General features: G+C 52.3%; 4 protein-coding genes and 2 long non-coding RNA genes across 10 annotated transcripts; 4 read left to right on the top strand and 2 right to left on the bottom strand.

The window, feature by feature from the left end:
* Nucleotides 1-1,852: 1,852 nt before the first annotated feature.
* On the top strand, nt 1,853-3,636 carry IFI27L2 (interferon alpha inducible protein 27 like 2). Its single transcript, XM_042987782.1, has 4 exons — nt 1,853-1,976; nt 2,143-2,172; nt 2,674-2,835; nt 3,416-3,636. The coding sequence occupies exons 1-4, from the start codon at nt 1,931-1,933 to the stop codon at nt 3,616-3,618; spliced, it is 441 nt and encodes a 146-aa protein (XP_042843716.1). The 5' UTR covers nt 1,853-1,930; the 3' UTR covers nt 3,619-3,636.
* A 14,266-nt stretch (nt 3,637-17,902) lies between these two features.
* On the top strand, nt 17,903-50,363 carry DDX24 (DEAD-box helicase 24). 4 transcript variants are annotated; one of them, XM_042990457.1, is made up of 9 exons: nt 17,903-18,077; nt 31,298-32,014; nt 38,986-39,498; nt 40,538-40,691; nt 40,975-41,490; nt 43,597-43,672; nt 46,462-46,650; nt 48,008-48,137; nt 49,811-50,363. In XM_042990457.1, exons 2-9 carry the CDS (start codon nt 31,303-31,305, stop codon nt 50,083-50,085), a joined length of 2,565 nt encoding a protein of 854 aa, XP_042846391.1. In that variant the 5' UTR covers nt 17,903-18,077; nt 31,298-31,302; the 3' UTR covers nt 50,086-50,363. The 4 variants fall into 4 exon arrangements, with proteins under 4 accessions (XP_042846391.1, XP_042846390.1, XP_042846392.1 ...); XM_042990456.1 differs by lacking the exon at nt 17,903-18,077 and adding an exon at nt 30,045-30,146; XM_007094931.3 differs by lacking the exon at nt 17,903-18,077 and adding an exon at nt 30,574-30,707.
* Nucleotides 50,364-51,931: 1,568 nt separating this feature from the next.
* Nucleotides 51,932-73,379, bottom strand: OTUB2 (OTU deubiquitinase, ubiquitin aldehyde binding 2). Of its 2 annotated transcripts, none has more exons than XM_042990455.1 (6): nt 73,167-73,379; nt 62,459-62,554; nt 60,977-61,095; nt 56,947-57,031; nt 56,166-56,360; nt 51,932-55,198 (listed from the first exon to the last, which is right to left on the bottom strand). In XM_042990455.1, exons 1-6 carry the CDS (start codon nt 73,167-73,169, stop codon nt 54,956-54,958), a joined length of 741 nt encoding a protein of 246 aa, XP_042846389.1. In that variant the 5' UTR covers nt 73,170-73,379; the 3' UTR covers nt 51,932-54,955. The 2 variants fall into 2 exon arrangements, with proteins under 2 accessions (XP_042846389.1, XP_042846388.1); XM_042990454.1 differs by lacking the exon at nt 73,167-73,379 and adding an exon at nt 62,660-62,858.
* LOC107180864 lies at nt 62,879-69,178 on the top strand. The gene is made up of 3 exons (XR_001511610.2): nt 62,879-63,229; nt 67,575-67,803; nt 68,251-69,178. It is a non-coding gene; the product is annotated as an uncharacterized LOC107180864 (long non-coding RNA).
* A 14,249-nt stretch (nt 73,380-87,628) lies between the features above and the next one.
* Nucleotides 87,629-97,000, bottom strand: CCDC197 (coiled-coil domain containing 197). The gene is given in 8 exon segments (XM_042989275.1): nt 87,629-88,247; nt 91,425-91,541; nt 91,894-92,094; nt 92,835-93,007; nt 94,562-94,762; nt 96,508-96,550; nt 96,552-96,591; nt 96,981-97,000. Coding segments are annotated over 8 exon segments (1,278 nt in total). The 3' UTR covers nt 87,629-87,764.
* A 1,482-nt stretch (nt 97,001-98,482) lies between these two features.
* On the top strand, nt 98,483-105,262 carry LOC122239303. The gene is made up of 3 exons (XR_006218263.1): nt 98,483-98,661; nt 101,158-101,271; nt 104,677-105,262. It is a non-coding gene; the product is annotated as an uncharacterized LOC122239303 (long non-coding RNA).
* The last annotated feature ends 13,396 nt before the right edge of the window (nt 105,263-118,658 follow it).

Raw genomic sequence — 118,658 nt, 5'->3', positions numbered from 1 at the left:
CGGTCCGTGAGTTCGAGCCCCGCGTCGGGCTCTGGGCTGATGGCTCGGAGCCTGGAGCCTGTTTCCGATTCTGTGTCTCCCTCTCTCTCTGCCCCTCCCCCGTTCATGCTCTGTCTCTCTCTGTCCCAAAAATAAATAAAAAACTTTGAAAAAAAAAAAAACTCATAAGAACTTATAAGCACTTATCAGCATTTATATGAACAAAAATTGGAAAGAATTTAAACCCTTGGGGGGTGGGAGTGCTGATACCTTGAACTACAGCACATTCACAGGATAGCTGTTTGATGATAAGTACAAAACACATACAAGTTCTAGAAAAGGCAAACGTGTAGGGACATAAAAACAGATGAGTGGTCGCCAGGGGCTGGGGTCCAGCAAGACAGACTACAAAGGAGCATGAGACAAGGTGTGGGGAGAGGGTGATGGTGTTGAAAATGCTCCGGGGCGCCTGGGGTGGCTCAGTCAGTTAAGCACGACTCTTGACTTTGACTTCGGCTCAGGTCATGATCTCATAGTTGGTGAGTTCAAGCCCCGCATCAGGCACTGTGCTGACAGCCTGGGCCTGCTTGGGATTCTGTCTCCCTCTCTCTCTGCCCCTCCACTACCTCTCTAGCTCTCTCTCAAAAAAAAATAAATAAAAATAAACTTGAAAAAAAAAAAAAAAGAAAGAAAATGCTCCACGTCTGAGCTGGTGGTTCCTCGACTGTAAAAGTTTGCCCAAACCCATAGATGTGTCCACTGAAAGGTTGAATTTTACCGTGTGTAAATTATATCTCAATAAACTTGACTTTAAAGAAAATCCTGTGGAAGAATATTAAGCAGCCTGGGGAAATTTAAATGACCCATTAAATGGGGAGCTTGCAAGGTAGTGTGCACATTGTGATCGGAACTTGGTAAGGGGGGTTACGTTTTCAGAGTGTGACAGAAACTGGGCAACCTTGATGAGGTAGACTGGAAGGAAATGTGCCAAAATGTGTTTCCCTCTGGAAATGAAATTAAATGTGGTTGACTCTTGAACATGGGGGAGGGAGGGTTGGGGCACCAACACCTTACACAGTGGGAAATCTGCCTATAACTTTGACTCCCTCAAAACTTAACTAGTAATAGCCTACTGTTGACCAGAAGCCTCCCCAACCACCTAAACAGTCAATTTGCAGCTATTTTGTGTTGTATGCATTATACACCGCGTTCTCACAATAAAGTAAGCTGGAGAAAAGAAACTCACAAGAGGGGCGCCTAAGTGGCTCAGTCAGTTAAGCGTCCAACTTCGGCTCAGGTCATGAGCTCACTGTTCTTGAGTTCGAGCCACTAATCGGGCTCTGGGCTGACAGCTCAGAGCCTGGAGCCTGCTTTAGATTCTGTGTCTCCCTCACTCTTCCCCTCTCCTGCTCCTGCTCTGTCTCTCTCTCTAAAATAAATAAACATTTTTAAAAAAATTTTAAGAAAATCACAAGAAGATAAAATGTATTTACAGCACTGTCCTATTAAAAATCCGCATATATGTGGATTTATGTTGTTCAAATCCATGTTTTTCAGGAGTCACCCGTATTTTTTCTTCACATTGTTATCTTTCTTTGTTTCTTTATCGCTGGAAACCATTTCTCTGTTGTTCAGATGCTTTAGGACGCTTTTCTCTTTGACGGGGCCACCAAGAAGGAGGGAAACCACCAGCGGGCAGAAGAGCCAGGGGAGGAAGGGGGGCTCAGCTGGAGGGACAGGCCAGCGGAGAAGCAGAGGAGTGGGGCTGCGGGGCGGGGCTTGGGGGCTGGGGCGGGGCGGGGCGGGGCGGAGGGTGGGGCGGGGCGGGGCGGAGGGCGGGGCAGGACTGGCTCTGGGTTTTGCTAGGGGCTGACCGCGCGGAAGGGCCTGCCCGCGAGGGGCAGGCCGAGTTTCCATTGGAAATCAGGAAATCACCCCCGCTGGTGCTTAGATGTTTCTAGAGCTCCGCGAGGACAAGGAAGGCGGCACCATGATGAGTGAGTCTAGCTTTGCAGGGAGCTGGCAGCCTGGGCTGGGGTGGGGGGCAGGCCTCCCGGACCCCCAACCTAGGACGGGCCAGACGCCCCGCTGTTTTCCTCCGTTCCCTCCACCTATTACCTAGCTAACTCACTCTCCGTCTCTCTTCCCTTTTCGTGTCCCAAGAACGGGCGGCTGCCGCCGCAGTGGGAGGAGGTGAGTCGCCTGGATCCCCTGCGTCGCCGGGGAGGGGACTGCGGAGATGCGGGTTGGGAGGGCCGCCGGGGTGAATGTTAGGAGCAGAGAGCCGCGCTCACACTGCTCCCGGGAAGAGGACGCCTGATCCGGGGCCTGGCTGCACCCTTAGGCCTTCTAACGAGCGCGTAGAGATTTCCTTTGACTGGGGGTGTTGTTGATACAAACTGCAGTGGTATATTTCACCTCCCACATTTACACACCCACGCACACACAGTGACGGGCAGTGACTTCCCCGGTATCTCACTGCCACTTCCTGGGTGGGCCTCCCGTGACCTCTTTGTCCCCCACCTGACTCCACATCCCCCCCTTTCTCTTTGCTTTGGGACACCCCCCCCCCCCACCAACGAGTTGCCGTGTCCCATCGATGTTCAGAGCAGACAGGCCCCTGAAACTGCCAAGGAGTTCGGGAGGGGTCCCTTCCCCTGGCCCGCGCCAAGACCCAGCACCTGTTCCCCGCAGTCGTGGCCGTGGGGGCCGTGCCCGTGGTGCTGGGCGCCATGGGCTTCACCGGGGCGGGAATCGCCGCCTCGTCCCTAGCGGCCAAGATGATGTCCGCCGCCGCGGTCGCCAACGGGGGTGGAGTCGCCGCGGGCAGCCTGGTGGCGACGCTTCAGTCGGTGGGTAAGTGTTGGGTGGGCGGTGGACAGGTCGGGGGAGGGGTGGGGGAGGGCAGGATAGTGGGGAGAGGAGCAGAGCCAGGAGGGCGTTCACCCCAGAGGCTAAGCCTGAGGGAGGGCTCAGCTCCCTCCAGTTCCGTGGTTCTCATCCTCCCGGGTCCTTTGTCCCTCACTGTCCTCTTTCTGGCTCCTTTTGAGTGAAGTTTGGTGAGAATGGAGGGGTAAGGGGCTCTGAGAGGGAGAAGAAGGGAAGGAGCCCAGGGCTCTGGGTACAGCCCTACCCAAATCTGACACGGGGGTGGCCTAGGTGGGTCCTTTCCCCTTCGGACCTCAGTGGCCTCCTGTGTAAGGTGAGGGGACCGGTCGCTCACTGGATCTTTGGCTGACTGTCCTCTGTCTCTAACTTCCCATAGATTCACCCCCTCTCCTGTCTTTGCCACCTCCAGCATCGTCTCCCCAAAGTGGAGCCCTGGGGGTTTCAGAACCTAGTGGAGGGATCCAGGTCTCTGGGCCTCAGACATCCAGAGGGGTCGGGGCCACTGGCCACTGCAGGTTCCAGTACTCACCCTCTGTCTATTCCTCAGGGGCAGCTGGACTCTCCACATCATCCAACATCCTCCTGGCCTCCATTGGGTCAGCTTTTGGAGCCTTGCTTGGAGGCTCAAAAAAGGAACCTTCTTCCTCTTCCCCAGAAGAACCCGGGTCTGAAGGGGAACAGCCAGAAGAAACTGAATCCCAAGTTCAACCTCCAAATCCCCCGCTCAGTTCAGAGAAACAGGAGAAATAAAAATCATGTGTGGATGCACCTCCACGTCTTTGCTCCTTGCAGCCCTGTTGGGGGGGGGCGGGGGGGGACTGGAGTTTTCCAAATCACCCCATCCTCCCCACCTGCCTTGTGGAGGGGGTAGAGGCAGGCTAAGCACAGAATCAGTTGGCAGGAGGCTTTGATTCATCCTAGTCTCACAAGCGATGACCACATCCAGGCTGTATACACCCAGGACCATTCTTTGGCCTTCTGTGGGCCTCACTTTCCCCCCTCATTTAGTGATGGGGGTTGACAAAAGTTCCCATTGGGCAGCTGGGGTCAGGGGTAGCCAGGATACATATTGAGCCACTGACGACAGAGCACTTTGCCCTTCCTTATGTATGGACACTAGACATCCTGACTTTGAGGTCAGGCAGGGAAAGGCCAGTGTCTTGCTCATATCAGGATGTGAGCAAGACACTGGCCTTTCCCTGCCTGACCTCAAAGTCCTGTGGGGAGGCTGGCAAGCAAATCACCGGGACAACTTAGTATGTTGAATGTCACAGTGGGGCTCTGGGTGCTTCCAGGCAAGGAGACTGAATCACTAATGGTCACTACGCCATGTCTGGAAAAATCCTCCAATTCCTACCCTGGCAACAGGTGCGATTGGTATCCCCTGTTTCCACTCAAGTCCACAGTGAGGGCTTACTTCCTGCCAGAAAGGTCTCTTCTCTGGAGTTGCTGTTTGTTTTTAAGAATGAGATATAACATAAATAGAAATAGAAATTCTACAACTTCTGCTTACACCCCAGTAAATAGTCTGGGGGCCTCTAGGGGCACCCTCTGCATTTTGTAGACTCCCACTTGTGGACGTATCCAAAGGAGAGGCCACTTAGGATGTAGAAAGCTGGAGAGAGCGTCACTCCCAACCTACAACACGAAAAATCCAGACAACCTACTGTCGTAGACTCTGGGTCTGGAGTTCAAGAGAGCGGACGCAGGATTGCAATGTGAGAGAGGCTAACGTCCAGGAGGAGACAAGAGCCCCGAAGAAGGGTCTTTGCTCCGTTTTTATTAAGATCGGAAGGCTTACAAGCGTCATGGACGTGCAAAGAGAGACAATGAAACCCTGACCATTAGCTCATGGGCGTGAGGGAAAGGGGGTTTTGAAGATATGCGGTGTTAGGAGTTTGGGTCAATACAAAACAAAATCCTGGCACTGGGAGGAAGGTTGTTTACAGCAGGCATGGGGGCGCCACCTCTGTTTACCTCAACTGGCCTAGGGGACAAGAAAGAGCATGCTACCTCAGGGTCAACAAGGCACCTTTCTTTTGCTATTAGTTCCTTTCCGGGCAACTCCAGCTGCTGTGGTCTACAGTCCTGTTTTCCTGTTTTGGTCCTTCCTGTGAAAGCACCTTTCTGCGATTGTGCTAAGTTGGGGGACATTTCCGCCCTGAATCCCTAATCTTGTTCACCTCATTTTTGATGCTTTCATCCCAAGGCTTTTCTATTCCTATACCTTTGTCCTATACTGGCTGGCCTTTGCCCTGTTGACCCAATCTTGTTTACCCAAACTTGGGTGCGTTCATCCTGTGGCTTTCTAACTCTTTACGCCTTGTTAACCCATCGGTGCAGGCTCAGGGAATTCTTAAGCTCGTTCCCCCACGACCTACAGAAAGCAATTTTATAAAATGTATATCAACTTTAAAATAAAAATAAATAACTTTTCTTGAACCCCTCAGAGCTGGCCGGTCTGCTGGGTGCTCGCAAGAAAGACTTGTGGGTAGGCAGAAACCCACAGAACACTTCCCTTGCGGAGAGGAGGCTGGGGGTGGAGGCAGCTACAGCCTTACCTCCCTGCTCCCCTGGGGGACGAGAGCCTCATGCTGCTGGGGGTCGGGCAGTAAACCCCTAAGCTCCCAGAACACAGGTGAAAATCACCGTTGATGGAGGGGGAGAAAAGAAGAATACCTCCACCCCCAAGGTCGGGGTGCTAAACCCTCCGGGGCGCAGAGAGAACCCACCCACCACCGGGGGAGGGACAGAGCTACTGAGAAAATCCCCTCCCCAGACTTGCCCAGACTGAGGCCGGATGGGACCGCAGAGAATGCCACTGTCCCCGCCGCCAGCCTGGCAAGTAACAAGCAACAGACGGCTGCACGGTTGGGGGAGCAGGTGTCCAGGGAGACCCTCTCTGAAATGCACACACCAAAAGGAAGCCTAAAGCTGAGAATGGAGCAGACGCTGAGAAACACCAGCTCCCAAAGGAAACACAAGGTGAAGCTAGTCCCATGGTAGCCATAGCAACACCTAAATCCACACCCTGTGCAACTTCCGGTAAGACGGAGCTCCCGGGTACTCCTAGGGGAAGAGGCGCACTTGTCTCCTGACATAAATACTGTTCACTTCCTGGTCTCCACTGAGCTTGCGCAGCGGACGGTTGGAGCCTTGGCCCCGTACCCCCTGGCACTCACCCTCTAGCCCTTGCTGTCCCCTACTGCCAGCGCCGATGACCCCTTCCCAGGCCCCCAGCCCTGGCTGACAAGACAGGCTGGAAGCAGGGTGTCGGCTCCCGCAGAAGAGACTTCAGCCAATGATGGGTTTTAGTTGGGGATGAACACCCCTCAGGTGGGACAACTCAGGCCTGCCCTAGACTCCCGGGGGTCTCCCAGGGGTCTCCGGAGAATCGAATCTCAATTGCCCACAGTGCAGACTCACTCATGAATGGACCCTTTCATGGCCGCGGGTCTTTCTCCACCTCATCTTTCATCCCCTCTTGGTGCCCCCTAGGGTCACCTCCCAAACACACCGCTGGCACTTGAGTCCTCGTGGTGGAGCCTCAGCCCAAGACAACGTCCCTCCCTCTCTTCAGGCCACTCGGGAGCCCCCAGGGCTGAACCCAAAACAGCCACAGTGCTCCATTAGACTGTTCCCGAAACTTGGCTGTGTTCAGGCCTTATTCATCTCCTTGCTGCAGAATGAGGCTCACACAAGAGCCACTGCAGTCTGTCTCACAGTGACCCCCCCCCCCCCCCGCCCTGGTCCGGACTGGACCGCAACCAGGTCCAGATCTGTCAGCTTTCCAGCAGAGAACACACACAGCTCAGGCTCTGAGGCTGGTTAAGGATTGTAGGGTAGGTCACTCAAACGAGGACGGTCCCTAAGTCTTTGCAACTGTCAGGAAAGAAGCCTGGCACAATTTCAGTTTGAAAAACGTTCCTTCTCAGGGCACCTGGCTGGCTCTGTCTGTTACGTTGTCTGACTCCCAATTTTGGCTCGGGTCATGATCTCACAGTGCGTGACATTGAGCCCCGCAGCGGGCTCGGTGCGCCTCTCTCTCTGCCCTTCCCATGCTCATGCGCACACGCACGCACTCTATCTCAAAATAAATAAATAAACATCTGTTAAAAATTCTCAAAAAAAAGACAAATGTTCCTTTGCAATTACCTTTTCCTCCAGAAAATCGCTGTTACCAAAGACACTCGAGAGAGTTGGGCTGGGGCTGGCCCAAAGATGGCTGAAACAGGTGAAGTCGTCCACCTCCCCCACCCTACCTTGAACTTCTTCAGCAATTTGAAATGGTTTGGCTCATCAGGTAAATAATTTTATCTCCCTGAATACAGGCTGGTTGCTGGAGGAGGCGGCTGGGAGAGAGCTGGTGGGCAAGAAGCCAGTTCAAGGCTCCCAGCTGGAAATAAGCCACAAAGCCAGCCGTTCTCAGCCTGTGGAAAGATGCCCATCTTCAACAGCAGCAAGAGTTAGGGACTCTGGATCATTTCTTCACAAGTTCTTTTAACAAGATCTATTAAACAGGGGCAGCAAAAATCTTGGGGTGCAGATTTTATGTGATGAGTCATGGGCAATGTCTTGACCGTAATAGATCTGTTAATTTTTTTAAAGTGTGTTTACTTATTTTGGGGGGGGGGGGAGGGAGGGACAGAGAGAGAGGGAGAGAGAGAATCCCAAGCAGGGGCTCCAACTCACACTGAGAGATCATAACCTGAGCCAAAAACCAAAAGTCGGATGTTTAACCGACTGAGCGACTCAAGCACCCCATAGTAGATGTGGGTTCTTTTTTTTTTTTTTTTCAATTTTTCCTACATTTATTTATTTATTTTTGAGGGACAGAGAGAGACAGAGCACAAGTGGGGGAGGGGCAGAGAGAGGGAGACACGGAATCCGAAGCAGGTTCCAGGCTCCGAGCTGTCAGCACAGAGCCCGATGTGGGGCTCGAACCCACAAACTGTGAGATCGTGACCTGAGCTGAAGTTGGACGCTCAGCCGACTGAGCCACCCAGGCGCCCCTTTAATATTTTTTAATATTTATTTATTTTTGAGAGAGAATACGAGAGAGAGAGCAAGCAGGGGAAGGGCAGAGAGAGAGGGAGACATGGAATCTGAAGCAGACTCCGGGCTCTGAGCTGTTGGCACAGAGCCCAACACGGGGCTCAAACCCACAAACTGTGAGATCATGACCTGGGCTGAAGTCACACGCTCAACCAACTGAGCCACCCACGCGCCCCCCCCCCCCCCCCATAGTAGATCTGTTTTTAATGCTATTTGTCTTGATCCTCCTGTTCCAGCCCTTTTAAGTTGCTCTGTGAGTATCCGGGGTGCCTTAGAGGTGTCTCCGAAGTCACTGTGGGGACTCAGGAGGACGGTGGCAGGGCTCCCTTCTTCTCTCGCCCAGACTGGGTGCTAATGCAAGTCATAGCGTCTCCATCCGCAACCTTCCTGGGCCAGCTACATTCCCCTCATCTCGGGATCCCTCTCTGTGCCCACTGCTTTCCACACTCTCAGACCAGCCACTGTGGTCCCCCGTGGGTCCCTCTCCTGTCAGGTGGGGAAGCCGGTGATGAAGCTGCATTTCGGTCAGAAGGTGAGTGTCTCAGGGCTCGGGGCGAAAGGAGAGAGAGGGCCAGAAACAGTGCTGCTCCTTCGTGTCTGAGCCTTCCTAGATGTCTGGTGCCAGGCTCTCCTGCAGGGGTGTGCTGGAAGCCGAGCTACCCAGCCTGAGTGGCAGGGCCCGGGCTGTGGACGGACTGGTGACTGCAGGGCGGCCCGCCGACAGTGAAGCTTCTGGTACTCCCGCTTTTAGGTAATTTGGCCTTAAAACTACCTGGGGTGTTGTCTGTTGGGGAATGGCCCTCGGCAGGCCCCCTGGAAGAAAAAAAAAAACCATTAGGGAAGAACATAAGATTCCGCAAGACATTGTGCGGCCTTACGTTTAGCCCTTGCCATTCCCCATGGAGACTCCTCTACTTGCGGGAAGGATAGCCTCATGCATTTGCCAGCAAAGGCGGCCAACGAAGGAGAGACATATGGATCCGAAAGCCCCACTCCGGTAACTAAGGAGCATATCTATGGACACAGGTCACTCTGACCCCTAGGCCCACCTGGCCCCCCGGAGGCATTCCAGATGGTGATTGAACCTAGTCGGTTAAAGTACAGAATGGTTCATTGGTTCCTAGGTGCACTGTCTCTCTGAGAATGTATAAGGCGTGGGTTTCTAAGGCCCTCTTGGCCCCCTTCCTGGCACCTCGGACCCAGGCGAACGCTTTTGTTCTTTAAAACCACGAAGGGTGGGGCGCCTGGGTGGCTCAGTCGGTTAAGCGGCCGACTTTGGCTCAGGTCACGATCTCGCGGTCCGTGAGTTCGAGCCCCGCGTCGGGCTCTGGGCTGACGGCTCGGAGCCTGGAGCCTGCTTCCGATTCTGTGTCTCCCTCTCTCTCTGCCCCTCCCCTGTTCATGCTCTGTCTCTCTCTGTCTCAAAAATAAATAAAACTTTAAAAAAATAAAAATAATAAAAAAATAAAAAATAAAAATAAAAAAAATAAAACCACGAAGGGTTCAGGGAAAAAACTAAGAGGTTATGTCCCTGTAACTGTTCCACTTGAGGTGTTGAGAGATAAATGGCCTTTCGTGAGAACAGCAAAGCAAATGCTTTACACATTATAGATAAACATAGATACATGATAAAAATAAAAAATTAATCAATAAGCAAAGGGCAGGAGGGGACGTTATGACAAAACAATCATGTTATTCCTTATTGGGTGATTATACAAAGGGACAATTTTAGAATTGGGTAATGTTAGAAAAACATAGATGACGTACGTTACAAGGAAATCATTCGCATATATAATGCCGCGTTTACTGCAATAAATCGGCCAGTTCAACACACTGCTGTTGTGTGTCCATTTTTATTTTAGTTTTTTATTTTAGTTTTTATTTTTGTTTTGTTTTATTTTCACTTTTTTGCCAACGCCGTTCATCCTTCGGGAACCCCCGGACCTGCCGGAGCTGGACTCCGGCAGGGGTGGCTCTTATCCGCTCGGGGACCACAACTTAATCTGGCTGAGACTTTCAATGAGTGCCCCTCTCCCCACATGTCAGAATGTGAGCATTTCTTTTCCTGGGCTGGTAAGACTCCCGAGAAGAATCTTCCTCCCTTTATTCTGAGCGTTGTAACCTGGCCACCAGCGTTCTGGGGACCTATCGATGAAGGTCGAGGGTCTCAACGCTTGTAGGAGAACTCAGTTCTAGTAAGAAGGTCCTGCTCTCAGCAGTACCTGGTGCCCCTTGTCCCAGAGACCCAGCCTTGCCAAAAATCAAGTGCCAGTGGTCTGCTGGAGGGGATCTCTGGGGATCTATCAGCCTCATTCCTGTAACAGACATCCAACAGACTTGTGCTGGCCCACCGCAACGCCACCTTCCAGAAGCTGAGCCCTGGGGGGTCATCCCGGGCAGAGCTGCCTCTTTCTCCCCTCCTCCACTGACAACTTAAGATTCAGCTTTCTCGGGACTGCTAAGTGGGGAACCACATGGCTGTGTGATTTCCAGCTCCTAATGTAGTTAGTGTTACTGTCACCTTCCCGCTCCTCTTTGCCCTTGTGGTTCTAAGCATCTGTGGTCTGTTACTGTCATTTTAGTGGCGTATAGAGAAGGCACAGGTAAATGCAACCCTCTGTTGGACTGATTCCTCTATGGTCATCAAGATACCCAACTGTGTTCATTAGAATATATGTCTGCTTGGTGTGAAAGAGACCGTCTTGACTCGAACAAGGGAAGTTTCTTTCTGTTACTCAGTCATGAGTCTCGGCTGGGGTGTGGGGGAGAGGGTGGCTCTGCTCCTGGGGGCCCAGGCTCCTGCAGTATTGTTCTGCCTTCCTTAAGGTGCTGCTGTCATCCGCTGGTTCATGATGGCCACTCCCCCGCCTGCAGCAGAAGTCGCGGGAAGGGGACGAGGGGCAAAGGCGGGTCCACCGGCTCCCTTTTAACTGCTTATGCCCAGAGCATCGTATACTTCGTTCTACTCATCTTTCACCGGCCAGAAGAACCCAGCTGAGTGAGCACACCCAGCAGCGAGAGACTGAAAATGGCAGTCCTTCCCCTGGAGATCATGCACCTAGCCGGAAATCAGGCCCAGCAATCACGTGAGCCAGAAGGAAGGAGTAGACATTGAGCAACTCCCAGCAGCCTCTACGGTGTTGCTGAAGACGCCCACCTGGACAGGAGGCCATCCTAGACCCGCACAGTGAGAATGTGCCTCCCTATGCTCCTCCCTGCAGCATGCCGGCCATCGTGTGCCGGAAGATGGTTAGCCGTGGAGGGGCCTGGCTTCCCCTGATAGCGGGGGCGCCTGCGGGCAGGCAGGGGCCCCTGGAATCTCGCAGGCGCAGGACCCAGATTTGGGCACCAAGTGAAGCCAGGAATTTCAGGACTCCTGGGGTTGCCTGAGCGTGTTCATTCAGCTCCCGAGGGAACACCCCTCGGCCTGGTGAAGGGAAAAGCGATAGCAGGCCTCTGCTGCTTTTCTAACCCTGCCTCACAAATGACCACGAAGTCAGGGCTTAAAATAATGCCCAGTTCTTACATTTTAGCGCAGGTCAAAAGTCCAGGAGGGCCTGAGTTCTCTGTCTAGGTTTTACAAGACCAAAATCAAGTGTTCAGCCAGACTGGGCTCTCATTCGGAACCCGTGGTAAGAAACTTCAAATCCCCCTCCAATCCAATCTCTGATTCCTCCTCTGTGAAGAGCAGAGAACATTCTCTGCTTTTAAAGGGTTCATGTGACTGGGCACCTGGGTGGCTCGGTCAGCTGGGCGTCCAACTTTGGCTTGGGTCATGATCTCATGGTTCGCGAGTTCAAGCTCGGTGTTGGGCTCTGTGCTGACAGCTCAGAGCCTAGAGCCTGCTTTGGATTCTGTGTCTCCGTTTCTCTCTGGCCCTCCCCCGCTTATTCTCTCTCTCTCTCTCTCTCAAAACTAAATAAATATTTAAAAAAATTAAAATATTAAAAAATAAAGGGCTCATGTGAATAGATTAGACACATCCGCTTGGCCTCCCTTCTGTCATATAACTTAACATGATTATGGGAGTGGTATCTTACCATGTTCACATGACCCCCCCCCCCCCCAGCACTCCAAAGGCGGGAGGAGTATAGAAGGGTGGGGGTCAGGGTGCCTAGGTGACTCAGTCAGTTGAGCATCTGACTTCGGGTCAGGTCAAGATCTCACGGGTTCAAGCCCCGCATCAGGTTCTGTGCTGACAGCTCAGAGCCTGGAGCCTGCTTTGAGTTCTTTGTCTCCGTCTCTCTCTGCCCCTTCCCCACTCACGCTGTGTCCCTCTCTCTCTCTCTCTCAACCTCAAAAATAAATAAATATGAAAACAAAATTTTTTTTAAAAAGGGTGAGGGTCACTGGGCACCATGCTGAGAAATCATCCTACGACAGAGGCCCATTCATTTCTTGTTTCCAGTTCCTTGCTTCCTGCCCATCTCTCCCAATCTGCCTCCTCCTCTACCATCCACGCGAGGCCGAGGCAAACCTGGGCCTGGACGAGGATGGTTGCTCCCCAAGTCCTTGGGGCTGGGGGGGGGCAGATAAGGACTTGAACCTCTTCCTTGCAGAGACTCACCTCCTCCCATCACAGCTGCACCAACCTTGACTAGAAACCAAAAGAACATTTTGTGAGTGGATCCATACTGGCCTCCCCTTTGCTCCCTGAGCCTACAGCCCACCTATGGGGAGGGCGCTGCCCAGCTTGGGAGACAGGAGGAAATGACTGCACCTGTCCCCCTCCCTTCTTCACTCGGACAAGGGGGGTTTCTTAGGAAGGTGGCTCCCACAGCCCTGAACTTGGTGAGGATTGCTGGGGAGTCCAATTCCAGATGTAAATGACCTGCCCTGAAGGGATTTGCATGCCTCCACCTCAAGTTATCTGGAGACAGGCTTCAAAGTCCTTGTTTCAGAAAACCCAATTATCACATACAGCTTTTGCTTTGTGGGTTTTTGTTTGGTTTTGTTTTTTGTTGTTGTTGTGTTTTTTTTTTTTTTTTTTGGTCTGTCTGTGAATTGGTCGGTTGGCTGTTTGTGGGGAGATCAGAACTTTTTCTTTCTCTCTGCCTTCTAAGGCTGGTTTGTTTCAAACAAAACCAAACAAACGCCCGCAGATGTCTGCTGCAGCCGTAGGGGCTAGGACTGCAAAAGATAGAAAGATGTGCAGGAACGAACTCATCCAGCTCCCCAGGAAGAGAGACTTGGGGTGATGGTAAAAAAAAGTTAAACCAGAGGGGCCACCTGGGGTGTATGGAGTCAGAGACTCAAGAATCAAAAGCCTGGATAGAGGGGCATCCGGTGGCTCAGTGGCTAAGCATCTGACTCTTGATTTGGGCTCAGGTCACGATCTCCTGGTTTCGTGAGTTCAAGCCCCGCGTCGGGCTCTGGGCTGACCACGTGGAGCCTGCTTGGGATTCTCCTTCTCTCTCTTCCCTTCCCCGCCACTCGTGCTCTCTCTGTCTCTCTCAAAATAAATAAATAAACTTAAAAAAATTATTAAAAAATATTTACAAAAAAAAAAAAAAAAGTCCAGTTAGAAGGTATTTACTATTCGACATTATTGTTTGGCAGGAAAGGTGACGCCAGGCTGGCCGGGAGCTTGGCCTATCTGGTCCCCTATGTACACAGAAGGCCCATGGGAAATGGGTGCTGTTCGCCTGGTTAGCCCGCTGCTGGGCGCCCCCACTTGTCATCCATGCAGAGGGTGGCCATGTCCTTCCAGAAGCTGCCCCTCCCTGAGGCCTCCTTCCTAGACCAGATTTGCATTTTGATTCTACTTCCTATCCCAGGCTTGAGAGCAACCCCACCTCCTGGTCTAGGGCTTTTGGCCAACGTTCCTTTATTCATACATGAGGGTCAGTGCTGTCTTCCTCTGCGGTTGTTATGATAATTAAACCAATTGGTAAATGTTAAGTGCTAAGCATAGAGAGTAGGAGGGCACAGTGTCTGATAACATCTAGCTTTCTTATTATTTTATGGATTGCTTATCACAAGCTCGGGAGTCCTTAAGTTTCTAGCGAACAGGGAGGGCTGCTGGCTGTGGCCCAGGCCCTATTCCTTGTCACACTTCCAAGCACTGAGTGGGGGCCCTAAAAGGGGAGGTTTGTTCTCCAGGGTCAGTTACCTCCAAGTGGGGAGTATTAGACACTCACCTACTGACATTGACAATTTCAAAAACGTGGTTCTCAGTGCAGGAAAAGCAATAGAATAAGGTCGGCAATGCACTATTCTGCATATAAATTAAACTTGCAAACAAAAGCCAACACCCATTTGCAAAAATAAATACAGTATGAAAAACGGATACACATTAAGCATATAAGAAAGGTTGACTTTGGGGGGGGGGGAGTTATTGGCAGGGGAAGGGGGCTAAAAAGAAAACCACAGGCCCAAAATGGCATCACTTAGGTTAAAGTCCCAAGTGTAAACCAAGACTTCACACCCAACCTGATGGCAGTTTCAGTGCCCCAGGAATATAAGCCTTAGCCGGTCAACATGGGAATTTCACTGAGAGCACTAGGAAATTTACTGATGGACCCCTTCCCTTCCCCTTAGGAGGGTGACCTTGCCTAAAACAATGGACTCTCTGCTAATAATTTTTTTTCTGCTCTCTCTCTCTCTCTCTCTCTCTCTGCCTTTGAGAACTTTTCGTGTTCCATAGACCTGCCAGTTGGGATGTTGCCAGATTCATGAACTGACTCATAATAAAGCCAACTAGACCCTCAGTTGAGGGCGCCTGAGTGGCTCAGTGGTCAAGCAGTTAAGTGTTGGATCCTTGATTTCAGCTCAGGTCATCATCTCAGGAGTTTGTGAGATTGAGCCCGAGTCGGGATCTGCGCTGACAGCAAGAGCCTGCTTGGGATTCTCTCTCTCTCTGCCCCTCCCCCACATACGTGTGTACGCACACATGCTCTCTCTCTCTCAAAATAAATAAATAGACTTTTAAAAATTCTGTTAAAACGTACTCGGTTGAGTTTTTGTTATATAACAGAGGTTAAAGGGAAAATAAGCAGCAAGAATAAATAGCTAAGACGGGAGACAGAGCTCCCAGAAACTAATGAAGAAAACAGGCCCAAACTGAAGAATTTAGTTAAAATCAATGCTCTGAATCTGAGACCCCACAGGGGTCTCAAACTGCTATGAAAGCCTGGTTGGACACCTAGGTAAAAACCTAAAGGAGGTAAAGCCAGAAATGGACTCTGTCCCTCCCCGTCTACCTCCTCGCTCCACACCAGCTCCTCCCTGAACACTCACCTGTGGACGGAAGTCCGGCGAGGGCACTGCCACAGGCTGCCGAGGTGGCTTTGGCCAGGCTCACTGCCATCACCTTGGATGCCGCCATCTTAGAAGCCAGGGAAGAGGCTAAGGTGGCTATCTGGACGACTTCCATGGTGCAGAGAGTGACTGGCACCCACCAGATTCAAAACTGCTGAAAGGCTGTTAAACCACAAAATTCAACCCAAGTAAATTTGAAGATCTAATTGGCTTTATTAAGCAAATCATGTATCCGCCTGAAGGGACTTCATTACCTCCGTTCTGACCTCAGTTTTTCCTTTCTAATTGATTAGGTTCTTCCTTACAGCTTATCTTTTTTTTTTTTTTTAATTTTTTAATGTTTATTTTTGAGAGAGAGAGACAAAGCGCAAGCAGCAGGGGAGGGGCAGAGAGAGAGGGAGACACAGAATCTAAAGTAGGCTCCAGGCTCTGAGCTATCAGCACAGAGCCCAATGCGGGGCTCGAACTCACGAACCATGAGAACATGCGATCATGCGATCACGATCCGAGCTGAAGTTGGACACTTAACCCACGGAGCCACCCAGGTGCCCCAACAGCTTATCTTTCAACTCAGGCTGGAGACCGTGGGCCAAGCATCCTGCTGTGAGAACCGGAAACTATCCCCTCCAGCAATAAAGACCCCAAGACTGACCCCAAGACAGTGAGGACCTGACCTTGACCGACCATCTGCAGTACTCACGGACTTTGTCCACATTTTCCATATCTAAACCTTGAAGTATTTTGGCACTTTAGAGACGGCCTTTGGGACAGTAATCCACTGTCTTCCTGATGGTGGCCTCACTGAAATAAATCCCTTTCTTGTTTCTCCACTGCTCATCTCTCTGCTTTTGGATGTTGCCAGTGGTGAGTGGCCAAGCCAGAGCTGTTTGGGCTCTGCCCCCACCCCCAGAGCCAGGTGCTCTTAACCCCCCGAGTCCCAGTTACAGGGCAACAGCCCATCTAGCAAGTAGAGAGATGCCCTGAGAAGCTGCACAAAAACGAAGGCTTTCCTGTAAGAAGGAGACTGAGGCAAGACATCATTAGCAAAAGAAGAGAAAGGATTGTTTCAGGCCTGGACATCTTTTTCAGGAGAAGGGAACGTCAGGGTTTGTACCTGGCAGATGACTTCACTAGGGCTGATCAGGAAATGACAGATGGACTCTTAAAAGGTCACATTCCTGGGAGAGGTTGAAATTGTAATTAAGTCTTGGTGCGCTGTTTGGGGCGGGGAGGGCAATGAGTCCAATCTGGGTTTGTTTCTTTTTTAACAGGGTGGAGTTGGATGGGGGGGAGGGGAACACCAGAACTGGGGGTGTGCCTACAGCTTTGAAAACTCAAGGGGTTCAAGCGGTCCCGAGGGGCTGTTCTGAACTTCTAACGACAGTGATAAGGGAGCATAAGGCAAGCTAACACCCCACAAACCGCTCTCAAGTGGGATCTGAGTGAAATATATTCCTCAGGCACTCCCAGCAGCCCAAGAACAAAGGACAGGACAGAAAACAAAAGGTTAAACTGATTAGAGTCTCCTTTAGTTTACAAATATTTTAGTAATACTTTAAGAAAGGGGCCATCTTATTATTGGCTAATCTCCAGGACCTCCCTACTATCTTAATGCTAATGCCTTGCTAGAGGGAAAATCCACTTTAGTTTGACAATAGCTAGGCCTCCAGTAATCTGTGAGTCTTCTTTGGCATGAGGAAATCCCTTTAAGAAACTTCCTCTTGTGGGGTGCCTCGGTGGCTCAGTCCATTAAGCTCGGACTTTGGCTCAGGTCATGACATCACCTTCAGTTTGAGCCCCACGTCAGGCTCTGGGCTGACAGCTCACCTGCTTCCGATTCTATGTCTCCCTCTCTCTCTGCCCCTCCCTTACTCTCTCTCTCTCTCAAAAATAAATAAATATTAAAAAAAATTTTTTTAAAGAAACTTGATCTTGACTTTATCGGCCCCAACTCCATAGCATATAACCAGTTATCCTGCACAACCCCAGGGCAGTTCTCTCTGCCCACGGGTCCTGCCCCCCGTGCTTTCCTAAAATCACCCTTTCTGGACCAAAGACTTCTTCAAGAATTCTTTCTTGGCCGTCAGTTCTGGACCCCCCCCCCCCCATCACTTCAAAACTCCACCAGGCAGCAGCCTGGGAAGGGTTAAGGGAGGCTGGCGAGTGGACTTCATTTCTCCAACCAGGCTGCTTCCTTCCTCCCCAAAACCCCAGCACCAACTTCTCAGCTCTTCCCAGGACTTTCCTAAAGTTCCACAGAGCCGTTTAAAAGATGCCAGAATTAGGAAATAAGAACCAATTACGCCTTAAAGGCATAGATTGTAGTCAAGTTGCTCTAGGTTTCTGTTCTCGCGTCATCTCGTCACTTAAGATGATAAGAAAAGAGAGCTTACGATCCCCATTTTATAGATGACGACACATCTCTGCCACAGAGCTGGCAGGTGATCTGCCCCAAGTCCAGCTGCTTCCAAAGCCTGGGCTTGGAATGGTTCTGATTTGGTTCCTCCTGACGCTTGTCTTTTTCCCCTGCTTAGCCAATTTCCACCCAGGCTCAAACAAGGCTCATGGTGTCAAAGCCCCAGAGCCCAGGGGCGGTTGGGGCTGGAGTCCCTCCCCTCCCCACCCCAACTGCCATGATGCTGAACAAAAGAACCTTCACCAAATGGATCCACAAGAGCTTCCCTCCCACTCACGGAGCCCCCGCCCACCTGCCATCGGAGGTCAGGGGAAAGAGCCCCTGCCCACCCCTCCCTGTGTTACCCAGAGAAGCAGACTTTCTCAAAACGGGTCTCGGACCCAGAAGTCTGAGCCTGAAACCTTGGATGTGTTTCCAGAAGATCTGACTCAGGATATTTATAACACGACTCCCTTCTGACTGAAGCACAGCCAATGAGGTAGGTTTTGTTTTTACGGGAAAACGAAACTGTAATAGAACTGTTAGGCTTTTGGGCTCGCCAGGCAATAGACATTGTGTGTTGGGGGGTGAGGGGGAGGGAGGGGGCGCCAAACTGGATGTAGTCATTCATGTTAGGCGGGGATGTGAGCAGTCAGCTGTGTTGTAGTGCAGACCAGGTGTCACCGAGACCGGCACCTGCTAATGACCCATCTAGAACCGAGAAGCAGCGGGAGCCAGAGGTCTGCCAATGTTACAGGATGCTGCTGGGTCCTTGTCCCAAGGAGTCCAAGAATGAATCTTGCAGACAACAGGGAGTGAGCAAAGCAACTGAATTTATTGAGAGAAAGCCCAACCCAAGAGTGAGAGGGTTCACGACTGGGTAGCCGCCGAGCATTTTTGTCCCTGACTTTTTTTTTTTTAATTTTTTTTAAATGTTTATTTATTTTTGAGACAGAGACAGACAGAGCACGAGCTGGGGAGGGGCAGAGAGAGAGGGAGACACAGAATCCGCCGCAGGCTCCTGGCTCTGAGCTGTCCCGACGGAGCCACCCAGGCGCCCCAGGTTGCGGTATAAATATCACAGGTTGGTCCACCCAGCTAACGGCTTTATCTGTTTCAGTAAATACTTTTACAAAGGCTTGGGAAGGTTTTACTTTCCTTCTGGGTACTTAGTTTCATTTTAGCTTAGGGGAGGAAGGTTAAACATTTTTTTAACAGGCACACATGGGTGGCTCAGTCTGTTGAGCATCCAACTTCCGCTCAGGTCATGATCTCGAAGTTCACAGGTTCAAGCCCCGCATGGGGCTCTGTGCTGACAGCTCAGAGCCTGGCGCCTGCTTTGGATTCTGTGTCTCCTTCTCTCTCTGCCCCCCTCCCCACCTTGCTCACTCTCTCTCTCTCAAAAATAAATAAACATTGAAAAAATTTTTGTAGCATGTTTTGCAACTTGCCCAATTTCTGACCGCAGCACTACTGTGTAGTTTTTTTTGTTTTGTTTTGTTTTGTTTTTTTAGCTGAGACAAACAGTAAACATTTCTGGCAGGATTTGATGCAGGCTGACTGGGTCCGGGGACCCAGAGAGGATCCCAAAGGATCAGCCAAGATGGTCCTTGGCATCACACAGGGTAGAAATCAAACACAGGCTGAGCAGAAGCGAGAGCGGAGTTTATTGAATAGGGTAAATGATAGAGTATAACAGATGGACTGTCTGGGAGACTCAGAAGGGAAAGGAAAGAGAGAGTGAGGGAGACTCGCCTTTGCTTGGGGTCTAGGGTTTTTCCTGAGGATGTGGTCCAGCGTACATGTCTTCTCAGGCATCCAGGAACTGGTCAAAACAAGGATGAGTGCTCAGGTGTCCTCCATAAGTCACTTATGCCCTGGAGCCAGGGGTCCTGGGGTCAAGGTGTCTGGAATCAGAGATCTGGGAAAATGTACATCCAAATGACTACCTGGCCCAGTCACTGCTTAGATGTTATCGATTGTGCTAGAAGACCCCAAAGAAATCATTAACTCCTTGACCTTTACAGGGAGGACATTCATGATCTGAACCATAAGGCATGTGTAAGATGGGGGTGTAAGTAAAAACCAGTTCTTTCCATGAGATCCCTCTAGTTTCTCTGTCTTATATTGAAAAAAAACAACCCTTGGACTCCAGAGGCACTCTCAAAAAAGGTGCAAAAGATACTTTGTGTTCTTTTTCTACAAGGTACTGCAGGCAGAGATCCAAGAGAGCTGACTCTGGTAACAATTTTCACCTTTAGCCCAATATGCTGCTCTGATATTTACCAGAATTTGACAAGGTTTTGTTTTTTTTTTTTTTTCTTAACGTTTACAAGGTTTTGTTGTTGTTGTTTTTTAACGTTTATTTATTTTGTTGAGAGACAGAGAACGAGCAGGGGAGGGGCAGAGAGAGAGGGAGACAGAATCCAAAGCAGGTTCCAGGCTCTGAGCTGTCAGGACAGAGCCTGATGCTGGTCTCAAACCCCTGAGCCGTGAAATCAAGACCTGAACTGAAATCAAGAGTCAGATGTTTAACCAACTGAGCCACCCAGGCGCCCCTGAAAGGGCGGGCCTACGCCAGCCGACTCCATCTTGTTCTGTGTTCTCCACCTTGAGTGACTATGTCCCCGACATGACCCCTTTTCCGGGAAAATCACAGAAACCTCAGACCTCGCCTCCTCCCCTTGAGTAACCTCCCGCTCACCCGTTCAAACTTCCTGATCAAAACACGCCCAGCGACCTGCGTAACAGGACTCCGACCCTTCCCCAGCCAATCGGCCGAGGCCACGACCCTTCCCCAGCCAATCGGCTGAGGCCACAGCCATTACCTCACCAACTGCCCCTAGACCCCTATAAAACCTTTGTGCTTTTGAAACTCGCTCTCTCTCCCTGGTATCTCACCGCTGCGTCGGTGCAGGTAGGGGATTGAGCTCGAGCTAGCTCGAATAAAGGTTCTTTTGCTTTTGCATCGGACTCGGCTCCCTGGTGGTCTTTGGGGATCACGAATTCTGGGCATAACACCCCTAATTTGGAGCCTTTTTTTTTTTTTTTTTAATTTAAGGACTTTCAAGTGCACTTCTTAATTTTTTTTTTTAACATTTATTTTATTTTTGAGACAGAGAGAGACAGAGCATGAATGGGGGAGGGTCAGAGAGAGGGAGACACAGAATCTGAAACAGGCTCCAGGCTCTGGGCTGTCAGCACAGAGCCCGACGCGGGGCTTGAACTCACGGACCGCGAGATCATGACCTGAGCCGAAGTCGGCCGCTTAACCGACTGAGCCACCCAGGCGCCCCTCAAGTGCACTTCTTAAATGATCTTATCTAATTGGAACGTTCCCTGTGGTGGCCATTGTAATTTTCCTCAAGGGCTAGCAGCAGTTTGCTAGGACCCTAGCCGAAAAAGGGGTGCAATCCATGTTTCTATCTAGCCACAGTTTGGGGCGCCCAACCTGATGGTTACCAAGACAATTTCTCAGGACACAAAATAAGCTTAGTAAAGATTTTGCCATTTTGGCAGATCCTTCTAGCTTCCGGGACTACAGTTCGTAGACGTTAAAAAAAAGCAGGTGTGCCAGAAAATGGACCACGTGACTCTTTAGAGTTTAAGGATATTTTTGGCTAAGACTTTGGGCTTCCCAGGGCTGAGCAAATCCCTGCAAGGGGTGTGCAGCTGGGTTGAGGATTGTACAGTGTTTTACAGTGTTCCTCGCCACATGGAAATTTTCTTGAGGCTGGCCGGTGACCTAGTGTCAATTTAACCTGTGCCATGACCCTCTTATCCTAACGCAGGAGGCTTTGGGTTTGGGAGTGATCGCTCTAATAGCTCTTAGGTTCTTGACCCGTGCCCACCAATTTTTGTGGCTTTTCGGCTTTGGAGACGCCTGTTAGCAATAGCTTTTATCTACATAAAATAAGGTGCACGATCGTGTGTGCCTAAGCCCACCAGCGGTAACCAAGAGGTGACGGGCCAAGAGAGGTAGTGCACCCCACCAGCGATTCCATTGTGGATGAAACCAGCAGACCAGGAAGTGGGGACTGCAGACTGGAACTCCGGAAAGGAATCCCAAAGAGCTGGGGAACTGCGACCTGAACCAAGGGCCAGAGACTTAAGTTCCAGAATTGTCCGCCAGCTCTAGCTGACCTGCCAAACCTGGGACTAGAAAGCCAATTAGATGCGGGAGCTCAATGCAAAGAGAACAGAGCTCAGAACTGAAAGGAACTCGGCCCTAATCCCATAGGGAAGCATGGGTTGGTGGTTAACAGCATGATCTCTGAGCCAATGGCCTGGGTTGGAATCCTTGCTCGTTGTGACCTGGGAACAGTTCATTAGTCTTGATGTGCCAGAGTGTGGTGACACAGGGACACTCAGAAAATAGACCTATTATTCCATTTACTGTTTCTAGTGGAATGAGTTCCACGAAAGTATAGATTTTCCATCTTTTTCTCTTGGGTTAGTACTCAGGAGCTCTGTAAGTGGGTTTTGAATGGGCGCATGAATAAGGAGGAGAGAGAGGAAAGCGAGAATCTCAGTGTGAGGTTGAGGAGGAAAGGAAGGGCAGGAAATGAAAGAAATGGCGGAAAAGGGGGGCAGGACATCCTTGATTGTCCTAAGCAAAGAGGCTTTGCCTCTTATGCAACACAAAGAAATGAGGTGGCCAGACCCAGGGCCCGGCCCAGCCCTCTTTAGCTTTGGAACAGCAACCCGAACAGTTTGGCAAAAACTGGTCCAGTCTCACTGAGATCCTGCATAACCACCATCCTTGGGACAAGCGGGAGAGAGGTTTGCAGAGCTAGCTTGCAGGAAAAGTCTCTGGATGGGTTGGTATTGGCTCTGCCTTCCTGGTGGCATTCATGACATCAAGGACATTCCCCATGGGGAGAAACAGGCAAAGTGGTTTCTCTGAATTTCCTGTCACTAGAAGACAACTAGAAAGACAACCTGTGGGACAGGAAAAAGTGGTTCCATCAGACGACATCTGCCATTAAAAGCACCATGAACAAGGATGAGAGCAAGTGACCTACCAAGGGGGGAAAAAAACCCAAACCTTTGCACTGTTACTCTCTGCATTGTCAAGCGTTTTTATGAATCAGTTTAAGTTGGCTCCATGACCAGCATGGAGTCTGACATGAGGCTTGAACTCATGACCCTAAGATCAAGACCCAAGCTGAGATCAAGAGTCGGACACTTAACTGATGGAGGCACCCAGGTGCCCTTGAAAAGAACTTTCTCCAAAAAGAAACCCAAAGACAAGAAGAGGTAGTCTCCAAGGAGAGAATTACATATGGCCAATAAATATATGAAAAGATGTGCAATCTCACTAATAGTAAAATTGCTTTTTAAAGCAGATAACTGTGTGTGTGTGTGTGTGTGTGTGTGTGTTGCATCTATTACTGGTTTATTAGTCAAGGTTTAACTACAGTAGCAGAAGTCACTCCAGCTCACTTAAGCACAATGGGTTTTAACACAGGGAATTAGGTGCCTTCAAATAGTTTCAAGATTGGAGGAGGAGGTTCAAGGTTGAAATTCCATCCTCAGAATGACACTGAAGACCTGGACCACCGACGGTGCAGCAACCACTACCAGCATCAAGAAACTGAGACATCAAGGGGTGTCTGGGTGGCTCAGTCGGTTAAGCATCCAACTCTTGATTTGGGCTCAGGTCTTAAGCATCCTGCTGTTTCTGGAAACCAAGGTCCCACTACTGTGATTGGCAGCTAACGCCCTGTCCCCCTCCCACTTTCCAGTTCTGGCACAGGGGGGACTATGTGGCACGATCCAGGTTATGCACAGAACTGGTGCTACACGGGAGTCTGGGGAACATGGACGTTAGCTCTCCGTCGTGGAGAATTTAGAACAGGGGATGAAAGAGGTGATTGAGAACCTCTTCAATATCTGCGGCAGGTACTAATTAACTGAAAACACGCAGTGTTTGCCTGGGCAAAGAGAGGCGAACCCTCTCCTGCTGGGCTGGGTGGTGTGTATTCTGAGGCATACTTTCCGGCTAGCAACACGAGACAGATAATAAAAGCTTCCATTCCATTTGACTCAGAAATTTTGCTTCTTGGAACTCATTTTAAGAAAAGAGTCAGACACACGCACAAAAATATCAGCCCGTGGATGGTCATCATGGTGTTACTGACGACAGCAAGCCAATTGTTTGAAACAATAGGGAATATGGAGTAAAAATTTCGTGCCTCCACAAAATAGAATTCTGTGCCACCACTGATGATAGAGGCAAAGGCAGGTTTGCCATGGAGTGAAAAAAGAAATCTGAGCTCGGGGACCCTTGCCTGTGCTGGCTCCTTCTAAGACCCCGAGAGCGATTCTGGTCATGTGCTCACATCACTAGCCTCACTATTTGCAAAAGTATGATATTCTAAAAGTAATTGGCTAAGACAGTTGTCTCTTTCCAATCGGACTTCCCTCAGCCCTACTCCCCTGGTTTTGGATGACATTGTAATTATAATTTTTTTAAAAGAGCTCTCCCTCCCCAGTTATGTAAGCTTCAGTCCTCTAAAACCTGGATCATTATGATAAGCCTGCCCTTTAATCTCCATCACCAGTTTTACCCATCTCCCATCCCCCCACCGTCTGGTAACCATGAGTTTGTTCTCTATAGTTAAAAGTCTGTTTCTTGGTTTGCCTCTCACGGTCTTGTTTGTTTTGCTTATTTATTCCTTAAAGTTCACGTATGTGTGAAATCAGATGGTATTTGTCTTCCTCTGACGGATTTATTTTACTTAGCATAATACCCTCCAGATCCACCCATATTGCTGCATATGGCAAGATTTCAGTCTTTTTCATGGCTGAGTAATATTCCATTGTGTACATATACCACATCGTCTTCATCCATTCGTCTGTTGGACATTTAGGTTGCTTCTAAATTTTGGCTAATGTAAATAATGCTGCAATAAATATAGGGCTGTATGTATCTCTTTGGATTCATGTTTTTGTATTTTTTGGGTAAACAGTAGTGTAATTACTGCATCCTAAGGTAGTTCTATTTTTAACTTTTTGAGGCAACTCCATACTGTTGTCCACTGTGGTTGCATCAGTTTGCATTCCCACCAATAGCGCGTGAGGGTTCCTTTTTCGCCACATCCTCACCCACACCCGTTGTTCATTGTGTTTTTGAGTTTAGCCATTCTAACAGGTGTGAGGTGATAGCTCATTCTAGTGATCTGTATTTTCCCGATGATGAGTGATACTGAGCATCTTTTCATGTGTTTGTTGGCCCTCTGGACGTCTTCCTTGGAGAAATGTCTGTTCACGTCTTCTGCCCGTGTTTTTAATTGGATTATTTGTTTTTTGGGTGTTGAGTTGTATCAGTTCTTCTTTTTGAGTTTTTTTTTTTTTTAAGTTTATATATTTTTTGAGAGAGAGAGCAGGGGAGGGGCAGAGAGAGAGGGAGATCGAGAATCTGAAGCAGGCTCTGTGCTGACAGCAGAGAGCCTTACGCAGGGCTTGAACTCATGAACCACCAGATCATGACCTGAACCAAAGTTGGAAGCTTAAAAGAATGAGCCACCCGGTGCCCTGAGTTGTATCAGTTCTTCCTATATTTTGGATACTAACCCTTTATTGGATATGTCATTTGGAAATATATTCTCCCAGTCAGCAGGTTGCCTTTTAGTTTTGTGTCCTTTGCTGTACAGAAGCTTTTTATTTTGATGTAGTCCCGCCAGTTTATTTTTGCTTGTATTTCCCTGGCCCTGGGAGACATTTCTAGAAAGATACTACTACTGCCTATGTCAGAGAAATTACTGCCTGTGCACTCTTCTAGGATTTTTATGGGTTCAAGTTTCACATTTAGGTCTTTAATCTATTTTGATTTAATTTTTGTGTACGGTGTAAGAAAGTGGTCCAGTTTTCATTCCTCTACATGTTGCTGTCCAGTTTTCCCAACTGGACAGCGCTCTCTTTGTTGAATTAGACTGTCTTTTTCCCATTGGATATTCTTTCCTCCTATGTTGAAGATTAATTGACCATATAATTGTGTGTTTATTTCTGGGTTTTCTCATCTGTTCCATTGACCTATGTGTCTATTCTGGGGCCAGTACCATATTGTTTTGATTACTACAGTTTTGTCATATAACTTGAAGTCTGGAATTATGATACCTTCAGTCTTGTTTTTCTCTTCCGAGATGGCTTTGGCTACTTGGGGTCTTTTGTGGTTCCATAAAAATTTTAGGATTACTTGTCCTAGTTCTGTAAAGAATGCTGTTGGTATTTTGATAGGGATTGCATTAAGTCTGTAGATTGCTTTGGGTAGTACAGACATTTTAACAATATTCACTCTTTCCAATCCATGAGTATGGGATGTCTTTCCATTTCTTTGTGTTGTCTTTGATTTCTTCCATCAATGTTTATAGTTCTCAGAGCACAGGTCTTTCACCTCTTTGGTTAAGTTTATTCCTAGGTATTTTATTATTTTTGGTGCAAAGTATAAATGAAATTATTTGCTTAATTTCTTTTTCTACCACTTCATTATTATGTAGAAATGTAACAGATTTCTGTATATTAATGTTGTATTTTGCAACTTTAGTGAATTCATTGATCACTTCTGGTAGTTTTTTGGTGGTGTCTTTAGGGTTTTCCATAGACAGCATCATGTCATCTGCAAATACTAAAGTTTTACTTCTTCCCTACCAATTTGGATGCCTAGGACTTCGAGTACTATGCTGAATAAAAGCGGTGCCCTAGATTTGTCTCATTTTCCATGACTGTGTTGAAGAAGCCAGTCGTCTTATAGAATATTCCACAATCTAGATCTGCCTGACTGTGTCCTCGTGATTAGATTCAGGTTAAACAGTTTTTGGTAAGAATACAATGTGAGCAATGTAGTTTTTTCAAAAACTTTTTAATTTTGAAGTAATTGTAGAATTACAGGGAGTTGCAAAGCTCGTACCCAGAGGTTCTACGCCCCCTTCACCCAATTTCCTCCGGTGACTACATCACCTGTAGTGCTAATCCAAGATCAAAACTAGGAGATTTGCATTGGTAGAGGTGTGTGTAGAGTTCCGTCATTTTATTACACGTGTAACCACAATTTCAATCAAGACACAGAACTATCCCGTCACCGCAAAGATTTCCCTTGTGCTACTCCTTTTGAGTCACACTCGCCCTCTAACCATGTCCTCCTTCCTAATCTCTGGGAACTGCTCATCTGTTCTCCATCCTATAATTTTGTCTTTTCAAGACTGTTATATGCCCTTTATTTAATTTTTTGAAGTTTATTTATTTATTTTGAGAGAGAGAGAGAGAGAGGGAGAGCAAGGGAGGGGCAGAGAGAGAGGGAGAGGGAATCCTAAGCAGGCTCTGGACTGTCAGCACAGAGCCCCATGTGGGGCTCGAACTCATGAACCGTGAGTTCATGACCTGAGCTGAAACCAAGAGAGTCAGACGCTTAACCGACGGAGCCACCCAGGCACCCCTGCGATATGCCCTTTAGACGTGGGCTTTTTTTCACTTGACATGATGCCCTTTAGATACATCCAAGTTGTGTGTACCCACTAGTTCATTCCTTTCTAATGTTGAATAGATGTACCATAGGTTCCCCCTCCCCCAGCTTTATTGAGATATAATTGACACACAACATTGTGTAAGTTTAAGGTGTACAACCTAACGGCTTAATATATGTAGATATCACAAAATGATTACCACATACCACACTTTAACCATTCACCTATCTTAGGACATTTTGGTTGTTTCTAGTTTTTGTAACAAAGCTGCTATGAACTATGAACAGATACTATCTGATGAGTACTCATTGTCACTTTTGGTGCTAGGTTCAATGACAGTGGATAGGGGGAACCTGTCTTCAAGCTAAGGTCAACTGTTTTCTCATTCATTTATCCACAAACAGCTATGACCCCCTAAGTCAGCCAGACACGGACTAGATATTTTAGGGGACACCAAGACAAAGCTGAGGGGAATTCCTTGGGGGAACTTGTAATCTAAGAGAAGTTAGACAAGAAGGTAAATCTCCCAATCAAATACAGAGCTGAAAGTACTATGCTTTATACAGAACACTCGGGGAATCCAAAAGAAGGAGATGCTTGTTGAACTAAATTATTGTTAAGTCTGAATTATACTTCACTCAACCTTGGCCACAAGTTTTAAGCAATGTTCTGCAAAGACATTCTCTCTCCCAGCCTCTTCAATTTCGATCCTTTTGTACTTTGAAGCAGGCTTTGAGCTAAGTGTCATGAAACTGATGTTAAGACAATTTCCTTGCTAGGTCTAACACTCTCCAAGGAACCAAGCAAGGAAACTCTGCACTTACCATTTTCTTCTCAGTATTTGTGCCTTCACTAAAACGGACTCAGACAGAATGCCATTTTAATGTCTCATCCATAATAATCAGGGGGAACAACACCCTGTTGTCTTGTGAAAAAAAGAAGACACAAAAATGCCATCTAACATGATGTCAAAATTTCCACCTCACGTGCAAATTTATAACTTCTCTCTTTTCCCCGGCTTAGGTCTGATCCAGGCTCTGAAACAAAGAGCTGGGGAGAGGGGAAGTAATCTGCTCCTCACCTCTCTTTCTTTTACTTCCTCCCCATGCAGCTGCTTTTGGGGACTTCAGGGTCAACTGAGCAAAGCTGCAAGGAATAAAGGGGCAAAAGACTCCCTTAACTTAGCTGGTGCTTGCAAATCTGTCTTGGCTGTCCCACAGAGTTGTCTCCTCCACCATGGAAGACGCCCAAACAAAAACTACCCTTTTCTCTCCTGGAATGCTCTGATGGTTAATTTCCTGCCTCCACTGGGATGGGCCATTGTGCCTGGATATTTCGTCAGACATTATTCTAGATGTTTCTGTGAAGGTGTCTTTTTGGATTACATTAGCATTTAAATCTGTGGATTTTGAGGAACACAGATTACCTTCCACAGTGATGGTGGGCCCCATCTAACCAGTTGAAGGCTTTAATAAAACAAAGACTGCATCCCCTCAGTAAGAAAGGATTCTGCCCATTGGCTGCTTTTGGACTCTTTGGCTGGCCTACCTTATCTGAGTTTGAATATGTCAAACCTCCACAATCACTGTGAGCCACTCTCTTAAAATAAATTTCTCTCTGTATATACATATCCTGTTGCCTCTATTTCTCTGGAGAACCCTAATACAGATGCTTTTGTCAGTTTTTCAGAGGCCTCCACTGAGAATCTCCACTATGCCCCATTTTGACCCCTCAACAGGTCCCCCAACTCCCACCACAGGGGCTCTATTTCTAGCCTGTTTCTGTTGAGGACCCTTTTCCCACCACACAGCCCTGTTAGGCAAGGTTCTCTCAGGACAATGCTGCAATACTCCAACATGTGTAACTAGCTCAGAGGGGACAGGACCCTTTGTCCTGCCATGTAGTAGGGACATGCACCCTTCCTCATCACAGTGTCATCTAGACAGCTTCAGTCTCTAGGCATCAGACTGCTTCAGACACCACTTGGGCACAGGCTTTATGCCATCCAGCCTCTTGGGGACCCTGGCAATGTTCCTCAAGAAATGAGTTAAGTTCTGTCCCATGGTGGTTCCAAGATGGGGTGGGGAGGCTCACTTGACCTAAACTTTATGAATTCCTTTAGGACTTTCCAAGATCACCAGACAGGGACACCATATGGGAAATGTTTCCCAGGTGATGTGGTGATGCCCACATTGAAAGGAACATCATCTACCGTGAAGCCGATTTCTCTGCATATAACAAAGGAGTCAATCTAGCTTGGTGATTAAAACATGAGCTTTGGAGTCAGGGCAACGTAGCCTAACCATCAGTGAGCAACGGGCGAGGCATGAAAAAACTTGACAAAACAGCCCCTCCGATACAGGCTGGTTGGGGCTGCAAATTAGATGCTAAAACGTTTGCAAAAGGCTCCAGGCACGACTAGGTACTTCATTCGTGGACAGCCACTGCACTGAAGCTAGACCAAGAATACAAGAGGGGCGCCTGGGTGGCTCAGTCGGTTGAGTGTCCAACTCCGGCTCAGGTCATGATCTCGCAGTTCGGGAGTTCGAGTCCCGCATCTGGCTCTGTGCTGACAGGTCAGAGCCTGGGGCCTGCTTCGGATTCTGTGTCTCCCTCTCTCTCTGACCCGCCCCGGTTCATGCTCTGTCTCTCTCTGTCTCAAAAATAAATAAACATTAAAAAATAAATAAACCTTAAAAAGTATTTTAAAAAAAAATACAAGAAAACTTGCGCTCCAGCGCAGGGGCCGACACTGAGCCCGTTGGACGCTGAACAGCAGAGGCGCTTACCCAGCGGGCAAGACGCAATCGCACCTCTCGGAGCGCCAGGCGCCCCGTGCCCCCGCCCCCGCCCCCGCCCCCGCCCCCGCCCCCGCCCCCGCCCCCGCCCCCGCCCCCGCCCTGCAGAAGTCCGCGATGCAGCCATAGCGAATCACGTAGCGGCGCCTAGCTGGGGGCGGGACTTCCTGCCGCAGGGCGCATGCGTCCGTGAGTGCAGGCCCCGCCCCGGAACTGCGGACGACGCTGCAGCTGCGGGAGAGCGGTGGAGGTGTGCGAGGCGGTCGGCCGGCGTGTGTGAAGGAGCCACGGCGGCTTCTCCAGGCGGTCAGTACCGGGACTGGGGTCGGGCCCGGGGCTTCCGCTGCGGGTCTGTCTAAGCCGCTGGGTTCTCGGGCCCCGAGAGGGCGGCCGTCGGCCCCGCGCCGGGGACCCCTGCAGTGGGCCTCCTGGCTCGGTGGTGGCCTCGGTCTGTCCGCTTCGTGCTCTTGTCTTGCCTGAGGCGGGGCCGAGCAGCTCGCCCCTCTGGGCCTGAGCACCCCCACCGCCGTCGTCGTGGAAGCCGGTGGTTTGCGGTCGTGGCGTCGCAGGTGCGGTGGGGGAAGCCTCCTTGCGTGCTGACGTGCTGAGCGCTCAGCCGCCATGGCCAGCGGGTGCTGACGTGCGCCACCTGGTAATGGTGTACCGATCCCCTGAGACAGACCCCTTCGTCATCCCCATTTTACAGGCGAGGACACTGAGGCTCACAGGGAGTGAGACGTCCGCCACAGACCCAAATTTGAACTACGCTTCACCTTTATCCTTCCTTCCAGGATCTGTCCTTTTTCCTGGCCTTTCTGGAAAGGGAGGAGATGGATCGAGTTCCACTCAAGCGGCCTCCGTTGAAATGTATGTTAAGTGAATTAAAATGCAATGCCAAAGCTGGATGGGCAAAGGCCAGAATGGTGGAATAGGCGTTTTGCCTTCTTGGAGCGAGGCGTGAGGAGGAGGAAAGGTCTGTGCCCGGATCATAAAGCCGGCCTCCTCTCCCCTCCCTCCAAGCCTCCTCATTCTTAATTCGGCCTTCAAAATGGCTTGGCTGTGGAAGGCTTTTTTCTCCAGGCTCTACGTAATTTTCTTTATTTGCGTAAAACGTTTTTGTGACTTAGATATTAGCAGGCGCCTCTCCCTTTTTAAAAGATGAGAACACTGACGTTCCGAGAGGACTAAGCGGAAGTGTCCATGGCACAGAGGCAGTTAAGTATTGGATCTAGAATCCAAACCAGATGCAGCGTGTGCCTGCCCATCTCCTGTGTCCCCTCTGTTCCAGGCCCCGCTGCCTGATCTGTCGCTATGTTTCTTCTCTAATTTGATCTTCTCTCTCTCTGTGTCCTCACTTCTTTGCAGGGCCTGATACGCTCAGAAAATATTTGTTGCCTCAGAACCCTGTGCTTCTCAGTTGCCAACTTAATGGAACATTTCCTTCCTTTTCTTTTCAGTAACCATGAAGTTGAAGGAGACAAAATCAAGGCCAAAGCCGCCAAGCTATGGCAAATTTCAGACGAAGGGAATCAAAGTTGTGGGGAAATGGAAGCAGGTGAAGATTGACCCGAATATGTTTGCAGATGGACAGATGGATGACTTGGTGTGCTTTGAGGAACTGACCGATTACCAGTTGGTCTCCCCTGCCAAGAACTCCTCCAGTCTTTTCTCAAAGGAGGGGCCCAAGAAGAGAAAGGCGCAAGCTGTTTCAGGAGACGAGGAAGGAGAGTCTAGCTCCTCAAAGAAAAAGATGAAGTTGAAGAAGAATAAAGACATGGAGACTAGAGGGACCGGTGCCGAGAAAGAGTCTGAGGTCAGAGACGCTGCGCCAGAGCCCCAGGGACATGGCACAGTTTGTCCTGATCCAGAGGTAGAGGAGATGGTATCGGAAAGCTCAGCCCAGACTGTTCCAAAAAAGAAGAAAAAGAAAGGGAAAAAAAAGCCAGAGTCTTCCCAGAGTACTATTCCAAAGGTGCCCAAAAAGGCAAAGACATGGGTGCCTGAAATGCATGACCAGAAGGCAGATGTAACAGCCTGGAAAGATCTTTTTGTACCCAAGCCAGTTCTCCGAGCGCTCAGCTTCCTAGGCTTCTCTGCACCTACACCAATCCAAGCTCTGACCTTGGCACCTGCCATCCGTGACAAACTGGACATCCTTGGGGCTGCTGAGACAGGTAGGGGCATCCTTAGCCGGCCAGGGCAAGATTGCTTCTGGGTTGAACTTGCGGCTGCTAACAGGTTGGATGGAGGTGGGAGAGGGGAATTTGGGGATATAACCACAAAAGCAGTGTTGGATGAAGGTGTTTAGAAGTCAGCCAGCTCTGGGTTGAAATCTGCCACTTTAAAAAAAAAATTTTTTTAAGTGTTTGTTTATTTTTGAGAGAGAGAGGGAGAGGGAGAGAGACAGAGCAGGAGCAGGGGATGGGCAGACAGAGGGGGAGACACAATCTGAAACAGGCTCCAGGCTCTGAGCTGTCAGCACAGAGCCCGACGCGGGGCTCAAATTCATGCACCTCGAGATCATGACCTGAGCTGAAGTCAGACGCTCAACCGACTGAGCCCCCCAGGGACCCCTGAAATCTGCCACTTTGTAATTGGTACCTTGGACAGGTCACTTTCTCTCTCTGACCCCTATAGCTCCCAGCAGTACCTACTTTTTTTGCTTTGTGGGTTAAATGTAAAGTTACAGTAGTTTACACAGTGTATTGTAAGCGATCTGCACATGGTAGTTTCCCGTTCTTGAGCATTTCTAAACGGCCCAGAGGGGTAAAATAGGGCTAAGTTCAGCCCTCCCGAGAGGTAGGTCTTCATTAGCACGAGGAATAAGGGTCTGATTCACAGGAGTTGTCCCAAGGTACGAGGGCTGCTTTGGGAGTTGGTGAGTTCATGTCCTTGGAGAGATTTGAGTGTGTGGTAGATAACCATTAGGTGGATTTTGTAGGTAGGTGTTGGCATGAGGTACTGTTGGGTCTAGGCACTGTTGAAAGTTCCCTCATTCCCTGGGCCATCTAAGGCTTTGTGAAGCAATGGCAGGTTGACTTGCCCTCAATAGATGAAACTACCGACCGGAGGGCAGAGCTTGTACTACCTGGAGCTAAGTCCGGCTAGACCGGAGGTAACCAGAAGAAACGTACATGTTACGTGAGCCACGTCTGTAATTTTAAATTTCCTAGGAGCCATGTTTTGAAAAGGTAAAAAGAAACTGGTAAAAATTAATTTTAAAATCTACTTCAGTTAATGTAATTCATTGTAAAATTATGAGATGTTTTATATTCTTATTTCTTTCTTTTTTTTTTTTTTTTTTAACATTTATTTATTTTTGAGACAGAGAGAGACAGAGCATGAACAGGGGAGGGGCAGAGAGAGAGGGAGACACAGAATCCGAAGCAGGCTCCAGGCTCTGAGCTGTCAGCACAGAGCCCGACGTGGGGCTCGAACTCACGGACCGTGAGATCATGACCTGAGCCGAAGTCGGACGCTTAACCGACCAAGCCACCCAGGCGCCCCTATATTTTTATTTCTATAGTAAGTTTTCAAAATCTGACATTTTGAGCTTGCAGCTCAAATGTAGAGTAATCACGTTTTGGGGTGCCTGGGTGGCTCAGTTGGTTAAGATCTGACACTTGGTTTTGGCTCAGGTCATGATCTTGCTGTTCATGAGTTCAGGCCCCACATCGGGCTCTGCACTGACAGTGTGGAGCCTGCTTGGGATTGTCTCTCCCTTTCTCTCTCTACCCTTCCTCTGCTCGTGCTCTGTCTCTCAAAATAAATCAATAAACTTAAAAAAAAAAAAAGTAAAACTCTCACAGAGTAACCGTATTTTAAGTGCTCGATAGCCATACATGGCTAGTGGCTATTCTTTTGCATAGGACTAGACCATCTGGACACTCTGTGCCTTGGATTTCTGGAAAGAGTGGTCAGGGTACTAAGGGTGAGGTCCTGTATAAGAGTCACATGGATGGGAGAGTAAGGAAGCCTCAGGGGAATGGAACTAATAATAATAATTTAGAACATTTTCTTAGATAAAATGTATCAGGCACTGTGTTAAGTACGTTACATTGATGAATTCAGTTCTTACGACCACCCTGAGATAGGCTGCATTATTCTCGTCTTACTGGTGAGGAGACTCAGCCTCACAGAGGACCGTGTCCCTAAAACTGCACAGCTGAAAAGTGGTAGTGCCTGGATTCTAGATGAGGTCTGTGTGCTCTTGAGCATTCTGCTCTACCGCTTTGGTATGTGCGGAGGCCTGGAAGTGGGTTTCCGGAGGCAGAGGCAAGGTTGTGCGACACACTGTTGCCAGACCCTGACATTTGGATTCGTACCTCAGCTCCTACCAGGTTATCTCTGTGGCATGCTGGGATTCTGCAGGCCTAAGATTCACAAAGACTTACGGGGCCGTGAACAAGCTGCTCCCCGCACGGATAATGAATGTTTCCGTCACCCCCACAAGATGCTTTGGGCCCTTTTTGTAATCTCTCTTTTCCTGGGTCCTGCTCCTTGTTCATTCCCAGACAACTTCTGATACGCTTTCTAGCACTGGAGATTAGTTTGTGTTTTCAAGACTTGTATATAATGGAGTCGTACAATATGGACTTTTGGGGGACGTGGGTGTTTTGGCTCTTGCAGCATAGTTTGAGATTCAACCATGTTATTACAAGTACCAATAGTTCATTCCTTTTTATTGATGAGTAGTATTCCAGTACATGGATAAAGCACAGTTTGGTTATCCATTGATGGGTATTTTTGTTCTTTGTAGTTTTTGGCTATTACAAATAAAACTATTGTAGGGGCGCCCGGGTGGCTTAATCGGTTATGTATCCGACTCTTGATTTTGGCTTAGGTCATGATCTCACAGTTTGTGCGTTTGAACCTTGCATTGGGCTCTCTGCTGTCAGCACAGAGCCCACTTTGGATCCTCTGTCTCCTCCTCTCCCTGCCCTGCCCCTGCCCTTCTACATTTATTAAGACAACTTGTGTGTGCGCGCACACGCTCTCTCTCTGTCTCAAAAATAAACAGTAAAAAAACACCTATCATGATATTGGTGTATTAGTCCTTGTATGTGTATATGCTTTCATTTCTTTTGGGTAAATACCTGTGAAATGGCTAGGTGTTACGGTAAGTGTAACTTTTTAGGAGTTTTCCAAACTGATTATACCATTTTACATACCCACCAAGTTATGAGAGTTTGAATTGGTCCATGTTTTTGCCAACACTTGGTATGTACAGTCTTTAACCCTGGCTAATCTTTGAGCATCTTTTCAAGTGCCTGTTTGTCGTCCATATTCCTTGGTGGATTCCTTGGTGATGCCTTGGTGGCGTCTTGTCAGTTCTCCTGCCCATTTAAAAAAAATTTTTTTTTAATGTTTATCTGAGAGAAAGAGAGTGCAAGCAGGGGAGGGGCAGAGAGGGAGGGAGCCACAGAATCTGAAGCAGGCTCCAGGCTCTGAGCTGTCTGCACAGAGCCCAACATGGGGCTCGAACCCATGACCCATGAGATCATGACCTGAGCTGAAGTCGGACACTCAACTGACTGAGCCACCCCGGCGCCCCTGATGCCATTGTAAATGGCAACTTAAAATTTTCTATTTCAGGTTGTTGCTAACAAGTAGAAATATGATGTCTTTGTATATTGACTTAACACCCTCCAAGTTGGTACCATCAAGTAGTTTCTTGAAGATTACAGCACATTTTCTACAAAGATGATGTTATCCAGCCTAGATGCCTTTTATTTTTGTCTTATCGCAGTGACTAAAATCTCCAGTACAATTTTGAATTGAAATGATATAGTGAGCACTGTTGTTAAGTATCATCATTAAGTATGATATCAGGTTTTACTTGCCTTTTATCAGATTGAGAAAATTCTCCTCAGCTCCTACTTTGCTGAACTTTTTAAAAATTTTTTTTAATGTTTATTTATTTTTGACAGAGAGAGACAGAGCACAAGCAGGGGAGGGGGAGAGAGAGAGAGAGAGACACAGACTCCAAAGCAGCCTCCAGGCTCTGAGCTGTCAGCACCGAGCCCGATGCGGGGCTCGAACTCACAGACTGCGAGATCATGACCTGAGCCGAAGTCGGATGCCCAACCGACTGAGCCACCCAGGCACCCCTGCTGAACTTTTTTTATTAGGAATGCTTGTTGGGTTTTTTGAAATTCTCTTTCTACATTTATTAAGACAACTGGTTTTTTGGGGCACCTGAGTGGCTCAATCAGTTGGGCGTCCAGCACTTGATTTCGGCTCAGGTCATGATCTCACAGGTTGTGGGATTGAGCGCTGAGCATGGAGCCTGCTTGAGACTTTCTCTCTCCCTCTGCCCTCCCCTGCTCGCACTCCACCTCAAAATAAATAAACATTAAAAAACAAAGATTAGTGGTTTTCATTTTGAGTCTGTTGATAATGGTGAAGTACACTGATTTTCAAATACTAATCCAAACTTACATACTTGGGATAACCCAAACTTGGTCACGGTGTGTTATTCCATTTATATATTGTTGGATTTGATTTACTAAACTTTGTTGATAAGTTTTGAATTTCTTTTCATGAGATGTTAGCTTGTAGTTTTCTTATAATGTCTTTGGTTTTGGAGTCACAGAGTCATTCAGGCCTCAGAATGACTTGAGTATTCTCAATTTTCTGAAAGTTTGTATAGAATTGGTTTGTTGTTGTTGTTTTTTTTTTTCTACCTTATTTAGTAGAATTTATCTGTGCCTGCACTTTTAGTAGGATGGGTTTTAACTACAAATTTAATTGCTTTAATATATTAGAATATTTGTGTTACTTATTTTTCCTTGAGTGATAATTTTCTTTGCAGTTCCATTAGTTTTTGTTTCCTGTGTTGTGAAGCTCTGTTTTACTTGTGTTTACATGTTTAGGACTGTTACATCTTTTAAATGACTTCATTCCTTCCATTATGAAATGGCCCTCTTTATCCCCAGTCTTCTTTTTTCTAAAATCTTCTCTCTCTCATATTAATGTACCTTTTCCAGCTTTATTTTGATTCATGTTAGCATGGTGTGGTTTTTTTCATACTTGTACTTTTTTAAAAAGATTTTATTTTAAAGTAATCTTTACACCCAATGTATGGCTTGAATTTGCAGCCCTGAGAATGAGTCACATGCTCTACCAACTGAGCCAGCCAGGCTTCCCTCATACTTGTACTTTTTTTTTTTTTTTAATGTTTTTATTTATTTTTGAGACAGAGAGAGAGCATGAGCAGGGGAGGGGCAGAGAGAGAGGGAGACACAGAATCCAAAGCCGGCTCCAGGCTCTGAGCCATCAACACAGAGCCCGATGCGGGGCTCGAGCTCACGGACCGCGAGATCGTGACCTGAGCTGAAGTCAGACGCCCAACCGACTGAGCCACCCCGGCGCCCCCACACTTGTACTTTTAACCTACTTATGTCTTTGTATTTAAAGTGGGTTTCTTGGAGCTTCCAGGTTGATGAACATACCTGTGTGCTGGGAGGGTGGTGTGCCCCCATTCCACAGGGACAGAAGCCCTTGCACGTGGGACCCTTCCAGACCTTGCCCTATGTACCTCTTCACTGGCTTTTCATCTTTATAAAATATGCTTTATGTTAAACTGAGACTTGTGAGGAAAAAAATAAAATGGCATCCTTGTAGACAGCATATACTTGGGTCTTGCTCTTAAGTCTGACAGTCTTATTTGTTGAGGTCATTTATATTTTATTTGATTATTGGTAATGGTTGGGTTGTAATATGTTGTTTTGCTATTTGCTATTCTCTTTTTCCTCTTCTTTGGGATTGAATATTTTTTGTGATGACATTTTATATCTTTTATTATTAGCTGTAACTCTGTTATTTCCTTTTAGTGGTTGCTTTTGGATTCATAGTATATATTTTAATATGTTATGCTCTTCCTTCAAGTAATAATATACTATTTTATATATAGTACAAGAACCCTACAAAAATGTATTTCTATTTCTCCTCTCCTTTGTGCTTTTTGCTATATACTTTAGAAATCCAAAATACGTTTTTATGTATAATAATTTTAAGTTTAAATAAGTTTAAACTTAAGTAATATGTTTAAATAAGAGAACGACGTCTTTCGTATTTACCCATGTTACCATCACCATTTTTGGTGCTCTTCCTTTGTACGGATCCAGAATCGCATCCAGTAGCATCTTTTGCACGGAAGATGCTCCCTTTAGTACTTCCTGTAGTCCAGGTCCTGCTGATGATAAACTGTTCAGCTTCTGTGTGCCAAAATGTCTTTATTTTACATTTGTTTTGAAAGGAATTTCTGCTAAGTGGAGAGTTCTGTGTTGTCAGATTTTTTTTTTCAGGTGTTCAAATAAAGATGTAGTACTGTCTTCTAGCTTTGATGGTTTCTGATGAAAAGTGCCATTTTATCTGAAGTGTTAATGGGTCTGTTTTGCTCTCTTACAGTTCTTGCTCATAGTATACCTTGTTTTCTTGTGGGTTATTTTTTTTTTTTTAACTGAGAGCTGCTCATTTTCCTCTGAAAATTACTAGAGAGAATTCTTTGAGGCTTATGATAAAGGTTTCTTCCTCCAGACATCATTTATTTGCTTTTGCTTGGGGCATTATAACTTTGGAACTACTTTAAATTCTCAACTTGCGGTGTCTTGTTGGTTTGTATTAACCACCTAGAGGATGTGAATTGGGGCGTCATATACATTCAAAGGTCAGTTTGACAATGTTCAAACATAGAGAAAAGTGTGCTGATTTAAAGTTTTCTCAAAAACTAAAAAAATTGTCTTCTACTCCCACCTTCTCCATCTAAGGTCTTGGAAAACTATACACAGGTTTCCATTCCTCACACCCTAACGTCGTGTTGTTTCTTCACAACAGTGACAACACGCACACACAAAACTTGTCGATCTGTTTAGCGTTTCAGTGCGTGGACTTTGTGTGTAGTTCACATTGGTGACCTTAGGCCTCAGGGCTAGTCTGCCAGACTTTTCTTCGGCTTTTAATTCCAGATGCCTCTGGTTGCAGTGCTGTGGGGGAATCTGTGCTGGGTGGAGGAGCTTTGGCTTGGTCAGCCTGGCACTTGGCCGTTTCAGGATCCTTTAGTCTGTGTAAAAGAAAGAGCCCGAGAGAAAAGGTATGTGCGTTTGTTGATTCGCACCGTTTTTGTTTTTGTTTTACTTCTAAGGAAGTGGAAAAACCCTTGCCTTTGCCATTCCAATGATCCACGCAGTACTGCAGTGGCAGGTGAAAAAGAAGCCCACTCCGACTCTAGGGAACCCAGGAGCATTACCTAGCGAGGCCGGGACCGAGGCCGGGACCGAGTGTGGAGTTTTGCCTGAGGAGATTGGAATTGAGGGAGAAGCCCTGCCCGGTGAAGCTGGACTGAAGGCTAGAGCGCCACCCAGCAAGATCAAGACTGGAGCTGCCGTGTCGGACCGGGCGCTGTCCCTCTGTGATGATGATGCTGGTGAAGGACCTTCTTCGCTGATCAGGGAGAAGGCCATCCCCAAGCAGGATGAAGGCAAAGAGGAAAAGCTGGATGAAGAGCAGACTGGAGGGTTAAAGCAAGAGCTGGGTGGCAAAATCGCCACCTGTAAAGCACATCCGAAGCGCCCTTTGCTCGGACTGGTTCTGACTCCTACCAGGGAGCTCGCTGTCCAGGTTAAGCAACATATTGATGCCGTGGCCAAGTTTACAGGTGAGGTTTGTTTAATTCCATTTAATAAATATTTCCGAGGATCCTAGATGCCGGGGTGGCAAAGGTGAATGAACTGTGGCTCCTGCCCTTTAGGGGAAATCTTTCTCTCCTGCCAGAGAATTAAGCCTTACAGAAATTGTTTGATGCTTTGTCAGTTCTCCTAAGAATGACACACAGCTAATGCCGTTCTAGATGCATGGGTAGTTAGTTATTTATTGCAAATGGTGGATGCTTAGGGCAGAGATGGGCAAAGTGTAAAGAAAGTGCAGCCATACCCATTTGTTTACATTGTGTCTGTGGCTGCTTTTGCACTATCAAGGCAGAATGAAGTAGGGGCCATTTAACTCACTAGGCCAAAATGTTTACTATCGACCCTTTAAGAAAAAGTTTGCCAACCTCTGGCTTGGGGTGTTGAACTTACTCTTTGAGGGAATTCCTTTTGGGATGGGCTGCACAGTGTGAATTTTAACTTTATACTAAAAGCAGCAGTACTTACCAAACTCCTACTGTGTGCCAGGCATTTTGCTAAGCACTTTGCCTGCGTGATCCTATGTGTTCTTTCCACATTGGATACCTTGAGAAGTCCTCTGCGAGAGAAGAGAACAGAACAGTAGGCTATTAGAGGAGGTTCAGAGTCATTCTAATTGAGGGGGATGGCAGGGTTTCTAGGGAGGTGTGTGATAGTTGCAGAGTGACATCTTTCCCAGCATTGTGCGCTGCCGCTCAGTTTTCCGGGAACTTTGGATGTAAATATGCCTGGGTTTGAATCCAGGTCTTCTGTTGTTGATAGAGGGGAGGGAGTAGAAAGAAATGAGGTTGGGGAAGCAGGCAAGGCCTAGATCATAGAAGACTTGATGTGCCTCCTAGGAGTGACACCAACGGTTAGGCCAGGCCCACTCTTTTAGCGCCATCCAAAAAGAGACGGGAGCTGTCCTGGTGGTTGATCGCCTCTGCTAATCTGGGAGCACCTATGTCAGCCATGGCAGAAAATAAGCAGCCAGACTGAATAACAGGGTCTCTCATATTTTGTGTACCATAGGAATTAAAACTGCTATTTTGGTTGGTGGAATGTCTACGCAGAAACAGCAGAGGATGCTGAACCGCCAGCCCGAGATTGTGATTGCCACTCCGGGCCGGCTGTGGGAGCTAATTAAAGAAAAGCACCCTCATTTGAGCAATCTTAAGCAGCTCAGGTAAGTGACAGTACCTCTCCTTTCCCTTTCCCTCCCTTTCTGAAGTGGACCTGGGGTGGCATGGTAGTATATGCAATACCTTCTCCTTATCACTGTGTGCCACAGTGTGGTGCCAGCCAGACTTGGGCCTTTAGAAAACCCAGTGTGCATGAGGAAGGTTAGTTGAGGCCCTGGGGGTGGTGGCATGTGTGTGTGTCTCTGTTGAGAGCTGCGATGGTAGTCGAGTGTGCTGTAAATGACTCCTGCTACTAACCAGGTTATGTGGATCTGTCTGGATCTGCAGGTGCCTTGTGGTCGATGAGGCTGATCGGATGGTTGAGAAAGGCCACTTTGCTGAGCTCTCACAGCTGCTAGAGATGCTCAGTGACTCCCAGTACAATCCAAAGAGACAGACCCTTATTTTTTCTGCCACACTGACCCTGGTACATCAAGCTCCCGCTCGAATCCTTCATAAGAAGCACACGAAGAAAATTGACAAAACCGCCAAACTTGATCTCCTCGTGCAGAAGATTGGTATGAGGGGCAAGCCCAAGGTCATTGATCTTACCAGAAATGAGGCCACAGTAGAGACACTGACAGAGACCAAGATTCACTGTGAGGCTGATGAGAAAGACTTCTGTCTGTACTACTTCCTGATGCAGCATCCGGGCCGCACGTTAGTGTTTGCCAACAGCATCTCCTGCATCAAACGCCTCTCTGGGCTCCTCAAAGTCCTAGATATCATGCCACTGACCCTACATGCCTGCATGCACCAGAAGCAGAGGCTCAGAAACCTGGAGCAGTTTGCCCGTCTGGAAGAGTAAGTCAGGCCTGTACCCAGAACCCAGGCTCTAGCCATTACATCAAGGTTGCCAGGACGGTGGGAGAGGGTGGGAAGCTACCTTCTGACATGGAGGCCTTATCAGTAGAAGGTAGCCCTTTTTTGCACATCATGAAATAGGCTTACTCTCACTAATGCATTTAGTTGCTAATAATGCCCAACAGAAACTTTCTTAACAATGAGTAATGGTAGGGGCTCCTGGGTGGCTCAGTCAGTTAAGCCCTTGATTTTGACTTAGGTAATCTCATAGTTGTAGGATCGAGCACAGAGCTTGCTTACGATTTTCTCTCTGCTTCTCTCTCTGCTCTTCTGCTCCCGCTCTCTCTCAAAAAACAATAATGAGTAATGGTGATGATAATACCAACTGTTATTGAACACTTAATGATACAGTAAGTATTATGCTGGCGTTTTAAATACATGACCACATGCATTGAATTCTAACATCCTTGAGAAGGAGCAGAATAGATTCATGGTTAAAAAGAGAGAATCAGATTGCTTGAGGTCAAGACCTTGGCTGTGCCACTTCTAGCTGACCAAATTACTTCAGTTGTGTTTCACTTCTCTCATAATTAGCATAACAGTATAATAATAGAAGCTAATTGAGAGGTTGTTGCATAGGTTAAATTAATTTATACATATAAAGCATTTAGAACAATGCTTGGCCCATAGTGTGCACTTGCTAAACGTTAGCTTTAATACTTACTTCGTATCATTTATTATCATTATTCTCATTTTATAGATTGAAAACAGTAAGATCTAGGAAAGCTTGCCCAAGGTTTCTCATCCTGAAAGTGACAGAGCTGGGCCTCAGACAAGCGTGTCAGGCCCAGAGTGCATGCTGTGTCCTACTGTGCTGTCACTGTGCATCTCTTTTTGGGCCAGACTGATGCTCAGACAGCAGTGTGCACGTCGTCAGGATAAGGGCCTGTGAAGGTTGAGGTTGAGTCTAGATTGACTTCTGCACTGTGTTTTGTCCAGTTACAGAGTGATTAGTTTCCAGAACAAGTGTCTGGTTTACCTCCCTTGGAATGTTGCCAGATAGAATTTAGTGGTTTACTTGATCAGAGAGTAGGAAACGATGGCCCATGGACCAAATCTGGCTCACTGCTTGTTTTTATAAGTACAGTGTTACTGGAACACAGCAAGGCCCATTTATTTATTGTTTCTGGCTGCTTTTGCACAGAGAACAGCAAAAGTTGAGTAGTTTCAAAGCCCAAAGTGATTTACCATCTGGCACTTTACAGAAAAAGTTGCCACCATTGACATAGAGCTGCGGTCTAATGTTTTATAAATTTTAATTTGCATACATTCTTGTGCCCTACATCAGAGCTACAGGGAGTGGGGATTCTGAAAAGTCCAGAATCTTACGTTTCGAAGACATACATACCTCAGGTGCTTTTGACTTTCTTTGAAGTACGCATACATTAAGAAACATTACCCAGTGAAATTATGTCATGCTTACTATGAACCGGGCACTGTTCTAGGTAATAGAACAGTGAATAGTGCAAAGTCCTTACTGTTATGAGGTTTATGTTCCAGTGGAGGGAGATGATAAATTGAAAAGCAAGTTTGTAGTTTATAAGGTGATGCTGAGTGCTGAGGAGCAGAGTTGTGCAGACTGTGGGGTATGGTCAGGGAGGTTTCTCTAAGAGGGAGGGGTTGTAGCAGAGTGTGGACAAAGCAAGGAAACCGGAATGTCTGAGGAAGACCTTGTAAGGCCTAAGGTGTAGCAAGTTTAATGGTTTAGAGGCCAGGGCATGTTTGGCATGTTTGAAGGAAAGCAAGGATGTGTATGTGAGGGAAGTAAGTGGGACGGTGATAGAAGACGAGGTCTCTGACCTAGAATGGGCTTGACCTCATTTAAGTTACTGAAGGTAGCCTTTTATTGCAGGGTGTGGCTTATCGATTGTGGTCAGCGAGACCCCACTTTGGATCCTGGCTTCACAAGTGAACGGCCGTGTTTATGCCTTGGGAGTTAATCTGTCTGAACCTCAGTTTCTTTATCTAGTGTATTCAGCAGGTGGTAAGAATTTGATTAATGATAGCTGTTAGTTGTTACTAATGAGCTTTGTCTCTCCACCACAGTTGTGTTCTCCTGGCAACAGATGTGGCAGCTCGGGGCCTGGATATCCCTAAAGTCCAGCATGTCATCCATTACCAGGTAGGGCAGTAGAGACTTTGTTGTGCTAACTGGGGAATTTTTTAGGTGAAGGTTTGGGGAGGGAGCAGGAGGGAGGAGGAATTGTTGGTCCCAGGGCCTCATGCAGCAGAGTACCACTGGCGTCTAGTGACCGACTAGCTGCTGTCACTTTCAGAATACTCATGAGATTTCTTTTTTTTTTTAATACATAATTTATTGTCAAGTTGGCTAACATGCAGCGTATACAGTGTGCTCTTGGCTTTGGGGGTAGATTCTCGTGATTCATCGCTTACATACAATACCCAGTGCTCATCCCAACAAGGGCCCTCCTCAGTGCCCATCACCCCCCCCCCCAAACCCCCGCCCGCCCAGTCAACTCTCCAGTTGTTCTCTGCATTCAAGAGTTTGTGAGATTTATTCTTTTTTTTTTTTTTTTAATCTTTTCTAATGTTTGCTTATTTTTAAGAGAGAGAGTACGTGCACGCAGGAGTGGGGAAGGGGCAGAGAGTGAGGCACAGAATCCGAACCAGGCTCTAGGTTCCACACTGTCAACACAGAGCCCCACTCGGGGCTCGAACTCATGAACCATGAGATCATGACCTGAGCCGAAGTCGGACCCTTAACCGACTGAGCCACCCAGGCACCCCTCATGAGATTTATTCTTAAAAAACCTCTTGGCATTTCTGATGTCACATCGTCCCTTTCTCTGATTTGGACAAACTAATTGATACTTACTGGCAGGTTAGAGTCTTGTTTTCTTTCATGGAATGGGCATAGTAGCATGTAAACTGGCTATCCTGGTATAGAGAAATAGAAGAGTGTGGTAGCTTAAGACCTTCCTGGGCTTAAATCCCAGCCATGTAACTTTACGCAAGCTATTTTAATCTCTTTAAACCGTATGTTTTTATTTGTTAAATGGAAGTTATTATAGTATCTACTTTTCTAAGTTTTTTATTTTAATGTTTATTTTTGAGAGAGAGAGCATGAGTAGGGGAGGGGCAGGCAGAGAGAGGGGACACAGAATCCGAAGCAGGCTCCAGACTCTGAGCAGTCAGCACAGGGCCCCACGTGGGGCTTGAACTCACAAACTGTGAGATTATGACCTGAGCTGAAGTCAGATGCTTAACCGACGGAGCCACCCAGGCGCCCCTCTGAGTTCTTATTAAAGTGAACTAAGTTATTATGTGTGAAGAGCTTAGAAAAACAGAAGGCACATCCTAAGCACGTACTAAATGTCAGCTGCTATTGATACTGACATTAATTAGTGCATGGACCTGGTGAATATTAGCATAGCGTGGTGGTTAGGAATATGGGCTCCAAAACCACACTTGGAGCATTTGAATGCTTGTGGCCTGCTTCATAGTTGGTTAGCTTTGGGCACGTTACTTGGCATCTCTGGTTTTCAGTGTCATTGTTTGTAAACTGGGAGTCATAATGCTGCTGAAACCCTAGGGTGATGATGAGAATTAAATGGGCTCCTGCTGATGAACACCTCCCACAGTGCTAAGTACCCAGTAAATGGTAGCTATCTGGCGTTACTATTTCTCCTTTCTAATTCCTCATGCTTTAAAAAGTCTTTCAGGCTGCCAATTCTGTTTAGCAAATCTTTCTTCATCCTTTTTTGGGCGAAAGAGGCTGAGTCAGTCTTTGTGGGAGATATCCAGATGAACAAAGCATAATCCTGGCCCCAGAGAAGTATCAAATCCACTAGAGGAGATGAGACGACCATAGCCGTAATTTAAGGCGGAAGGTGTTAGAAAGTTGTAAAATACAGTGGGAGAGAAAAGTAACTTCCAGTTTGGGAGGTCGGAAAGAACTTCCTAAAAGATGCTTTGCATTTAAGAATGGGGAGGATCTGGGTATGTAGAGGTGGAAGGAGGAAGGAACGTGTGGAAGTGGGCAGTTGGCCATGAGTTGGGGCGTATGTTGGGAGGAGAAAGTGAAGAATGGCCGGTAGACCTCATTTCTAGCACCATTATGAACAGTTCATAGCGGCGCTGAGAGCTGCATTGGAAATGATCGTGTTATCTGGACTCGGTGGAGAAGGCTGTTGTTGATCAGTGGTGTGTGCCACAGGAGTGGGAAGGGATTGTCAGTGCCCATCCACACCTGTGGGTGACATGTCCAGTATATATTAGAGTGGAGGCAGTGGAGCCCAGAGGTCAGCATAGACTTTGAAGTTGGACTGCTGTGGTTCAAATTGTGGCTCCACTGTTTATTAGGGGGTATTGCTTAACATCTGTGTGTTTCAGTTTCCTGGTCTATAATACGGATAATCACGAAAGCATCTATTTCGTGTTGCTGTTTGTGAGGAGTAAGTGAGATAATACATGCAAATGCTTAAAATTGCCTGGCCCGTTGTAACCACTCAGTAAATGTTGGTTCTGATTACCATGTTCAATCATTCATGTAGAGTTACTGAAGAACCCGCAGAGTTTCTTTAGTTAGAGTGGGAATTATGGTCAGAGCTTTGGCTCAGGAAGATTACAAAGGCAGTTTTGGGTTGGGTCAGGGAAAGTGGGGAGGACGAGAGAAGAAATAAGAAGTGACTGTCATTGTTCTTTTGGGTGGTCACGAGGGTCTGGAAGCAGGGGAGGGCAGAACAGGGGCCATGGGAAGGCAGACCCTGCACAGTGAATGGGCTGAAGAATTAGGACTAAGGGAGAAGGGCTGGATCGGTCCACATTGCTGGAGAGGTTTCTGCTGCCTGACTGGGAGGGAGGGAGGTGCAGCATTGGGCTGCTGGCCCTGAGGGGAAGAGCACGTTGGGTGACGGCCACACGTTGACATCCCTGTTCCACCTTTGGCAGGTTCCTCGCACCTCGGAGATCTATGTCCACCGAAGTGGTCGAACTGCTCGGGCCACCAATGAAGGCCTCAGCCTTATGCTGATTGGGCCTGAGGATGTGATCAACTTTAAGAAGATTTATAAAACCCTCAAGAAAGATGAGGACATCCCACTGTTTCCTGTGCAGACAAAGTACATGGATGCAGTCAAGGTAGAAATAAGTGTTACAAACCCAGTGCTAACGAGGGAAGGGATCACGCCGCAGCCTCACCTTGCTGGGAGGCTCTGGCAGTAGGAACCTTAGAAACTAAGTAATGATTCTGCCAACAGCTAACAGGCAGATTCGTTAAAAAAAGGAATGGGGACACTGGATGTGGTGGGAGAGAGAAATTGATGAGTGTGAAAAAACCTGGGGAATTTTCTTCCTGAGCCCTTTCTTCACTGCCTGCCCCTGGAGCCTCTGCCACTCCCTGTCCACTGGACAAGGACCATGAGCGTGGCTGCCTGGACATTGCATCCGGTGGTTGTAGGGAAGTAAGGTCAGCTTGTCTCGCTGAGGCACATACTAAAGGTTTGTCACATTCCTGAAGCAAATGCCAGTAATTCCTACCTTTGGGGTTTTACATTTTAACTCAGTATGCATTCAGCTGAGCAGGTGCTGCTAACTGTGGGCCATCGTGTGTCAGGTACCAGAGCCGGGTGGGTTTTCTTCCATAGAGATCCACTGGCTCGTGAGGCAGGCTGAGCCCGTGCTGAAGTTTAGGTACAAATGGAACACCATGGCACTGGTGGGCATTGTGGTTATATTGGTAGGAGAGGAGGTTTCCTCCAAGCTTCTCGCCTGTAGAGAGGTAAAGAGCAGACAGAATTCCAGGAATTGAGGGAGCAAAAGCATGGAACCCTTCAAGGACTGTTGGTTCCTCTGGCTCGAAAGGAGTGTTAGCCGTGTGGGGAAATACAGTGGGAGGTGAGCTTGGAAGAATGGAGATGACAGAGGATTTCCCGTCAGGAAGGTCGGGAGCCACCCTGGCTTCCTGTGGCTCCTTTCCCCCGCACCACAAGGTCTCTTCCATTTGTCCCGTGTTTCCTGTCATTGCAGCCTGGCCCCGACACCCACAAGCAGGAGAGTTGAAATGTTTTTGGCAAAGGACGACATGGAAGAGAGAAGGCGGTTCTCTGACTTTGTCGACCCCGTGATCAGTCACAGTGGGGCCCTAACTCAGGACTATTGGGGTGTTTCAGGGTCCCAGCTCAGCTTGGGAGCTGTCGGTGGTGTCTGGGGAAAAGAGTTCCCTCTGGACACCTGGAGGTTGGCAGTCCAGCTGCGGTGAGCTTCCAACAGGTGGGGCTGTTCAGGTTTGTCATTTGGAAAGCTGGCTCTTGTGATTTCATGTGTTCGCACTCGTGCGCCGATTGCCCTCTTTGCTTTTGTCAGGAACCAGAACAGATTCATTTTGATGGGAGCTGATCTCAGGGGCTTTTTTGAAAACCACAACTTCTATGAGCCTTTGCTTCCTAGAGGCTCAAGCTTCTGTCAAATGAACACTCTCTCTACTCCTTTCCCCCAGGAACGAATACATTTAGCTCGGCAGATTGAGAAAGCTGAATATCGGAACTTCCAGGCGTGTCTGCACAACTCTTGGATCGAGCAGGCAGCAGCTGCCCTTGAGATTGAGCTGGAAGAAGAGATGTATAAGGGTGAGCGGGCCGGGTGGGATTTGAAGGATACATTCGGCATTTTCCCTTCAACTTTTGTCTCGTTGGAACCTCCTCACAACCATGGGTCCTTTTAAAATGAGCAAGATGCCTTTTCTTTCTTTGTAACAGGCTTTAGACCCAGATGAGCCTACGGCCCTTGGCCTTTGTTCCCTCTGTCTTATTTGTCTGGAGCCTTCGGCTGCCTCCTTCATGTGGAAAGGCAGTGGAGTATAGCAACATTAGGGGTAGGCTCTGTGGCCTGGCAGCCAGTGCCGGTCCATTCCCTTAACTGGCTGTGTGACCAGGTTGAGTTCCTTAACCTCTCTTTTGTACCTAGGCTGTCATCATGTATAAGACGCAGGTCCTAAAGTTCCTACCTCCTGGGGTTATTGCAAAGATGGCTTGAGTTGATGAGTGTGAAGTGCCTGTCACAGTGCCAGCAAATAGAAAGTATTTGGTACATTTTAAGGTATTTACGATCATTATTGTTACTGTTTATCGTCTCCGGACATAAACAGCAGGAATTACTGTCCTTTTACATATGGAAACTAGAGGCTCACGGAAAAGGAGCAGTTTGCACAGGGAAACAGCTCTACTACTGGGCCTTTCCTGAGCCCCTATTCTGAATGTGGGCAAGAGCCTAAGGATCCAGGGATGACTCTGTGTGGTCCCTGCTCTAGGAAAGCTCTTGAGTCTAAGAAGTGGTAGAACCAAATCTAGAACTGATGACACCAGAGTTAGATCCAGTGTTCTTTCCATCCCACAGGTGGGCAGCTCAGCTGAGGTGTTGGCTTTCCCGGTGCCAAAGCCAACAGATTGGGAGGCTGACTTAAGCTGTCTGCTCAATATGGAAGCTGGGAACCAAACCAGGGGGCTTGGTGACAAGGAGCTGTTCCTTCTGTTAGCTCAAGCGTGGGCTCTTGACAGGTCAGGCCCTGGCTTCCCTTCCCGAGGACAGGCTGGTGTGGAGGCCTTGACTGTGCCGGCCTCCACAGGTGCAGTCAGTGCTGGTGGTGAGGTACAGGAGAGCTGGGCTGCAGACGGTGTTCAGTCTCCTGGAGGCTTTGTACCTATTGAGTCACAATGGTCATAGGAAGAAAATTGGTCTTCGAGTCAGGAAACCTGGGTTTTAATCTCAGTTTGACAGCTAGCTAGCTAGCTAGCTAGCTCTGTGACCTTCAGCAAGCGACCTTGACTGTAAAATGGAGAGGATTCTGGTCTTAGAGACTTTTTTTTTTGAGTGAAGACAACGGTGGCCCTGAGTATCCCCCTCCTAAATGGTGTTGGAAGTTAGCCAACACTAGCTTCCATAGAGAAGTTTTGAGCCTTGGTTCTCCAAGAGTTCTAAAACATTTTCTTAAAAAAAAAAAAAAAAAAAAAATTTTTTAACGTTTTATTTATTTTTGAGACAGAGAGCATGAGCAGGGGAGGGGCAGAGAGAGAGGGAGACACAGAATCCGAACCGGGCTCCAGGCTCTGAGCCGTCAGCACAGAGCCCGACGCAGGTCTCGAACCCACCAACCGTGAGATCATGACCTGAGCCGAAGTTGGATGCATAACTAACTGAGCCACCCATGTACCCCTAAAACGTTTTTCATCACAAGTATCCATCAAGGGAAACAAAATGCTTCTACAAATCACAATAAATACGATGTTTTGTATTGTGTTTTAAGGAAGAAAAACTGACCAGCAAGAAGAGCGTAGGAGACAAAAGCAGATGAAGGTCTTGAAGAAGGAGCTGCGCCATTTACTCTCCCAGCCGTTGTTCAAAGATGACCTGAAAACCAAGTATCCGACTCAGTCTGGCAGGCTGCCCACGCTCACGTCTGCCCCGAGAGATGGTGAGTCTGCTTTGAGCTGCCTGGCCAAACAGAAGAAGAAGAAGAAGCAGCAGCAGCCGAAAGATAAGCAGCAGGAACAGCCGCAGCCAAGTACAAGTGCAAATTGACCACCCTCCAGGTCAGAGTCTGTGGGTGACGGCACGTCGTTTCTGTGTTCTCTGGTTGTATGGAAAACCCGCCCGCTTTGCGTTCCACTCCACTGTCCGCCCCGGTTATAGAAATCTCCCTGTTCCTTGCCAGCGCCCACTGCAGGCGAGACCTCGTGCACATTTGTGTTGTTTTGGAGTAAGAATTCTATGCAGCAGCTTATATATTTCTGTATTCCAGTGTGTACAGGCTTCTTGTACGTTCAGCTTGGTTTTCTCAATTAAAAACAGTAGTCAGAGCCGGCGTGGTATCCTGAGTTTTTGGCTGGAACGTAGCCACGCTAATCCTTTGGCTGCAGATGCATGTGGGGGGTGTGTCATCCCACTGGACGGTGTGGATGGAGCAGCTCGCCTTCGCTTCGTCGCTGCTTTTCTCCACAGCAGACCCCTCGCGGCTCTTCAGCTCTCTGCCGCTCACTCACGGCTTTTGCCTTGTCTGAGCCACTCCGCAAGATGGGCCGAAAGAGGCTGCCGTTCTCGGGTTCCAAGAGAATACAGGCGTCCTTAACGTCAGAGCCGCTCGTGGGGAGGCCGGTGACGGCACGCTGAGTCTGGCACGGCGAGGCACTCGGGCTCTGGCGCCAGCCGGTTTCTCCCGCCTTTTCGCTCCCCTCCCGTGTGACTGAACGATTGTCGCCCGTGGGTCCCACGTGCCGCTTCCCCTATCCTGAGCCTTTTATACAAGCTTGTCCCTCCGCCTGCTTTCCTTTCCCATCCCTGAGCACTGCGGTGTGTGCTTTGGGTCCCTGAGCCCCCAGGAGGACATAGTGTCCTGTGGCTCCCACAGTAGCCGTGCTCCCCCTCTTCCTAGCACGTGGCACGTTGTATTGTCTCTGCGAAGCTCCTGGACAGCATAGGCTGTTTTTATGATCCCTTGCGGCCCTGGGGCTTAGGTCAGGGCATCGTGTAGGTACCTGCTGAGGGAACTAGCGACCTTTTGGTGCCACCCGAGCTTTCTCTGGCTTAGTCTCGGTGAATAGCCACAATTGCCAGAGAAGCATAGATTTCTTCACAGCTAAGCCTGGGCTTCTAAACAGGTGTCTCCTCGGCTTCACGGTTGACAAGGTTGGCAGGATGGCGGCGGTGTTCTCTCGGCCCCCCTGTGTAACCACAACGGGACCCCTGGCCTGAACTCAAAATCGGGGATCCCTGAGTGTTGACCAAGTACTAAACACCGGTACGCACTTTCATGTTTTATCATTTAATATGACAAGGTCCTGACGTACAAGTCCCAGTACCTTTTTGTAGTTGAGAAGGTGGATACTGAGCAGTTAAGACGGGCTCAGGATCGCAGAGCAGCCAGGTGGCAGACCTGGGGTTAGAACTGTGAGTATTAACTTATGGGCTCAGGGCAAGTTCAGAAAACTGCTTCAGTCTTAAAAGGACAGACAGCAGTGTTGCCCAGGAATGTCTCCCCAGGGTCACCAGTGACCTGGAGAGGAGATTGTAGTAGAAAACAGTCCTAGTCTGAGAGATCAGTTCTTCAGTGACAGCTGCTGGAAGAGGCAGGGGACTCTCCACTATCTGAATAGTACAGGGGAGGTTTAAACAGGTTTAAGGAATCTTAGCAGCACCTGAGTCGTGAATGGATCACAAACAGATCCACTGAGGTCTGTTGACATCCTGTTCTTGTCTCCCTAACAGGAGATTCTTTTCATTTTTTGGTGGGATAATATGTTAAAGGGGTAGGTTTTTGTTTTTAATCTTTATCTTTGAGAGAGAGACAGCGCGTGAGCAGGGGAGGGGCAGAGAGAGGGAGACACGGAATCGGAAGCAGGCTCCAGGCTCCGAGCGGTCAGCACAGAGCCCGACGCGGGGCTCGATCTCACGAACTGAGACCATGACCCGAGCTGAAATCGGACCCCCAACTGACTGAGCGCCCCTAAAGGGGTAGGTTTTTAAAGATAAGGTTAGCCCCCCAAGCAGTTCTCTCTGACTTGAGGTAAAGCTTTGGGGAGTCCTGTGGTTTCTTTGGCACCTCCAGTTCAAGGGCAGAACATCCTGAGTATCTGGACCTTCCACTAGAGGAGGAGCCCCTCTCCCCTGCTCATTTACTCATACACACAAGCCCTGTGGGAGAGCTGATCTTCAGTGCGTGCCAGGTACCAAATACTAAGAAACTAGGACAAAAGTTGTCACGGAAACCATTTTAATGCTAAGAAAACGTCCACCAAGTGCTGGAGAAGCTGTCGGGCCTGGCCCATACCCCACAGGACCTGGGCTCCCCCACCCAGGGTAGCTACTCAGTCACAGCCCCTGCCCCCACTTTGGTCGGGGTGAGAATGTTTCTTAGCCTTGTGTACTGTTTCCGGACACTTCCCTTTTGGGAAGCCAGTTTCCGTCCTAAGGTGGCATTTCTCCACATTGCAGCAAGAGTTCTGCTGCTCCCCTACTTGTGGAGCACTGTGTCAGGTCTCAAAGCTCTCCTCACAGTCTTGTTCCACTTTAACCAGTGATCCTGTGATGTGTAGGTATTGTTTGTTTCACCAGTGTGAGAATTGGGGCTCAGAGAGGTGAAGTACTTGGCCAAGGTCAAATAGCTTGTAAGTGAAAAGGTGGGATTTGAACCCAGGCAGTCTGGGTACAGAGCCCCTCTGTGCTTAAAATAGGAACCTAGTTAAAAGCAAGGACAGTTTGTTCTTTTTGTTGTTAAACATTCCCATTTATAAAGTTCCCTTTGGAAAGAAAGTAATAAATGTGCAGTTGCAAGGACAGCCTCTCAAAGCAACTTCCCTGCCTGATTTTGGTTTGGAAAGAGATGGGTTTGTGAGGTGGGGTGGAGAATTATCCAGAAAAGTCATGCCAGCATGACTGGCTGCTGCAGACAGGCCAAATGATTTCCATGAATGATTGGATCTTAACAAGTTACTGAATTCTGCAACTTCCTTTCTCCACTGGTGCTTTGCCTTCATAGAAGATCTGAGTGCAGACATGAAGGAAGAAAGCCATGGCTTGGATTGGGCCAGTGGTTTTGGGAAAAAAGGGGAGAGTGCAGAGTAAGAGCATGAGCATCATTTGCCTTTCTCTAACGTTCTGATTCTAAACTAGTAGGATCTCTCCTGGGAAGAGGGTCCCATAGGAGCACTGGCGGACTCTCAGACCTGGAAGCACAGAATAGGAAGTCTGAGAGGGAATTTCTCCAGCCGGTCTGCCAAAGAGAAATCTGCTCTTGTGAAGACACCACACATCCTGAGAAGTGGCAGCCAGTGCTACTAATGCTGTGCCCGAGAGCCCAGCTGGAGGCCCGGGCCATCTCGCAGCCCCTCGGAGCAGGGCCATTCAGCTCGGTAGTGTATTCATACCCTTCAGTTTGAATATGGTGATCCTGATAGTCACAAGTCCTGTAATGTCCTCCTTCCCATCCCCCTTCTTCCAGTGTATTGGTCATAGACCCTGGCAGGGTGGCACATAACCGATTCAGAGATCAAGGTCAGGTTTACATTCCTGTGGAAAGGTGACATAATCACTGAGCGTGAGCCCTTGGGTTTAAACTCGAGCTAAGGGCTGCAGGGGAACCAGGGTCCCTGCTTGGAATTAAAGCACCCTAACATCTGTCTTCACAAAGGCAGAAGTCAGTGTTCCCCCACCTCGGAGCAGTCTGCTGCCTAGTTCCTGTGCACGGTCTGGCTGGCAGCAGACATGCACTGTAGCACCAGTGGATTCTCCTGAATCCCTGCAGAATGGAACCTGTGAGCAAAGTCCTTAGGTCAGGGAAGTACCCCCTGTAAGAGCTCGCCACCTGTACCCCAAATCAACCAGGGCTCTTTGAGGTCCTGCGGCAGCAAGGTGACGAGATGTTAAGGGGCAGGTCCAGGCGGATGAAGGAGGCAACTGCCAGCCAGGGCTCTAGGCTTCCAGGCAGTTTCCACAACAGAAATCTCCCCTACTCCCCATTTCCTTGTCTTGTCTCCATTCTTTCCCACCTGATTTCCCGCCAGCCCACAAACCAAGAAGGGGGAAAAAAGCCACAGACAGCCTTGCAAAACTCGTCTGCCCTGCCCAGCTGGAGTCTATGGCTGCGTGTGGGGTCTCCACCTGGAGGATTATCTGGGTTCTACTTGCAGGCTGTGATGGGGATGGTGAGACCACTTCCTGGTCTCAGACCCCAGTGTTCCTTGAGCCTGTGCTAAGGTGGGGCTGGCTGCTGAATCCTGAAGGGCCTGCCCAGGGGCAGGCAGTCCTGGACCTGAGAGAAGTAGAGGGGCCACAGCAACTTGAGCTTCATGCTGAAGGCCCCTTTCTAGACTTTGGCATAAAGTCTTTTTTTCCCCTCAAGTTAGGGGGAGGGAACAGGCCCATCGTGAATGTCTGGAACCATGCTGAAGTCCTTACATTCAGGTTGGCCTCACCTGGCCAGTGCTTCAGTCCGCCATCCACCACAGTCCGGTCCAACAGCTGACTGGACTGGATTCTTTTTTGTGGAACTGGTAAGTCACCGAGGACGGCCGATCTTGAGCTTTTCCTCCCAACAGAGAGGTACTACCCCTGGTGAAAAGGACACCAGAGGACCCTCTTTTTACACAACAGAATGTCAGCACTGGCAGCATCCTTGTCCAGATGAAGAAACAGGCCCAGAGAGGGGAGGCGACCTCCCCAGGGTCTCAGGGACCTGAGAGCAGAGCCAGGGATTCTGGCTTCGTAGCCCTGAGTTAGAAAGCATTTGATCCTCCATGAAAACAAATACTAAGAATATCACCAAGTTACCACAGTCCGTGACGGGTGGGCCACATTGCCGGCCACTCGGCCCAAAAGGCTGTACGTTTTCTAACCGTAGTCTAAGTTGCTTTAAAAAACTGCAAAGTCAGAATGTTCCATTTGGAATGTAGTCCCGTTAGGTGGCAGGCTCCACTGCGTGTCCTAAAAGTAATTCACATTTATCGGCTGCATACAGGATGTTGTAGTGGGATGTTTTATAGAGCAGGTAAACGGAAGGGGTGGCAGCCTCGGGGAACACGTGGTGGTTCAGGGCCGTGTCCATCTCGTCCACATACTCCACCTGTAGGGCGATGTTCAGTGCCTGAGACAGGGCTGTGATCTGGATGTGGTCACACTCCATGGCCATGGGCTCCACTTCCTGCAAAAGCCAAGACGCAAAAACCCAGTTTAGGAGGGAGGACAAGGGAGAAACCCGGCCCTGGCTTTGGTGGCCCCGGGTCACAGCGTCTGTGCTGGGAGGTCATCTTAACGACAACTCATCAGGGAGGAGGTAACAGCCAGGAATCTGCTAGGACTGCGAGGCCTGAATCTAGATCTGGATTCTGGGGTCTAGGTGTGTGTGGGAAGAGCAGCCTATGCTGCCTTGAGGAATCGGGAAGGGGGCACAGGAACATTTAAGCTTGGCTTGTTCATGCACAGAACCAAAGAACGTCAGAGCAGAAGAGGACTGGCGTGAAGGGATTTAACAGAGGCCAGGCGAGTGAGTCCAGACGCTGAAGAGGCAACAGAGAGAGGCAGAGATGGTGGCAGGCTGGCGAGTGGGTCCCCCATGACTAGGGCAGGTGCCTGCCCCTCGGCTCCCGCTGATTGTTGCCACGCAAGAACAAGGCCCCGAGAGCCGGATCTTGGAGAGGACTCCCCTTCGTCCTGAAAACTGCCCAACGTTTAAATGTTGGCTACGCTTTCAGATAAATGCGTCGTAGGCCAAACACATCTTAGGACAAATGTGACTCTGGGGCTGCTACTCCGCGGTTCTGTAAACGGTCCAATCCGAGGCCCTCGCTTCTCAGATGGAGAACCTGAGGCCCAGGCAGGGACAGTACTGGCCCAGAGCCACACAGTTCAGGCAGCTCAGGTAGGGTCTGTTTCTGGCTTGCTCGTCTTGTTCTGCAGTTACAAATGCAGCCGTGACTTCAGGTCCCCTGCCTAGGGATGCTGGTGCTCAAGTCTCTTGAGGGCAGAGGGCCTTGCCCAGCACTTCCCTGCAGCCCACACGCGGACTTGTCTGTCCTCCCCAGTGTGTACAATCCCAGGAGGTGGGTGTTGCACAGCAGAGCCCGGGCCTGGGGACTGAGTCCCCAAAGCCTGAGACCCTGAGGACCTACGTGAGTGCAGAAGTCCTCGATGTCCGTCTCCTCATCGATGAAGTGTCGGAAGAAGTCTGCGCGGTTCTTGATGAAGGCCGAGGTGAGCAGGCGCAAAAACTGCACGATTCGGTCGGAGGTGCTCTGGTCATTGAACACCTTCAGCAGGCTGGACACCGAGCCGTCCTTCTCTACGAGTTCCACCACGCTGTAAAACTGCGCCACGGGCTATCAGGGGAGGCCCGGGCAAGCCCCGCCCTCCTCCGAGGGGCCCTGTCCCCAGGATCCTCCCCTCCGTGTGGATTTCTGTTCTTAAATCCTCAAGTTGAGGTACCAAACTAAATCGATCTGGGACCAAAGTAAGAAGGGTACTCTGCCATGAGCGCCTCAGCCCAGAGCCATGTCTGGGGAACAGCAGTTGGGGTCTCCTTCCATCACTGTGGTGGTTGGGGTTCTTATTTACAGATTCAGAACTGAATCCTCCAACCCCGCCCCCTCGCCCCCTTCACGAGGGGGTCAGGGGAGTAGGGTGGAGAGGGAGTGCGTGAAGGAGGCTGGGGGAAGTTTCCAGCTTGAGAGCTACCTCCCAAAGGAGGTACCTCCTCTCCAGGAGGGCAGGGCCCCGTCCCCCCCACATCCCCACAAGCAGGAAGCAAGTGCCGGTCCCTCCCCAGCTGGGAGGAGCCGGACGGGCAGAGCCACAGAGCCGTGGGCCGTGACGGGCTCCGGCCAATGCCGAGCTGTCTGCTCGGCCAGTGTGGGAGAACCTGGTCCCTCAGCTGTCCTGCCCAGGTTGACTCACAGCATTAAAGAAGTTTCGGAACTTGTGCTCTTCAAAACCGGCAGCCAGAAGGTCACTTGGGGTCTGCAGGACGCGCTCTTTGAACCTGAAGGGGGTGGGTTGGGGCTCACGCGGAACGCTTCTGGAGCACAGCTGTGCTGGTCAGTGCCTCCCGCTCTCACCCGCTGCCCCTCACACACCCGAGGAGGCGCGTGTCACTAATAGCTGAATGCCCACCTTTCACAGCACCTCCCTGTGGATCCCGCACGGACTTTGCTGTCCTCCCCAGTGTGTACGATCCCAGGAAAGGGGGTGTTACACCCATTTCACAGAATAGGAGATTGGGGTCATCACCGTCCACTCCCAGTCACGTTGAACTCTGTCCCTCCTTCCCGTCCCCGTGGTTCCCGCCGTATCCTTACCATCTGCGGCCTGGGCCACTCCCAGCCTTCCTGTGCTCCTGGTCCCCTCACAGGGACCTCTGGAGTCACCTAGCACAGCCCTCTCCCTCAGGACACGGCTCCTCAGCACAAATGTCTGGCGGGGTGGGCCCTGCCTAGCTCCCCAACCTCTCCTCCCTTTTCACTTTTCAGCCTCCCTCCCCCCACCCTCCCCAGCCACTCCCATTCGCATTTCACTCCGGTAGCACCGGTCCCCTCAGCCCGTGGCCTGTACCTACTCACAATAGCTAACTGTTCAATTTCCAAGATTTGGCAGCCAGTTACTAAACAGCCGTTATTTAAAAATCAAGGTGGGGGGGGCGCCTGGGTGGCTCAGTCGGTTGAGCGTCCGACTTCGGCTCAGGTCACGATCTCGCGGTGTGTGAGTTCGAGCCCCGCGTCGGGTTCTGTGCTGACTGCTCAGACCCCGGAGCCTGTTTCAGATTCTGTGTCTCCCTCTCTCTCTGCCCCTCCCCCACTTGCACTCTGTCTCTGTCTCAAAAATAAATAAACATTTAAAAAAAAAATAAAAAATAAATAAAAATCAAGGTGGGGCACTTGGGTGGCTTAGTCAATTGGGTGGCCGACTTCGGCTCAGGTCATGATCTCGTGGTCCATGAGTTGAAGCCATGCGTCAGGCTCTGCAGACAACTCAGGGCTTAGAGCCTGCTTTGGATTCTCTTTCTCTGCCCCATAGTCTCTCTCATTTGAATATATTTTAAAAAAATAAATCAAGGTATGTGGGGGTTGCCTGGGTGGCTTAGTCATTAAGCATTTGACTTTGGCTCAGGTCATGATCTCACGGTTCAGGAGTTCCAGTTGGGCTCGAGCCCCGCTTCTGTCTCTCTCTGCCCCTCGCTCACTTGTGCCCTCTCTCAAAGAAAAAAAAAAAAAATCAAGGTATGTAAACTTAACGATAAAATGAATTCTACTGAGACACACAGATAAATATCCAAACTCAGTTTCCTAACTATCTCTGCTTTTGAGGTACAACGTCTGTCGTGGACTGCACGACATATGCTGTAGCTTGTGTTTCTCCCCCCGCCCCCCCCCCCCCCCCATCGACCGACCCTATGACAGTAGCTTGAAAACTAGTCACAACAGGAGTATTTATACCACAAAATGGGCCTTCGTGCCCTGCGGCCGTTAAACCTTTGCCGGCACTGACAATCCTTCAGACCCGTCCAAAGGCCCTTGATCCCCCTCTCTGCTCCCACCGTGGGCCCCCAATGGCACAGCCCCCTTCTGAGACCAGTGCTGGTACTCGTGGGGGTGTGGTGAGGAGCCCAGCAGCTGCCACGCCCCCCAGACACAGTTTAGCAGCAGAGATGATGAGTGACAAGTCACTGGGCTGGAGGGAGGGTAGTGGCCCACACAAGGAGTGGGGGGAGGCTCTGGGGAACCGGCTGGCACCGGCCAAACTGCAGCCCTGAGAAGGGAGGCCAGACTCTAGCGGGACATGGGGGACCCGGGTCGGGGGGTGTCACGAGGGACTAATGGCATGAGGAGGTGGTTTAGGTCCCTCATTTTGGGAGAGGGGGTGGTGAGGAGAGAGGGATGGTGTGTGTGTGGAGCAGGGACATCTAGACCAGGAGGTGAAGGCCTGTGGCCAGGGCAGGCGTGAAGAACACCCTGCTGGCAGTTGCTCTTAGGCTTTGGGCCCCCTTCCCTCCCTGGGTTCCCTGAACCTCGGCCGCCTTCCCACATTCATTCTTCACCTTGACTGCTGAACACCCCCCACCCCCCGTACCAAGCACTGAGGAGCGGCACACGGGCCCAGCCAAGTGGGCAGACACCCCAGCCGGGGCTCCCACCCCTTGAGGTGAGTGTGGCAAGGAGGACAGCGTTGGGACGTGGAACACGGGCTCTCTAGGCTGTAAGGCAGCTTTCGTGTGACCTTGGGCAAGTCTTGTAACCTTCCTGAGGCTCCGTGTACTCGGCTGTAAAACGGGGTAACACGAACCTCATACATCCTACTGCCCCCTGGATACCCCCGCTGGAAGGCTCACAGATATTTTGGACCCTGCATCACCAGAACAGAGCTCCCCATCTTCCTTCGTCCCCTTTGCGGCAAGCGGCTTTCCCATCCTGGGAACGCTCGGGCCGAACACCCGGCAGCCCTCCTGGGCTCCCCTCAGCTCCGGCACCACAGCCACCAGCCACCCCCACGGGAATCTGGAACCCGACCAATTCCTTCCACCTGCTCACGAAGCCAGCGTCCTCTCCTCTCCCTGAGCACGCTCCTTGCTGCAGCCTCCCAGTCTGTCCTGCGGGTAGCAGGCCAGGCGAGCCTCTGCTCAAACCCTCAGCGGCTCCATCTCATTCAAGCTGAGACTCAAGGTCTCTATAGAGGCCCACGAGCCCCCCCACCCCTCACCTCCAACCCCTACTTAAAACCGCAACCCCCCAGCCCCAGACAACCGGGCCGCCTTCCCCTCCTAGTTTTTTTCCTACGACACTGAGCAGCACCCGGCACCTCACATGTTCTCTTTTCTGCTGGCCTGCCTGCTCCACAGGCAGGGAATTTTGTCTCTTCTCTGCTGCATCCCCAGGGCCTGCAACAGGGTCTCTGTGATGCCCTGCTGGGTGATGACTGCAGGGAGGGAAGAGGGTGCCCTGGAAGGAGTGTAGGGTGAAGGTAAACAGCATGCCGGGCTGGTACAGACACATAAGGGCCGGGCTTTGCCAGCATCACCGTGCTGGGTCCTCCCAACAACACCCTAAGTGTGCAAAATTATCCACCTTCCACAGATGGTGGAAACGGAGGCTCAGAGAGGCAGGGTAACTCGCCCAAAGTCACACAGGTAAGCAAGAGAGTGAGGTCTGGCCTCAGGGCCCCGGGCCTCGACATGGCACAACTCTGGGGGACACGGGTGGCGGGGGAAACCCCTGTACTGTACTGTCTCAACCCTCAGGGCTGCGGGGAGACGGCAAAGTGGGTCTGGCACCAGGGTCCACGGATCCAACCCAGGTGCTCTGTGACCTGTGTCTGCTCTGGTCCCGTATGCGTCGCAGAGTGGCCATCAGACTCTCAGGGCAGTGAGAGCTCCAAGGTCAAGAAGCAGGTCTCTTAGCTCCTTGCTGCTCAAAGTGTGGTCTGAGACCCAGCAGCGGCGGTGCCTCCGGGAGCTCAAGAGAAACAGAACCGCGGGCCCTGCCCCAGACTGGATCAGAACCACACCCGACAGGATCCAGGCGGGTTGAACAAATGGTGACGCTAGAAAAGCCCTGACTGAAGCCCAGACAAAGGCCTAGAGGGTCGCTCTGGGGGCAGCTGCTGGACAGAGGCCTTCCTCAGCAGCCCGTCAAGAACCAGGCCTGACGAGCTAGACGCTTGGTTACGCGCACCCAGAAACGGGCGGCCAAACGGGCAGAGCTCCTTCGCTTTCTCCTGGAATCTTCAGGAAGACAGCCGGCGCGACCCACCCAGGCGGACTCGGGCCAGAGGGCTGGCGGCACCCGTGAGCTCACTGGTTCCACCCCCGGCATTCGGGCTGCCCCCACCCCCGCCACGGCTGCCCACTCCCGGGTGAGGCGGGCTGTGCCCGCGAAAGCCGCCCCGCGGGGGTGGGGTGGGGTTCGGGGCCCAGCGCTCCCTCGAGGCCACTCACCTGAGGACGTCCCTGCTCTTCCCCAGCAGAGACTCCAGGTAGGAATAGCCCAAGGCCCGGTAGAAGCAGTTGCCGTCCCCCTTGGTCTTGCGGATCTCACTGAACCTCTTGCTGAGTTCCTGTGAGGCAGAGAAGGAAATGGGGACATCCGCAACACCGCTGACCCTCGCGTCACGTCCTGTGGGGACCCAGGCCCCCGTGTCCCCCGGTGCTCTCAGACCGGCCACCCCTTCCCGGTCTCCCGGCTTCATCACAGAGGTTAAACGATGCTGAGCACGTCCTTGTGGCGGGCGGGAGTCATGGCCCGCCTTCAGGCAGCCTACAGTCTGCGGGAGACAGACGGACGGACAGAACAGGGGAAGCACGGGGGCGTCTCAGAGCAGTGGCATCTACACCAGACTTCGGAAGTCTGGGAAGGCTTCCTGGAGGAGAAGTGGTGTGCGTGGCGGGGGCGGCACGGGTGAGCGGAGGCCTTGGGTGGGGTGTGACTGGAGGGCCAGGAGTCTGCAGAGCCGGTAGAAAAGGCCTCCGCAGACAGAACCAACCGTCCACCCAGTCCTTCCAACATTTCTCAAAAGCTGCGGCCTCCCCACGCCACCCACCTCCGGCTCTGCTCCTGACTGCCCATGAAATGGCCCGGAGTCCCCTTTGCTGCCTCGTGGGGCTATAGTCGGGGTTCTGACAGCAGGGCACGGACTTCACGGCACCGGGGAGTCCCTGCTCCCACCACAGCGACGAGGCGGCTTGGAGCTGACGGGGCCCATCCCAGGCAGGCCAGCAGGAAGACCATGCTCCGTGGGGAACCCCACCTCCTCTCCTGAGTGGGCGCCAGGGCCCATGGGTCTGTGCCACCCAGCCCCCGCCCCCGGGGGTGCTCCCCACAGCTGCAGGACAGAAGCAGAGTTCTGCCGCCCCCCAGAGACGGACGGCGCCCAGGCTCCCCCTACTGCCCTGGTTCTGTGAGCTGTCCCTGCATCCTTCCAGCAAACTCCCCATTTGCGTAGCCCAGCTGGAGTGGCCCTTCCCCGCCGAGAGATGCCCTAACGCCGTGGTTATGGATGCGGCTGGCGAGAGAGACCAGGCTGCCTGGTCCGAACGCAGCTCGTCCACGCACTAGCTGCGGGACTGTGGACCTGTCATCTCATCTCTGGGCCTCGGTTTCCTCAGCCGTCAAACGTGGATGCCACAAGTACTGACCCTGCAATATCGTAACGAGGTCTCGGTGAGTACGTAAAGCACTTAGGACAGCACCTAGCTTTAAAATAAATCACGGTCTATGTTTCTTTGGGTGTTTGTTTTGGCAACTAAAAGATTTCTCATTAAGGCAAATGCCCAACATCGAAATATTCTGGGAGCCCTTTAATTTGCCTGGAGCCCAGCCCCAGTGCTCAGCCTTTCTGCCTTCAAAGTGGCACCTTCACCTCTGGTCCCAGCTCCAGCCCCTTTGATCCAAGATCCTCTCCTCCTGAACCTCTGCCTCACCTGGATTTTCCTCTGGTAAATCCTGTTTTCAGGATGATCCCGAAGAATTGACAGAATGTCACATTTTTCTGATATTAGGTCGAAAGATGTTTCACTCTGAAAGAAAAAGCAGCAAAGCTGTGACCATTTCAAAGCAACTGATGGACTTCCACCAAGGAGGAAGCCTCCGAACTGCTAGTCACGTGACCTAGTGAACGTTACCTTCCCACAAAAGGCACGCGTGAGGACGCTCCCAGCATCCTGGATGCCCTGTTCCCTGGACAAGGGAGTCGGGGTCCGCCCCATCCAATAACTTCCGGCTGGGTTCATTTTAGAGCATCGCCCCTCAAACCTAGTAAGCCTTCATGCTGGAGCATGAGGTGTCCCCTCGTCTCCTGTCCTTCCTGCCTCATTCATTCGTTCTTTTGTTTGCCAACAATTCCTGACCGTCCAGCTCGCCCCGAGCGCTGTGCGACAAGCCAGAAACAAGTGAGAACCTCCGGCAGAGGCGCCACCTACCGGTCACAGTCCACACTGCAGCTCGGAAGGAGTCGGTCCGCTCCAACCCAGAGGCGGGGCTCTGCCGGGAAGAAATCTGCAGGGTAAGGGCAGGAGACCTCTCCGTTTCAATAGCCAACTCCCTGGCAGCCTCCTCCCTGCCTCATGCTGTTCCTGCCCAGACAAGTGGGAGACGCACCCCTGCCTCCAGCCCACCCCCGGAACGGCTCTGATCTCAGCACGAAAATAACGGAAGAGGAACTGGTGTTAAAGCCATGTGTTGTTGAATTTAAGGTAAGCGGCCCCGGTACCTGCACTCAAACAACCCAAGGAGACAAGTTACGCCACACCACGCAGGTGAAAGGTTGGGGTTACTGGGGATTTCTGGGAATGGAAATCCAGTTTCCCATCAATTTGCTGCCGTCATTTTCGACAGAGTCGTCACCACTTTGACTTTACGCCTCCAACCGCGTGGCCCTTTCCCGGGCAGCCTCTCTGTCTCCCCACGGACTCGACAGTGACCTCAGCTCCGCACCACAGGGCTCACAGAGGAGCCTTGAGGTCACAAGCCCCTTTCCACCTGGAAAGGCGGCTGGGTTTCTGATGATTAGATTTCTCCAAAGGTCACTACCGGAAGCAGGGAGCTGGGTCACGACATCATACGATGAGGTGGAAGGGACTCGCAGGGCTACCCGTCTCCACACTGGACGGACTCAAGCTTCTGTCTCACAGTGAGCTTCTTTGGCTCTGATTCCTGTACCCAGCAGCCAGGACAGAGAAGCGCTTTGGCTGGTTCGGGACATTTCTCGGGGCCCGGATGCTCCCTGCCATCCAGGTCTCCGAAGCCACATAGGCCTCCCTTGGTGTAGAACATCTACCTGATTCCCCAGGGCCCCTCACAGGGCCTGGAACAGGGCAGGGGATGAGAGGTTTGTTAAACGAATAAAAGCCACCTCCTCCATGAAATCTCCCTGGCTGCCCCACCCCATCCAAGTCCGGCTTGGGCTCTCCCTTGAGCTCACACTATATTCCTTCTCTCCCTTTCTGGTGACCCCAAACATGCCTTCTCCTGGATTTGGGGCAGGGGGGGGGGGGAGTCAGGCCAACCGGAGAAAAACCTAAGAGTGGAGAAGGAGGATTGTGTTGTCCCAAGAAGAACAGGAGAAAAAGGGTTTCTAAAGGAGGGAACAGGCCCTGCAAATGCCTGGGTGGGGGTGGGAGGAAGAGATTCTGAGTTTTCCTTCTGGAAGCTTCCATTCCATATCCATCCTTCTTTGCAAAATTAACTTAGCTTCGGGCTCCTTCCTCACGTCGGCTCTGACATGACAGGGGCAGGGAAACCATCGGAAGTCCAATAACCATTTGGGGGCAGATGCTGCGGGGTTGCTTTTCCATCGGTCACCACCCATTTCCTCCCTACTTAACAGGGTTCCTGTTTTACTCCAGGCAGAGTGGTAGAAAATGACTTTCAGTTTTAGATAAAAGGAACCAAGCTCACAGGTCCTACCCCTTCCTCTTCCTTCCTGCCTTCAGTGCAGATGCAGTGTCCGTATTACAGCAGCCATCCTGTGGCCGTAAGGCTGAAAGCCAATACACAGAGAATGGTTTGATGTTCTGCTGCTATGCTAAGCCCAAGATGTAGGAAAGGAGAGGCGCCATGATCGTATACCCACTACGTGCCATGGTCTGGGACAGAGCCTTACATATCCCCGTTAGCACATTTAACCCCCGAGAACAATTACCCTACCCGCTCTACTGACAAGGTCAGGTCCCTCGTGCCAGGAAGGGATTTAATGCAGATCTGACCGAGACCCATGGAAGCTCTACCAAGCCAAAACTGCTGGGCAGCCAGAGCTCCTGAGGGATCAAGGCTGCTAGACTGTGGCCCCAGCTGGGCAGACAGCATAGCTCTCTACCAGCTCACGGTCTAGCAGTATCCCCCAAGCCGAGGACACTCGTCACGGGGGGAACAAGAGACGGTTTACAGGTGTTGTCCGCACATGGGGTTAAAAGACATTGAGGCATCTGGAGGGAAAGTTATTCTCTATTCAATTCCCTTCCAGCCTAATCACGCCAAGGAGAAAGTTGGCTTCTAGTATACCTTTAATGCCTTTAATGCTCTACTAGCCTCTTTTGACCAGCGAGCAGGGAGCCTAAACGTGTTCCATTTTCTTTTTCTTTTTAAGTAAGCTGGATGCCCAGTGTGGGGCTCGAGCTCACGACCTGGAGATCAAGAGTCACAACTCTGCCAGCTGAGCCAGGCAGATGCCCCCAAGTATTCCATTTTTATTTGTAATCCTTTTTAGTTGTAACACAAGCCAGCTTTGGGGGCACCTGGCTGGCCCAGTCCATAGAGCTGTGACTCTTGATGTCTGGGTCATGAATTCAAGTCCTGCGTTGGGCACAGAGCTTACTTAAGAAACAAGCCAGCTTTGTTAACTTCCTTGGCGTATCTTTAAAAGTTGACGTGATTTGATCTATTCTAAATCACGGAAGATTTCTGTTACTGACATGACAACAGTTGCTGGCGAGCAGTTGATTTTGCGCTCCTACTGTGCCCTAATGGAACAAATACCCACGGGACCCCGTAAGTTTCAGAATAGGAAGTCCACCTTTGCTGCCTGGGGGGAAAAGTAAGGTGGCACCCAGGTATGTTTAAACACAGCAGGTGCCCCGACTCTGCAGCACCCTCTCGCCCACAGTCTTATTTTACTCCCGAGTCCCATTAACCACCTCACTAACAAAAGTCCGGTTCTGGGTGGCTCAGTCAGTTAAGTGTCTGACTTTGGATTTTAGCTCAGGTCATGATGTCACGGTTCGTGGGATCAAGCACCACACTGGGCTCTGCACTGACCGTGGGGAGCCTGATCGGGATTCTCCCTTTCCCTCAAAGATAAACATTAAAAAAAAATAATAAAGTTGGCATTTGGGGCAAATTTACGTAAGCTACTTAATTTAAAGGGAAACTGTCAAATAGCACTTTGGGGGGGGGGGGTTGCTCTCGGCACTGAGAGCCAAGCTCATCACACTTGGGGTTAGAGAGACCCGCGGTCAACACTGGCTTCCCCTTCATTCCCGTTGCCAAGCCCCATCTTCTATGGGTGGTCCCTGTGGTATGTCGGTCAATAGGTACCCATCTTTTTATGGCAGTAAAATATACCCAACATAAAATATACCCCCATAGCCACTTTTAAGTGTACAGTTGGTGGCATTAAGTATGTTCACGCTGTTGTGCGACCATCTCCACCATCCCTTTCCAGAACCTTCTCTCTATCCCCACCTGAAACTCTACCCATTAAACACCAACTCCTCATTCCCTGCACCCCACGCCCCCATCCCAGTCCCTGCACCCACCATTCTGTTCTTGGTCTCTGAATTTGCCCATCCTAGGGACCTCATGTAAGTGGAATGTATTCGTTTTCTTCAAACCATGGAGTTGTTTTCTGTTTGCATGCGTTTTATTTTGTTTTATTTTTTAATTTACATCCAAGTTAGTTAGCTATAGTGCGACGATTTCAAGAGTAGATCTAGTGATTCATCCCCAATGTATAACACTCAGTGCTCATCCCGACAAGTGTCCTCCTTAGTGCCCCTTCCCCATTTAGCCCATCCCCCCCCCCACCCCTCCAGCAACCCTGTTTGTTTTCTGTATTTAAGGGTCTGTTTTGTCTTCCTTCCTGTTTTTACATTATTTTATGTTTGCATGTGTTTTAAACGTGTATACATATTATTCTACAGATATCGTGGCCTTTTTATTTTTCTTCACTCAGTGCTATTTAAGATTTAGCCCTCCTGACAAATGGTTGGTTGCCCAGTGGTCTTCCTCTTTCTACCAGGGGTGATGTAGCCTCGGGTTAGCTCCAGCGCCCCCTAGTGGCCACAGGTGTATTTATTGGGCTACGGGGCGGGGGAGGGGTGGGCAAGAGGGTTTCTACCTTGGAGCCTTCAAGTCCCAGCCTGGCAGGCATCCAGAAGGCCCAAGTCAGCTGAAGTCACCTCCCCACCAGCATGGCCCTGGTCACAGCTCTGGGGAAAAACTAGTCTCAAACTCCAGGGAGAACCCAGGCACAGCCTCAATTTACTGGCCCATAAATCAGGTAGAATGCTCTGGGTTTGACACTGGCTAACTCTCACTGATGCTTTTTTTTTTTTTTTATTTTATTTTAATCGTGGCTGAAAACTTCCAGGATGTTACAGAAAAAAGGACAGGCCACGCCTGACAATGTCCCGTCAGACCTAATCAGGCCCCCTGCTACGGTTTTAGCCCTTAACTGCTGGTTTGCAAATAGATGGTAAATAAGTCAGGCGGTTGGCAACTCTGTTCGGAAATGGCGTGTAGCAGGTTAAGTCGAGGCATATATTTCAAAGGGAGAAAAGGACATTTCTCCCATCACTGGCTCTTACCCAGCAGCCCTGGGAACCAGCCCCGCTAGCATGTGAGTTTGGCATTCAAACCAGGTCTGAGTCCACACTGGGAGCCTGGACACGGACTCCCTGGCCTGGTGTTCACCTGTAGCCTCAGAACCCAGGTGGAAATTAAATCACCTACCCGGGTGAGCAGATCCCGCCTCGAGTCTACACCCCCTCCAAACTCAGGGAAAGGCAGATTCCCCATTTTCCTCTGGTCTTCTCTCCAAAGCCTCTCTATAGACTGAAAACCCGGCCACGTAGCCCCAAGAGTTGCCTCCACCAGCCTCAAACCAGCCCTCCACCTATACCCCAATCCACGCATCCAGCCACTTTGGTTCGAAGCCCTGAAAGCTTCTGGAGAAGATGCCTTCCAGCGGGGATGGGGAGGTCTGATCCCACAGCTCTGCACCCCTGCCCGTGGGGACCCCACGTGCCCAGCGCTGTTCGAGGATCTCCAGGTACCCCCGGGAGATGATGGGATGGGCTGACATGGGCTGCAGGACAGGGAGGGGCGGAGCCGAATGGAGGGGCTCTGGCAGCTCTGTCCAACCAGCCCTAAAGGCTCGTCTCATGACATGACGTGTGACCCCAAGCAAGACCCCTGCCCTCCCATGAGCTCTCAGTAGGCTCCTCCTAGAATAGGTGCAGCTCAGGGTCTGAATCCAGACTCCCTGGGCTTTCAGGAGAAACGAAACAGTAGGAGAATAAAACCCCAAAAGATCACGGTCCTTGGTCACTTTGGTTCACGAGTGTGTGGACCCCAAGTGCTTGGAACAGCCGCTGGTGCCCAGCAGGTGCTCAGTGACAGCTTGGGGAATGAATGAAGCCACCTCTGCTGGGCATTCACTATGGCAGGTGCTGTGGATTATCTCATTTAAGCCTCACAATATCTGTTTTACAAACAGCAACGGAGGCACAGAGAGGTCAAGCCATTTGCCTGAGGTCCCACAGTGCAGCGATCTCAGGTAGGGACTTGGACGCAGCTCACCCAGCACATCAAAAGTATTCAACAGACCCGGCTGCCTTTCTGCACCTTCTCACCCTCCACGAACAGAAGCTACTTGGCCCTGACACGTGCCCTCTTGTCACATCCCGCCAGCTCCTCAACTGTCAGGCCTCGGGCTCACGCCTCTATCACCACCGCCCCATCAACGTACCCTTTAGAGCATCTGTGGACACCCCCTAGCCCAGGCTCTGAGGTGCCAGGAGGGCTCTCACAGGCCGACCCTGGGCCCCGGCGGCCAAGGCCGGCCCTCAGCCAGCCGGACCTCCCTCCACGGCTGCTGCACCAGCAAGGCTGACCGTGGGCTGACTCAGTCTCGTTAACCAGGCCCAGCACCCCAGAAGCCCCAACTCACCGCGTGGCCTGACCTCAAGCCACCAGCTCCTTCACAGTAGAGGCCAGAGCCTCCAGGGCCACCTGCCAACAGGGCTCAGAACCTGGCCCACCCCCGCTCTCCTCCCAGAAGGTCCCCGTTGCTTGCAGAGGCACCCCGAGGGCTCCAGGCCTGGTCTTGACTGCCTGGGGCCGGGATCTCCACCGTGGCTGCTGCCGGAGCTGGAAGGAACGCCCTTTGAACTGTCTACATTAGGGTATGACGTATAATACGTGAACGTACAGAATGATCAATTTTTTAATGGGTGAGTGATCAAAATGTTTGGAGGCCAAAGATTTAGGAAAGACCTAGTGCCCTGAACTGGTTTCCTGTCACCGCTGTGACAAGCTAGCACAACCTCAGTGACTTAGAAACCACAAAGATTTAGGGATGCCTGGGTGGCTCAGTCGGTTGGGCGTCCGACTTCAGCTCAGGTCACGATCTCGCGGTCCGTGAGTTTGAGCCCCGCGTCGGGCTCTGGGCTGATGGCTCAGAGCCTGGAGCCTGCTTCCGATTCTGTGTCTCCCTCTCTCTCTGCCCCTCCCCTGTTCATGCTCTGTCTCTCTCAGTCTCAAAAATAAATAAACTTAAAAAAACAACAACACAGATTTATTATCTTGCATTTCTGAAGGCTCTGGGGGAAAAGCCATCTCCTTACCTTTTCTCCTTTCTAGAAGCTACCTGCGTTCCTTGGCTTCGTGATCCCCTCCTTCCACTGTCACGACTCCTCACTCTGGCCCTCCCGCTTCCCTCACGTCGCTCTCCCCACCCACCCCCGCCTTATAAGGACCCTTGTGATTACATCATTGGACCCACCTGGGTGATACAGGGCACTGGCCCATCTCAATACCCGTAACCTCATCACACCTGTGATGCCCTTGTTGCCACGTGAAGGAGCCCGTCCCCAGGTTCTGGAGATTTGGTGTGGACATCTTCAGGGGGCTGCTGCTCAGCCCAGCACCCGCATGCCCCTTCTCGGCTGTTCAGCTAAGGAAACGGGGAAGGCCCTGCATCCGGGCTCCCGCCCCTCTTGGCTCACAGCTGTTGGCTCACCTCGCAGAGACCCCGAACTCAGACCCCAGCCACCCCTCATTTGACACCGGCCCTCATACAACATCGCGTAAAGGACCCTCAGATCTTCATCTCTGGCCCTGACCTCTCCCTGAAGCTCCGGCTTCAAACGGCCACCAGCCACCAGGATGTTTGGCCGGCATCCCCCGATGACCGAGCCCTAAGAGTTCTCTCGCTCCACACCTGCCTCCCCGCCAGGGGGCTCCAGCTCCCCAAAAGGCCCCTCCATCCGGCCAGAGCTCATGCCAAACCCAGGACCCCTCTTTTCCCCATCGGCTCTGCCTCTGGGTCCCATCTGAGCTGCCACTGTCCGCCCCGTTGACCTCCTAGCTTCTGCTCCGGCCCCCCTTCCCCACCATCCTCCGCAGCAGCCAGCGCAGGCCGCTTAACATGAAATCCGGCCGAGGGCACAGCTTCCCTCCCTCAATTCCCTCCAGGGGCTTCCCTCACTTCGGAAGAGACTCAACCCTCCGCCGACCACCTCCCGGGTCCTACAACATCGGCCTCACTGACCTTATTCTCCCAGGTGGTCTCATCCGGCCTGGCTTCCTCCAACCCCGTATCCTTTGCGTGGACAGAGACGTCATCCAAGTCAACCACCTTTTTCCTTGTCAGAAATACGCTACGGTTCTCGCTCCCTCTCCCACCGGCAGAATAAAACCCAGATCCCGCAGCATAGCCTGTGAAGCCTTTCTCAGTACATTCTGACTCGACCTGCATGTCTAGACTCCTCTCTCTTCCCTCCTCTCAGCTCCCTGCATCCACACAGACCTTTCCCAGAATATTCCATTCTTAGCCAAGTTTCCAGGCCTTTAAGCAAGCTGTCCCACCCGGCCTGGAATGTACTCTTCCACAAATCCTTCCTGAACACTCCTGTATATGCTTCAAAACCCCATGCAAAAGACCCCCTTGTGAAGCCTTCCCTGATATCCCCTGCACCCTCTGAGTGTACCAGCTTCCTGCCGTGCTCCCAAAGCCCTCGGTCAGGCTTCTTAGGCCATGACCAGTAGCTCAGGAATTGCTTGTGTCCAGCTCTGTCTTGACCAACAGGCAGTGAGTTCCTACGAGAGGTCAGGCCCCTAATCTGACTCACCTCTGTCCATCACGGGGCCTGACTAGGGTGCCTGCCGGGGGCTTATTTGACAAATAAAAGAACAAAGCATCGAAGGGCCCTGTTCGCCTCGGACCCTCACTCATTTATTCACCAAATGTTAAATGCATTTTGAGTGAGCCCCCTCTACCTACAGCCCCTGCCAGCGGCAGCCCCAGGCCCGGACTTCATCCGGGCCCCTGCCTTCCTAAGGGGCCCTGGGACCCTTCCTCAAGCTTAGCCCAGTGACTTTGAAACGGGAGAGGGAAGAAGACGCTTTATTTCCCAAGGGCATTCCTCTGCTCCCCACACATCCAGCACCATTCACACCACGTGGAAACATCACCACCACACAGCCCACATAGCACGGTGCATGGCTAACAGTAGGTGCTCAATAAATGCTGGGTAAGCAAAAGAGAACAGACCCTGCGCAGCCCTCTCCCACCCCGTGATTCCCAGGCAGGCATCCTATTCGGTGCGTTAACCACTTCACCCCTCTCCGAGGCACCCAAGCCCTCCCCATCACGGGGTGAAGGGTTGGTGCTTTTTGACCCCATTGCCCTCCTACTTCCGGTCTTGGGAATCCGGTCAGGGGGAAAGTGGAGTCAGGGGCCTCCCCGTGTAGCACAAGGCCCAAAAGTTCAGGGCCCAGCCCCCACCCTCCCGGCCCTCTCAGCTTCCCAATGGCGGCCAGAAGGCATGCCAGCCTCCAGCTCCAGGGTGGCGTTTTAAACCCATCATTACCCCAGCCCCTGCCACTCCCTAGTGGGCGATACAGAAGCATCTGGCCCCTTCCTGGCGCAGGCGGGCCAGGGCAACCCCTGGGCACCGGGTAGAAGCAGGAAGTGGATGCTTCTAGATGCCCCAGAGGCCCTCCACCACGCCCAGCAGCAGGCTGGTTTGTCAGGACAGCCCCGCCTTAGGTGACCTGGCTGCCCACGCCAGACGCAGAATGTGCCAGGCCATGACCAGGCTTTGACCCGTGTCCCGGCCCAGCAGCATCCTGAAGGGGTGACCATTTCCCTGCGCAGACATGGGAGGGAGGGAAGGAGGCCAAGAAGAACCAGACATCTGTGTACGTCCACTTCCAGGACTCTTGTCACAGAAACAGACAGAGCTAGTTAGCTGGGGCAAGCTCTCCACACGAGGCGACTGGCAGGGTCCTCGGGGCAGCCCATTGTACAGATGTGCAAAACAGTGCTGGGCGCGGGGGTGGGGGGAGTGGTGGAAAGACCAGTCAAAGCCTCCTGGCTTTCCAAGGGGTGGAGGTGGCATCTGAACTCAGGGCTGTGTGACCCCAAGCCACCTAAGAGCCCTTACGCTCTACAGGCTCCCTGGAGCAGGGGCCCCAAGACGGAAGGGGTTTCCGGGAATCACACACCTAGTCTCCCTTGCAGACTGCCTGACCCCTCACCGCCCCCACCCGCGACCGGGAAGGTGGACTAATGTAACACAAAGAGCACTGGACTGGGAGTCAAGAGGCTTGGGTTCAAGTCGCAGGTCTTCGACGATCAGTCCCAGCCCCCCTTCCTTCTCTGGGCCTCAGTCTCCCCACCTACCCAAGTTCCAGGTTTGGCCTGGCTCAGAGTGCCTCTGGGGCCATTTCTGCTCCAACAGTACTCTGCATCGGGGGTTCCTCCAGTCTTTCCTTTGCCTGGACCCCTGATTCACGTGCCTCACACCTTGAGGCAACCTCTCCATGTGGGTCCTAACTGCAAACACCACCTGTTGATCCGTGGGATGCGGAGGATGTCCAGCGACCCGCTGCTCCGGCAGCACCTAGGTCACGCGTGGGGCTTGGAGGGGGAGGTCTCCGATGGCAGAGACCTTGGGTGAGGGGGGCCGTGAGCTGCCCACCGAGGGGCTACTTAACAAAGGGGGCGACCCTTAGCCCTGGAGCCTCCCAGTTCCTGGCTCCCGTGGAGGACGCCAACTTTGCGCCCTCAGGCCGCACCCGCGGGGACACCGGGGACGTGAGAGCCGGGGACTGGGGGCCCTTGAGGCCGGGCTGGGTCCCCTTCCCGGGGCACCCACGGGGGACGGCGAGGCCCTTGCCGGGCCCTGCAAGGCCTTTCCAAGAAAGACGGGGGCCCCCAACATCCATCCCGACTCACTATTCCCAGAGGTCCGAACACTGCGGGACCCGCGCTGGGGGCCGAATCTGGCGCTGGTCCCCGGTCCCGCGAGCGCACCTGCGCCCGGGCGGCGAGCCTGCCTACCGCGCCCCGCTTCCCCTCCCCCACTCCCCCCCCCCCCCCCCCCGGCCCCCGCCACGATCACTGACCATAGCGACCGGAGCCGTCGGGACAGGTCCCGCCCCAGCGAGGAGCGATCCGGTGCGGGAGGGCGCCGCAGGAACCACTGGCGGGCTCCGCCAGTAGGTCGAGGCGGGGGCCTCGAGGGCGTGGGGGCGAACGGAGAATACACCCGACCGCTCCGCAAACCACAGGTTAGACCTTCACTGTGTCCCAGCAAGACACACGCTCCGTTATTGACGTCTGAGACGGGCAATCAGAAGTCGGAGCACAGGACGTCACAGAAAGTGGGTGGGACTTCACTCGCCTTCCGCCTATGCTTTAAGGCCCCTTTGACAGGGAACCGCCCCCTTTTAAAGACAGCGAAGGCTTTTAACTAGCAAAGGAGTTTGCCCAACCCAGAAAGACAGGTTTTAGTTTGTAAAGGCTGAAGGGCTTTTGACCAAAACTGCAAATTGACGTCTTCTGAAAGATTAGTTGGCTCTCATTAATTCCCTAAACAAGGCCACCTAAGTATAGTTTGCTCAAGATCAGAGGACAGGTGCTAAGGGAACACGTGCCCAATAACATTAAGTTACCTGCCTGCCCTTGTGTAGCTTCTAAATAATATTTTACCCACTCCCAACTCATGAATCAGTAGGTTACCAGGCACTCAATTAATGGTTGTTGAATGAATGAATTTCTAGGATCGTCGATTCTGTGCCTCTGAAATTGCATGGCTCTGCCTGTATGGCATAGACGTGAATCAGGTTTGGTGACTCAGCCTGTATACAAGCTCGTTATTACTGAACATCAAACACAGGAATATGTCTCATTCAAACATTCATTCACCAGCCCTCCACCCCTAGAGGAGATGCTGTGGGTGGGGGAGGGAGGGTTTCCGGGGAAGGGGGGTCCAGTGTATTGCATGTGCCCATTTTACAGGTGTTAATATTTCCAAGAGTGTATTAAGCCATCCCCATTCCCACGCTCACTCTCCTGCCCCAGGCACCAGGCTCGGCTATTGGATAAACATCTGTGTCTTACAAGTGCGTATCATTTAGTAGGTGGGGAATTTGGGGTTTAATCATGGCTCAAGGAGCAATAACAGCAGAGGCTAATTTTTATTGAGCACTTACTGTATACTGGGCACTGTCCTCAACTCAACCCATATTATCCTACTTAATTTCCTCACAACTAGTGTATGGGGAAAGATCCTATTACTGTCATCTCTACGATCCCTGTTTTCCACATGAGGAAACTGAGGCACGGGGACAGTAAGGTACTTGCCCCAAACCACTCAGCACACAGTGGGATTCAGTCCCAGGCAGCCTGACTCTGGAGCCGGTTTTGAATTCATTCTGCTGAGGAACGATGCATGTGGTGGTGGGGATGTGTACTCCCACACCCCTATTTGCTTTTGGTCTTTGTTTTTTATGGCCAAGGGAGTCGGAGAGGTAATAGAAGTGCCCAGTACCGCTCAGCTACAAAGTGGCCCAGCAAGACTGGATTCCCCAGACTTTCGACTCCTCATCCAGTGCTCCCTCCAAGCTCTGTCAGGCTTCACTCAGGGCAGGAATCACCGAGCCAGGTGTGCTTCCACGGGGAGCAGGTGAGGAGGAGTCTTTGCTGAGGAAGGGAGGGCAGGGCCCGCGGGGCATTGTCTAGGTCCCTGTGTCAGGCTTAGCCCTGGTCAAACTCGACATCTGAGGCATTTAGGGCCTCAAGGAGGAGGATCCCGAGTGAGCTGAGGCTTCTAGGAGCTCTTGGCCCACCTTCTGCCTCTCTCCAGGCCATGGAAGGTCCAAACCAAGCTGGCACCCACGTATGAAAGGAGCGTCTGGAGCTCACAAGGAACGCTGGGCCCCAGACTGGCTCTAGACTCCGCCCTTCGCTGCTGTGTGGCCTTAGATGACTTCCAGGCCCTCTCTGGGCCTCTGATTCCTCACTTACTGAGAGCGTCGGACAATCTGAGTAGTTCGGAAAAACAAACAAACAAACAGATCCTTAAAAAATATTTTTAGTAGTGAGCCTTTTAAACAACAACAAAAAATCTCACCCAGCATCTCAGTACATGTGTAATGGATTCTTTGCTTAACAGCGGCTGGAAGGAGCGGGGGAAACAATGTCATCTCCTTCGTCCTAACTAATCAGCCTGCTTCCTGAGCTCTCTAAGGGCCACTTGGAAGACATCAAGAGTCCAGCTGGTTTTCGGGCCGGGTCTGAGTGGAAAATGTGAACCGTCCTTTTGGGGCCTGCCCCGTGGCCCACGTGACTCCCAGTTTGGCCTTCCTCAGGCCGCTCAGGCCCAGAGAGTGTTCCAGGCTGGGCCCCCCAGCTTCACTACGTACAGCGTGGCCCCGGCACACCTTTCTCCGCCCCTTGCTTCCTGTTTTGCCCACTTCCTCAAGACGTGAGCTTAAGAAGATGGCTTCCGGTGCCCAGAACCTTCCCTGTGCTGCTCGCTCACCTCTCCGCCTTCGCTCCTCCTGGAGGCCCGTTTCCCAGGCTCCGTGTGAAGTCCTCCCAGACTGCTGGGCTGGGCATGAACTCCTCTGAGTTTCCACCACGCTGTGCCTGTCCTCCTGTGGTGCTCATGCCTCATGGCTGTGACTTGGCGGGGGCGGTAGGACACGGTCATTACAAGTGTGGGCAGTGGCATGAATATTCGTGTCATAAAAAAAAAACGGAAAAATCCGGCGGTGGGGGCGTGCCTGGGTGGCTTGGTCGGTTAAGCGTCCGACTCTCGATTTTGGTTCCGGTCATGATCTCACGGTTGCGCGTCCGAGTTCCTCGTGGCGCTCTGCACTACCAGCGTGGGGCCGGCTTGGGGGGTCTCCTCTCTCTCTCTCTGTCTCTGCCCCTCCCCCCCCCCAAATAAATAAACTTAAAAAAAATATTCATGTCCCGATTCCCATGTAATAACTCTTGAGCAAGCCACACCTCCCTGGGCCTCAGTTTCCTTGTCCGTAAAGTGGGGATATTTGTACCTGATCTCAAAGGTCAGTCAGGAAGACTAAATGAGATGGCCATGAAAAGCACTTGACACTCTGCTTGGTCCCCAAACTTTGTGGGCTTTGCACGGTAGTTACTGGGGCCTGAGTCTCGTCCGACCTTGAAGCCTACGGGGGACAAGGTAAGAGCTTGCGTTCGGCAGGGAGGAGCCCCAAGGGGGTTTGTGTCCGTGCACCTGAGAGGGGGTGTCTGCCGTCTCCCTGATCAGTGAGACAAACTTGGGGCTCGGGTGGCGGGAGATGTGGTAGTGTAGGCCCATCTTCCTGGCACTCTTTCCCTGCCCTGTAAACCACAGGCCTGGCGCGGCAGGGGGATCTGGGCTTAAAGTGCTTGCCCTTCCACGCAGGAGGTCCGCGCCCCCTCCTCGCTGCCCCCGCCCCGTCGTGCACAGCCTGCTACTCCGAGCTGGAAAACTTGCTGGGATACAAACCTGTGTGTTGTTTCCCCGCTGGGGATGGTCAGGAGGAACCAGAGCCAGTTAGCCCCCTTCCCCTCCCCCAAGCCGCCCCCCTGGAGGCCGTGGGCTGCCCTGGCAGCCTATCGACCCCCAGGAGCAGGGTTGAGAAAGAGGCTTTTATTCTTGCAAAAAGGTATTTCCAGGAAACACTGTGGAAGTGGGAAGACTGGAGAATGGAGAGGCAGGTCTGGCTGAATAGGGAGAACATTCTGGAATCTGGGAAGGGGTGGAGGCGGGTGGCCCAGAGCAGGGGCACTGCTCACTCTCACGTCGCCCAAGGGAACACAGGACCCTGACCTGGCTGGCGGAGATCCCTCGGTCCCTCCCGCCAAGGTGCTGTGTACGTTAGGTGCAGCTACAGGAAGGCCCTTCTTTCAACACTGGGCACAGATCTACCGCACATCCCATGGGCAGATGCGTGCCGGGCACGGACCATGCACATCTGTGCACAAAACTGACAAAAATCGCTGCCCTCACTCAGCTTCCATTTTCATGGGGACGTCACCGCCGGTTCCTCTGCGGTGGGTGACCCAGGACCACACAACCCCTACAGGGCTGGACAGAGGATGGGGAGGGACCCCCACAAATGTTTGAGATTCAATTTTCCACCAGCCCCGGGAGCTGGGACACACAGAGTTAACTTTAGTGCAGGGCCAACAAAAAGGAATGTGGTCTTTCTGGAAGAACCCTCAGAGAGGGCTCCAGGGAGCCAGTCCCACAGGCTTTCCAAAGGTGAGACAAGGAAATCGGGGAGAGAAATCGTGTTATAAGGTTAGTCTCTGGCTCACTTTTCAGATGAAACATGACCCACAGCCCCAGGAGAGGACCAGATAGGTCAGCCTACCGCCCACCTGCGCCCCCCCCCCCCCCCCCGCCTCCCCCAACGCCTGGGGTTTGAAAGCTAACATTTCTTCAGCTCAGATAGAAAGTGTTGTATCCCGGCAGCCTCCTGGGCTGGGCTGGAGGCACTCTCGGCTTCCAAGGGAAGAGAAAGCACTGGGTGTGGTTTACAGAAGGCCGCAGCCAGTGCTGGGTGGGGGGGCCTGGGCCTGGTGAGAGCTGCCAGTCCCAAGCCCTGTCCTGGCCATCCTGAGATGGGGCAGAGAGCCCAGCTCCTGAAGGGGCCCTGGTTATGAGACCCGAGGCAGGGTGCGTGACCTCTGTGATAGGCAGCCTCTAATGGCCCCCAACGACCTGCCTCCTGTGCTCTCACCCTGTGTGACCCTCTCCCCTCCAGCATGGGCTGGACCCAGTGACTGGCTTGTGAGGAAGACGACAACAAAAGTAACCGAATGTCACTTCTCGGATCAGGATACCCACAGACTGGCCTCTGTCTTGCTTGCTCCCCTGGTGAGCTGCCCTGTGGAAAGATCCACAGGGAAGGCGCTGAGGGAGACCTTCAGCCGACAGCCACGAGGAGCTGAGGCCCCCAGTCCCACAGCCCGTGGGGAGCTTCCTCTGCCAGCCGGCCGTGCGTGAGCCTGGATGCTGACTGTCCCCCGGTCGGGCCTTCAGGTGAAACCCCAGGCTGGACTGAAGCCTCGCGGTGAGACCCTGAGCCAGAGGACCCAACCCTGCCCAGATGTCCGACCCCAGGAATAATGAGATAGATGTTCGTTATTTTCAGCTAAGTTTTGGGGTGACTTGTTACACAGCATCAGATGACTGATACAGCCTCTCTTGCTCTCAGCCACAGTCTGCTCCTCTATGAAACGGGGTTAATGAAACTTGTAACTCTGGGTAACTGTGTGGGTGACCCCCCCCCGTCACCTCCTCACGCCCCCACCTAGCATCGTGGGTGTTCCACCCCACCGTCCTCTCTACTGCTCTCGTCACACAAGCCAGCGTCTCATCACCAACTATGGCAAGTGCTTCTGGGAAGGGAGAGGACAGGGTGCGGTGCAAGGCGGTAACCCAGGCCTTCAGCCTTGTGTGGAAGGGAGGGGAGACCCCATAGCCTCAATGAGACTGAGCGGGGCTCGGTGCCTGGGTGAATCACGTGAATACCATCTCCCAGGACATGATAAACAGAAGAGTTCGGGGCTCTGTGATCCCTGGAAACTCTCTAGGGCCCCAGAGAGCAAAGCTCAGGAAAGCCTGGCCCTGGAGAGCCTGTGTTTACAGATAATGGAGGTTTATGGGGTAAGTGTGGGCTCGTCCACCCAGGTCCCGGGGGGCCACCGAGCTCGGCCAGGCAGAACCTGAAGTGCAGCGTAAACACTGCAGCATCCCAGATCATCTGCTGTCCTCGGAGATATTTGGCAGGGAGAAAACATCTTTTTTTTTTTTTGTATAAGAACAATGTATTCTGAAACATAATGCAAATTGGCTTTTATAAAATTTTCAGATGAAATGCAAAAGCACAAAGATACTCAGTTCCCCTCGGGTCTGAGCACCAGGCCCCCGAAAATGGGTTCACTCTCCTCTGCCGCGAGAGGCATTTGGGGGAAAGTTCTGGAAACTTTAATTAGGAAAAGTGCCCTCGCTTTGCGGTCGGTCAGACTTGGGCTCTGCCACCTGCTGTGCCTCCCGGAGGGACTTGCTGTACCTCTCTGAGTTGAAGTATCAGTTTCGGCTGCCTTAGAGAAACCCTGCCCCTCCCGGAAGGACTTTGAGCAGATGGTCCTCTCAGGCTGGCCATGTGACTCACAATTCTCACCTTCTCACCCTTGCTGAAGGAGAATTAAAATTTGTTCATCTTCTAGGTGGCAGCCTTTTGCCCCAAATTATTTCTTAGCTGAGATCACAGGAAAGAGAAAAATGAAAAGCAGGCTTTATAGGAATAAGAGTGGCCTGGCCCCCGCCCCCACCATACCCTATGCAGGACTCAATAGTAAAATTCAAATCGTATAAAGGTCTTAGATCACCTTTTTGAAATCTTTTTTCTTTTTAGAGAGGGAGACAGAGAGAGAGAGAGAGAGAGAGAGAGAGAGGAGCAGAGGGAGAGAGAATCTTTTTTTTTTTTTAAGTCAAAGACATCTCTCCATCTTTTTTTTTTTTTTTTTTAAATGTTTATTTTTGAGAGAGAGACAGAGCTCGAGCACGGGAGGGGCAGAGAGACAGGGAGACACAGAATTCAAAGCAGGCTCCAGGCTCTGAGCTGTCAGCACAGAGCCCGATGCGGGGCTCGAACTCAGAGATCACGACCTGAGCCGAAGTCAGGTGCTTAACGGGCTGAGCCACCCGGGCGCCCCAGGAAGGGGGAATTTTAAGCAGGCTTCATGCCCAGCGTAGACCTGACACGGGGCTGATCCCATTTTTCTGTTGCCTTCTACCTCATCCATCCCAACTCCACGTGTGAAGGAGGCCTGAGAGGCTCAAGCAACAGCAAGGCTCTGCTGGCTCCCAAGAGGTGGGCGCCATCCCTGGCCTGGGATGGGGGTGGGGTGCTTGCTGTCTCAAGGTCCCCTTCCCCCTCGTTCCATGGCACCATCCCAGGGTGCCTGGCGGCAGCATTCCCATAATTTATGATGCTGTGGAGAGCGGGGAGAGGGAGGTCTTCCCCCCAAGTAATTCCCCGGGAGAACCCCGAAACTCTGGCCTGGTTTATTAGGGCTCGCCCTGGGAGGTGGCATGGCCCTGGGAATACGACACGGATAACCCTGAGGGCCAAGTGGAAGCCAAGATCCCTCTGTCCCCCCCACACCCCTCTCTTTTGCCTCCTACACGTTCCTTACAAGTTTCACTTAGAGATTTACTCCTTTGCTTAAGACATCCATTCATTCATTCATTCATCATTTACCCAGAGCATATGAGGAGGCATTCACCCAGCACATATTAGCTGAGGGCCTCTTCCGTGTCAGGCTTAAGTCGATTAAGATGAAGCCCTTCCCGGGACACCTGAAACTAACATAACGTTGTATGTCACATAGGCCTCAATGAAAAAGATGAGCCTTTTGTCTGGAGAACTTCTCCTTCCAGTGGGGGAGATGTAAGTGTAAACGACTAAGTGCCACGTCCGGGGGCAGGGGAGGGGGGCAGGCAGGTGCTCTCGAGATCCTTGTAGGAGAGGCTGGAAGCCCAGAGTTGGGCTCTGCTCACTCTGCCTAGGGCAGGGACAGCTGGGGAGGCTTCGTGGAGGAGGTGAGGCTGGAGGTGGCAGGGGCAGAGAGGGGCGGGGTAAGGACAGTGGGGGCAGAAGGAAGCCCCTCAGAGCATTCACTGGATGGCAGGCAGCTTACCCCCCGGGGTCCCGCAGCTTGAACCTGCGGCTGTCCGGTGGCGGCTCAGGCCGGAGGCGCTGCTCCTCTCAGTTCACGGCCCCTGCACGGAACCCCCGGGTGCTGAGAGCTGGTGCCGCCTCGGAGTCACCTCCCCGCATGGGGGTGATGCCAGGCTCCCCTCCGAGCAAATTAGACCAGCACTTTACCGTGCATCGGGATCCCCTGGGTTCTTGTTAAAATGCAGATTCTGCCTTTCTCGCAAATCCCAGGTGATGCCACGATGACGCAGGGCCCGGACCCCACTGAGTGGCAGGGGTCTACGGTAGCACCCTGTCTCTTGATTCCACCTGGGGGCTGTTCCAGATTTGAACTTGGCCGCCTCCCGTTCTGCTACGTGATCCCCCCCCACGCTCCCTTCAGCTCGGAGCACCAGCTCTGAAAGGAGACGGACGTGGGCCTTGCCCCTGGGCTGTGCAACTTCAGACAAGCCTTTCGCCTCTCTGAGCCTGTTTCCTCACCTGGACAACGGGGACTGTCGCTCTCAGGGTTGGTAGGAAGACTCCGCGAGCTATGACGAGCTTAGCAAGGTGCCTGGCGCACAGCAAGCGTCCAGTGCATGTTAGCTTTCGTTCTTCGTGTTCTTTGTGTTTCCAAAATGACAGTTGTTCCATCTGGAGCCGAAGGGCCAGAGCTAACGTCCCAGCTCCAACCGCTAAGCACTGTGTGGACCTTGGGCGAGCCACATAACCACAGAGCTACAGCTCCCGAACTTTCTGTAAGACGGACCCAGAAAACCAATGCTTTCCAGCTCATGGGCTGTAGGGGTGACTCGGGTGAGGTACAGTGGCCTGTAAGTTCTGGGGCCGCATCAGGAAGTTCTCACTGTGCAGAGACCATCAGGAGCCTCTCTGGATTCACACCCACCCCCTCCTGTGCAACACTGAACACCTGGTTTGCACCAGGCCCGGCTGCACACGGAGGTGGGGGAGCCAGGGAGACGCAGCTCGGGCCCTCGTATCCCCCCCTGCACAGTGCTGGAGAGGAGCTGGGGACCCAGGGCTCGCACTGTCTGCACTCTGAATGCAGCGTCTCCCACAGCACTGAACCGTGCAGAGAACCCAAGCAGCCGGCAGCCAGGGACAAACGAGCCTCAGCACCAAAGGACATGGAAACAACGCAGCGTCTTCTGGAGACGCCTAGTAATGACACTGGGGCACATGCTGGGGCCAGGTGGCTTGGCCGGCACTTACAGCCTTGGAGCACAAGCCTCGAAGTAGACCGGCTGTTTCCAGGCCAAGAGCGGGGCTGGGTAGGGCATCGCTCCTCGGGCGAGGGGCTGGGAGTGACGGCCGGAGTGCCCTGTGCCTTTGCAGCTGGGGCCACGGCAAGGCGGCCTCTTCCAGATGTCTCCTGTCATCCCCATCTGGCCAACTTCCTTAGCTGGACAATGGAACTCAGCTTAAGACACCACGTTTTGAGGCTAGAGGCCAATGGGGACCAATTCAGAGTGGAGCCAGAGTCACCGAACTTGAAGGAAAACAATATTCAGAAGCCAAGAACCCTGTCCTCCGTCTTGAAGATGGTCCTGCAGGTGAATGAATGGACAGCGAGCCTTTTTCTCAGGGACACCGAAGGGAGGATTTGTGAGATGCCAAGAGGAGTTAGTTTCCAATTAATCTCCAATTCTTCAGCAGAGCTTTCTTTTTCTGGTTATAAAAGTGAACCACGGTCTTTGCAGCAACTCCGGAAAATCTACAAAAGTATAAAGAAGAAAATGGAAGATTAGAGTCCTACGATCCGAAGCTAACCATGGTTAATGTGGCAGAACAGAGCTCTAAGCCACCTCTGTACATCCCAGCGTCCCTCAGGCGCCCATTCACGGCCAGCGGGTGGACCGGCCGCCCCCACACTGGGGATCCTTGGGTTGGAGGGAGTAGGGAATCTGAGGAAGTGTGTGGGTGTATCCAGCAGCCACCACTATAATACTGTGTAACCAATGACCTCAGCTTCACTGGCTTGCAATTATAAACATTTGTTTCTCAGTCAGGGTTGGCTGAGGATTGGACAATTTTCGTGGATCCAAACTGCATGTTGGGTCCATGTCTGCTCCACGTGGCTCTCGTCCCTCTGGAATCAAGGGGCTCCCAGAGGCACACCTCTCTCCATGGCAGAGCTTACCAGTGCTAAACCCCAAGCCCCACGGCACGATCATGTTTTAAGCCTCTGATTGTGTCACAGTTCACTAATATCCTATTGGCCAAAGCAAGTCACGTGGCCAACCCGGCCAAGAGGTGGAGAGGAGTGTTCTGCCCACCATGAGCCTCTGGCAAGCCCAAGGAAGTAGACACAACCCCGGGGGAGAGGACACTTTGGGACCCCTATCTATTTCGCGACCCAATTCAATCTGCTGCACTAGGTGGAAATTAACACCCCGAGGGTCATGGGCCTCCCACTTAGAAGCACTAATGTAGTGTATATCCTTCCATTCTTTTGCATATATAAATTTTATCAAATGGGGCTTATATTCTATTTTTTGAATCCCTTTTTCCACTTAACTTTACGTCCTATATTTTTCCTAACACTATTTTTGAAAACATGTAATTTAATGGCTGCAGAATTATCAGATCCTAAAGTTGGGGCATTATTTATTAAACTCCAATTCTCCAATTCCTCCGAGATACTTAGGTTGTTTGAAGTTCGGCTACTCTAAATAACGATGTGGTGGCATCTTAAACACTCTGCTGGCATCTGTAACGGGCACTTCTGGGTTTTGCCGGAGCAGCATCAGGTCCCGCCTCCCTGTGATAACGGTAGCCTGGTTCCCCTTTGGGGGAACCACGTGTCCCCTTCTGTCAGCCCACGTAGTTCATGTGGCATCCACCACTGGCTCCAGGGGAATGACTCTAGCCATAAAAGATATTCCACCTCTCCTAAACTCAAAAATTTGACCCAGGCTTGGCCAGTCAGGGATTAAAGAGAGGCATCTGACCCAAGGTGCGTCAATCAGAGTGAACCCTGAGACTTGCCCTGTGATTTACCACAAAGGGACATTCTCTCTTTCTTGCTCTCACTTCAGCTTTGGAGGATGCAGGGCTGAGGTTGTTTACATGGAACTGGAGAATGAAGCCAAGATGTAGAAGAGCAAAGCCCAGAGACAGAGACTGGGTTGACGCTGAGCTCCTGATCAAGCTCTGCCTGAAGCTGTCCCTGACCTTCTAGTTTTTATAAGCCAATGCATTCTTTTTGGCTGAAGCCAAGTTGAGTTGGGCTGTCATTTTGGAACCAAATAGCTCTGGTTTTTTTCGCTTAAATTTCTCGGCTTGGAATTATTGACCCAAAGGACGTAAACATTTTCTTAAGCCTCTTGAGACCTCTAATCAAATTGCTCTCTAGAAAATATATGCAAACAGTATCACACTGTTAGACAGCCTGTCCTACAAGCATTAGTGTATTATTTGAATCTTCTTATGGACAGAAATTACATTAATTTTATTTTTTGTAAGGTGAAATATTTTTCATGTTTATAGCTATTTATTTTTTTTTCTGAATATGAACAATTGTCTGTTCTACTTTGTGAGAGCTCTTTAAAACACTGATCCTTTTCCAAATTTGTCATCATTTCCCTCTAGTTTATTGTCTTTAGATATGTGGATGCGTTCTGAGGTAGATGCGTTTTCATTTTTTTTTTAACGTTCATTTATTATTGAGAGACAGAGATACAGAGCATGAGCAGGGGAGGGGGCAGAGAGAGAGGGAGACACAGCATCGAAAGCAGGCTCCAGGCTCTGAACGGTCAGCACAGAGCCCGACGCGGGGCTCGAACTCACAGAGTGTGAGATCATGACCTGAGCCGAAGTCGGCCGCTCAACCGACTGAGCCACCCGGGCACCCCGCGTTTTTAATTTTTATGTGATCAGATTATTTTCAGGTATAACTTCTGTGGCTTTCATGCTTCCCAACTGAAGAGCAGGTCAACACAGACCAGATTTCCTTCCTTTTGGCATTTAGATACCCAGTATTTCTCTCCCTACGATGGGAGAACCATCTCATCTGAACCACCCAGGAGCGTGTTAAAAATCCAGATTTCCGGGCCCCACGTCAGAACCAGCATCTTCAAAAACAATCTCTAGATGTCTCCGTGGTTAGCGAATGTCACGGTGGTTTTAACGAACACGAGAGTTGGAAAACAACCCCTCACGGGAACTGGTATACCTTAGTGTGTGTGGTCTAAAAAGAGGACATAATTTGATTTTCCCACCATTTTTTTCCAGCACCAGCCACTTGCTAACAATCCAGCTCTCCCAGGATGGTCAGCGGGAAGAGTCTTCTCACACTTGAAGTTACTTAAAGCTGGAATTCATTGACAGGTAATGAGCTCTCAGTCTCACAAAATGTCCAAGCCCCGGACCAACTGGTGTCTTGGGGTCTCAGGGTCTGAATGGGAGGTCAGATGAAGTGACATCCCCTAAGGTACCTGAACTACTGCTTTTTTTTTTTTTTTTTTTCTTTCTCCAAATGCACTTGAAGGCCTTTCTCCAGCTGACAGGGAACCCAAGAAAACGTACCTTAAAGGGACAGGGTCTGGGCGGAGAGAGCTTCTGTCGGACATAAAAGCCCAGAAAGGACTGAACCCCAGCGTTCGGGTACATGCCCGCAGCAGCACGGCTAAGCCCAGGGCCCCATCTGTCTCTTTCATGAGCCAAGACCCTCGCCGTGGAGGCTGGGAACTCCTAAAAGACTCAGCTGCCCGTTGCAAATGTAGATTGATGGCCGGGCCACTGTCACCCCAGGCATCTGCTCTGATCGTCCTCCTCCCCGAGGCGTGTGACAAAACATCTGAACCAGACCTACACAGTCACAACCGGTGCACAGCATGCGGATGGCAGGGGACAGGAAGAAGGAAGCACTCCTCAGAGCCCTCACAGGCAAAGCCAGGAAGCCACAGGACCGTGCCCCGGGCCTAGAAGCGAGTGTATGTCCGGTACCTTCTGGGAGGTTAGACAGGGTGGGGACGGCCCTCCCAGGCTGCCAGGTCCAGGCCCATCATGCAGGCGGGATGCTGAGACCCAGGCATGGCCGGGGGTGGGGGGGGGGTGGGGGGTGGTGGTGGTGGTTGTGCTCAAGGAGGAGCAGAACCAGCTTAGGCAGTTAGGATTTGCCGTAATTCTAAAGCAGCGGTTCTCAAAGTGTGGTCCTGGGACCTCCAGCATCAGCACCTCGTGAGAACATGCTAGAACTGCAAATTCTAGGGGCGCCTGGGTGGCTCAGTCGGTTAAGCATCTGACTCTTGATTTCGGCTCAGGTCGTGATCTCACAGTCGTGGGTTCAAGCCCCACGTCGGGCTCTGCGCTGACAGTGCAGAGACTGCTTGGGATTCTCTCTCTCCCTCTCTCTCTCAAAATAAATAAACGTAAAAAAAAAAAATGCAAATTCTAAGGCCTCTAAGACCCCAGATTGTTGAATCAGAAGCTCCGGGAGCGGGGACACACTCTGTGTGGGTCACACGTCTTCCGGACAAACGTTCGAGTCCAAGAATCGTTGGCCCAGCATGTGCCCACGTTACAGGGAGATGGACGGGAGACTCTAGGTGTCTTTGGAAAGCAGATGTTGCGGGGAGAGGGAGAACAGAGGAAGGCAGGAATGTGGGAGCCTCCCTTCAAGGGACTGGATGCTTGCGTCCCCTCACCCCAAATTCACATGGTCACCTTCCAGTCTCCAGTGTGTTAGGAGGTGTTAGATCACGAGGGTGGCGCCCCCAGGAATGGGATTTGTGCCCTTATGAGAGAGACCCCCACAGAGCCGCTTTGCCCCTTTCACCCTGTGAGGACACAACGAGAAGACGGCCGTCTATGAAGCAGGACGCAGACCCCCGCCAGACTGCAACTCTACCAGTGCTTTGATCTGGGACCTCCGGTCTCCATAAGTACGAGAGATAAATGTTTGTTGTTTAAGCCCCCAGTCTGTGGTCTTCTGGTGTAGCAGCCCAAGACCAAGCCACCCCCATGTGTGGCCTCTGGACCAACGTCCAAACCTCGTAGCCGGGCCTGTGGACCCCACGATGGTTCCGAAGTCCACCTTCTCAGACCCCCCATCAGGTTCTTCCGGCTCCAGCCAGACTGGAAACCCCTCCCCTCGTGATCCCTTCACTTTCTGAGCCCCGCCCCCCACCATGACCTCCGCCTTCTGGAATCTGACTCCAGCCTACCTGAGATGTCCTCTTTGCTCCAAAGGCCTGTGAGACCAGAACTTGAAACAATGGTCCCCCCTTGGTTCCCCTTCAAGCTGCTCAGAAGACCAGACCACACTCAGCCTCACTGTATGTAGCTCCTCTCACTAATTCCGCAGCTAAGTCCTAGCCCTGCTCCTACCGTCCCTCCCTCTGAGCCGCCTGTCCCCTCTCCCAACAGCACCTGGAAAATGACGACCCTCGGCGCTTGTGGACCGAACAGCAGCATCTTTTCTGAAACTCTTCTTTGAAAGTTAACTCGCTGGTTCGCAGCTGCTCTTAACTTGCGACTTTTATCCACACCAAAAAGCCGAGGCAGGCCGGCCTCCAGACGTGAAGTCTTTCCAGGGCTGCGGCGGTCACCAGGAGGGTTTGACACCAGTGACACAAGAAAGCCAAACCAGTGCTTTCCTCCAGACCAAGCTCTTCCACCCCCAGCCTAAGGACATCCGGCTGGGGAGGGGGAGGGGGACTCCCTTAGATGCCCTCTCGCCCAACTTTCCAGGCAGGCTGGAGAGGGAGGGGTTCTGCCTTGCCAAGCTCTCCCCGAGAGCAGCATCCACTCCGGGCAGCTCTGGGACCCTCGGGAAACGCAGAGGGCAGTGACTCTGCGTCTGCTTCTGATGAGACGCCCCCGATGAACAAATTCAGGACCCCCAGCCTGCCGTGCTCTCCCGTCTGCAGTGGGCAAGGCGAGCTCTCACCTCCTAGGCCCTGAGGGGCTCTTTAAGGGAGTTTCTGTGACGCGCTTATTCCTAAAAGCTAGGCACCTATCCAGAGCTCTTCTTCAAACAAACCCACCGACGACCTTGACAGTGTGGCCCTGGCTCCCAGGTGCAAGTCCAGCCTGGCAAGTCCCACCTGACCTCCTGCTGCCTCCCACCCGGCAAACTCCCTCTCTTTCTTCCCCGGTCCGGTCGGTCCGCAGCCTTGTTGCCTGCCAATCCCCCAGTGCGGGGAACAGGCTGGCTCCCACCCACTTGGGGGCACTGTGGTGACAAAAGGAGGCCGAGGGGCTAAGGAGATGGTCCTGAGGCTGGCAGGGCTGGCTTGGTCGCCAGCCTGGTCCGTACGGGCCGGAGCGGGCTGAAGTCTGGGTGCTGGGAAAGGGAGTTTGGGGGATCGAATCTCGATCCCTTGGGCATTTCCTGAAGGACCTGGGGCATCTTCTGAGGCCCTCACTCTTGTCACTGTCCGCTGACCAGCACACTCTGGATTCCACACGCAGTGATATAAATCTCACTGTCTCCATTTTGTCCAACATAAATTCCTGGGAGAAAAAAGAAATCTCCGTCGCCTGAAGGTGCTTTGACACCACTTCCCAGGGACCAAAGCACCATCAAAGGTTACCTACCCTTCCTTTAACTCTTACAAGTGCCCTGCCAAGGATGTGCTATCGGTGACGGTTGGCAAATGAGCAAACTGAGGCTCAGAGAGGTTAAGTGACTTGCCTGAAGCTGCACAGCCCAGTGGTAGCAAAGCTAGATGACTGAGTCCAAGTACTTGTGTGGCTTCCTGATGCGGTCGCTTGCCTCTTTTCACTGCTTCCTCCAAGAAGCCCACCCTGACTGCCCCCAGCCTCCCTCTCTTAGAGGCATTCGTTTCTGAAGGACCTTCTACCTCCAACTCTTAGCACAATGCTGAGCACATGTGGGCGACTCAATACGTCTCGGTTGAGTGATTGTTGCAGGAGACCCACGGGACCCCTTGACATCACCGTGTAATTTCTTCCTTTTTCTTCGGAAGAAGATGAAATTAATGTACTGTGAGTATGTAGACAAACGTGCCCTTATTGAAACCGACATCGCTCATATCACAATGTGAATATGAATAACATGAGTTTTGCCCCAGGGGAAGCCAACGTGGTGAATGGTGTCCCCGGAGCTGGGCCGCTGAGCAGCCCTGACGCTGTGTGAAGTGCTTGTGAGGAGTCCTTCTCAACGGAGGCGCAGGCTTGCTGACTGTTGGCTGTTGCTATGGCAACCCTGGGGCGGGGCGGGGCGTTCCGGGTTCCAGAGGAACCAAGCATCCTGTGTTTTGAACGTCTCCACTGAGCCTGCCTCAAGTACGGAGAGCGAGTTGTGACCTAGAATGAAGCCAGTATTGAAGAGGGCAGCCAGCAGTGTGTGGAAAGGACGAATCTTTGATGAGCCAGGGAGCCTCGGATCACACCATTCCTGAAACCCACCCGGCCGCTGAACTTCCACTCGTGACGCCACCATGCCCTGCTGGAAGAATCAAACCACCTCAGAAAAGGACAAAGTTGGGGCGCCTGGGTGGCGCAGTCGGTTAAGCGTCCGACTTCAGCCAGGTCACGATCTCGCGGTCCGTGAGTTCGAGCCCCGCGTCGGGCTCTGGGCTGATGGCTCGGAGCCTGGAGCCTGTTTCCGATTCTGTGTCTCCCTCTCTCTCTGCCCCTCCCCCGTTCATGCTCTGTCTCTCTCTGTCCCAAAAATAAATAAAAAACATTGAAAAAAAAAAAAAAAAGAAAAGAAAAGGACAAAGTTGGAGGACTCAGAACTCCCAATTTCAAGACTGACGACAAAGCTATAGTAATCAAGATAGTGCGGTATTGGCATTGGGTAGACATCTAGACCAACGGAATAGAATTGAGACTCCAGAAATTAACCTTCATGTTCACGGTCAGTAGAGTTTTGACAAGAGAGAGGAGAGGCCAATGCAACAGGGGAGGATAGTTGTTTTTTTTCTCCAACAAATGTTATCAGGACAACTGAATATGTTTATGCAAAAGAATGAAATCGGACTCTTATCTCATACCATATACAAACGTTTTAACTGAAAATGGATCATACACCTACATATTAGGGCAAAAACTATAAATTTCTTATAAGGAAATTTAGGTATAAATCTTCATGACTTTGGATTACAGTTTTTGTGATAGTTTCTTAGATGTGATGCCTAAAGGCAAGTAACCCAAGGGGGAAAAAGTAGCTCACTTGGATTTCATCAAAATTAAAAGCCTTTGTGCTTCACAGCACACCATCCAATGAAAAACACAACCCATAGAATGAGAGGAAATATTTGAAAATTGTATATTTGATAAGGGACTTGTATCTAGAATATATCTTAGAATGCAATAAAAAAAAAAAAAAACAACACCCAAATAATCTGATTTAAAAATCGGCCAAGGATCTGAATAGACATTTCTTCAAAGAAGAGATACGAATAGGCGTCACCAAGGAGACGCTCAATGCTACTGTCACCAGGGAAATGCAGAGCAAAACCACAACGAGCTAGGACTTCACACCCACCAGGATGGCTGCATTACGAAAGACAGACGATTCCAAGTGTGGACAGGATGTGGAGAAATCGGACCCTCACACATATATCGATCACAGGATTGTAAAATCACCCACTTTGGGCAAACAGTTTGCAGCTGATAATAATATTTGCACAAGATTTAAATACAGAGTTGTCATATGATTCAGCAACTCCACACCTAGGTATGTCGCCAAGATAACCGAAAACATATGTCCACCCAAACACGTGTACGTGAATGCCCACAGCGGCATTGGCCACAATGGCCAAAAAGTGGAAACAACCCAAACGGCCATCACTGATGGATAAAGAAAATGTGGTGTGTCCACACACAATGGGATATTATCCAGTCCTAAAAAGGAACAAAGTCTTGATTCACACTCTATGACGTAGATCAACCTTGAAAACGTTAAGTGCGAGAAACCAGATGCAAAATGTATCTTGTGGGGGTGATGAAATGTTCTGGAGAGTAGTGATGGCTGCATAATTCTGGCTGAATTAGAAACACTGAAGGGTACGCTTTAAAAGGGTAAATGTTATGGTATGTGAATCATATCCCAACGAAGCTATTATTAAAAAGAAGGAAAAGACACGCTCTGTGGTCAGTAGAAGCCGGTCTGACATGTTCCCGGCTACTGCAACTTCAGCGTATGACAGATGGGGGGGGGGGGTGACAAGGGGAGGCTCAGTGGACTTGACTGAGAGTCCAAAGTGGAAACTGAAGACCCTGCACAGAGGCTCCCTCAGTCACTGAAATGCGCCCTCCCAGAGTGCACACGTGAGTGTAAATGTGTGGCCACACCTGTGTGCATCTTGGGTGTGTTTGTTTGCAGGTGTGTCTGTGTATATTTCACGTGTATTGTTAGGTGTGTAGAGAGCACGTGTGAATGTGTGTGTGTGTGTGTGTGTGTGTGTGTGTGTGTGTGTGTGAGATGCACAGAGAAAGACCGGGCAGGACAGGAGTTCCTTTGCACCTGCCTCTGATCCTATACCTAACGGGAACTCATCACCAGTTTCTTGAGTGACAATAGAGACACCAGGACCTACTGCCCCAGGAGCACGTGTAGCCACGGAGGGACGGACTCACGGGGGCTAAACGTGAATGCACCATGAGCGGAGGCCCTGCACAGGCTGAGATTGCCAGCCTGGGGTGGCAGGGAGTCCTCACCTGAATCAGGTCGAGCTTGGAGAAGAGGTCCCTGCTCTTGGGCACGCTGTGGGCGGAGGGCGAACACTGCTGGACCATGTTGTTGATGGCCACGTGCATGTAGTTGAGCAGCTCTTCCTGCAGGAGGAGAAGGAGAAGGAGGGGGAGGGGGAGGAGGAGGAGGAGGAGGAGGGGGAGGAGGAGGGGGAGGAGGAGGAGGAGGGGGAGGAGGAGAAGGAGGGGGTGAGGAGAGGGAGAAGGAGAAGGAGGGGGAGGAGGAGGAAGAGGTCCCAATCCTCTCCCACCATTCCCCCTCCCCAGCTCACTCAGACCAGAGAAGCCACCTTCTCATCCTGGTCTGTGCTCCACTCCCAAAGGGCCTTGGATGAGTCCCTCCCACCGCAGGACCTGAGTGTCCTCCCCTGCCATGAGAGACATTGAACTAACTTCCCAGAGGATCCTCCTGGCCGGAGACCCCCACGGTCCACACCTGGAGCAGGGGCTGGGAAGGGGGCTGGAGGAACCCAGAGCTCCTCGCTCTGGGCAGCCCCGGAGTCCTGGGCTTCAGGTCTGTGGGGCTGTGGTCAGCGGTGACAGCCTTGCTTCCCACCTTGAAGAGAAAGACCCAGAAGGGGCGTGAACAGTGGCCAGTCCACTCCCCCTCTAAGCCCCTTGGCTGGAGGTCAGCCACCTGTAGATCCCAACCATCTCATCTTCCAGGATCCCATGGGGCCCGAGAAGGCCCTGGATTCGCTGACCACACTCAGTCCAGGTGCAGTGTGCCCAGGCCTATGGTCCTGGTGTCTTCCCAGCAGCCCCTGAGGCTGGAAGGGTACAGGCTCTGATTTTAGTGAGGACCCAGGGGCCGGAGGGTAACCAGTCCCCATTCCAAAGGCCAGTAAGCAGGAGCTCGAGAGCTTAAGTCCAGAAATCCTGGCCTCTGGTCACGGATTTCGGGCATGGCTTACTCTTTCCGAATAATCACTCTTCTCATCTGTGAAACAGATAGAAGTAAGAACCAAGCAGCATTTAGGAGGGCCTGTCCCGGGCAAGGCCTTGTGCCAAGTACTACCTGCCTACCATCAGACAGTCCTAGGAATTACTGACGATCGTGAGTGACAACCACTCACTTAAAAGCCATCGTTCTGTTATTACCTACAAGCATTATCGGAGGACCGGGTAAGCACCCAGCACATGCCAAGCCCGGGTACTGGTTCTTGGTAGAGCTTGGCCCTTACCTATCTGTGATCTCAGTTTTCCCATCTGTAAAGTAACCTCCGCCCCATCTTCGAGAAGCCCTTTGAAAGCTGACAGTCACCAGGGTGAGGTAAGCAGGGATGTGTGTGGTGGTGTTGGGGAGGGGGTGATGCTTATTGAGGAGACAGCAGCCCCCAGCCCTGCCCCCGCCCCCATCCCACAGAGCGGGCTCACATCACAGCTGTCCACGTCTCTCTGTTCCAACTGTCACCACTGTTCCTGCTTGCCGCGACACCTCTTAAGCAGCTGACACAGCGGAATCTTGAGGCTCTGCGGTGGGAGGGGCTGGGTCACCTGGGTGCCGCAAACCCTCCTGGGGCATCTGCCCTGGGCCTGGTCCGGAGGAGCTCACTGCCCGGGGAGATCTGAGCCTGATGGGGGGAGGGAGGAAGGGGAAGTCCTGGGTGGTCTGGCTGTTCAAGGTACCAGGAAATGCCCAAAAGAGCATGTCCAGGCTGACTGGGGCTTAATGCTCGCTTCCTCCCATAACCAGACCCAAGAGTCTGTGCCCTTCTGGGCTCCGAGGCTGCTAGGAGGGCACCGTGGAGCAAGGCCGGCGAAAGCTTCCTGAAGCCCAGCCTGCTCTGGTCGATGTAGTGCCGGCCACACCCCCGCCCCCGCAAGGCCCCATGGGATGCGGGCTCGGCCCTGGACCTACACAGGTGTCCTCACTTCTCTGAGTCTTCCTTTCCTCCTCTGGAAAGTGGGAAGAAAAGCACACCTCGGTCTAAGTTGCAAAATTCAAGGTGGCATCGAAAAACTCAGCTTATGCTTAATTAAGATAAATTACAGTGAAGAACATTTTAATTCACTTGTTTAAAAATCAAAATTAAGGGGTGCCCGGGTGGCCCAGTCGGTTAAGCATCCGACTTCGGCTCAGGTCATGACCTCACAGGCCACCAGTACGAGCCCCGCATTGGGCTCTGCGCGGCCAGCTCGGAGCCTGGAGCCTGCTTCGGATTCTGTGTCTCCCTCTCTGTCTCTGCCCCTCCCCCCCAACAATAAATAAACATTAAAAAACATTTTTTTAATCCATGATGAACAAAATATTAACATTTTAAAGAAAGATGAGATCCAACCCGGCACTTGAACGCTCAAGGTTACTCACCTCCCCTTGTCTCAGCGCTAGGAATGAAAGCACTTACCTCCAGGCGCTGGGGTGAGATTTAAATGAGATACAGCAGGTAAAGCGCCCTCACCCTGCCAGGCTGCTCATAAAGGGTCCGGTTCCCCGGGGGCGAAAAGGTGCCAAATGGTGTAGGTTTTCAGTGCTGCCACTAGGGGGCAGAGGCTCGCTGCAAACTGCGCACAACGGTCCTGTGCCAGAATCAACCCACCCTCAGCCGTCCTCTCCGAGTCCCCTTCCCCTCCGAGTCCCCAGGCCCCAGCTTCAGCGTGCAAATTCATCTTGCCACGCCTTTGCCTGGCGCAGTTTCTTCTGGAATGGCCGGCCCTCCTGGCAAAAGTTCTATTTATTATAAGATGAACCAGAAAGGAGAGACAGGTGACTTCTCGGGGCACGAACTTGGGCACCTTCTGTGTCCTGTGCCTCAGGACAACCTCCTAGCTAGTTTGCATTGCCATCTGACAGATAAAGAAACTGAGGCTCAGACAGGGTACACGCTTACTCAGCTAGTCAAAGACTGAACTGGGATCCGCACCCAGTCTGTTTGAATCTAGAATTCATGGCTTTTCTACCCCCAAGAACACGTTTAAGCATAAGCACTGTCAGGGGGCAGCCTGGAGAAAGGGGACGGAAAGGGAGACAGAACAAGGCTCTGGAGTGACAGCCTCACCCAGACCCTCTCAGCAGCCCACCAATGCTCCGAGACTTCCTCGCAGGTGCAGAGGAGACCCCCATGCCCCCGGTTTTATGGGCTAAAGGCAAAGGGCCAGGCTTCAGATAGCTGTTACCGGGGTATGAGCCCTATGACTCTCCTCTAGAGACCCCAGGCTCTGGTGGACGACCTGGTTCCTCTTGGAGAAGGCCTCCAGAGGCTTCTGGATGTCCTGGTTGATGGTGAAGAGCTTCCCATAGTGCCCCACCACGGTCTCCACCCTCCACCGGAGGGCCTCCTCCGGCCCCTCCCCTTCACTGTGGCCTGTGGAGACAGTGCCTCGGAGGGATGGGTGGGCACAGAGAGCCCAGCCCCCACCTGCCCCCTGCAGTGGTGATGCTAATGAGGCAGATGGGACTTCTGCCGAGGTCCCGAAATCCCAGCTGGAGTCCCAAAGTTGACAGGTGCCAGACAATCCACGCAGGGCTTACTCCCAGATGGCAGGACTGGTCCAGCAACTGTCCGGCCTCATCGCCCACCTCCTGCCCTTTCAAGAGAAGCGGCAACATTAGAAGGACCGCCTAGCGGCCAAGAACCCGGATTCCGGATCCAGACTGCCCGGTGAGACAGGAGACTGTCCCCCAGGAAACAGTGCTGACTGGGGGAGCCCACAAGGAGGGGATAGGAATTGTTGCTGTCCTGAGTGATAGGGTCCCCGGCTTTGGTGGTAACCCATCCCGGATGGGGTGAGCAGGGTTGAATTGCTGAGTTAGCAAGACTCCAAACCAGGAGGCTGCTTGAGAAGCAGCTCTGGGTGCCGGGTCTGGTCAAGCCCCATGCTGACCTGGAGCCCTCACCCCTCCTTGGCTTGGTGCTCGAAGCTCTTCGGTGCTGCTCAACTTTCTGGTGCCATCTCCCAGCAACTCCCCGAACCAGGTCCTGGTGCCCCAAACCCGTCATGCAGGGCTGTGGCTCCAGCCTACGTTTGTGCTGTTCCCCCTGCCTGCCATGCTCTTCCCCCTCGCTGAGCTCATTTGAGCCCAATGAGAGGCCACCTCCTCCGCGAAGCCTGCCCTGACCTCCGGGGCAGAGTTCTGGGGGGGGGCTCTCACAGCTCCACAGCGCTTAGTGCGGTGGCTCTGAAGTCAGACCAGAATCTGAGACCCGGCCCCAGTATTTCCTGGCTGGGCATTTGGGGCAAGTTCCTTAACGTCTCTGAGCCTGGGTAACAGAAGCTCACGCAGAGGGGTTAAAAAAAGATTCACTAAAGAGCTTGGCACAGAGTAAGTAGTTAATAAACGGTAACAGTTATTTTTATTAGTGTAATTTGAGATAATGACGATGAGAAAAATACCTGCTTGTGTCCCCTTCCCTTTCCTAACAAGCTTCTGGCCCGGATGGCAGTGGGCTCTGGGTTGAATCAGGATAAAACAAAACGCAAAGCCCATTTCCGGTGTCTGTGTCATTGTCGTCGGTCATAGCGACACATGAAACAAAACCAAAGACCCACGAAATAGTAGCGATAATAGCTAACATTTACCAGGTGTCAGCTGAATGCCGGGGCTTCTGAAGGGTGAGTTCCTCCATTCGCGTGACCGGTGCGGCTCCCCTTGTACAGATAAAGAAACCAGGACCTCGGGGCGCCTGGGTGGCTTGGTCGGTTAAGCGTCTGACTTCGGCTCAGGTCATGATCTCACGGTCCGTGAGTTCGAGCCCCGCGTCGGGCTCTGGGCTGACAGCTCAGAGCCTGGAGCCAGTTTCACATTCTGTGTCTCCCTCTCTCTCTGCTCCTCCCCTGTTCATGCTCTGTCTCTCTCTGTCTCAAAAATAAATAAACGTTAAAAAAAAATTAAAAAAAAAATAAGGAAACCAGGACCTCGAGAACTTGCCACAGGCCACAGTGGCCTCACCGGGGTTCACGAGGCAGGCTCGCTGGGCACCTGTGCCCTTTTGAACCCCCGTGGCCTCGACCTTTGCGGGTCCTCATGCTGCAGGTGGAGTTCAAGGCTCACTCAGTGTCCTGGCCCCAAGGCTGGGAGGCGGCCTCGGAGGGGAAGCTCCATACATACCCTTGGGGATCTTCTCAAGGACCTCAATCAGAGAGTCTTCAAAAAAGTCTGTGCTTCTCCACCCCGCTCTTCAGCTTCCTCTGCCTGCAGGGACATTTCGGTGACAGGAAGAGCCAGGCACCAGTGCCTTGTTTGGAGGCACCCAGGTCATGATCTCTTGCAAGGCTTTCCCTGGATCTCCTGCTCAGACTTGCCCTGGCCAGTCCCCCCCTCTACCCCTCATCTCCACCCCATTTCCTGATGAGCTAACTGAGCCACAACGGTTCAAAGAGCTGCCGTGGTCAGGCACGGGGAAGAGTGGAGTCCAGTCTGTCTGGTGGGGGGTGGGGGGGGTCCACAGAGCCTCTCCTAGAGGTAGCCTGAGCCCTCCCCCCCACCCCCCCCACCAGCTGGTGACCTGGCCAGGAGCTTCACTTCTGTGCTTGGACAGCCCGTCTGTAACGACAGTAGTGAGAGCCCCTCCCTGGGATTACGCATGGGGTGCCCAGCACATGGTGAGTGCTTAGTCCGAGGTCGGGGGCCCCAGCACCCCGAGAGGGGAGATGACTGCTTACTGCTGCCCAGCCACGCTTGTCTCTTAGGCGAGCCCCTGAGCAAGATGGGTCTCCAGTAGGGCTCCTGCTCTGCGCCCCGTCAAGGTCAGGGGTCAAGGGCAGAGGCAGAGCGGGCCCCCTCCCCCCTCCGGTCAGCTGGCTGAGCCTCCGGGGGCTGTGGTAGGATCTCTGAGTGATTGCTGAGTGACCCAAGGCAGGCCTCTCTGCCTCTCGTGCCCCATCTTGTCATCCATACAGTCCTGGAAAATGCAGGGAAAACTGTCTTTCCCCACAAACACCCTGTGGGCCCTGCGCATCTTGGGGCTAAACTGTAGTGGGGTTGGGAAGCCATTCTAGAATCTGATGGAAGGGTTGGACCTTTTCTCCATAAAATTGCTCACAGACACAGACTTTTGCATCTAATTCAGGCTTTTAAGGGCAGGCTGAAACCGGAGGGCTGCCTGAGGGGAGAGGACCCAGGGCTGCCTTGCCAGTTGACTTAGGTTGAGCTGATAGGTGCAGGGGACGGCCACCCACAGCCCTGCCTCTGACAGGAGACGAAGCCTGCAGAGGGCGTGGGATGGCCCAAGGTCCCCCACCGCCCTCACCGGGGCCGCCCCTCCCCATTTTCTTCCAGGTGTCCTTGTCCCTTCCCTGATGGCCCTCCCAACGTTCGCTCAGTCCTGGCCACTTAGCCCACCACGGGTGGCGCTGGGTCTGGGGCAGGGGTCCAGCGTGGCCTGGGTCAACTCGTACTTGGCCGGGGGCTGGCAGAGTTCCGTAACAGCACCTGCAGGGCCCTGTCCTTGTCGACAGTCACACTGGCCTGTGTCCCTGGCCACCAACATTGCCCCTCGTTGCCCCGGCTGTGCTAGAGGACGAGGGCCATGTGGGCCAGGTGGGAAGAGGATGGACAGCAATGGCAACAAGCAGGACAGCAGCTTTCTCTCCCGACCTTCCCGACGGTCCTCAAAAGCCAGGGTACGTTCCCACTTCCTAGAAAAGGAGACAGAGGCTCCGAGGGGGCCTGTGACCAGCCCAGGAACACACGGCAGGACTGGATATGGACTTGAGCTCATTAAAGCCAATGTTTGGGGTCTTTGAGCTGCACCCCCAGCTCTGGAAGGGCCAGATTTGCCTTTCTATAGTGGCATTATTGGCCTTACCACCCCATAACTGGGATCGGTCCCATCATCGTCAAGTCCCAAATTCACCAAGATACCCGGGCCTTCCAACAGGTGCTGGTTCCCAACAAGAGAGTCCCAGGGTCAGGGCTGGGGGCCGGTTCAGAAAGCAACCCGCATGGGGAGGGGACACCTTTGTCACCTACCCTGCCCACCCACCCTCCACCCCTTTATGCATTCAGTGACATCACTGTGAGCGGATAGGAGCTTATCAAAGAACAGTGGGGGCTGGGACAGATCAGTGAGCCCGTAGTCAGGCTGGGGAGGTGGCCTAGGTAACAGGTAGTTTCCACACAGCCTTGCAAAGAGCCCCCGGACCATTTGCCTAAGCCCGGTTCCCAGTTATGACCCAAAGGAGAAGCAAGTCTCCCTAAGCCTGCCATTCATTGGCCATCTGCTGGACCAGCCACAGCATGTGCGTGGAGCAGGGAGAGAAGGTGAGGGGCTACATGGTCAGCCTTTCCAGCCCTGAGCATCAGACGTGAGCCTGGGGAAGGAGGAGGGGGTCCGGTCGACTCACTCACAGCTCCAAGGGCACAGAGCCACAGTGGGGCCGTGACATCATAACGTTGGCTTCTGTCCTTATGACATGTCCACTGCAGGATCCACCCGTGGGTGGCGTGGCCTTACCCCTGCCTCCCTGGTTCAGGTCCCAAGGAGAAGGGGGAGAGGCATCAGTGACCCCAGGGAGACTTGGGCTGTTTTTGTCCTTTCAGGCTGGTCGACTATAGGCAAGGTAGAGGTCATTTTTAATGTCCCCACTCCGCGGGCTCCCCAGATCCCACTGGCGTGCCCCAGGACTCTCCCTGTTACCTCCTTCTACCTGACTTTGCATGGCTGCAGGCTGTGCAGTTCCCCAGCTGGGGCACTGAGCAACCCATAACGACTCAGCCCTGCCCCTGGCTCAGAACCACACCCGGCCCAGGGGAGGGGAGGGGGCATGCTGGAGGGCGCCTCAGGTCCTCAACCTGGGACCAGCCCCTGCCTTATGGCTTGGCCCTGCTACCTGCTGTTGAAGCTGCTGGGCCTGTGGCATTTGGGGGAGCCGGGCCTGGTGCCCTACTAACTGTCCAGGCCTCCCCAGCAAAGCCTCATTTGCTCAGAGCCAGGGTCTCATGGAGGGCAGCCTGGGTAGCCCTGGCGAGAATGCTGGGGGGAGGGAGGGACCACAGTGAGGGGAAAGGTGGCTGGGGGAGCCCGGGGCAGGGGCTGGGGCCTCTGGTGAGGGGGCAGGGGCAGGAAGTGGGGCCTACGCAAAGGCCCACACATCAGAGGGCAGTGGATTGAGTCCCTGCCGGCCCAGGAGTCCCTGAGCAGGACTCAAGAGAGCTGTCTCTGTCTGACCTCCATGGTTCTAGAGCCCCTCAAACACCTGAGGAGCACAGGCTGAGGAAGGACGGAGAGCGGGGCCTGGTGCTGGCCTTGGGTTCATGTGGTGCAGGCGGTCAGAGGTCTGGGGTCTGGGGTCTGGGGTCTGGGGTTGCCCAGAGAGTCAGAGCCGGCCTGAGGGTGGGGGTGGGGAGCAGGGCTGGAGGAGTGTCCCAGAGTCGACAATGTCTGAGGCGGTTCTTGAGGATAAGGACGAGCCAGGAAAAGTAAGGTGGGAACATATTCCTGGCAGAAGGAACAGCCGGGACGAAGGTTCAGAGGCAGGAAATAGCATCCAGGTCTGTGAGAACTAGAGGCAGATCCTTAAAAGCAGAAGGCGAAGGTCAGAGTGGGAGCAGTGTGGCTGTGGCCGGATGAGCCGTCAGCAGGAGCCAGAGTGTCCGTGCCAGGCTCTCTGTTGCCTGCGACATAAACCAGTAGTCTGCTCGGGCAAAGGGGGCATCAGTGGAAGGTGCGAGGCAGGCCGCAACATCAGCAGAAGAGCTAAAACCCAGGCTCGGAGAGTGTGGGGGCCCACGGCAACCCTGGAGATCCAGGCAGCAGGAGCTCAGGGGGGACATCCCCCCAAATGGACCCTCCCCTACCCCTTGCCGTCAGCCCCCCTCGATCCTCAAGAATCAAGGTCCTTAGAGAGGGCACCCAATTGGCCAAGCCTGGTCATGTGCCCGCCCCTTGGCTTGACTGACAGTCACATCGTAGGAACTGCACTGGGGGCTAGAAGTTTCCCAGAGCAAATCCCAGGCCTTTGGCGGGAGGCCCGGAAATGGATGCTTAGCAGGTGCTCAGGACACGGAGGCTCAGGGGAGTCCGGCGAGTCTGGGCTTTATCCCGAAGACAACAGGCAGCTGGAGGGACCCAGTGGAAGGAGTGGCATGGTCAGACTGGCATTTTGGAGCATGCGCTCGGGCTCAGAGCGGAGGTGAGGCAGGGAGGCGGGCAGTTCTAGCGTCTAACATTTGTCAGGACACTTCTAAGTGCTTTCCAAGCAGGGCGTAACATCACGTGGCGTGCCACGGGGTCAGAGCTGTCCTTTCGCTGTGGGGAAACTGAGGCACAGAGAGAAGCACGCCCAAGGCCTCACTGTGGGGAAATCGAGGAGCTGAGCTGTTAATCTAGGAAGCTGGGACTTCAGAAAGTCTGGGAGGTTGAGTTGCTGGGACTTGGGAACCGATCCAGTGGGGATGCCACAAGCTGGGTCATAGGGTGAGGGAGGGCTGCTCCCAGGGGAGACCCTGTTAGCGCCTGTGGGCGTGGGGCCTTCACACGTGCAGGGCAGACGACTGCCCCTCTCCTGGGCTTCAGCAGATCCGGGAGCAGGCCTCCCTAGACCTCATCTTTCTCCAGGCTCCCAATCCCTAGGATCCCATCTCCTGGTCATCTGGGGCCCTGAACCACTTGACCCAGTATGGCCGCAGGCAGGGGGGTGTGGGGACGGGGGAACAGTTTGCTTCCCAGAGAGGATGCTAGTTTGGGTCTCAAGTGTCCTGCACCCACACAAGGCTGGGGGACAGACGGGCTGCTCTGGAAATATGTCTCCCTGTCAGGCCCTAAAGAGCGATGCTGCCGAAATTACCAGGGATTGACAACTATTATGGATTGACCTCCGCCTGGCGCTTTGCCTGGAATCTCTCATCTACTTCTCGAAAAGACCCTCCGAGGTAGTGGAAGCACTGAAAATGCCGGGCCCCTTATTTAACAAATTAAGAATTTGGGGGCGCCCTGGTGGCTCCGTGGGTTCGGCATCTATGTTCGGCTCAGGTCAATGATCTCGAGGGTCACGAGTTCGAGCCCCACATCGGGCTCTCGGCTGCCAGCGCGGAGCCTGCTTCGGATTCTCCGTCTCCCTCTCTCTGCCCCTCCCCGGCTCACGGGCACTCTCTCTCTCTCTCTCTCACTTGCTCAAAAATAAATATGAAAACAATTTTTCAAAATAAGTAAATAAATAATTAATAATTTTTTCAAGATGGCAATGGTAGAACACAAAACCAACCATGTGCTCTTCTGAGAGCAGGCCCCGGGCATAGGTCCTGTGCAGGGATTTGGACTCACATCCAGTGAGTGATTCCGGAACCTAGTATTATCATTATTATTATTATTATTATTATTATTTTAATGTTTATTTGTTTTTGAGAGACAGAGAGAGACAGAACATGAGTCGGGGAGGGGCACAGAGAGAGGGAGACGCAGAATCCAAAGCAGGCTCCAGGCTCTGAGCTGTCAGCACAGAGCCCGACGGGGGCTTGAACCCAGGAACTGTGCGATCATGACCTGAGCCGAAGTCGGATGCTTACCGACTGAGCCGCCCAGGCGCCCCCAGGACCCATTATGTAACTCTACCCCACTCCTTTCCAAACTCCACCTGCCCTGCCCCCTCCCCTCCTCCCCCCTCCCAACCTTCGCCCCCAAATGCCTGCCTCAGAATCTCTTCTGGGTTCTGGCTCTTTCTCTCCTCTTCCCATCCCTACCCACACCCAGCAGGCTGCAGACCCCGGCCTTCCCTGAGTAGGGGAAGAATCCTGGGCTGTGAGGCACTTTAGAGGAGAAAAGGAGACCAAGGCCAAGAAAGGCTGGAGCTATCAAGGGGACCCAGCTGGTGAGGGGCCAGGTCCCAGACCCCCTAGACCTCCTCTACCTCCTGGGCTGTGGGGGAGGAAAATCCAAGACCGGGCTGTGTGTTACAGACAGCTGGGAACCTTGGGGCCTGGGGGGTGCCTTTCAAGGGCAGAGACACAATTAAATGGCCATAGAACCGCACCCCGTTTAAGTCTTAACAAGCACTCCTGGGGCTGGAATTTGACCCCAGGGCTTGAGTCTCCCAGAACAGCAAAAGGGACGGTCAGATCAGGCCTCCTGCCCAGATTTCCAGCCCTGCCTGCCCTGTAGCCCCAAATGTCCCCAAGCCCCACGGCCAGCCCTTCCCCAGCCACGGGGCGGTGCTCAGGAGGGCTACCACCTGTGTGACCTCAGGGAAAGTACAAAACCTCTCTGAGCCTCAGGTTTGAAATGTAAAGTGGAGATGATAACGGTGATGAGGGAGCTTGGGGCGAGCTGGGGACAAAGTGCAAGCAACCGGCCCCACCCCCACCCCCCCAGGCGGGATGCGTGTGACATTCCTCAGGCACTTCTGGCTCCTCAAGGACAAAGGAAAGGAAAGGAAACAAATGGCCAGCGGATAGAGATCACAGTCCTACGGGACATGGGTCCCCCTCAGTTTGCAAATATCTTAGTGAATGACAAGAAAAGGGCAGTCTTACCCATCGCAGCTGAATCCCCAGAAACCTAGAGACTGACAGCATCACCCCTCCATAGTGATGTGGGGAACGAAGGCAGAAGGAAATGGCCGGTAAAATTAAATTTCCTCCTGACCTGCAGCCCATTGACAGATACTTGAGGCGAATCCAGAGTGTAACATTCTCCAGGAACCCTCTACCCTCCTAACATGAATGCCTTACGAGAGGGAAAACTCCCTTAGCTTGACAATAGCAGATCCTCGGTATCGAGTATCTTGAGTATCTTTGGAGTCCTCTTTAGCACATCAAAGTCCCTCCGGGGGCCTCGCTTTTGACTTTGCCTCCCCAAGTCCATAGAGTATAAGGAGCCACTCTTTCAACCCCAGTGCAGCTCTTCCTGCCCACGGGGTCCCGTCCCCGTGCTTTAATAAAATCACCTTTTTGCACCAAAGACATCTTCAAGGATTCCTTCTTGGTCGTCGGCTCCGGACCCCCCGCCATCACCCGAAAACCTAGAACTAGATGCCATAATCCACACCGAGCATCATCTCATGTTTGTCAAAAAAAAATCTGTGTGCATGTATGTGTGTGTGTGTGTGCGCATAGGAGAGAGTCTAGGAGGATATGAATGATATTTTTAGGCCTTACTTTAGGGGCAGAGATGTGGAGAAACTTCTACAATCATAACTCTGAGAGCAGCATGCAACGCAGTGCTTGGCACATAGTAGGTGTTCAATCAGACTTAGTTTTTGTCTTGAAAGTTATCTATTTATTTTGAGAGAGGGGGAGAGAGAGAGAGAGAGAGTGTGTGAGTCGGGGAGGGGCAGAGAGAGAGGAAGACAGAGAGAATTCCAAGCAGGCTCCGCACCGTCAGCGCAGAGCCCGATACGCGGCTCGAACCCACGAACTGTGAGATCATGACCTGAGCCAAAGTCGGACGCTTAACTGACTGAGCCACCCAGGCGCCCCAGTCAGCCTTAGTTTTGATTCCTGTCACTCCCTTTCCACTCCCTCCAGGTGACAGTGGTCGTGATCCCTGGCACCGGACCCTTTCCTAACAGCCTTGTTGCTGGGGCTGACTGCCAAAGGTGGCTTCGGGGAAGGGGTGGAGTGTTGTGAGGCCTGGGTGTGGGTGTAGGGGGTGGGCGGGTGCAAGGAAGACAAGCATGGCAGCTAGGGACGTCATTAACTAGTTCTTCTCGGTCCCCAGCAAGACTTCATGGCAACTCAGTGGAAAACACTGAAGGGTAGGGGACAGAATGGGGTTAGGGGCCCACAGACTTGGGCTCAGATCACACCTCCTCCATGTCCCTGGTGGGTGTGACATTGGCCACATCATCTCCCTTGCTCTGAGCTTCAGTAATGATGGTCCCGTCGGCAAGGTTTCTTGGTCCCGCCTCCAAAATCACCCGAATCCATCCACGGGGCCACCCTGGTCCAAACCCAACACAACGGCCTTCCCCACTGGCCATCTCCACCCAGCAGAGGGCTCTCCTTCAAAAGCAAACCTAACCTCCCATCTCTCTGCCTAAAACTGGTGCTTAGGCAGGTAAATGTTTGACGGCCCGTCACCCAGGAGGCAAAGCCGGGGTTTGTGGCATTTGCCAATTTCCATGGTGCGTATATTCTCACCGTGGCTGATTTCCAGCTACCAATGGTTTACTGTCCTGCTTGCAAAAGTCCTGAAGATTTCTTCAGGAGTCAGGCCATTCCTTTCACATCGGTCTTATTCTCCCCGATGACCTACCCCAGGGCTGTTGCACCTATAGTTCCCTCTGCTCAGAGCCTTGTTCTCCTAGCTCTTCCTAATGCTTTCTCCTTTTTGCCTTTCAGGTCTAGCTCAGATGCCACCATCTCAGAGTGACCTTCTTGACCATGTCGAACAGCCCAGACCCCGCTTACCTTTGGTCTCACCTCACTGTTGTTGAGCTCTATTTTACTGCTCTCATTACTCTGGACTATCTCCCTGGAGTGTGATCTCCAGGAACGCCAGGACTGGTATGAAATTGTCCCTGCTAGAGTCTCAGTGTCCAGAAGAATAGAGCAGCAGGTGCTCAGGAGATGCGTGGGTACAAGCAGAGCTTTGGAGATACACAACTTTGGGTCTGAGTTACACCTCCCCACTAACCATCTGCAGAACCATCAAGGAGTCTCTTAGTGTCTTTGACCCTCAGTTTCCTCATCTGCAAATGGGGACAGCAGTACCTATGCGATGCAGCTACTAGGGTCTAAAGACGACTAAGTATAAGGCGCTCAGGACAGTGTCTGTTATTAGCAGAGCCTCAGAGAATGAGAATGGCCTCTTCGCTTGCATGTATTCAACGACAGGCAGCTCATTCCCTCCCAAGGTGGGCTTGTCCACCTCTGAACCACCGCTGACATCTGCCCAAATATGTCTCCCATGGTGTCCTTCCTTTGGTCCTGGCTCAACCACGTCCCCCACCCCACCCCACCCCCACCCCCACCCCCCGGAGTCTCTGGCTATTACCACCACATTGATTGATTGAGCCTATTTCGGCACAGCAGGAACACTAAAGGCGGATGTGATGTCTGGCCTCGAATGAGTCCCTTAACTTCACTGAGCCTCAGTTTCTTCCTCTGTAAAATGGGGCCAGCAATAGTACCTACCTCATTAAGTACTCATGGGCTCTAAGTCAGCTGGTAAACACATAGACTTAGCACCTGGCACGGGGAAAGTGCTCCCAGAACCAGCCACTATGATTACTATTACCCTGCCTGGTGCCTGGCCACTCCCGGATCCAGCGTCTGCCACTTTCGGGTCCACAGCCATTTCTAGTGAAGGCCAGGCCCCTCTCTTGAACGCTCTCCAGCCGAGCTGGAAAAAGGGCCAGTCTGTTTGGGTCACCCACGCCATCTTTACACGCAGCCGTCAGAGCTGACTCTCCCCGTGGACTCAGCACTTTCCCAAGCACCTCTCTCCCCGCCCCCCCGTCCCCCCCCCAGGGGACTACCTGACCCTGGGCAGTCACTCCATTTGCTGAGCTTGGAGGTCGAGGCCCTAAGCCTCTGGGACACAAACTGCCTTGTACTTGGGGGGGGGGGGGGCGGGACTGAGTGTCCCCAGCTGGGGTGGCTTCTGCCAGCTCCCTGGGTGGCCTGGACCCAGCCCTCCTTTTAGTATTGTTTTTTAAAGGGAGTCTTGATGGTCATAAAAGTGGTGACAGTGGGGCTCTAACCGGGGAGTAGCAGCAAGGGGGGAGGAGGAGGAGGATCAGAACAGTGCAGCGTCCTGAAAGCCAGGGGGAGAGGGGGCAGGGCTGGAGGGGGAACCAGATCTGCCCTGGCCCCACAGCCCACCGCCTGAGACTGTGACTAGGATGGGCAGGCCCTCCTGAGAATTTGCAAATGTAACTAAGGCTCTGATCAGTGGCCCGGAGACCCCTGGAGGGTCCGGTCTAATCACAGGAGCCCTGGAAAACAACTCTGGCCGGTCCAGCAGGTGCATCCCGGTCCCGAGAGATTTGCCGTGGGAGAGAGATTCAAAGTGAGGGAGGTTCTCACTGGCTGAGATGCAGGGATCATGAAGCAAAGACCTGGGAGCCCAGAAGGGTCCCCGGCCAACAGGCAAAGAGAAAGTGAGGACCTCAGTCCTGCGGCTGCAAGGAACTGACTCCACCAGCAACGTGAACAAGTCTGAAAACAGATTCTTCCTCAGAGGCTCCAGAGAAGATCCCGGGCCTTGATTTCAGCCTTCGGAGACTCGGAGAACCCAGACTTCTGAACTACGGAGCGTCTAGACTGGAACAGGAAACACCTTAAGAGACAGGCTAAGAATCTGGGGCTAGACTGTGGGGGTCTTAGGGACCTCCCAGGCATGAGGAGCAAGGTCAATGTGTGTTTCAATGCCATCATTTGACCTTGCCATTCTAAGTATCCCAAAGCCAGGAGAGTGTTTCCAGGTGAAATCGCGAGGGCTTTCTAGGAGGGCCATCCGTGAACCCCGCTGAGCACGCTGGGGGCACCAATAGCTTCTGGATGCACAGGAGTGCCACACTCTGAGCAGCATTTTCCCTGAGCAGGGGCGGTGTGGAGCCGGGCAGCTGGTACCTAGGCCCAAACAGGCTTCCCCAGTCCTGGGTGTCCTTGTGTATCACCAAACGCAGCCTGCAATTCTCGGACAGTCTGTGCCTCCAGTCCTGCGTCCTGAGGCTGCCAACCCCTCTGACCTGGGAACAGGGTGGCTGGGCCTTGGCCAAGGTCAGAGGACCAGCTGGCCCTTTGTGAGGACGGACGCTCTGACTCAGTGTCTCTGGCCAGAGGATGGGGCTTGGACTCAGAGTGGGTGCCTTCTCCCCGTGTGCTCGTTCAGACTCCTGCTGTCCTCAGTTAATCACCACCCTTCCTACGGGCTTCACACTTTAGAAAATCTTTTGTTTGCAGCAAGATTTCACGGAGGTGCAGGCACATGGGGTCCCAGACTCAGAAATACTTAGTTTCATGCTGTGCTATTGCTGCCTTGAGACTCTTGACGATCTCTGAACAAGGGCGTTGCATTTTCATTTTGCACGAGACCCTGCAATATACACACACATTCTGCTATCTCCCCTCTCCAGAATGTCAGCAGAGGGGCAGTGAGCACACCCATTTTACAGGTGGACCCTGTGGGCGCCTCCAGCATAGGGACCTGGCTGGAATGAACACCTTCCAGGAGCAGGCACAGGGTCTGGGGAGACGCTTCGTAAATACTGTTGCAAAAGAACAGAACTTGCCCTCCAAGAATGGATTGCGAGTACTCTGCTTTTCAGACCCTCACCCCGCCTGTTTTCCTGGAGGACAGCCACGGCACAGAGCTGTAAGCGCCTGTGAGTCCCGGAGGGCTGGGCTGCCTGTGTTCTTGGCTGTATCCTCAGGGCCCAGGACGGTCATGGCCACATGTTCAGTGGGCCCCCAGTGAGTGTCGTTAAGTGAACAGAGAATGGACCGGGCTTACAAGAGATGACATACTTGCCCAAAGTCTCGAGCCAGGAAGCGACAGACCTGGGCTCCAAACTGGGTCAGTGGACTCCGAGTCAAGTGCTCACCCCTTGGCCACACAGCTGCCTCCAGGCTCTCTGACCCCGCTTCTGGGAGCCATCGGACCAGGGCGCAGGTGATGGACATTGACTGCAGGTTGGGAGCTGACCCCTGCCCTGTCGATTCAAGGGGCCATTTGATAGGAAATCGAGTGTCCCTTGCAAACTTGCTGCGTGTAGCAGACACTGTGGATGCCCCGCCCGGGCCCCCCCGCCCGGACCACCTGGTCCACGCCTTCAGGCTTCCACCTGGTAGCACCTGCATATCTCACTCAAGCATCCTTTGCCACATTAGAGGCCACATAAGTGCCAGGGAATTATCAGCCTCCCAGGAGCAGCCCTCAACCACTGACTGACGTCCCCCTCCTGGAACAGGACGACTCCGAGACTCGTCCCACACTGGCGTTCCAGTCCCCAGCCGGCTTTGAGCTTCGGCTGCCCACAGGGCTCACTGGCCTGAGAGCCCGCCCTCTCTTAGCTGATTTCCCTCTTCTGTTTCACTTCCCTACCCGCCCCCGCCACGTTTTGTGGGATCCCTTCCTGCATTCACCGTGTAAACTCAAATTCTTGCCTGTTCCCCGGGGGAACCCACAACAAGACTCACAGCCTCATTTCTTTGGAGCTACCTTCTCCTGGGGCCTCCTCGTAACCCCTCCCGGGTGTTGTCACTCAAGTCGTTTCCGGGGGCGAGGAAGTGTGGCCGGGGCTGCTGGCTGCCACAGGACCTGTTTCCCCTTCTTCCTGGGAACGGGGCCAGAAAACATTTCCCGGCCTGTGTGAAGGGACAAGCGGCCAGGGGACCAAGCGTTGGCCAATATAACGTGAGGAGCGTCTACCACTGGCAGGCCCAACTGGTAGAATGTCCCATGTGTCATCTTTCATGGTCTTTCTGCTTGTACCTCAGCGCACATGACCCCGGTGGCCCCGATGGCAATGGCAGAGCCACCCACAGATGCAGCCTGGGACCCCGAATCACCTCTGGGCGGAGAGCCTTTTGCCCAGGAAGAATGACAGCTGTGTGTGGATTTTCAAGAGCGAGGAACACACTATTGTGTTTGAGCCATTGTATGTTTTGGGATTTGTTAAGGCAGCAAATATTTACTAATTCAGAGGACAAGAGGCTGGGCCTCAGGAGGTGGGCAGGCCTCAAATGAGTGCTGATTGTTTACTGTCTGAGTGCCCTGAGCAGTCCTTAATCTCCCTGCAGCCTGTCCTATAGGAATCACTGTCCCATGCTATGGATGAGGAAACTGAGGCCCAGAATCACAGGGTTGGGTAGTGATAGAAAGGACATTCAATCTGACCCCAAACCCGGTTTATAGTTCACGGAAGGACTCCAGATCTTTCTAATGCCCTCTCTCTCCAAATGTCCTTGTCCTGGTTGCCAACACCCTCAAGGCTCCGTGACCTCAAAGTTGCTGAGAATTTGGCCACGTCACTGCTAATGGCCAGGACCTGCTCATGGGAGAAAGGGGCCAGAATACCTCTGTCCATCGTCCCGGGGGCATTTTAGGGGCCGCTGCCAGCAAGTGGGGTGATGTCTGGGCCAGTCTCATCTTTAGGCTCCATTCTGGTCCCCAGGGCAGCCTCCCACTGTCCCAACTTGAGAAGGAAGCAGCCCTTAGTCCCGTCTCTGCGTGGCATGAAATGCCCCATGACCCGTTAGGGACATGTTAGTGTATTAGTCAGGGACCCTACAAGTACAATTGTCAGATTCGGAAAGAAAAAGAATGTATATATAGTTCAATATGAATTTCAGATAAACAAGCAAGGAATTGTTTAGGGTAAGTATGTCCCATGCAATATTTAGGACATACTCACACTGTGAGTATTGTTGCTTATCTGAAATTCAGATGGAACTGGGCCCCCTCTGTTTTATCTGACGACCCCAACTGCAAAACCCAGCAGCAGGCACACGCGTAAAGTAAATAGAAGTAATGAATTGGCAGGGGTGTGGGCAGGGTCAAGGGCACCAAGACAGAGGGAGGCATCCGGAGTCTAGCCTGTCAACAGGCGCTGCAGCCTTGGAGGATGGAACCCTGTCAGAGCCCTGGTGGAAAGCAGAGGAGAAGCTGGAGAAATAAATAGCCTCCCTTTCCTCTTGTCCTGCCCGCCTGGCCTCCCATTGGTGGACCCAGTCAAAAGCCACAAGGCAAGGACGCTGGGACAATGCTCCGTCAGCCTGCCGGGCACAGAGCGGGGCACAGAAGGACAGAGCGGGGACCTGACAGCAAAGGAGGAAGCCAGCTCTGTCCAGAAAAGGAAACTAGGGTTTCCTAATCTCCCTTGGGCTCTGTCCCCTTGGTGGTACTTAAAAGAGGACACTCCTTGCCAAGACGGACAGGGACGGTCACAGATACCACACCCGGGCCCCCAATCCTCCTTAAGGAAGCTCTGTTAAGAGCCCAGCAAGAGGCTCAGAGTGGAGGCCACACACAGGTGGCCAGATGTCCACGGGGGTGGGGGTGCCTCTCACCCTCACGGCATGGCTGTGACTGACTCCAAGCTCATCAGGTTCTCTGGACTCTTGCATCCAAACCCTCCCCTAAGATTTCTACCGATTCCTGGGGCCCATGAGCCCCCTGCTGTCTCCACCCAGACCTGCCCCTCCCCCGGCAGACTTGGGGCCTATAGCAGCCACCATCCAGGAGCCCGGCCTGTCCTCCACACCCCCTGCTCCCTCTGCCCTCCTCCCTGGCCCAAATTCATCACCCTGTCGCCCTGAGGAGGTGGGAGTCAAGTCCACTCCACACTTTCGTCCAAGTATTTCCCAACAAAGACAGCTGTCTCCCCCTCGCCCACCCCCAGCTCTCTTTCTCCCTGTCTCCCTCCCCCTCTCTCCTTCCTCGGCACCCCCCCGCCCCCACCCCATCCATTCTGATCCCCTGTGCCTTGCACTAGGCTGTAGAAATGAAAGAAAAGATAGGAATTCTGAACTGCTTAAAAACCTCTCTACGCCGCTCTTGCCCCTGGAGGATAAAACTCGAAGCCAGCCATCTACAAGGCAGGGGTGGGGGCCCCTCACAGACACCGGGTCAGCCGACACTTCGATCTCGGTCTTCCCGGCCTCCAGAACTCTGGAGCCCGTGGCAACAAACACAAGGTGCCGGGCCACAGGTTTTAAGCAAAACGGGGGGCACTGACTGAAAAGCAGAGCTACAACTTGGAAAGTTGGTCTCAGCCTGATATATGGACCCAAGGGCTGTCCTTTGTAGGCCAGCCCCCCCAAACCACCACACCCCCCTCGTCTCCAAGCCCTTAGCAAGCCTTACAAAGCTCTCCAGATCCAGCCCTACACGTTTGCCCCTCCCCACAGCCTATTCTGACCACGCCCATCTCCTGGCCTTGCCAAACTGGCCACAGCCCTCCGCGCCGCAGACTTTGGCTCCTGCCGTAACCCTCCGCCTGGGGTGCCCTGCACCCACCTGTGCACCAGACAAGCTTCGTCTGCCAAGACTCAGGGTGGCAGGCATCTCCTTCGTTGGAAGGCCTCCCCTACCCGCTCCTCCCTGCCCTTCTCCTTGCCCCCACTCCTCCTCCCTGCCCCCATCCCTCCCCTACTCCTCCTCCCTGACCCACCCTTCCTCCCTTTCTACCCCTCTCTGCCCCCCCTCTTTCCACCCTCCCTCTGCCCCACCCCTCCTCCCTGCCCGGACCCTCCTCTTACCCCTCCCCTTTCTACCCCCTCATGCCCCACCCTCTTTCTACCCCCTCATGCCCCACCCCTCCTTCCACCCCTCCCCCCCCCCCCCCCCCCGTCCCGTCCCACCCCTCCTCTCACTCCTCCTCCCTGAACCCACCCCTCCTTCCTAACCCTATCCCTTCTTCCACCCCTCCTCCTGCACCTAACCCTCCTTCTATCCCCCTCTCTGCCCCACCCCTCCTCCCTGAATCCACCCCTCCTTCCTCCTCCCCTCTCTGCTCCAGCCCTTCTCCTGCCCCTCCTCCTTGTCCCCACCCCTCCCCCCTTCCCTGCCCTCCCCCCCCCCCCCCCCCCCCCGGTCCCCCTCCCTCTCTTTGAGGCTGTGCCTCCTGACAGGTAGCTCTGGTATATCTCAGCAGCTGACACTGCTTCTGGCTCTTAGTAGGGCACCTGGCATTTAATTTGTGTCTTGAGGATAGAAATAGTAATAGTTGCATTTATTGAACACTTGTCTCAGGCAGCCACTGACTCAGACTGTCTTGGCGTGTTACTCGGGTCACCCCAAGCCGCCCCACGAGGAAGGTGCCAGTTATGACTCCTGACCGACAGGTGAGAAGGGCCTGCGCAGAGAAGGGGCACTCAGCGGGCCACCGGAGCTCCAGCCGCTCAGCCCCACACCACTGCTCCGCAGAACCCGCCTGACGGCAGGAGGGAATGGGCATTCCAAGTGCAAGAGGGTCCAAGGGCACGCCTGTGCAGACAGTGGAGCGAGGGTGGGGGCACCGAGGGAGAAGGGGGGCGAGGAAGGTGTGTGGGGCTGGTCTCAGAGGCCTCAGAGGCCCCATCAAGACCACCGGGCCACACGGCCTCTTTACATTCTCCCAGGATCTGCCTTTCCCCCATTTACCCCCCACCCCAGGGGAGGCAGCAGCCCTCAGCCAGACAGGCACCAACTGCCCCGGGTCAGAAAGGCTGCTGGGCACTGTAGCCCACAGATGATCTTTTAGGCCCCAAGCCTCTCTCTCCCGGGACGTGTAGCACAACAGACACCTGATCCTGTCGGCCAGGCGCTGCTGTTCAACATAGGCCCGGGGCCCCTGAGGGGAGGGCAAGGACTGAGGGACCAGCTGGCCGGCCAGAAGGGGCTACAAAACAGGCCCTGAGGCAACAGAAAAGTCGGCTCCCATCCCAGGAGCCCGGAGGCTGGCAGGACCTTGCAGCGGGCCCCAGCGTCCACCCCCTGAGCAGAACTCTGGCTGTGGCAGGCGTGGGTGCGTGCCCGGGTCACATGCTCCTCGGGGACCAGGCCAGGAGCTATGACAGTGCAGTTTACAGCCGCTGCTGGCTGTCGGCTGTGGCCCCCGGAAAACTGGGAAGTAAGGGAGAAAGAGGAAGAACAGAGAAAGAGAAAGGAATCTTAAAAATCCAAACCCTGTACTAACTGAACTTGGACATGTATCTCAAAGTCTCTGATCTACTTCCTCAGCTGTGAAAAGGAGACGGTCACATCTTTCTCCCAGGACGGTGTGAGACATCACACGCCCTTCTTCCCTGTGTCAAGCTCGTGCCAGGGGTCCCCAGGGGCTTCCGGGGGGCCAGCCCCCGTGGGGCACGTACAAGACCGTGGGTGTGCACATGTGAGAGAGCCTTGTGCACATTGAGTTCTGGCCAGCAGCCATTATTTTTGAAATTACGTGTGATGAGGGGCCCAATCCCACAATTCACAGACTCTTGCAAAATCATCCGTACCCCATTTTTTAATTTCTGTTTTGAAAATACGTAGGTAGGCTTGATTTGAATTCCAGTTCTACTGATTTACGCGTAGAATTCTTGATCTCAGAGAACGAAGACACACGAACGCACTGACTTATAACTGCTCGTTCTGGTTTCACACTCAGGGTTCGGAGGGCCGTGTATTCCGAACAGTGCCTTTTCTCCATTTAGGGCCCCAGAGAGGGGAACGATTTGTCTAGAGTCACATAGAACTTTCCAGAGGGGCCGAGACCCAGCACCCTGGTGGCTAGGTCCGAGCTCTTGTCAATGTGTCAGCTGCCTTTCACCCCACCTGTGCACACACACACGCACCGAGAAAGACATGGAGAGCCGTATTTTTAGAAAACAAGAGACTTCAACACTGATTTAATATTTTTATAAGACTAGCTCATTCGCCAACTGTCGTGCCAGCTTGTGGATCAAATGCACCTCTTGTCTTCACTTGAAGAGTGTGAGCTCTGTGTGCATAGTGTGCTTGTGTGCACGTGTCCACAGGCACCAGCCGCCGGTAGGAGCCTGGCCGCGGCAGGGCTGAGACCCACCTAGGGTCCCCCCTTTCTTGCTAAATGGAGAAACCCCAAACTGCATAATGATCACCAAGGCCGTTCTTTTTTCCCTGCTCGAACCTGACTGCGTTTCCCTCTGCAGTGACCTTCAGGGCTGGTTTATGAGCACATTCAATGAGCCATGCCTATAATAGCCAAGGGCATTTGAAATCCGAACACCCGGCCCTCCTGATGGCAGCTATTCCTGAAATCCAAAGCCGCCCCCCAAGGAGCGAAGGAGAGACCCCTGCCCCTTCCCCTCATCCACTCAGTGCAGACCTCATTCTACTCACACTGGCCCTTTTCCCACGGCAAGCCAGGCTTTTCTCCACCACAGCACTGTGGACATTGGACGGTGAATTCCACACTGGGGAGGCTGTTCTGTGCTTTGTAGGATGTTTAGAAGCATCCCTGCCCTCTACCCGCTAGATGCCAGTAGCAACACCCCCTTCAGTTGTGGCCACCAAAAATGTCTCCAGGAATTGTCAAACGTCGCCCGGGAGGAACTTGTCCTCAGTTAAGAACCACTGTTTCCAGCCAACGCCCATCCCCTCCGTCTCTATCAGGAAGTTTAAGCTAATAAAAACCACCAACATTTATAAGGCTTTATTCTAAGGAAGATAAATACATTTTCTTATCAGCTACAGGTACTATCATTTTTCTTTCAATTTTATATATCAGGAAGCCAAGGCTCAGAGAGGTAAAGTGAGCTGTCCAAGGTCACCCAGCTAGCAAGTGGCGGTGGATCTGGCTGGTGACTCCAGAGTCTGGACTTTTAGCCACTGGGCTCTGTAGGAAGTGGCCCCAACCTGACCTTTGGGAGGGGGAACAATGAGGCACAATGACATTGACATTGACACCCAAACTGCCTATACTTGAAGCCTCCGGCTGCTCAGTGGGGCTTGCGGTCTATTGTAAACTACACCCTCCCCACCGGAGCATCTCTGGGAGTCTGCAGGGGTAACAGGCATCGTAAATGTGCTCACGAGGAAGTCCAGCCCGTCTTCCTGTGTGGTGGGATTCCTGCCACTTTGCCCAATGACTTGGGTGGTAGGGTCTGCAGTGACGATCAGCCGCTAAGATCACACCGTAAGCTTGGGAGGGAGCTGCAGAGAAGCAGGGAAGGAGTTTCTGGAAGCTGTGGCCTCTGCAAAGCCTTGACAACTCCTCTCGCTGTCCAGCTCGGTTTCCCTTCCCTCAGAAAAAGGGTGCTGGGGCGGATGAACTCCTAGCGCCTTCCAGTTCCAACATTCTTTTCTCTCAGTTCTGTGTGGGACACGGGCTAGTGGGAGGATGTGTCACCGTCGCGGAGTTCACCATGCAACGGGATGCCAGGTCTGCCCCCGGCCCTGCCCCATCACACCCAGAACCCAGGCCCTCCTCATCAGGGCAAGCCCGGGGCCCTCCCCAGAGCGGCGGGGCTGGCTGACACCTCTGTGATGTCACCTCAACCGGCCACTTTGGATTCCCCAAGGAGCAAGGCCGAGGTGAAAGCCGAAGGCTGGGAGCGGTCCACTGCCCTTCGCCTGCCAAATTGGTAACAGCTGCACGCCTGGGGCAGCCACCGTGCTCCCTGTGAGCTCCGCGTCCACACTGGCGGGACCAGGGAGTGCATGCGAGAGGTATCTGCCTTCTCCTTGTCACCGCAGTGATGGGGGGATGGGCCGCAACGTGGCCCTCGCTCTGCATAGATGGTGAGGGGCCAGCCAGGAGATGCTGCACCCAGCAGTCTGTCCAGCATCCGGCACAACCAGGGGCTCATCCCTGGGAAGGAAAGATGGGTGGGAGGGTCTACATGGTGGTCTTGTTGCGAGAGGCCTTTCTCTCCTACCAAGAGGCAATAGAAAGCTCCCAGGCCTGCCATGGACACATTTATGTGCAGGGAAAACATGTTCCCAGCAGCTAAGTTGGATTTAGCTTTGTTTCTGAGTTTTAAAGGGTGACCCAGGCATGGTAAGTCAAGTGACCTGACCAGCTGATCGGGTCAGCAGCCTCCAGGATGGACCAGCCGAAGCCCCACTGGCCACCTGAGCTTGCCTGACCCCTGAGAGATGCCTTCCCCTCCTGCCACCTCCCTGCAGGTGGCAGGTGATCCCCTCCTTCCCTTTCTATAGATGCACCTTCCTCCCTGCCGGGTGGGGAGGAAGAAGTCCCAAGGATGACTGTCTCCTGAGTGCTGAGCCCTGGGTGGGCTCTTTCAGCCCTGGGATCCCATCTAACCCCCTAGCAGCCCTGGGAAGATGGCTCATGTCTCAGAAGATGAGACAGAGTCAGTGAGGTGCGGGGCGACGGCCAGGGTCCCGCTGCAAGTGAGGAACAGGCCGGGATTATCAGACGCCAGAGCCCATGCTGGAAATAAGACGACACGGTGCCAACTGGGATTGCATGTGGGTGGCATCTCCCAACAAGGAAGACACCATCTGCACAGGGCTAGCCAAGCATGTCCCAGCCATGTCCCCACCGGGCCCAGGACACCCTCCGGGGGCAAGACGTTCCCTGGAGAAAGTCGGAACCCTCAGGCAGATGATCCTGGACACCAGGGTCTCTCCCGCACATGGGTCTTTCCCCAACAGATGAGAGCCAGGAGGGACGCCAGATGGCCTCACTCTGTACCCCTGGGCAGGGGTAGCTCACACTGCCAGCCGAGGACAGTCAGTAGTTTGTGGGGAGCAGGGAAGCTAGTGGCTCTGCCGTTTCTTTCTGTCTTATTGGTCTGCCCTGGCCACTCTTGTCTGAAGGGTCAGTTACGGCTCTGGAAGGCCCCAACCGGCTTCAAGAGCATCACGTCCCACGATTGAGCTTGTACCTCAGTTTTGCTTATTTAAAAAAAAAAATTTTTTTTAATGTTTTTTCTTTGAGAGAGAGAGGGAGAGAGAGCATGGACAGGGGAGGAGTAGAGAGAGGGAGACACAGAATCGGAAGCAGGCTCCAGGCTCTGAGCCGTCAGCACAGAGCCCGATGCGGGGCTGGAACTCACGAACCTCGAGATCATGACCTGAGCCAAAGTCGGACACTCAACCGATTGAGCCCCCGGGCGCCCCCAGATTTGCTCGTTTTGATGGAAACCCTTGTAAGAGCCCACGGTTCGTCCCCTTACATACATGTGGGGGGCATTGGAGAGAACAGGGCTGGACCAGACAGCCCCTCGCCCGTCCCTAGGGGCCCTCATCCTGTGGGTGTTGCCCCCACATGTAGGGTATTGATAGAACGTGAAGCCGTCCTGCCCCTTTGTCCCGTCTGAAGGGTGAGGGCTATGTCCCGACTCTGTGCTCTAGAAATGAGAAGATTTTCTGTCTTCTCTCCCTGGAGTTTGCCATGCCCCCACCCCCGAGCTGAGGGGTTCCGGATTGTTCCAGAGGAAAGTACTGTTGGCCGCACACCAGAGGACACGGTGCCCATTTTAAAGAAAGGAAGAGAGTTGGGGATTTGGCTCTGTCTTCTCTTCAGTCCCCCCCTTCCCTTCCATGGATGCGTCTTCCTCCCTCTCAGGACTTGGCCACCTAAACCCCCTACCATGTGCCCTCTGTCCGCCCCCTACCTCCCATCCAGGGTAAGGATCAGACTCTTCTCTGTTCTTCATCTCTTGAAACCAAAATAAACTGCTATCAAGAGGCAGCCAGGGCCGGGGGCCAGGACACCAAGCCCGCAGGGGTGCTTATTTTAGAGGGTGATATTCCAGTGCTGGGTCAGAGCCTCTCAGGACTCGGCGCTGACCCACATCCCAGCTCCCTCCTCTCCGCTTAGCTGTCTCTTCCTACCTCCACTCTCCCCCTCTTTCTCTCCCTCCTGGGAGAGGCATCGCTGTCCTAGGAAAAGGTGCTGCTCTTGGCATCCTCTCTGGGCCCTGCTAGGTGTGGGGCTCTATCAACTGCCCCTGCATCATATACGCGCGTGCACACACACACACGTTTAATTATGGGAACTGAGACTAAAATAAACAAGAAGGGAAGTCTGGAAGGGAGAAGCCAGGTGTGGTGTGTGTGGCTGTGCGTGTGGGGGTGGGCGGGTGGCCAAGGGTCAGGCTGAGGCAGACAGACGAGGCTACAGACCTCCCCAGGTCCGACCTGGGAGCTGCGTGGCTTGCCTGGTAGCACGTACATTCAACAGTTACTTAGTGAGCACTTACTACGTCCCAGGCACTGTTGTAGGCACTGACACGCAGCAGGGAACAGAAAGACTGTTCTAGGCGGGAGACGTAGGCAATAAACAAACGATATAAATACATAATTGGTAAGGGGGGTGATAAGTGTTATAGAAAAAAATGAAGCGGGATGAGGGACTAGAGAGGGAGGGAGGGAAGGTTCTATTTAGGATCAGAAAATAGAACCTCCCTGGTGCCAAGTGTGAGCCTTGGGGCTTTTCCTTGGTGGTCACGTCCTTCCTCCTGCCTCCCCGCAGGTCGGCCAGTTGTTTGCTTTCTGCCTCAGCATCTATCGGTCCCTCTGTTACCCACGTCTCCATGAAAATGCTCCCTGGGGGACTGTTCCACAGGACCACCTCTGGGGTCTTATACAAAGGTGGAGGCCCTGGAAGGGTTCCAGAGATCACTGAGGCCAGGATTCTCCGACGCTCGATGTTGTTTGTCATCCGGGACATGCCAATTAAACCTGCAACAAGATACCGCTGAAACCTATCAGAATGGCTAATATGAGAAAAGCTAGCACACCTGGGATTCTTGCTTTTGAATTCCTTTTATTTTTGAGAGAGAGAGAGTGTGTGTGAGTGGGGGAGGGGCAGAGAGAGAGGGAGACACGGAATCTGAAGCAGGCTCCAGGCTCCGAGCTGTCAGCACACAGCCCGACGCGGGGCTCGAACTCACGG

The sequence above is a fragment of the Panthera tigris genome, chromosome B3, assembly GCF_018350195.1.
Source record: "Panthera tigris isolate Pti1 chromosome B3, P.tigris_Pti1_mat1.1, whole genome shotgun sequence".
In the NCBI taxonomy this organism is placed as follows: Eukaryota; Metazoa; Chordata; class Mammalia; order Carnivora; family Felidae; genus Panthera; species Panthera tigris.
This window is presented reverse-complemented; position numbering and strand designations above follow the sequence as displayed.

Excerpts from the sequence above, each read along its gene's own strand:
- IFI27L2 (XM_042987782.1), top strand. The coding sequence starts at position 1,931 with ATGTTTCTAGAGCTCCGCGAGGACAAGGAAGGCGGCACCATGATGA. Across the intron at positions 1,977-2,142 it reads GGAAGGCGGCACCATGATGA|AACGGGCGGCTGCCGCCGCA; the intron begins GTGAGTCTAGCT and ends TCGTGTCCCAAG. Across the intron at positions 2,173-2,673 it reads TGCCGCCGCAGTGGGAGGAG|TCGTGGCCGTGGGGGCCGTG; the intron begins GTGAGTCGCCTG and ends TGTTCCCCGCAG.
- DDX24 (XM_007094931.3), top strand. The coding sequence starts at position 30,671 with ATGGATCGAGTTCCACTCAAGCGGCCTCCGTTGAAAT. Across the intron at positions 32,015-38,985 it reads CCTTGGGGCTGCTGAGACAG|GAAGTGGAAAAACCCTTGCC; the intron begins GTAGGGGCATCC and ends TTTACTTCTAAG. Across the intron at positions 46,651-48,007 it reads AGTACATGGATGCAGTCAAG|GAACGAATACATTTAGCTCG; the intron begins GTAGAAATAAGT and ends CCTTTCCCCCAG.
- OTUB2 (XM_042990454.1), bottom strand. The coding sequence starts at position 62,767 with ATGAACCCAGCCGGAAGTTATTGGATGGGGCGGACCCCGACTCCCTTG. Across the intron at positions 61,096-62,458 it reads TTTACCAGAGGAAAATCCAG|GAACTCAGCAAGAGGTTCAG; the intron begins GTGAGGCAGAGG and ends TCTGCCTCACAG. Across the intron at positions 56,361-56,946 it reads TCCGAAACTTCTTTAATGCT|TTTTACAGCGTGGTGGAACT; the intron begins GTGAGTCAACCT and ends CCCGTGGCGCAG.